The sequence below is a fragment of the Phyllobates terribilis genome, unplaced genomic scaffold, assembly GCF_046119375.1.
Source record: "Phyllobates terribilis strain yellow unplaced genomic scaffold, ASM4611937v1 Scaffold_2__4_contigs__length_985480577, whole genome shotgun sequence".
NCBI lineage: Eukaryota > Metazoa > Chordata > Amphibia > Anura > Dendrobatidae > Phyllobates > Phyllobates terribilis.
Window position 1 is genome coordinate 853975978 of NW_027362762.1, and position 144179 is coordinate 854120156.

Consider the following 144179-nt stretch of genomic DNA (forward strand, 5'->3'; position numbering starts at 1 on the left):
CACTCAATCGCGTCGGCAATCAGCATGAGCCCGCATGATGCTTCGCGGGAAAACAGCTCCCATAGCGCTGCTTATGACACATGTTGGGAAGGGGTTAAAGGCAGAGGCATAGCTAAAATAGATGCAGAGGTTGCATTTGCATCCATGCCCTGGCGCCTAAGCGGGGTGGGGAGGTCCCTTTGGCCCACATGAAGAGATTATGACTAGTGTTGAGCGAGCATGCTCGACACTGCTCGTTACTCGCCCGAGCATCTCACTACTCGGGATGTTCGGCGAGCACCGAGCATTTCCGGGTTACTCGGGCGGGAGCTCGGGTCCCCGCCCTGCACGTTTGGCGCTCTTTACTGAGCCAATGAACATGCAGGGATTGCCAGCCAGTCACTGTAATGCCGCAGCCATGTTGTTTGTGGGCATTACAGTGATTGGCTGGCCGCACAGAGTCACCTCGATTATATAAAACCAGGCGCCGCCATCTTGGACACAGTCGCTCCAGATCAGACAGTGTAGGGGGAGTGCTGCTGAGTTAGGGAGAGATACAGTACAGACCAAATGTTTGGACACACCTTCTCATTTAAAGATTTTTCTGTATTTTCATGACTATGAAAATTGTACATTCACACTGAAGGCATCAAAACTATGAATTAACACATGTGGAATTATATACTTAACAAAAAAAAGTGTGAAACAACTGAAATTATGTCTTATATTTTAGGTTCTTCAAAGTAGCCACCTTTTGCTTGATATCTGCTTTGCACGCTCTTGGCATTCTCTTGATGAGCTTCAAGAGGTAGTCACTGGAAATGGTCTTCCAACAATCTTGAAGGAGTTCCCAGAGATGCTTAGCACTTGTTGGCCCTTTTGCCTTCACTCTGCGGTCCAGCTCACCCCAAACCATCTCGATTGGGTTCAGGTCTGGTGACTGTGGAGGCCAGGTCATCTGGCGTAGCACCCCATCACTCTCCTTCTTGGTCAAATAGCCCTTACACAGCCTGGATGTGTGTTTGGGGTCATTGTCCTGTTGAAAAATAAATGATAGTCCAACTAAACGCAAACTGGATGGAATAGCATGCCGCTGCAAGATGCTGTGGTAGCCATGCTGGTTCAGTATGCCTTCAATTTTGAATAAATCCCCAACAGTGTCACCAGCAAAGCACCCCCACACCATCACACCTCTTCCTCCATGCTTCACGGTGAGAACCAGGCATGTAGAGTCCATCCGTTCACCTTTTCTGCGTCGCACAAAGACACGGTGGTTGGAACCAAAGATCTCAAATTTGGACTCATCAGACCAAAGCACAGATTTCCACTGGTCTAATGTCCATTCCTTGTGTTCTTTAGCCCAAACAAGTCTCTTCTGCTTGTTGCCTGTCCTTTGCAGTGGTTTCTGTCACGGGTGTGTTGCCACGAAGATCGTCACGAGTACACAGCCTGACTTCTCGCAGCTGACTTGTTGGTGCTTTGTGTTTTCTCGGCAGTGTAGGAGTTAATTCTCTCTCTCTCTGGGCTAGCTGAGGTCCAGCCTCGCCCAGCTGCAATCAATGCTTCTTTAGTGAGACTCCTTTATATTCCTGCAGGTCTGTTTGGGAGGTGTCGGTGAAAGCTTTTCATTCAGACTTACAGAGCGGATCGTGGTGTTTGGAGTTGCTAAGATAAGTGTATTTGGAAGTGTTTTTTCCCTTTCCTCGCTTTATCATTTATCTCCTTTCCCGTTGGTGTTCCCTCTGTTGTAGTTGTGTAGAAGTTGTATGCAAGGTGGTTTTGGTTTTTCCCTTGTACTGTCTCGTTCGTCTAAATACTGTGTGTGGGCATATTATTTCTGGTTCCCAATTGTTGTGATCGGGGTCCTTCTCAGGACTAGATTACTTAGGTGCAGGGATCCTCAGGAGGTAGGGGTTACGCTGGCGGCCTGGACCTCTGTACCTTTAACAGTACCTCCAGGTTAGGGATTAGTCAGGGCCCCAGCTTAGGGTCAGCTTAGGCCCCCTACCTCCAGTATTCTGTGACAGTGTGACATTTTCACCGACCAACTTAGTTTTTCTCCAGCTACCATGGATCCAGTAGCCGGTCTAGCTCGGCAGTTGCAGAGTTTGTCCATGGGGCTGGCGGACGTTAGGTCCAAGGTTTTGCATCCTCTGGAGCAAGCCGGACCAGAACCTAAAGTAGCTCTCCCTGACAGGTTCACTGGGGGGCGGGACAAGTTTTTTGTTTTCCGGGAGGCATGCAAATTGTACTTTCGGCTGCGGCCTCGGTCATCGGGCAGTGAAGAACAAAGGGTGGGAATTGTCATCTCGCTCCTACAAGGGGACCCACAATCTTGGGCGTTCTCTCTTCCCCCAAGCTCCCCGGTTCTCCAGTCAGTGGATAGGTTTTTCGCTGCTCTGGGACTCGTATATGATGACCCAGATCGGATCTCCCTTGCTGAGTCTAAGTTACGTAGGATTCAGCAGGGAGATCGTCCGGCGGAGGAATTCTGTTCGGAGTTCCGTAGGTGGGCCACGGACACCCAGTGGAATGACCCGGCTCTTAGGAGCCAGTTTTGTCATGGTTTATCCGACAAATTACAGGATGTGTTGGCACAGTATGACTCTCCCGCGTCACTGGAAGCCGCTATGGCCCTTGCTATTCGCGTTGACAGACGGCTTCGGGAGAGGTGCGGGATAACTCTACCCCCTGTAATGTCTCCACCTCCTACAAGGTCCCCTCATATGGTGGTTCCCCTGGTCAGTCCGGAGGAGCCTATGCAATTAGGAGGGACATCATTTCGGGGAAGGGGACCGGTGGTGCGCCATAAGACAGGAAGGTGTTTCCTCTGCGGGAAAAAGGGACATTTTATTGGGGGGTGTCCATCCCGTCCCTTGCAGAGTAAAGAGTCGTCGAAAAAACTGTTGATCCCAGGTTGTGTGGTGGACGGCAATCTGGGAGTAGGTATTTCGTCCCTAGGTTCGTCTCAGTTTCTCGTACCGGCGGAGGTGGTGGTGGGTACGAGAACTGAGAGGATATCTGTTCTTCTGGATAGTGGGGCCGGGGCTAATCTGGTTGATGCTCGGTTTGCCCGGGTTCAAGGTATGCGATTGAGTGAGTTGGCTAAACCCATCCCCATATTCTCGATCGATGCCAGGCCTCTCGGTCAGGGAAGTTTTTTGCAAGCTGTGCATGGCGTAAAACTTCAAGTGGGGGCAATACATAAAGAACTGTTGTCTTGCTACGTGTTGGAGGGTCTTCCCACTCCTATAGTGTTGGGCCTTCCTTGGTTAGCTAAGCATAACCCGGTTATTAATTGGCAAACCAGAGAGATAAGCCAATGGAGTAAATTCTGTAATAAAAACTGCATGAACACGGTCATCGGTGCGGTTACTCCTTGGGTCTTACCTCCATTTCTGGCGGACTTTGAGGATGTATTCTCGGAGAATGGGTGTCAGGAACTACCTCCTCATCGCGAGTATGACTGTTCTGTAAAACTGCTCCCTGAGGCCAAGTTACCTAAAGCTAGGTTGTATAACCTTTCTGGTCCTGAGAGGCAGGCCATGAAGGATTATATTTCTGAAAGTCTGGCTAAGGGGCATATTAGACCTTCATCTTCACCGGTGGCCGCGGGGTTCTTCTTTGTTAAGAAGAAAGATGGAGGCCTACGCCCTTGCCTGGATTTCCGTGAACTTAATCGGATTACGGTCCGAGATCCGTATCCGCTCCCACTTATTCCCGATCTCTTTAATCAGATCGTGGGCGCCAAATGGTTCTCTAAGTTGGATCTCAGGGGGGCGTACAATCTGATTAGGATGAAGGAGGGGGATGAGTGGAAGACGGCTTTTAACACTCCGGAGGGGCATTATGAGAACCTTGTCATGCCATTCGGTCTGACTAATGCCCCGGCGGTGTTTCAACACTTTGTTAATGATATTTTTCGCCACCTGGTGGGACAGTTTGTTGTCATATATCTGGATGATATCTTAATTTACTCGCCGGATCTGGTGTCTCATCAGGAGCACGTTAGACAGGTGTTACAGATCTTGCGGGATAATAAACTGTATGCCAAGTGGGAAAAGTGTGTGTTCGCCGTACAGGAACTCCAGTTTTTAGGCTTCCTGGTTTCAGCGTCCGGTTTTCGTATGGACCCTGGGAAAGTGCGGGCAGTTCTTGAGTGGGATCGGCCGGAGAATCTTAAGGCACTACAACGTTTCCTGGGGTTTGCTAACTATTACCGGAAGTTCATTCGTAATTTCTCGTCCATGGTTAAGCCTCTCACAGACATGACTAAAAAGGGGACGGATTTTTCTAGGTGGTCTGACAAGGCTTGTCAAGCATTCTCCTCCTTGAAAAAATGTTTTGCCTCGGCACCCATACTCATTCAACCTGATGCGTCTCAGCCATTCTTTGTAGAGGTAGACGCTTCCGAGGTAGGGGTGGGAGCAGTATTGTCACAGGATTCGTCCCCTGGTAAGTGGCATCCGTGCGCCTTTTTCTCTAAAAAATTGTCGTCCGCTGAGAGGAATTACGATGTCGGCAATAGGGAACTCTTGGCCATTAAGTTAGCTTTTGAGGAGTGGCGCCATTTTTTGGAGGGGGCAGTTCATCCGGTCACCGTCATCACCGATCACAAGAACCTGCTATATCTGGAGTCCGCTAAACGTCTGAATCCCAGACAAGCTAGGTGGTCATTGTTTTTTACCAGGTTTAATTTCGTCGTTACATATCGTCCTGGGTCTAAAAATGTAAAGGCGGATGCCTTATCTCGTAGTTTCCCTGGGGCCGGGAATACGGACGACCCGATTCCTATTCTTCAGGAGGGGGTGGTGGTTTCGGCGGTATGCTCTGAGCTGGAGGAGGAGATATTGGAGGCTCAGGGGGACGCCCCTGTTGGACCTCCGGGGAGACTGTTCGTTCCAGATCAGTTGCGACAAAAGGTGATCGAGGCACACCATAACTCAGTTTTTGCAGGACACCCGGGGAGTAAAGCAACTGTGGATCTCCTCTCGCGTCGGTTTTGGTGGCCTAACTTACATAAAGAGGTGGTAACTTTTGTCGCGTCCTGTGGGGTTTGTGCGCGCTCTAAGACCTCACATACCCGTCCGTCTGGGGCCCTCTTACCTTTGAAGATCCCGGAGCGTCCTTGGACTCATCTGTCTATGGACTTTATTACGGACCTCCCTCCGTCTTCGGGTAAAACGGTCATACTCGTTGTAGTGGACAGGTTCAGCAAGATGGCACATTTTATCGCTCTTCCGGCTCTCCCTAATGCTAAAACTCTTGCGCAGGTGTTCATTGGGGAGATTGTGAGGCTTCACGGGGTACCCTCCGAGGTGGTGTCTGATCGGGGGTCTCAGTTTGTGTCCAAGTTCTGGAAGGCGTTTTGTGCACGGCGGGGGATGCATTTGTCATTCTCGTCGGCTTTTCATCCTCAGACCAATGGTCAGACGGAACGTATGAACCAGAGCTTGGAGACATATCTTCGGTGTTTTGTGTCAGAGAACCAGGAGGACTGGGCTTCTTTCCTACCTCTGGCAGAGTTTGCTCTCAATAATAGGCGGAGCGAGTCCACTGGTAAGTCCCCGTTTTTTGGGGCATATGGTTTTCACCCCCAGTTTTGTACTTTCAGTAGGGGGGGCTCTTCGGGGGTTCCGGAGGAGGAACGATTTTCCTCATCTCTCGCTTCAGTATGGAGAGGGGTGCTGAAGAATCTGAATACTATGGGGAACCGATACAAACGTATGGCTGATAGGAGGAGAGTGTCTGGTCCGGACCTAAGTGTGAACGATCAGGTATGGTTGTCTACCAGGAATATTAAACTTAAGGTTCCCTCCTGGAAACTGGGTCCCAGGTTCATCGGGCCGTACAGAATCAGTTCTGTTATTAATCCGGTGGCATTCCGTCTTGACCTCCCCCCTACGTTTAAAATTCACAACGTGTTTCACAGATCATTGCTTAAGAGGTATGTGGCGCCGGTGGTACCGTCACCTTTACCTCCCCCTCCTGTGGTTGTCAATGGTAACTTGGAGTTCCAGGTATCGAGGGTCATTGATTCACGCTTTAATCGCCGGTCCCTTCAGTACTTGGTTCATTGGAAGGGGTATGGTCCTGAGGAGAGGATGTGGGTTCCTGCGTTGGATATTAACGCAGACCGATTAGTTCGGGCCTTCCACACGACTCACCCGGATAAACCTGGCCCTGAGGGTCCGGAGGCCCCTCGTAGAAGGGGGGGTACTGTCACGGGTGTGTTGCCACGAAGATCGTCACGAGTACACAGCCTGACTTCTCGCAGCTGACTTGTTGGTGCTTTGTGTTTTCTCGGCAGTGTAGGAGTTAATTCTCTCTCTCTCTGGGCTAGCTGAGGTCCAGCCTCGCCCAGCTGCAATCAATGCTTCTTTAGTGAGACTCCTTTATATTCCTGCAGGTCTGTTTGGGAGGTGTCGGTGAAAGCTTTTCATTCAGACTTACAGAGCGGATCGTGGTGTTTGGAGTTGCTAAGATAAGTGTATTTGGAAGTGTTTTTTCCCTTTCCTCGCTTTATCATTTATCTCCTTTCCCGTTGGTGTTCCCTCTGTTGTAGTTGTGTAGAAGTTGTATGCAAGGTGGTTTTGGTTTTTCCCTTGTACTGTCTCGTTCGTCTAAATACTGTGTGTGGGCATATTATTTCTGGTTCCCAATTGTTGTGATCGGGGTCCTTCTCAGGACTAGATTACTTAGGTGCAGGGATCCTCAGGAGGTAGGGGTTACGCTGGCGGCCTGGACCTCTGTACCTTTAACAGTACCTCCAGGTTAGGGATTAGTCAGGGCCCCAGCTTAGGGTCAGCTTAGGCCCCCTACCTCCAGTATTCTGTGACAGTGTGACAGTTTCCTAGCAGTTATTTTACCATGAAGGCCTGCTGCACAAAGTCTCCTCTTAATAGTTGTTGTAGAGATGTGTCTGCTGCTAGAACTCTGTGTGGCATTGACCTGGTCTCTAATCTGAGCTGCTGTTAACCTGCAATTTCTGAGGCTGGTGACTCGGATAAACTTATCCTCAGAAGCAGAGGTGACAATTGGTCTTCCTTTCCTGGGGCGGACCTCATGTGAGCCAGTTTCTTTGTAGCACTTGATGGTTTTTGCAACTGCACTTGGGGACACATTCAAAGTTTGCCCAATTTTTCAGACTGACTGACCTCCATTTCTTAAAGTAATAATGGCCACTCGTTTTTCTTTACTTAGCTGCTTTTTTCTTGCCATAAGACAAATTCTAACAGTCTATTCAGTAGTACTATCAGCTGTGTATCCACCTGACTTCTGCACAACACAACTGATGGTCCCAACCCCATTTATAAGGCAAGAAATCCCACTTATTAAACCTGACAGGGAACACCTGTGAAGTGAAAACCATTTCCGGTGACTACCTCTTGAAGCTCATCAAGAGAATGCCAAGAGTGTGCAAAGCAGTCATCAAAGCAAAAGGTGGCTACTTTGAAGAACCTAGAATATAAGACATATTTTCAGTTGTTTCACACTATTTTGTTATTTTGTTAATTCCACATGTGTTAATTCATAGTTTTGATGCCTTCAGTGTGAATGTACAATTTTCAAAGTCAAGAAAATACAGAAAAATCTTTAAATGAGAAGGTGTGACCAAACTTTTGGTCTGTACTGTATATAGTGCGAAATAGGTAGTGTAGGGACTCTAAAGCCTGCCAAATCAAACAAACAGTCCTTCTCAGGACTAATATCCATCCCAGATATTAGGCAGGCAGGCAGGCTGTATACGAGACGCAGCGGTTATACCTGCGTTACAGTCCTATGTGCTCCTGTTGGTCAAATTGCTAGACTTATCCCCGGTCTCAGGGGCCAGGAAAAATCCTCTTTTTTTCATCTAAATCCTGTATTTTTTTTTCCTCAGTCAGACTGTACAAATACACGTCTTATTAACCTTTTGGTATTTGCCCCCCCAAAAAAAAAAAATTGAGTGTCTCCCTGACTGTTCAGACACAAATATATCTGTTTAAAAGAGTCTGGTGTAGGCCAGAGAAATAGAACTGTGGTTTTGCAGTTCCACGGGTCAAATCTCTGTATTATCCTGCTTTTGGCATTTTTTGCCGTAAAAATAAACAGTAATAGTGTCTCCCTGACTGTTCAGACACCAATATATCAGTTTAAAAGAGTCTGGTGTAGGCCAGAGAAATAGAACTGTGGTTTTGCACTTCCACGGGTCAAATCTCTGTATTATCCTGCTTTTGGCATTTTTTGCCGTAAAAAAAAACTGTAATAGGGTCTCCCTGACTGTTCAGACACCAATATATCGTTTAAAAGAGTCTGGTGTAGGTCAGAGAAATAGAACTGTGGTTTTGCAGTTCCACGGGTCAAATCTCTTTATTATCCTGCTTTTGGCATTTTTTGCCGTAAAAAAAAACTGTAATAGGGTCTCCCTGACTGTTCAGACACCAATATATCGTTTAAAAGAGTCTGGTGTAGGCCAGAGAAATAGAACTGTGGTTTTGCAGTTCCACGGGTCAAATCTCTGTATTATCCTGCTTTTGGCATGTTTTCCGTAAAAAAAAACAGTAATAGTGTCTCCCTGACTGTTCAGACACAAATATATCTGTTTAAAAGAGTCTGGTGTAGGCCAGAGAAATAGAACTGTGGTTTTGCACTTCCACGGGTCAAATCTCTGTATTATCCTTCTTTTGGCATTTTTTGCCGTAAAAAAAAACTGTAATAGTGTCTCCCTGACTATTCAGACACAAATATATCTGTTTCAAAGAGTCTGGTGTAGGCCAGAGAAATAGAACTGTGGTTTTGCACTTCCACGGGTCAAATCTCTGCATTGTCCTGCTTTTGGCATTTTTTGCCGTAAAAAAAACTGTAACAGTGTCTCCCTGACTGTTCAGACACCAATATATCGTTTAAAAGAGTCTGGTGTAGGCCAGAGAAATAGAACTGTGGTTTTGCAGTTCCACAGGTCAAATCTCTGTATTATCCTGCTTTTGGCATTTTTTGCCGTAAAAAAAAACAGTTGGTGTCTCTCTGACTGTTCAGACACAAATATATCTGTTTAAAAGAGTCTAGTGTAGGCCAGAGAAATAGAACTGTGGTTTTGCAGTTCCACGGGTCAAATCTCTGTATTATCCTTCTTTTTGCATTTTTTGCCGTAAAAAAACACTAATAGTGTCTCCCTGACTGTTCAGACACCAATATATCTGTTTAAAAGAGTCTGGTGTAGGCCAGAGAAATAGAACTGTGGTTTTGCACTTCCACGGGTCAAATCTCTGTATTATCCTGCTTTTGGCATTTTTTGCCGTAAAAAAAAACTGTAATAGGGTCTTCCTGACTGTTCAGACACCAATATATCTGTTTAAAAGAGTCTGGTGTAGGCCAGAGAAATAGAACTGTGGTTTTGCAGTTCCACGGGTCAAATCTCTGTATTATCCTGCTTTTGGCATGTTTTCCGTAAAAAAAAACAGTAATAGTGTCTCCCTGACTGTTCAGACACAAATATATCTGTTTAAAAGAGTCTGGTGTAGGCCAGAGAAATAGAACTGTGGTTTTGCAGTTCCACGGGTCAAATCTCTGTATTATCCTGCTTTTGGCATTTTTTGCCGTAAAAAAAAACAGTAATAGTGTCTCCCTGACTGTTCAGACACCAATGTATCTGTTTAAAAGAGTCTGGTGTAGGCCAGAGAAATAGAACTGTGGTTTTGCACTTCCACGGGTCAAATCTCTGTCTTATCCTTCTTTTGGCATTTTTTCCATAAAAAAAACTGTAATAGTGTCTCCCTGACTGTCCAGACACCAATATATCTGTTTAAAAGAGTCTGGTGTAGACCAGAGACATAAAACTGTGGTTTTTCAGTTCCATGGGTCAAATCTCTGCATTATCCTTATTTTGGCATGTTTTCCGTAAAAAAAAAAACTGTAATAGTGTCTCCCGGACTGTTCAGACACCAATATATCTTTTTAAAAGAGTCTGGTGTAGGCCAGAGAAATAGAACTGTGGTTTTTCACTTCCACGGGTCAAATCTCTGTATTATCCTGCTTTTGGCATTTTTTCCATAAAAAAAACAGTAATAGTGTCTCCCTGACTGTTCAGACACCAATATATCTGTTTAAAAGGGTCTGGTGTAGGCCAGAGAAATAGAACTGTGGTTTTGCAGTTCCACGGGTCAAATTTCTGTATTATCCTGCTTTTGTTAATTTTTGCCATAAAAAAAAAAATGTAATAGAATCTCCCTGACTGTCAAGACACCAATATATCTGTTTAAAAGAGTCTGGTGTAGGCCAGAGAAATAGAACTGTGGTTTTGCAGTTCCATGGGTCAAATCTCTGTATTATCCTGCTTTTGGCATTTTTTGCTGTAAAAAAAAACTGTAATAGTGTCTCCCTGACTGTTCAGACACCAATGTATCTGTTTAAAAGAGTCTGGTGTAGGCCAGAGAAATAGAACTGTGGTTTTGCACTTCCACGGGTCAAATCTCTGTATTATCCTGCTTTTTGGCATTTTTTGTCGTAAAAAAAACAGTAATAGTGTCTCCCTGACTGTTCAGACACAAATATATCTGTTTCAAAGAGTCTGGTGTAGGCCAGAGAAATAGAACTGTGGTTTTGCACTTCCACGGGTCAAATCTCTGTATTATCTTGCTTTTGGCATTTTTTGCCGTAAAAAAAACTGTAATAGTGTCTCCCTGACTGTTCAGACACCAATATATCTGTTTAAAAGAGTCTGGTGTAGACCAGAGAAATAAAACTGTGGTTTTTCAGTTCCATGGGTCAAATCTCTGCATTATCCTTATTTTGGCATGTTTTCCGTAAAAAAAAAACTGTAATAGTGTCTCCCTGACTGTTCAGACACAAATATATCAGTTTAAAAGAGTCTGGTGTAGGCCAGAGAAATAGAACTGTGGTTTTGCAGTTCCACGGGTCAAATCTCTGTATTATCCTGCTTTTGGCATTTTTTGCCGTAAAAAAAAATTTAATAGTGTCTCCCGGACTGTTCAGACACCAATATATCTGTTTAAAAGAGTCTGGTGTAGGCCAGAGAAATAGAACTGTGGTTTTGCACTTCCATGGGTCAAATCTCTGTATTATCCTGCTTTTGGCATTTTTTCCATAAAAAAAACAGTAATAGTGTCTCCCTGACTGTTCAGACACCAATATATCTGTTTAAAAGGGTCTGGTGTAGGCCAGAGAAATAGAACTGTGGTTTTGCAATTCCACGGGTTAAATCTCTGTATTATCCTGCTTTTGGCATTTTTTCCGTTAAAAAAAACAGTAATAGTGTCTCCCTGACTGATCAGACACCAATATATCTGTTTAAAAGAGTCTGGTGTAGGCCAGAGAAATAGAACTGTGGTTTTCCTCTTCCACAGTTCTAATCTCCTTTTTATTACACTTTTTCCATTGATAGTGCGAGTGTAAGCTATTTTACTTCATTTACAATGGGCAAGGCGCGTGGCAAGGGACGTGGAACTGAATGTTCTGGTGATGGTGCGTGTAGAGGATGGGGCCTTAGCCAAGGTGAAAATGTGCCACAGCCTACAGCCACATCTTCTCGCTCCCAATTCATGACCGAATTACTAGAGAAGCACACTACAACACCAGTGTTGCGAACTGATCAATGTGAACAGGTTATTAATTGGATGGCAGATAATACTTCCAGTTACCTGGGCACCACCACCTCCGGTCTGTCTTTCACACGGTCAAGTTTTAGTAGCCGTGAGTCTCGACCGCATACTCCTCCTCCCCCCGATGCTCCTTCCTCCCACCATGCCGAGTGTCGTCAGACAGCAACTGATCCCACAATTGGACACTCTGAAGAGCTGTTCACTGGTCCATTTCCATATTTGTGCCCCTCGCCTGCTCCGCTTGAAGTGGTGGAAGAAGAGATCCCATGTAGCGATGCCCAAATATTTGAACAGCCACGGCCACAGGAAGTCGACGCTGGCAATTTGTCACAAGAGGTGGACGATGATGAGACACAATTGCCAGGAAGTGAGGAGGAGGATCGTGGTGTGCAAGTGGAAGAGGAGGAGGTGATGGATAATCTAGTAACTGACCCAACGTGGCAGGAGGACACTCAGAGCGAGGCCAGCAGCACACAGGGGGAGGGAGGCAGAGTACCCCAACAGGCAGGAAGAAGCAGTGTGGTGGCCGCACACAGAAGGTGGGCAACAGTTCCCCGTAACACCAACACGAGGGACGTTGCCAGAACAACTGGTAGGTCTTCCAGAGTCTGGAATATTTTTAAAGACTCTGGTGATAACACTAAAAAGGCCTTTTGTACCATCTGCCATGCCAGCATCAGCAGGGGTGACAAAACTACCACCAGCATGATCAGGCACATGTCAGCAAAGCACCCGACTTTGTGGGGCGAACCCCAGGGTCCACGACCAGTGTCAGCGGGTGTCACCACTGCTTCTTCCGCTGTTGTGCATGTAATAGAACCCCCTGTTGTGCGTGCAAGGCAATCCCCTGTCCATACTGCATGCAAAGATGCCCCTCCTCTCTGTCTTCACTTGTTATGGCAGTTTCTCAAGAAACAGCATCAACGTCCACGTCCCACCGCAGCGTTCAATTGTCCATATCCCAGAGCTTTGAACGAAAGTGCAAATTCGCAGCCAACGCCCAACAGGCCACAGTCCTAAATTCGCACATTTCACGACTGCTTGCGTTGGAAATGCTGCCTTTTAGGCTGGTGGAGACGGAATCCTTCCGCAACCTTATGGCGGTGGCCGTCCCTCGGTACTCGATCCCCAGCCGACACTATTTTGCCCGGTGTGCCATCCCTGCACTACACAAGCACGTGTCCCAAAACATCTGCCGTGCCCTCAGCAACGCAGTTACTGGGAGAGTCCACCTGACAACGGACACGTGGACAAGTGCTTTTGGCCAGGGATGGTACATCTCCCTGATGGCACACTGGGTAAACATAGTAGAAGCCGGGACCCAGTTGGACCTTGGGACGGAACACATCCTCCCCACACCGAGGATTGCGGGCCCTATGTCAGTCAGAGTTGCCCCCACAGTGTACAGCTCCTGCGCATCATCCTCCTCCTCCTCCTCATGTTCAGCCTCCATCTCAGATATCACCACATCAGTTACAAGCTGGAAGCACTGCAGTACTGCCTCAGCCAAGCGGCAACAGGCTGTGCTGAAACTCATAATCTTAGGTGATAAACCTCACACTGCTTGTGAGTTGTGGACAGCTGTGAAAGAGCAGGCAGATCTGTGGCTGAGACCGTTGAATCATCATCCAGGTATGGTCGTGTGTGACAATGGCCGTAACCTGGTGGCGGCTCTGAGGCGAGGTGAGATCACACACGTACCATGTCTGGCTCATGTGCTTAACCTCGTGGTTCAGCAGTTTCTTAAATCATACCCCGAGTTTCCAGATCTTCTTGTCAAAGTACGCCGCCTGTCAGCTCATTTTCGGAAGTCGGCTACAGCTTCCGCCGCCCTTGCTGTGTTGTAGCAGCTTTTGCACCTTTCGCCACACCGACTGGTGTGTGATGTCCCCACACGTTGGAACTCTACTCTCCACATGTTGCAAAGGATTTGTGAGCAGAAGAGAGCAGTTGTGGAGTACCAGCTGCAACAAGGCCATCGATATTCAGGTCAGACTCCACACATAAGACCTCAGGAGTGGACCTGGATGTCTGACATATGTACCATCCTGACAAACTTTGAGGAGTCCACCAAGATGGTGAGTGGCGATGACGCCATCATTAGCATCAGCATCCCACTTGTCTGTCTTTTGCAACGCTCTCTGCAGAGTATTAAAGAGGAGGCATTGCAGCCAGAGTATGATGAGATGGATCAAGAAGCCATAATGGGCGATTACACAGAGCCCAGCCTCATCTCATCCCAACATGCATTGGGGGACAATGAGGGAGAGGAGGAGGAGGAGAAGGAAGAACAGGAGCTGGTATCATGCGCTGTAGACGGTAGTACCTGTACAACTGTCATATAGTCGGTTCAGCGTGGGTGGCCTGAGGACAGGGGGGAAGAGGAGGAGGAGGAGGGGAGCATGGTCAGTTGTCATCTTGGTGAGGACATGGAAGTCTTGCCCATTACCAGTCTGGCACGCATGGCTGACTTTATGTTACGCTGCCTTAACCGTGACCCTCGCGTTGTCAAAATGTTGGGTGACAGTCATTACTGGTTGGTGACACTTTTAGACCCCCGCTAGAAGGAGAACTTTCACTCTCTTATTCCTGAGGTGGAGAGGTCTACAAAAATGTGGCAGTACCAGAAGGCCCTTGCTGCAGAACTGTTAAAAAAATTCCCATCTGAACACGCTAGCCGCAGAGGTCACAGTTCGTTGACCAACCAAGGCGTACAGGCGAGAAAGACGCAACTCCAATCCAGCAGAGGCAGGGGAACACTGTCAACATTCTGGGACAGTTTTCTGAGACCCGCCCAGCTTACAGGCCCTGAGGCGCGGGGTACTCTCACAAGGAGTGGAAAGTTTCAAAAGATGGTGAGGGAGTACCTTGCTGACCGTACCAGCGTCCTCCGTGATTCCTCTGTGCTTTTTAATTATTGGGTATCCAAGTGGACACTTGGAATGAACTTGCTCTGTACGCCTTGGAGGTCCTGGCCTGCCCTGCCGCTAGCATGTTATCGGAGCGTGTTTTTAGTGCCGCTGGGGGAATTATAACTGATTAGCGCACTCGCCTGTCAACTGACAATGCTGACAAGCTGACCCTTATCAAAATGAACAAGGGCTGGATTGGGCCAGACTTCTCATCACCACCAAATGACAGCAGAGTAACATAAAGTCAAATCCACTGTGTTATTTCGGGAGGTGTATTCCCATGCACCGCTTCACACCCACACATGGGTATACGCTTCCTCATTTTGGCTGTTTTTTGCTCTTCTCCTTATCCTCAGCCTTCACCACCACTATACCACCAGGGTGACTGTGGTCCTCGTTGCCAGCATTGCAAGTTCCTCCATCCTAATTTTTGGCAGCTTTTGCTTGGAAGGCATAGGCAAAGACTATGGGAGACCCATTCCCCAATAATGGGAATAATGCTTTTAATATGCTGTACTGCATGGCTCTTGTAAGGGGCATTAAAGTCGTCTTGTTAAGCTTCTGCGACCTCCACGTCTCTTCCAAGGGGCATTAAAAGCGTCTTGTTAAGCTACTGCAACCTCCACGTCTCTTCCAAGGGGCATTAAAACCATCTTGTTAAGTTACTGCGACCTCCACTTCTCTTCCAAGGGGCATTAAAACCATCTTGTTAAGCTACTGCGACCTCCACCACTTTTCCAAGGGGCATTGATATTGTCTTTTTATTCCACTGCGACCTCCACCATTCTTCCAAGGGGCATTAAACCCGTCTTGTTAAGCTACTGCGACCTCCACGTCTCATCCAAGGGGCATTAAAACCGTCTTGTTAAGATTCTGCGACCTCCACATCTCTTCCAAGGGGCATTAAAACCATCTTGTTAAGCTACTGCGACCTCCACGTCTCTTCCAAGGGGCATTGAAATGTTGTTTTTAATTAACTCTAACCTCCACGACTCTTCCAACGGGCATTGCATTTCCTCCTAATTTCAGTCAGCTTTTGCTTTTCAATGCATAGGCGAAAACTAAGGGAGACCCACTCCCCAATAATGGGTAGAAGGTTTTTAGTATGTTGTAATCCACGTCTGTTTCAAGGGGCATTGCAGTTCCTCATAATTTTTGGAAAGCCTTCCATTCACTGCTTAGGCCAACAGTGCACAGGAGACCCAGTTGCTATAAATGGAAAAAAAAGGTTTAGTTAAGGCCCTCTGACCTCCATGTCACTTCCAAGGGGCATTGGAGTGCCTCGAAATTTTTGGTAGGCATTGCACGCACTGTATGCCCTATAACTGTGTAGCCCTATAACTGTGTCCTTTTGGTACAGAAACATATCCTACAAGACATGTGTGGTTGACTGGCCTGATATTGATGTGAATGGTCCCTGTTCCTCCTGCTCTTTCTCCTTTGCCACCACCTCATCCATCATTCATCACCTGAAGCTTTGTTTTAACGGGAGTCATAGAACTGGGATAGTAGCAAGAAAACATCCAGCAATCCTCGGAGGAGGTAGGATATGCGCCAAAACGCTGACCACCTCAGGCCTAGCCGCTACTACATACATGCGCTTGCATTCCAAGGAAACAAAGCAGATGCTAACTTCTATCATCATCATCATGCTCCTCACCTTGGCACTCTCAACTCCCCTGATGGAGAAGCCAGGGCCCACCGGAGGAGTCTGGTTCTCTGGTGGGCTCGTCCAATGCTGCCCTAAAGCAGGCCAGGCTAAGAAAAGTGTGGGGGAAGTTAACAGGAGAAATAGGGGCGGCTGGGGACCGTTTATGGATACCCGGCCGCCCCCAGGCGGCTGGGGACCGTGTGTGGACACCCAGCCGCGGGGCAGCTGGGGACCGAGTATGGACACCCGGCCGCCCCCTGGAGACTGGGGATCGAGCGTGGACACCCGGCCGCCGGGCAGCTGGGGACTGAGTATGGATACCAGGCCGCTGACGCAGCCATGACATGGTGGCCGGCGTCTGCCTCTACATGCCTAAAAGGCCCAATTTCAAGTGCAAGCAAGCTAGCAGTATGGTATTGCAGCCTGGGGGGTGGGTGGGTGGCAGGCTGCATACTTGCGCTTGCATTGCAAGGAGTGGGGGAGGTACAATTGAACACTGCCCTGGGACAAGGACTTGCACGGGGATAGTTGCAAGTCTGCATCTTCTGATGCGGCAAGGATCACTTCTAATGGGCACACTTTTAGGCAGTGACCTGGGTTTCAGAGATGCTTCCAGGGGTCTTCCGCATGCTGTTCCCATGTCTTTTCAGCACTGTATGCATGTGTCACACAGCACATGGCAAGATAAGATTGTAAAATGTTAAAATGACATTTCCCGGTGAATGCATTTGTCACGGTTGAAAGCAATACAAAAGTGCAAAAACGCATAAAAAATAACTTTATTATTTATATAGTATTTTTGTTTTTGGTTATTTATTTTACCTTATACACAAGTCTTTACCCTGGAAAGGAAGTTCCTTAACATATTTCACAGGAAAACCGTTTCAGTTTCGTTTTTGAACGTTTTATTGTGAGCCCGTAAAAGTGGTTTAATACCTCTGACCACGTTGTTGACAGCAGTGACCTGGGGGTCAGAAATGCTTCCTGGGGCGATGCCCATGCTGTCCCCATGTCTTTTGAACACTGTCACTATCGTTTTGGGAACTTTTTAGGCTTTCTATAGACTGCCGGGGGTGCCGCCGCAAAAAGGCTCGGGTCTCCCATAGACTTACATTGGGCTCGTTGCTCGGGTCGAGCACCCGAGTATCACGGTGAGCTCGGCCCGAGCTTCGAGCACCCGAGCATTTTAGTGTTCACTCAACACTAATTAGGACTATTAAAGACCTGCGATAGTTGGAGATTTTGCATTGAGGCCCACAAACTTCAAGTTATGCCACTGCTTAAAGAGCAATATGCTTAGTGCATACAATCATTCTCACAAGAGACATCAACATGAACAGCACATGTTCATCATACAGCACAACTACCCTAGCCAAAGTCCTGATAAATACAGTAGTGAAAATTACTACTCTGAATTCTCCGATTTCCTCCCCTCATCAAACACGTCCCCCCACGTGTTTGATGAGGGGAGGGTGTGGGAGAATTCAGAGTAACGGCAGGCTGTTAATCTTATTTTTTTTTTTTTCTTAACTTAATGTGTGCAGATTTTAGCAAGTCAATCAGGGCGCAGGAACCATCCACAATGTCCAGACACAAGAGCTTCTGTCATGGCTGCTGAAGTCACATGTCCCTCTCCATATAAAGAGCGGACATGTTGTTTTAGTGCCATTTTGTTAGTGTAACAGCGAAGAGACACTACTCCTGACGCTGCTCTTGGATACTGAGAGATTTGAGATAGATAGCTAGGTGGTTGCTTCTAAGTCAGATAGCTTGGATAGAAATTATACTGTCTGGCTGTGAAATCGACCTCCTAGCAGATCAATTGCTATTAGCGTGGTCCAGACAGAAACAGCAAGCCACATTTCAGCATAGAACTCTGTTGTGCACTGATGATATTGTGCTGCATGCAGAAGTACACCTTTGAAACTCTAAATTTTTCTGTTACTACCGTGCTATATAGAAGAGGCCACATCTCAGCTTGTAATTTTTTGGCGGTGAAAATCAGCTGTATCCAGAGCTTGACCACAGTAAAAAAAAATATTTTTTTTTCTGTTACTAACATGATACAGTAGGCCACATCTGAGCATGTAATTTTCTGCCAATGAAATTCAGCTGTATCTAGAGCTCATCCACAGTAAAAAAAAATATCAAATTTTTTCTGTTACTAACGAGATACAGCAGGCCACATCTCAGCTTGTAATTTTTTGGCACATATATTCTGCAGTATACAGGCCTAATCCACAGAAAAAAAAATCTATTTTTTTCTGTTCCTACTGTGCTACATACAGCAGGCCACATCTCAGCTTGTCATTTTCTGGCGGTGAAATTCAGCTGTATCCAGAGCTCGTCCACAGTAAAAAAAATCAAATTTCTTCTGTTACAGACGTGATACAGAAGGCCACATCTCAGTTTGTAATTTTTTAGCAGTTAAATTCAGCTGTATACAGAGCTCGTCCACAGTAACAAAAATCTAATTTTCTCTGTTATTAACATGATACAGCAGGCCACATCTCCGTTTGTAATTTTTTGGTGTTGATATTGTTCTCTATACAGGGATTCACATGATAAAATCTAACTTTGTTGTCTTACTTCCGTGCTACATAAAGCAGGCCACATTTCAGCTTTTAATTCTTTGGTGCTCATATTCTGCTCTATCCAGGGGTTCACATTATTAAACCTTTATTTGTTCTGTTACTAACGTGCTACAGAAACCATGCCATAGTTCAGCTTTTAATTCTTCGGTGCTGTTATTCTTCTCTATCCAGGGGTTGACATTACTAAATCTCAATATTTTTTGTAACTACCATGCTACAGAAACCATGCCATATTTGAGCTTTTAATTCTTTGGTGCTGATATTCTGCTCCATCCAGGGGTTGACATTATAAAATCTCAATATTTTCTGTTACTACCGTGCTACATAAAGCTGGCCACATTTCAGCGTTTAATTCTTTGGTGCTGATATTGTTCTCCATATAGGGGTTCACATGAAAAAAATCTAAATTTATTGTCTTACTACATTACTACAGAAACCATGCCACATTTGATCTTTTAATTCTTTGGTGCCAATATTCAGCTCCATACAGGTATACACAAGATAAAATCGAAATTTGTTGTCTTACTACTGTGCTACATACAGCAGGCCACATTTCTGCTTTAAATTCTTTGGTGCTGATATTGTTCTCCATACAAAGGTTCATATGATAAAATCTAACTTTGTTGCCTTACTACCGTGCTACAAAAGGCAGGCCACATTTCAGCTTTTAATTCTTTGGTGCTGAATACTGATATTCAGCTCCATACAGTTGACATTATAAAATCTAAATTTGTTGTGTTACTACTGTGCTACAGAAACAATGCCACATTTAATCTTTTAATTCTTTGGTTCTGATATTCAGCTCCAGCAGATGCCACTAGAGTGGCATAAATTTTTATTTATTTATTTTACTCACTTATATAGCGCCATTAATTCCCCAGCGCTTTACAGACATTATCAATTTCTCCAGAGTAGAAATAATATAATGGGGCTCTGACACCCCTTCCACTACAGGCAACCCACCAGAGGAAGACCCAACTTGGAATCTTCACATTTCAAAAAATTGTAACATCAGTAGCAGTAGCAACAGCAGGCACAGAAGTCATGACAAATGTGTCACAGACTGCAATAACGCAAGATCAATGCAGCACACTAAAAACTACACCATCGCCTAGTCTGCCCAGTCTGCAACTGAGGTGCAAAAGTCATTGGAGATCCATGACTTGTTCATCTTGATGAAAATCAGGCGGTCTACACTGCACTCTGCTGGTGCACGGGCTGGTCTAAAAAATGTGTGAAACGACTAACAGAAATTGCTTCTGCCATTTACACTGCTGCTAATGTTTTTGCGTTGACGACTCGACGTTCCCCAGGTTGGAAGTCTATAACTGCGATGCACACTGTGTGCCTCACTACTGTCTTGGGGAAAACCACTCTCCCGCCAACCACGGACAACAAAGAGGGGATCATTATCCTCTTCATCTCCTAACTGTTGCTCACCCATCACCTCTTCCTCCTCGTCCTCCTCCATTTGTTCCTCGGCTCCTGTACCTTCAGTAACAGTTTGTCTGATACAATGAGCCTCCCTTGATCACTGTAATCCACCCTGCCATGGTAACCGCCTGTGCGACAACAGTCCGAAACTTAGAGATATTGTTATCCTTCTGCATCCTCCTCTGTTGGGACCACGACTTCCTCCCGCAGACTATTCTAAGTGTGCTCCAGCATGTAGATGAACAGAGTAGTGATGCTGATGATGGCATCGTCAGCGCTACCCATCTTAGTAGCCATTTCGAAAATGAGCAGAAGGGTGCAGAGGTCCTTTATCTGTGTCCACTGCGCAAATGTGATTTGCAGCATGTCCGTACTGCATTGGCCCAGGCTATGCAAAATGACATACTGCACCAGGGCACATCGCTGCTGCCACAGTAGCTGCAACATGTGCAGAGTTGAATTACACCATGTCGGCACATTGCATATCAACCTGTGGGCCGAAAGATCTATATAGCTATGCAAGTCGAAGACCTGCGGGTTGCGAATGGCGGAAGTCAGCTCACAGCAATTGTGGTTTCAGCAGCAGCGCATTCTCTCTGCAGTATTGGAACACGTGTCTCATTAAGGCAGAGGTTGAGGGCACAGGTGGAGGCCCTCGAGGAGGTGGAGGAGGCAGAAGCAATGGAGGAAGTGTTAGATACAGAGGTTTGTCCCGCAAGCCTAGTAGTTTAGTAGTTTAGTTCTCCATCCCCTGTTGTCTATTAGTTTAGTTCTCCATCTTCTGGTGTGTAGTGGTTTACTTCTCCAACCCTAGGTGTTTAGTAGTTTAGTTTTCCAACCCATGTTTTCTAGTAGTTTAGTTCTCCATCTTCTGGTGGGTAGTGGTTTAGTTATCCATCCCCAGGATTCCAAGACTTGTAGAGAAGTCCATTCCCCACCTGCCCCCACAGCAACCAGAGTCACCAGTGCCTAGTCAGTGAGATGTAATGGCCCTGGCCATGCTGGCTTGTCCAGGTGTAAGTGGTGAAATGCACCCTGTCAGACATAGATTTTTTCATGTAATGGCTGATGTTGTCTGCAACATGCTGGTGTAGTGCAGGCACATCTTTCTTAGAGAAGTAATGGTGACTGGGCAACTGGTACTAGGGGACTGCAACAGCCATCAGCTTTCGGAAACTGTATGTATCCACCAGGCGGAAAGGCAGCATTTCCTTGTCCAACAGATTGGAGATGCTGAAGTTCAAGCTCTTTGCTTTGACATGTGTAGGAGGAAACCATCTTTTACATGACCACAACTGCAGGACCGAGGGCTGGCTGTTGTGCTGTGAGAGGGTGGAGTAGGGTGGACACGACAAACTGTGAGAGAGGTGCAGGTGGAGATGTTATGGTGAATTGAGAAAGATGTGGTCTGCTTGGTGTCTGAGATCGGTCAAAAACAGAAGGCATGTCCACTTCCGTAAAAGCTGATGGGCTCTAATTCATCCCAACTGTAGCGGGTAAACAAGTGGAGGTTCTGCGGCGGGAGACCTGCGTGAACACACTTGCCACAGTGATGGAGGAGGAAGAAGCAGCAGTTGAGGTCGATGGGGCAGCCGGTGGTTGGCGAGGCCCGCTAGCCTGCATTTTAGCACAGTGAGATTCACAGTCTAATGCATGTTCATTGCGCATGTGCCAGTTCATGCATGTAGTAGTCAAATTATTGCCTCTACTCAGTCATTTTTAACAAAGTTGGCAGATAACGTGAGTTGTGTCATCCTTGGCGGTCTCCAAAAAGACCCAGGCTAGGCAACTCTTGCTGCCCCTGCGAACTGCAGACCCATGACCGCTGCTGGCCACAGCCACAGTTATGGTTGTGTATGTAGTGCTTGTCATGGTTGCATCTCGTCTTCCTCCTCCTACACCTCCTCTGCTGAGCTACTCAGTTGCGTGCCTCTGGGTTTACAGCAAGTAGGATCTACAACCTCATCGTCATTCTATCTGTTCTCCCACTCCTTGCCCTGAGAGTCACCCTCCTCCTCTTCCTGCCCGGACAGCACAGTACAATAGAGTACAATACAGTCCGCGTGCACCTCAGGTATCTGAGTCTCACCAGTATCACCGAATTCATCATCTTTCCACCATCTCATTCAACCCCCCCAAATGACTTATCCATCAAAGTCAATGGCGGCCCACTCTCCTCAGTCCCGCAAACTTAACTCTGATCTCTCCTTCAAACCTTAGATCTAAGCCCTTTCCACTTCCTGCTGACTTCAACTCCTAACTATCTCCCGGATCCGCACATTCCTCAACCATGAATCTGAAAAAATACTACTGAATGGCCTCATCATTTCCCGCCGCGACTACTGCAACCTCCTGCTCCGTGGCCTCCTTCTAACACTCTCGCACCCATTCAATCTATCCTAAACTCTGCTGGCCAACTAATCCACCCGGCTTCTCCCCTCTGTCAATCCCTGCACTGGCTCCCTGTTGTCTAGAGACTCCAGTTCCAAACCCTAACTTTGGCATACAAAGCCATCCAAAACCTGTCTCCTCCATACTCCATACATCTGAGACCTGGTCTCCTGATACTTACATGCGTGCAACCTCCGATCCTTACAAGATCTCCTTCTCTACTTCCCTTTTATCTCCTCTTCCCACAATCACATACAAGATTTGTCCTGTGCATCTCCCCTACTTTGGAACTCTGTACCCCAACACATCAGACTCTTTCCTACCGTGCAAACCTTCAAAAGAAAACTGAAGACCCACCTCTTCCGACAAACGTACAACCTGCAGTAACTCTTGCTCCACCATACAGCTGCACGACCAGCTCTACCCTCACCTACTGTATCCTCACCCATCCCTTGTAGATTGTTCGTGAGCCATCAAGGGCAGGGTCCTCTCTCCTCCTGTACCAGTCAGTGACCTCTTTTCACATGTAAAGCGCCATGGAATAAGTGGCACAATAATAATAAATAAGAATAATAGTTATACTATTTGGACTGTGGGTCAATTGATGCAATTTTTCCTGGAGTCTACCCTCAATTTGAGCTGTTTTGGCAGCTTTTGGGCCCCTTTGAAGGTGTTGTGTATGCAATTGGTTTTGCCTCCCATTGAAGGGGTTTGTTTTTGAACCCAGGGCAGACAGTTCTTTTAACTGTATCCATATTTTCAAGACATGAATACAGTCAAAAATTGTGGTGGAGCAGGGAGCCCATGGTTCCCTTTTCCATCACTTACTCTGATAAATCACAGGCTGTTTACCTACCGCCAAGCGGAGTTCGTGAGTGCACCGAGGATGTCAATGACGTCACAGAATCGCGCTGTCTGCATCCAACCACATGCTGCTGGAAGAAGAGGGAGACAGTAATGTGAGTTTGATTTTTTATTAAAAACAGGAGCATCATTAATGGAGGCAAAAGGCGACATTATGGGGAAGTCGCATCTGATGGTATTAGCTCGCTCGCTTCGAGTCTTCAGCAGTGTATAAAATCGTGCCGGGTATTTATTTATTTTTGCAATCTTTGCAAAATTGTTGCAAAGTGTTTGAATTCACAGGGATTTGAGAATTTGAGAAAATTCAACTCCAAGTCGAACATCAATGGCTCTATCCGCTCATCTCTAAGTAGATATGGGCCTGACATTGTGCATTTGGCAATTATGTATTTATAGACACTTTCAATAATCATTTGCAGAATTATCTTATCTATAGTGATTAGTGAATGATTTCTGACAAGCAATACAAGTCTGAAAAGGATTAAAGTGCAAACAACTGCAACAATGTGACAAGTCATTCAGTGCATATAACACTGTTGCAGCAGTAACTGGATATTTCTGCTTTAAGCAATGAGTCTATGTTCCCTCCTCCTGGTGGAGTCTGAGCGGGGGCTTGTGGCCTCCTGGGCTGTATATCCTCACTGTGAAGAAGCAAGTAAACATGGCTGGTCCCAGCAGCGCCGTATTTGACTGCATTGTATTAGGAGCTGGAATCCAGGGTTCCTTCACTGCTTATCACTTAGCTAAAAACCAGAAGAAGACCCTACTGCTGGAGCAGGTACAAGGGGGGACACTGTACACCGAGCCGTCATTTAGTCATGTTCCATGTGTGGATAAGTATTAAGTCACTAGGATAGTGCACAACATAAGGAGATACATTAGGTTAATTCTGAGGCTTTAACACATTTTACATCTGTGAAATGACTTATTAGAGAATAACAAGAAGAATTGTGACCTTTTCTCTCATCGTTTTGTGTTTACTCAGAATGTTGAACTTTGGAAGATTGTCGCAATTCATCAAACAGTCCTGACCTGCCCTGATTAACAGGCTGAGACCTTAAGATATAAAGAAGGATATTTATTATCAATATTTACTATATATTCATATCACAGGCTCCAATCTGCGTCCTTATAACTTATAGTTATATTTACCGTACTAGATATGCAAGGCGCTTACATGTTACGAGCATCTAACTAATTGCAACTTAAATCACTGGATCTTTAGGAAATTAATTGTCGGCATTTATTAAACTGTATATCACATGTGTATTAAATTAATGTAGCATTGATGTATGTGACAATGCTATTATGGTTACAGTAGATATTCCTATTAAATCAGAGTTCAATATATTTCTCATCAAGACTGAATTATTACATTTTGCTCATTACAGCCAGCACTCACCAGGCGGAATTAAAAATATGAATTTGTATAATATACTATATGTAAATGATGAAAAAAGAAACTGATACACTGTGACAAGTAGCAGATGACCACCGTTCCTATATTTTTTTGTTTCATTTATATAAAACTATACAACAAAATTTCAAACAAAACATGTTTGTAAAAAGGATGCAGGTTTGTGGGCAGGCTACAGAGGAATTGTCTGTCTAGCACTTGCCTTCAGATATTGCCTTAAGCCCCCTTCACATGTACTTGTCTCCAGTACATTTAGCATCCGTTTTTACACGTACCGGAGACGCGTACCCATTATGGACCGTGTGACCCACATGTAGACATGCCCGTTTTTCTCCGGCAGCATGGATGACAAGGGCCAATACGAGTCAATGGGTCCATGTAGATAATTACGGCACACGGATGACATTCGTGTGACACATACCAGAATATAATTCAGAAAAGAAATGACTGATTTTTATGTGTTAAAGATGTGCTAATAGATAAATAGATAGATAATAGATATCCGTGAGATATATAATATGTGCCTTGCTCATTGTACATGTATTAACCTAATAAATAAATGAAAACAAATGACGTGGAGTCCCCCCCATTTTTGGTAACCAGCAATGGTAAAGCAGACAGCTATGAGCTGATATTATCAGGCTGGGAATGTCCATGGTTATTGCACCCTTCCCAGCCTAAAAATACCAGCCCCCAGCCGCCCCAGAAGTGGCGCATTACACGAGATGCTCCTCTTCTGGCACTTCTCCTTGACTCTTCCTGATGCCATGGTGCGGTGGCAATTAGGGTAATGGCGCTTGGAGTTGATGTCAGCTGTGAATTGACCAAACACACACCTGACATCAAGCATTGGTGTTAATAATGGAGAGGTGTCTATCAGACACCCCCATTACTAATCCAGAAATAAAAAGAGAACAGACACAAAAAAATACTTTATTGAAATAAACACTCTTCGATACGTTCCCTGGTTCACCACATTATTGAAAAAAAAAAATTTCACGCAGGTCTGACGTAGTCCAGCAAATCCGACGCAACTAGGATGCCTCCCTGATGTAAATAGGTTGACACCTGAGAATAAAAGGTCTATTTTTTCATGGATGAATGTGTGAATAAAACAGTAAACAGTTATTGAAAAACAAGTAGCACTAGAACGACATCAGAATGCTGTCTGACTTTTTCACTGACCCAAATATTGTACTTGGCAAGATTGTCCCTTGACTCTGTACATGTCTACTTTTTTTCAAACACGTTTCTCTCCTTAGACTTAAATAAGATTAAGTAAATCCGCAGGTGAAAGGCCACAATCACACGTTCAGTATTTGGTCAGTATTTGCATCAGTATTTGTAAGCCAAAACCAGGAGTGGGTGATAAATACAGAAGTGATGACGTGTTTCTATTATACTTTTCTCCTGACTTCTCACTCCTGATTTGGGCTTACAAATACTGATGGAAAGCTCACCAAATACTGAATGTGTGATTGGGTGTGTGAGTGTGTGTGTCTGCTGAGTTGCCAGGTCCTGTCCTGTTTCTATCCCTGTTTATGCCACCCTGGGGTCTGAATATCCAGGCCTGTACCCTTATAACCTGTACTTTTGTCAGTTCCTGTCTGAATTGGGACCTATCCGTGATCCTGTTTGTATCTGTGTATGGATATTTCCCTTCACCTCTTGTGTCTGAACGAGTGCCTAACTCTAATCTGTTGTCGCTGTACACTTGCTACTTCTTTGTAAGTGTGAACTTGTTCCTATCTGTCTTGTCCGTACGTATCCTTATAGGTGTCCTGTGTGAACCTGTCCCTGTCCACTCTTTGTGAACAGAGCTGTGCCCTGCCTGGCCGCGTCTGCGGTGTCCTTGCCTGTCCGTCCAGTCTGAACTGGGACCAACTCGTCCGCACCTGCCAGTGCTTATCTGTACACCAGCCAAACCTGCCATTACCTACATATCTCATTGAGGGTCAGCAGCCGTGTGTCTGAGGTCTGCCCTGGTGTAGCACCTGGTCCCCCCCTTCCAGACTCTCCTCGGCTCACGGCATCACCAGTTGTCGTATATTCGAGGTCGGTCTGGGAGTGGCACTTACTCACGCCCCTCCAGGCACTCCTCAATCCATGGCCCAGTGGGACCACATTCCAAACTCACGCTAAACAGTCCAGGCGCGAGTGTAACACTTAGCCTTGAGCTTTGTCCACACGAGTTAGATACATGGAGGATTTTCCATCTATTTTTTGGGGAAAATCTACTGCATGTTACAATAACAACGTTTGCAATTTGATATCACAAAATCTCATCCACACTATGTGGAGAAAATCCACTGCAGGAATTGACATGTCAATAATTCTCTGGCAATGTTCTTTATTAACCAATTTCATTTAATTAATACTCATTAAAGCTAAGTTTGAGGCCACGTTCACACTTTCAGTATTCGGTCAGTATTTTGCACTAATGTATTTGTAAGTGGTACATGTGTTTCCATTATACTTTTTCTCTGATTGTTCCACTCCTGGTTTTAGCTTACAAATACTGATATAACATACTGACCAAATACTGAACATGTGAACGTGACCTTTAAAAGCAGAAAATCAAAATACAGTTGTTAAATTTACCCCCCCCCCGAGGAGAGTACAATACCCCTCAATCTGTAATATTGTTTATTTTATACCTGTTGTATACAGCGCCAACATATTCTGCAGCACAATACACAGATTGTCAGCACTTATATCTCATTCCCAGTTAGTTTCAAGAGGAGATCCATGCATGTGACCAGTCGGTCATTGTGGTGTATGATTACACAGTCATTATCATCCTTTTTATAACAGAAGTACAACACAATGACTAACAATTCAGCATGGCTTACAAAAGATTTGGGCATCATTGGAAGTGGGGAATTTATGATGGCTTATCATACGCCAGTCTTGAGCCAAAAGCATGTTGGAGTAAGGGGCACTAGCCCCTTAACAAATTTGGTATGTTTGGACTTTGTGTGCGCCAGAAAATAAAATTGATGCCAGTCATGAGCTGGTGTAGATTCCAGCTACAACATATGCCAGTTTTCCGGCGTCAATTATAGTAATTTTTTTGTGCCATGAAAGACCATGCCAATTTTGCTAAACTCCACTGATGGAGGTCTCTCAAACTTCTCCTTGCAAACAATAAAAAATGGAAAAGAACTATGATGCAACTAGGATGCTGTTAATCAGTGTGCTATAAGAGTTTTTCACAGATCCTTAGTGGCATTGTAAGAATTGTCCTGTGTCTCGGAACAAAAAAGGAAACTTGGTCCACAAAGAAACACAGACCCCCCCCCCCCAAACACGTGTTGCAAAAGGGCAAAAAGTGTTAACATTTGGTGCCTTTTTGATGCCCCTAAACTGGCCTAGAAAAAATGATAAATTCCCCCCTATGTTTGAAGCCCAGCACATGTCCCAGGTGCATGCACATGTATGCTTATGCAGTATACTGTACATCTGCTGTTGACTCCTAATAAAATAGTAAGTTTTGTACAATATAATTTTTTTTATTGGTAGAATTGTCAGTTGCAACTTGCAAAACATTATACTGTGCTAGATACATAGATGCGAGTACCAGCTGACATAGTGAAACAAGCTGTATTCTGAAATGTACCATAGATGCTTTAGCCCTTAGAGCGTTTATTTTTCATCAGGTATACATCCGTTTCCTTTTCTGTCCACAGTAAGAAGCTAATGTTAATTTATGAGTCTGTTCACATTGACCTTAAAAATGCATGCGTAGTTCAAGAACGTAGTATACAATACTTTCATCTGTTTTGCCAATGAAAAAGGCCTCTTGAACTATATGGCGAATGAATAAAATACAGATGCAGCCAATAGAGGTCCTTATTTTATGCATGTAGCATCAATATGCCATCAGTGCAGCAGATAAAAAGAAACTCATGGCGGGGATTGATCCATCAAATAACTGACACAAACACGGCCGACTGGCCCTACACACCATAGGAATCAGGTGGGCCAAGGGTATGTTCTCATGCCCGTATTTTGCTGTCCATGAGAAAAACTGAAATCACACACAGCACTCGAACCAATGTTATTCAATTCATCTGTTCAGACGACTGTTTTTTCATGGTCTGAATTTAGTAAAATTTTATGATCTGGCAATTTTAAGACTTTAAGACTAAAATTCTACTGATGCTGCTAAGGGCGGCATCAGACGACTGTATAAATCAGAACGCAATGCTCGGACTGGCCAGCGGTTCTCCCGACCCAAGCGTGACAGCTTCATATATTTCTATGCAGCTGTCACGCTCGGGTCGGGAGAGCCGCCGGCCAGTCCGTGCATTGCGTTCCATTCTAGCTCTGATTTATATGGCCATCTGAATGTGCCCTATCATGGAGATGTAACATGAAACTCCTAAATGCCAGTGCAAATCTTCAAAAATGGCCTCACCTACCATGTATCATTTATAGTCCTGTCGTCTACTTTTGTAGAAAAAGGGGTTTGGGCTCTCTCAGGCACCAGGGATCAGTTACACCTGCTACCCCTAAATGTTTTAAAGCTACACCCCTGACAAGTTCTTTAAATTCTGTTCGTCATCTATATCTTGTAGAGATAAACTTTCCATAGGTAGGACCAGTTTTCATTAGAAAACTGCATATTATCCACATTAATTACTAATCAGAAAAAAATTTAATTCAGAATACTCCAACATGGCTGCCTTTTGGGTGTAGCTACATTTTGTAGAATATACCCGTACAGTATGAAATACTTTTTTGATTATACAACTTAGCTGTGAAAAAATTTTGGGAAGGTTATCGTGGTAAAATAGAGCAATTCAATGCAGTATGATAATATCAATGTATGTTTCATATTTAATGAAATGATCTAATTGACAAGAGAGAATTATGTTTTATTACGAAGACCTCTGTGCTACATTTCAAGGAAGTCCTTCAAAATGCTACCTTTTCCTTTTTTTTCAATGTACAGTCTTTTTTTTATAAGTTCCTGTGAGGAAGGAATCAGATATTTTTAGATTCCCATTTTCAAAAGATTAATTACAATAGTGCTTCAAGAGCAAAAGTGAGGAATAATTCTTCAAGTGTATTTTCATAGTTAATATAAAAAGTGTAATGGTCCTTAGCAAGCATTGGAGATTAATGTATGTTCAAGCCTGCATATTTCGGAGATATATGACTTCCCTGAAATAATTCTTAGGGTCCGGCTTCCTTTACCGTCTGTTTTAATGTCTTTTATATTTAGTTTGAAAATGAATCAACTTAAAGGTAAATGACAAAAATGATCAATGTACAATAAGCAGTGTTTTGTACCAACAATTAAAGTGGTTTTCCTGGACTAGTTTATTTAATTTTTTTAATATGGGCCTAAGAACTAACAGGCAGGTAATTGATAACTACCTGCCTGTTATACCCCATGCCAGGTCACGGGTTGCTCCAGCCAGCGATATTACCGCTTCATATCAACGGAGTAGCTCTTCCTCTTTCGGGCTGCTCTGTCAATGTGGCATGATTGCCAACGTCATGCTGATCCACAGACAGCTTCCGACAGCGAGGCAGCCAGTAGCTGATTGTCAATCAGTATGAGAACGGCAGTCACGCCCTGTCAACAGAGCAGAACGGAGGAGAATCAACTGCTCTGCTGATGTGATGTCAGCGGAAGCCGCAAAATCTCCGGCAGGGGCAGTCAAACCGCTCTGAGCCGGCAGCGTGCAGAATGGACAAGTAGTTAGCAATTCCTTGCCTGTTACTTCTTAGGCCCATTGTAAATAAATATATAATAGTCCAAAACAGGCTCGGACTGGGGCACCTGGTGTGTGCCCGGGTCCTCGACGGGCCCCCGAGCAGGATGCACGGGGGTCCGCTGGTTAACATGGCCGCCGGTGCACCTGCATCGGGGCCCGGAGGTGGATGGGGCCCTTGCAGTGTGGCTGATAATGAGGGCAATCTGGCCTGCTTCTTGGACCCCTAGACTCCGGTGGGCCCATGGCCAGATTGCCCTCATCGTGTGTGGCGGGCAGGGAGCGATCCCTCCAGCTCCACTGCTGACAGAAGGAATATGGTAGCGGAGCTGGAGGGATCCGTCCTCTGTTTCCTGCCCGGCGCTTTCTCCCTGACACAGGCTTGCGCGGCTTGATGACGTCCTCATGAAGCGCGGGCTTGTGTCAGGGAGAAAGTTGTCGGCAAAGAGGATGCTGCGGGGGAATGAGCAGATAGGTATGTGTTTTTTTTTTTGTTTTTTAACTAATACACTGGGGATGAGGGAAAGCAATAATGATGGAGGAGGTGGGGGGAGATATGGCAATGATGATGGAGGAGGTGGGGGGAGATATGGCAATGATGATGGAAGAGGTGGGGGAGATATGGCAATGATGATGAAGGAGGTGGGGGAGATATGACAATGAAGGAGGAGGTGGGGGGAGATATGGCAATGATGAGGGAGGTGGGGTGAGATATGGCAATGATGGAGGAGGTGGCGTGAGATATGGCAATGATGGAGGAGGTGGAGGGAGATATAGCAATGATGGAGGAGGTGGGGGAAGATATGGCAATAATGATGGGGAGTTGGGGGGAGATCTGGCAATGATGATGGAGGAGGTGGGAGATATGGCATTGATGATGGAGGAGGTGGGTGGAGATATGGCAATGATGGAGGAGGTGGGGGGAGATATGACAATGATGATGGAAGAGGTGGGGGGAGATATGGCAATAATGATGGAGGTGGTGGAGGAGATATGGCAATAATGATGGAGGTGGTGGGGGCCGATATGGCAATGATGATGGAGAAGGCGGGGGAGATATGGCAATGATGATGGAGGAGTTAGGGGGAGTTATGGCAGTGATGATGGAGAAGGCGGGGGAGATATGGCATTGATGATGGAGGAGTTAGGGGGAGTTATGGCAGTGATGATGGAGGAGGTGGGGGAAATATGGCAATGATGATGGAGGAGGTGGGGGAGATATGGCAATGATGATGGAGGAGGTGGGGAAGATATGACAATGATGGAGGAGGTGGGGGGAGATATGGCAATGATGAGGGAGGTGGGGTGAGATATGGCAATGATGGAGGAGGTGGAGGGAGATATAGCAATGATGGAGGAGGTGGGAGAAGATATGGCAATAATGATGGAGGAGTTAGGGGGAGATATGGCAGTGATGATGGAGGAGGTGGGGGAGATATGGCAATGATGAAGGAGGAGGTGGGGGAGATATGGCAATGATGGAGGAGATATGACAATGATGGAGGAGGTGGGGGACATATGACAATGATGGAGAAGGTGAGGGAGATATGACAATGATGGAGGAGGTGGGGCAGATATGACAATGATGGAGAAGGTGAGGGAGATATGACATTGATGGAGAAGGTAGGAGAGAGCAATGATGGAGAAGGAGGGAGAGAGCAATGATGGGGATGGGGGAAAGCAATGATGGAGAATGTGGCGGAGAGCAATGATGGGGATGGGGAGAGCAATGATGGAAGTGGGGGAGAGCAATGATGGGGAATTATTTGGACGCTATATGCTGTTAATGTCTGTTCATGGTGTGGTGGTATTTCTCCCTTGTACTATTGGTGTTGGCATAGTGGATTGTGTTGTGTATGACGGTCATTTGTTCTCTCTGATATTAATTAGGAGAAGATTCTTCATTTCCATTAGTGATTAAATACTTGAAACAAGATGCACTTACAGGGGTTCTCCGGGGAAAACAAGTAATCACCTCTCCACAGGATAAGTGATAAGTGGGGGACTGAATTCTGGGACCTGCACCGATTGGTAGAATGTGGAGCTTTTATCCCCATTAGACTGGAGCTCATGTGCGACTTGACCACTGATCCATTCATTCCCTCAGTGGCTGTTCTTGTTTTTTCTGGAAGCCGCAAAGAGAATGAATGAGGCTGCGGTCAGACGTCCCACCTGCCGCTGCATTTTAAAATGGGCATAAGTGCCCTGACAGTGATAAAACTTCCCCATTCTTCTGATAGGTGCGTTTTCCAATGTTAAGACCCAAACGATCAATAAGTTACCACCTATTTTGTGGAGCCCATGGATCGGTGATGATAAATTGTTTTAACCAAAGAACCCCTTTAATGCAAACTACCGTAATTGTACATCCCAGTTATAGCATGTGCACAGTAGCTGTGCACGAGCCGTCTGCAATTTACAGTCGACGCTCCACTATAACAGGGATAACGGTTAACAGGTATTTGCATATAGCTGTAGGGTAGGCCCCTAGGATCAATTCCTCCTGTGGGCCCCAGACACCCCAGTCCGACACTGGTCCTAGATAACCCCTTTAAACAATCCAGGTTGAAATTCTCCAGTAGGATTAATAAAATTAAATAAATAGATTAATAATTTCCTTGAAAATATTTAATCAACCAATAAATATAAAACTAATGATCTAAACACCGTGCGCGGTGAATTTCATAAGAAAGGGAAATGCAAGTTGTTAAGAATACGTCAGAAACAGGTGAATCTAATAATAAGCGCACCAAGATTGTAGCAATAAATAACTAGAAATGGCAGGGCAATGCCCATGCTAAGCATGAGGAGAGAGAAGTTGCCTATGCCATATCTGACAGCAGTGGAAACTGGCACAGAAGGAAGAAAGGAAGCATGTTACAAAAGTGATCAAAAAGTCATTTATACCCCAGAACTTTACCAATAAAAACTACAGCTTGTCCCATGTAGTTTAAGTAGCGAAGTATAAAAAAACTACATTAAAAGGGAACCTGTCACCAGGTTAGTCCCATATGAGATATGGCCACCACCTTTCAGCCCTCATATACATCATACTAATATGCTGTATATTTGCCCTGAATCAGGCCTGTAACACTCACCTACGGGGTGGTCGGGTCCGATGGGCGTCTCTGTCTTGGTCCAGTGGGCGTTGCTTTCTTGGTCCGGTGCATCCCTTCTGATTATGATGCCAACCTCCTCTCCTCTGCTTCATATGGATGACACGTCCTATGTCATCCACACAGTGTCCCCGGCATCGCACTCCTGCGCAGACGTACCTGACCAGGGCAGAGCAAAGTACTGTAGTGCGCATGCGCCGAGTCTCTTTGACCTTTTCCGGCGCATGCGCACTGCACTGCTTTGCTCTAGTATGCCTGCACAGGAGCGTGATGCCGGGGACACTGTGTGGATGACGTAGGATGCGACATCCACACGAAGCACAAACCTGGTGTCAGGTTCCCTTTAATTTGATATTTCTATAACAATACTTATCCAAAGAATAAAGTCAATATGCCATTTTTACTGCACGTGAACACCTTAAAAACAAAACCTAGAAAGCAATGGCGGAATTACATTGCCCCAAGAATTTTTGTTCTGTTTTTCAATACCATTAAAAAAAAATAAAGAAAACAAAAAGTTATGGCTCATGGTAGGTAGGGATTAAGAAAAAAGGTACAGATTCAGGTTCCTATGGACAACAAAGACAGCTTTTATTTTCTTAGACTTGAATCTGCCCCAAGATGAAAGCCTCATTCCTTACCTACAGCCCGCTGTAGAGTTGGTTTTCCATACCTACTAAGAATATATGTGGGTAGATTTTTCAAAATGGGTGCAGAGCAAAAGTGGGGAAGTTGCCCCTAGTAACTAATTAGATCTGTCATGTTTCAAAGGCAGTTTTGAAATGGAACAAACAGTCTCTACTTTGCCTTTGCACCAGTTCTGATAAATCTCCATAATGTACTGATAATACAAGGTACAATTTCATCATACTTGGAATCAGTTCATATTGTGTCATCATCTCCCTCCGTCTCACGGCCCTTGGATATGTTTCGGTACCAATTCTTGCTTCCATTGCCTTCTGGTTGGTTACACACAACACAGCACGAGGACAGCTTTAGGTTCTCAATAAAATCTCTATATTGACAAAACCCAAATTACATTTTCTTCAGATGTGGCAATTGTCACTTAATATTATCCTCCACCACTCACTATATTTAACTGGAGCATTTCAAATGCAAGACGGGTGTACTAATTTATCCTTTCAGAAGTTATGAAGAATGAATGAATGCTGAGCTCAAAAGTCTACATTCACTTGAGAGGAGTCCTATGTCTTTTATTTATACCATTTCTTCCTTCAGGATCTACTCCTGGTTTGGCTGAAAAACTGCTTTAAGCCCTTAACGATTGCCGATATGCATTAAAACGGGGCCTTATTCCCTCATTGTCGTTTTAAAAAGGTGATCGGGAATAATGCTGTATCCCCCCCCAGAGTCCGAAAATCTCCTGGGTTTCAGCTACCAGGAGTAGCTGGGACCCTGGAGAACATGATCAGAGCTAGTGATCGCAGATTCAATGAATAACGGCGATCAAGTAAAAAAAAGTGTGCTGCTGTTACAATCATTTCTCTCTGTTCTGACATGATATACATGTCAGAAGAGAGAGAAATGACTCCCCCCAAGCCCACATAGTATTTCTGCTTTCCCCAGGCTCTCCTGATCCATCCCCCGGCCCTCCGTGTCATCTTCTTAAAAAAATTGTTGGTCGCATGCACAGTGCACCCGCCGAGATCTGCCGGCCGGTACCTGACGACAGAAGATCATTTTTTCTATTGGTTTCTTTTGATCACTGTGATAGGGTCTATCACAGTGATCAAAAGTCAAAATCTAGTTAATAAAATCCCCCTTTGTCAACCCCTTAATCAAATAAAAGTTATAAAATAAAAGTTAGTCAGGGTTAGGGTTGGTGTTAAGTTTAGGGATGTGTTAGTGTTAGGGTTGGGTTAGGGTTGTATTAAAATTGGGGTTAGGCTGTTAGACTCCCCAAAAAAGACATGCGGGGATTTCCCATGTATGGCAATCCCCTCATGTTTTTTGGCTATCTAACAGCCACAAAACATGCGGGGCGGAGACGCGAGCATGTCACAGGAGCACCTGCGACACTCAGTGCATATCCGAGCACCCGATGCAAATTCGAGTAGCGAGCACTTGAGCTCAACACTAATGATGACGTATTCAATATGATGACCTAATGTTATCAAATGTGTAGTACTTTTGGGTTCTAAATCCTTATTATAAAATCCTTGAGGGGTGTAGTTTCCAAAATGGAGTCAGTTGTGGGGGGGTTTCCACTGTTTACGGACATCAGGGGTTCTCCAAATCCGACATGGCGTCCGCTCTTCCAGCCAATTTTGCGTTCAAAAAGTCAAACGGGGCTCCTTCCAATTTCGGCTGTGCTCCCAAACAGTGGAATATCGGCATGCTGAGGAGAAATTGCACAACAAATTTTGTGAACCATTTTCTCTTGTTACCCTTGTGAAAATAAAAAAATTTGGGTCTGAAGTAAAATTTTGGTGAAAAAAATTTAAATGTTCATTTTTTCCTTCCATGTTGCTTCAGTTCCTGTGAAGCACGTGAAGGGTTAGTAAACTTCTTGAATTTGGTTTTGAGCACCTCCAGGGCTACAGTTTTTAGAATGGTGTCACATTTAGGTATTTCCTGTCATGTAGACCCTTCAAAGTCACTTCAAATGTGATGTGGTCCCTAAAAAAATGGTTTTGTAAATTTTGTTGGAAAAATGAGAAATCACTGGTCAACTTTTAACCCTTATAACTTCCTAACGAAAACATTTTGTTTCAAAAATTGTGCTCATGTAAAGGAGACATGTGGGAAATGTTACTTATTACTTATTTTGCGTGACATAAATCTCTGATTTAAAGGCTGTGGTAAAGCAACTCGCTCAGCTCTCCGGAGGCAGACACAGGACACACGGTTCGGGTAAACTTCCTGCGGGTTTATTGTGCGGCATAAGCTCCAGCAGTGTCCCATAAAAAAAAACAGGCCCTCTTCGGGGTTAACGGGAAAACAAAGGAGAAAGTACAACAGTCTATTAGCAAGCAAGGCTCGGACTGCTCCAGGTAGCACAGTGCAGTCTCAGCAACACCAGTCCTCCGCTGTTGCTCTCTGGCTTCAGCCCAACACTGCCTGGAGACTTCCCTCTCCAGACCATACACTACACAGAACAAACTAGTAACTGAGTATTTACCCCTGCTCAGCCACACCCTGTCAGGAGGTAGGGGAATAGCCTTCCACCCTCTTTGCCATTCCCATAAAACCACACCCTTTAAAAGAGTTAACCCCCAGCTTATAACATGCTGGAAGAAATTTAGTAGGTTTCAGTTCACACAGGAGAGCAACCTAAGTGACTCATACCTTCCCATGTATATCACACCAGTGACTCTGTCACAGGGCATAAGAATTCAAAGTTTGAAATTTGCAAAATTTTCGCCAAATTTCCGTTTTTTTTTCACAAATAAATGCAAACTATATCGAAGAAATTTTATCACTATCATGAAGTACAATATGTCACGAAAAAAACAATCCCAGAATCAGTGGAATCAGTTGAAGCGTTCCAGAGTTATTACCTCATAAACAGGTCAGAATTGCAAAGTTTGGCTTGGTCATTAAGGTCAAAATTGGCTCGGTCACTAAGAGGTTAAAATTGTAACAAACTGTCCTGTGTGAATAAGGTCTCATGAAATATGTATATTATGTGAACAACAGTTTTATATAGCCACAAATTAATTATTTTTATAGCTCTTTCCACTAAATCCCTTGATTTTAGGGTGAGATTTGTGATACATATTTCTAAGAATCATAGAATCCTAGAATGGTAGAGTTGGAGGGGACCTCCTGGGTCATCTGGTCCAACCCCCTGCTCAAAGCAGGATTCACTAAATCATCTCAGACAGATGTCTGTCCAGCCTCTGTTTGAAGACGTCCATTGAAGGAGAACTCACCACCTCCCGTGGCAGCCTGTTCCACTCATTGATCTCCCTCACTGTCAAAAAGTTTTTTCTAATATCTAATCTGTGTCTCCTCCCATTCAGTTTCATCCCATTGCTTCTAGTCTTTCCTTGTGCAAATGAGAATAAAGATGATCCTTCTTCAATGTGACAGCCCTTGAGATATTTGTAGACAGCTATTAAGTCTCCTCTCAGTCTTCTTTTTTGCAAGCTAAACATTCCCAAATCCTGTAACCGTTCCTCATAGGACATGGTTTGCAGACCGGTCACCATTCTGGTCGCTCTTCTCTGAACTTGCTCCAGTTTGTCGATGTCTTTTTTAAAATGTGGTGCCCAAAACTGGACGCAGTATTCCAGATGAGGTCTGACCAAAGAGGAGTAAAGTCCGATAATGACTTCACGTGATCTAGACTGTATGCTTCTGTTAATACATCCCAGAATTGTATTTGCCTTTTTTGCTGCTGCGTCACACTGTTGACTCATGTTCAGTCTATGATCTATTAGTATGCCTAAGTCTTTTTCACATGTACTGTTGCTTAGCTCTATTCCTCCCATTTTGTATATGCTTTTTTCATTTTTATTGCCCAGATGTAGTACTTTGCATTTTTCCCTGTTAAAAACCATTCTGTTAGTTGCTGCCCACTGCTCCAGTTTATTTAGGTCTTTTTGAATCCTCTCTCTCTCTTCTCTAGTGTTAGCTATCCTTCCTAGCTTTGTGTCATCAGCACATTTAATCAGTTTACCCTCAATTCCTTCATCAAAATCATTGATAAAGATGTTGAACAATACAGGTCCCAGGACAGAGCCCTGTGGTACCCCACTTGAGACATTCATCCAACTGGATGTGAAGCCATTTACGACCACTCTGTGAGTCCGATCACTAAGCCAGTTATGAATCCACCTAACAGTTGCCTTGTCCATTCCATACTTGGTCATTTTTTCAATAAGAGTACCTAAGTGTTGTAAATAAGGCTGTTCTCTTGAATATGTTGGTTACCTTTTGTTCCTGTGCCTCTCTATTCCTGACATATGGCCCCCTATGTCTTGTGTAAAAATGTAGTATTTTTTAGCCTGCATTGTGCAGTCATCAAGAAGATTGTAATGAAAAAAATGAGAACACCATCAAGGTGGCTAAAAATGGCTTGATGGGGACATATCTCAAGAACGGTAAGTTGCAGGAACAAAAGCAAGACAATGCCAAACTAGAGGTTCATTCAGATGTCCATCCCAATCGGTCTGACCATGAACCCGTAATGCACGGACTGGCCACAGCTCTCCCGAGCGTGACAGCTTCATGTATTTGTATAAAGCTGTCACACTCAGGTCAGGAGAGCGGCCAGTCCATGCATTGCAGTCCAATTTTGGACTGATTTGCACAGACTTCTGCTTGAACACCAAGGAGAACAGAGGCATTTGCAATGGATAAAAATGATCACAAATGGTACGACGTCCACTATAAGAAAATGCAGTATGTGTAACAAGAGGGAAGCTTATTGGTTCCTTTTGTCACACTACACTAGCTAGTCTTTCCAGCTGCTTCTCTGACACTATGTTTCACATATGGAGCGTATGAGTGCTGCAGGTACGCTGCCTATGGGATGAAAAAGTGATTTTTTTATCTTTATCTACTATCCTAGGATAGTATGAATGATAAAGTCCTTGTTTGGGGATTTGCAAAAGAAGTGATGTCATTTTTCTAATTTTAAGAGAAAATGTTGTAGTTTGCAGTCTTTTACCAGTTTTGACTCCTTTTATCTGATCATAACATTAATTTACCAGTTATATTATTAACATTTGTGAATTGTCCAGTACGATTTAAAGGGAATCTGTCAGGTCATTTTTGTGTAGTATAATAATAGTATACTGAAACAGGGCTTGGGCAGCCCTTTCAAGATATGTAACTTTTATTTCTGTACGAGGCCCCCTTGTCTTGCTCTAAGCCCCGGAGAAATTTATTGTCGCGGCCGCCAAGTCAAGCATATGTAAATTGCTAATGAATATTCACCCATTCCCCCGCCCATAATCCCGCCCAACCCTCTGCAATGGCGCCACTGATTCAGTGAGGCTGCCGTGGATTGCAACGCAATCCTCGGACTGGCCGTCTGCTCTCCTGACCTGAGTGTGACAGCTGCATAGAAATTCATGTTGTCACGCTCATGTCAGGAGAGCAGATGGCCAGCCTGAGGACTGTGATGAGCTACATACATATACATAAGTAGTTTTGTAAAAAATATTTTAAGTGTGTTTTTTTTTTTTAAATAAGAACTCTTCAAAATCCAAGTTTTCCCAATAAAAATTGTTTAATCTGGATAAAAAACCGAAACCCCCAAAAAAGAAACAGATTTGGTATAGCCGTAACTATAAAAATGATATCACTATTTATACTGTAGAGTGAACGTCACAAAAAATACGAAAAACAGTGTAATTTCTTGTCATCTTGCCTCATAAAAAAATGAAATAAAAAGTGATTTAAAAATTGTATGTGTCTGAAAATGGTACAAATAAAAATTTCAGCTTGTTATTAAAAAAAATATGCGCACATAAATCTCTGTAAACTAAGAAAAGGAAAAAGTTATGGTTTTCAAAAATTTGGGCAAAAAAAACATATATACATTTTCATTAAAGGGAATCTGTCAGCAGGGTTTTGCTATATAATCTGAGGACAGCATGAGGTAGGGTTTAAAACACAGATTTCAAGGATGTGTCACATATCAGGCTGTGTGCTGTTTACTTACAATGAAGGTTTTATCACCTTGTGGTTATCACTGGTGGAAATACAGCAGCGCATACATGCTAGTCCAGCTCCGCCCCTCCTGTAATAAACTGCTCACTGTCAATAGCCAGCTCACTTTCAGAGCCTGGTGTAGGTAGGATCAGCTATGGTGTGGTCGGGGTTAGCTTTCTCAGCTCTGATGCATGTTACATCACAACTGCTGCACCCAGTAAACTAAGGGTATGTGCACACGATAAGTGTTCACTGCGGATTGGACGCAGCACAAGTGTGCTGCTTGCAATCCCCAGCGGCCAGATGTTACAGCATAGTGGATGGGATTTATACTAATCCCATGCCCACTATGCGTCTGCGGCTCACCCGCGGAAACTGACATGCGGTGCGTCTTTTTCAGACCGCAGCATGTCTATTTCCTCCTGCGTCTCCGCATGCGGGCTTTCCCCATAGACCTGACTTTTACCGCTTCTACTTCTCTACAGCCTCGGGGCCGCAGCCGGCTCTGGATCGTCTGCACATACCCTAAGTGATGCATCATTGAATTCAAGGTTTCTTTGCCTACATCATGCTGCTCATAGATGAGGTAACAAAAACCTGCTCACAGATTCCCTTTAAAAAGTGATTTTCTTGTGCAAAAGTAGTAGAGCTTAAAAAAATGTGTATATAAAAAAAATTGGGTATCTCCATAATTGTAACTTTCAAACCATACTATAAAATTATATAATTATTTATCCAGCACGGTGCATGCCCTAAGAAAGAAATACCAGAACAATGTTAGAATTGCTGGATTTTTTAAACATAAAAACTGTATGAACTTGGTATCGTCATAATCATATGAACCTACTTTATTTGTGCAGTATGTGTTGTTGCGCAGTTGTGCAGCAAGCAGCCCGGTATGTGACACTTCGTCCCGGTTAAACTGAAGTTCAATAGTTTTGGATAACCATGAACAAAGGTCTTATCTATAATATCTAAGATTGGAAATGTCTAGAAAAATATCTGTACATGCCACACTTGGAAGAAAGTTGTTGGTAAAGGGATTATTATTCACTTTAATATGTCTTTGACCTCGAACTTTGCTCCCCAGAAAGCCGCAAATAGAAAGCAATTGATTCCTCTGATGGAAAATAGAACTGGAAGTTATCCATTTTAATATGCTAATACATTTTACAAAGCGGTCTACATGGAGACAAGGAGATTGAATCATAATAAGATATACTTGCCAGTCATGGGACTGTCTTCAGCCGAATGTAAAATCTCTTTTGAGACGTGAAGACATCTAGCCACCAAGGATGTATGTGTGGCACCCCAGGGGTCTGGTTACCACAGTAATAGAGATATTATGTCTGAGAGCAAGTGGGAGGTTTCTCTGGTCAGGAGCCCTAAGCATGCAACACGGCCCACCCAGACCTGGGAGGGGAGGAATCTGCCCTTATAAACTGGGTCTGGGGCGGGATTAAGTCAGTCAGAGCCTGGAGTGAAGTCCCAGACAGAGACGCAGTCAGGTCTGGAGGACAGCAGACACAGGAAAAGTTACAACAGGAGCTCTGTAGGAGCAGGAGCAAGTGCCAGAGGCTGGAAGCTAGGAAGCTCGCCTTGGCTGAAGACACTAAACCCGGACACGGAGTCCGAGGCTGTGGGGACATCCAGGTCCAGCAGCAGAATCCAACCGGCAGGGGATTCCATGTCCTCTGGCCTTAGAAATCCGAAGGCACGGTCACAAGCAAGGGACCAGCACCGCCATCGTGAAGCGGAGGCTAACGGAAGGCCCCAAGTCACCGGCCATACGGGTGAGCACCACACGGTATACTCAGGGACGTGGGCTACTTCTACCCGCACAGAGCAAGGTAGCCAGGAAAGAGTGTAGATAGTCGGGGAGGCCTACTACTCCACCTGGCCAGGGGAGATCCTGCTTGCTCACAGACTGACCAGGCCCCAACTGCTAACCAGTACTCCCGGGAGGGTCTGCTTTATACCATCAGTAAAGACCCTGAACTGCACCACACGTCTCAGTGTTTCATCGCCGCTCCAGCACCATCAGTACTGGGACGCTCACACCATCACTCTCATCATCCACATTAGCTGCCCTGAGGCAATACTTCTCCCGTGGGGAGTTATCCCATACTCGGCTGCGCAAACTACATCAGCCTCAGCGGTCTGCAGCGCAGCGGCGGTCCCCACTGACCGCAATCCACGGGTGGCGTAGTCGGACATTGTTATTACTTAAGACTGCCACTGGTTTGACCGCCCTGGGCACGGACCGGGTCACTGTCACATTGAGACTACAACCCCCAGCGATCCGGCCCCGGGTATCCCCCTGCACAGCACAGGCCCAGGGGGCGCGTCATATGCTATGACTATAATTAGGCAGAATAGAAAGTACAGAGATATTTAAATCACTTTTACATAAAAGGAACCTGTATATTGTGCTGCTGGCAGGAATATATTTTTGTTAAAAAAAAATTATTTTTCTTCCAGTTTCCCCTCCCCCACTCCAGAGGCAGCTCTCATGGTCAAACAAGAATCATTCGTAGAGCTTATTCTGAAGATTTTTACACCCACATGATGACGGAGAGTTACCAGCTTTGGGCAGAGTTGGAGAAGGAGTCTGGAATCCAACTGTACAGGTGGCGTATCATAAAGTAAAGTAGGAGAGTGATCAATTTGCAAGCTTTAGGGTCATCTTATGTCTGGTCAAGGTTGATTGTTTTGAAGTGATATAACTTTTAACATGATGACATTAACAATTTTAATTTTTTTTATGGAGGAACCATAGACACCAATTGATTAGTGAGCCTTCATTAACCTTTACATCATTGGCTCAAATCTAGCACCTTTGTCACCAGAGGCTCTTAGTTGTCAGTGATTATCATGGCTGAATAAATATTATCATTGATCAAAAGTAGTATGTTATTCCCCAGGTCTAAAACTTTCCAAGTGATTTACTTAATCCCCCTATGTCTGGTATCCAGAATAGGGACATTAAAAGAGTAACTGCTGGTTTAATTTTGTTTCATAAATTAATAGTTCACTTGAAAAAAAAAAACTTTTGTAATATATTTTATCAGTGAAATCAGCTTTTTTCTCCTCCTAGACTGATCTTTCATCTCAAAATTCTCAATCCATGGGTAAAATCTATATTCAGTGAGTAGAGATTTCCCATTACTGAGTTTAGAGATGACAGTTTGTTCTTATAAAGTTCTATGAAACTTTCAGCAAAATTACAGTTTTTGCCACTATCTCCTCCCACTTATTCCCCCATTCCCTCTCCAAAAACTTTTATAAGTTCAATTCAAGAGGAGTAAGAAGCAACTTGCTGTGATAAGATGTATTACAAAGTTGCTTATTTTAATGTGTACTATTGAATTCTAAAATAAAAATGTAAATGATGGTTATTTCTGAAAGCATTTATCCATGTTTTTGCTCCTACCAAGAGGAAAGTGTATGTTCATATAGAATTGCAATATAACACTATTTCTCGCCATTCTTTGACTTGTATCCTCCATTTAAAGAAGCACTCCTCCCATCAAAGTTTTTATTCTCTTAACATATTGAAGTCATCATATTATATAAAAATATGTACTTACACTTGCTCATTTTGTCTTTCTACCCAGCTAATTCTTCTCTTTTCTCTGTTGTATGTTGAAAAAGGAAGTGTCTTGTGCATGCAGAAATCATTCCCTCCTTCACCTCCTGATCGAGATGCTCCCTCCTCCCCCCTGCCATTGACTTTTGCAGTAAGTGATGGCTCATGCAGAGAAAATTGTCCTCCTGATTCTTCATGAGCTTAAAAGGATTCAACTAGTCTGTTTTTTATCACGTGATATCATAGACCTAATGGAAAAGAGAAGAATTAGCTGGGTAGAAAGAAAAATTAGCAATTGTGAGTACACAGCGCTATATAATGATTACAGTTTTTTAAGAGGATAACAATTTTGATGGGAAGAGGAGGAGTGCTTCTTTAACAGTTTTACCCTTTGCACTAGAAACCACAACAGCTCCTCTGCCTTTCTGCTTTTTCTACCTCCAGCTCCTTCCTGCTGACAAAATTGGCTGATAGGTGGTGTAAGAAGCACATTTCTTTAGTAGGATATCCGAAAAAGATTTTCTGGTGTATTTGTACTGTTAATTTATTTAAAAAAAACAGTTGTAGTTACTATTTGATAGTTTCATATCACTTGCAAAAATATTTAAAGCACCACTCCAGTGTTTTTTTTATTGCACCGCTGGAGTGGTGCTTTAAATGTAAGTCCCCTGCCCCATCTCATACTCACCCGCTGCCGCATTAATCCATTTCCAGCATCGCTCTGGTTGGTCTCTATTGAAAAGTGACCTGCTCACAACTTCAGTGTTTCATGGTGCTCCACTGAGGTCACTTTATAATACAGGTCTATGAGAGTCTCATAGACTTGTATTGAGAGCATGTGACGGCCAGTCAGAAGCTACTATCACATGATGGCGCGGGGGGACCGGAGCGGCACCAAAAAGACTATGAAGACGCCGGAGGGTGAGTATGTGACTGGGGGCAGGGGGTTTAAATTTAAAGCACCACTTAAAGCACCACTCCAGTGCTGAAAAAACAAACCCTGGAGTGGTGCTTTAATAGAATTGATTTCTAGAAATAAACACTATAGAAGAATTATTTCTATTGAGTTTTCCTTCCATAGACTTTTCCTGACTTTTTTTTAAAGGTTTAGAACATTTGTTCACTTGGGTTCCCACGGCTGGAACTCCACCAATCAATAAAACGTACATATTTTACTTCCTATGTCTTGCCTGTAACATTTTGTTATGCAACAGTTGCATAAAAATATTACGTGGGATTCAATGTATTCCTATAAACTACAACTATTTTGACATTGAGAGAGGTTTTCAAAAAAACTGTGTATAGAACCAGCCTGTGGAAAAAAGTAAATTAAGCCTAAAATCATGAAGAATGATATTACACATAGGCTTTTAGGCACAAGAAAATATTGTATGACAACTAAGTTGCAAAAACAATATTTGGCTGTTTGACTTCATATGATCACAAATTTGGTGATTTGGTAAGCCCAACGCTGACCACTGAATTTTATTCATGTGCCTGTCCTTCAGAGTGATAGCAATTCCTTGCATTGGCTATACACGCTGTCATGTAGAGAGGGGTGGGATAATGAGAGCGCCCCAATAAACTTTAATAGGCATGTTTATAGGGAGTTGTCTGCAGCATAAAGATATTTTTGAAAGTAGGAGAATTATGTATTTTCTATAACATAACCATGCGTAATCATTAAAGGAAGTGTATCCATTTTTAAAAAGTGCACGACACTTCCACACAGCAAATACAGCAGCCACAGGCCATAAGAGACTGCAGTCAGTGTCCCCTATGCTTGCGGCTGCCTCAGCTGTGAACACCCCCCTCTCGGCGTCATTGTATTGCAGCCCAGCAATATGCGCTGGGTTGCAATATCCCCCTATTACTGTGATTAGAATACAGCATTGCTGGCTGCTGCGCTGTGATCACTGTAATTAGAGGCATGCACAGTTCCGAGCACCAGGGCTGTGATGGTGACTTCATCCAGTGGTGAGAAAAAGTCTCTGGATGAAGTCACTGCAACAGTGCTGGTACCCAGACCTGTGCACACGGCTAATTACAGAGATCACAGTGCTGCAGCTGGCAATGATATGACTGTTCCACTCTGATCATAGTAATAACTGTGAGAGGCCACCAGAACTGGCGTTGAGGGAGGTGGGGGAGAAGAGGTCGGGAATGTTGTTAGGTAGTGATGAGCGAGTATGTTCTGTTAACCCTTTCGACGACCATGCTTGGGTGCTCGCCGAGTATCTTCAGCGTGCTCGGGTCTTATGTTTGAGTCACTCCGTGCGCATGATTTGCGACTGTTTGCCAGCTTTAATACATGTGAGGAATGCCTAAGAAACAGGCATTCCTCACATGTATTAAAGCTGGCAAACAGTCGCAAATCATGTGAATGACTAAAACATAACACCCGAGCACACTGAAGATACTCGGAAAACACCCGAGCATGCTCGTAAATAACGAGTAACGAGCATGCTCACTCATCACTATTGTTAGGATGTTCAAATGTTTTTCCTTTATCTGTTTCTGGGAAAGCTGGGTAGAAAGCTCTCCTAGTAACAGATGCAACTAACCTGCACCTCTCCCGTGTAACGTCGGTCCCTCTAAAAAAAAAATATATATAGCTATATATACATATATTTATATATTTGAATCCCCCCTTCTTGCCTATTAAAAATAAAGAGAATAAATAAACCTATTCACTATTGCTGCATCTGAATAAAGCTCAAAAAAAACATGAGCTCTTAAGACAAAAGTGAAGCTCTCATACAGCTCCATCGACAGAAAAATGAAAACATTATTGGTATCGGAAAATGGCGACACAACACATTTTTTATTTTCAAACTTCAGAATTTTTTTTAAATCAATTTTTCAATAAAAAAATCTATGCAATCATTGTCATCATACTCACCCTGGAGAATCGTGTTACCGGGTCACTTTTAGCACATAATGAATTTTTAAAAAAAAGAACAATAAGGCTATGTGCCCACGATGCAGAAATGCTCCGGATTTTTTCCTGAGCGTTTCTGCATCTCCCTGGCAGATAAAACGCATGCGGATTGTACATGCGGATTGTACATGCGTTTTCCTGCCAGGGACATGCGGATGTGAAGCGTTCTTCACATGCATTTCCGCATGCGTGTTGTCAAGCGCTTTCCAAGCGATTTTAGCATCACTTGGAAAGTGCTTGACAACTTGGTCACACTATATAAATCCATGCAACCGGCATGGATTTACAGTTATATGAAAAAGTTTGGGCACCCCTATTAATCTTAAGCTTATTGTTTTAGAAAAATTGGTGTTTTTGCAACAGCTATTTCAGTTTGATATATGTAATAACTGTTGGACACAGTAATGTTTCTGCCTTGAAATGAGGTTTATTGTACTAACAGAAAATGTGCAATCTGCATTCAAACAAAATTTGATAGGTGCATAAGTATGGGCACCTCACCAGAAAAGTGACATTAATATTTAGTAGATCCTCCTTTTGCAAAAATAACAGCCTCTAGTCGCTTCCTGTAGCTTTTAATGAGTTCCTGGATCCTGGATGAAGGTATTTTTGACCATTCCTCTTTATAAAACAATTCCAGTTCAGTTAAGTTTGATGGTCGCCGAGCATGGACAGCCCTCTTCAAATGATCCCACAGATGTTCAATGATATTCAGGTCTGGGGACTGGGATGGCCATTCCAGAACATTGTAATTGTTCCTCTGCATGAATGCCTGAGTAGATTTGGAGCGGTGTTTTGGATCATTGTCTTGCTGAAAGATCCATCCCCTGCGTAACTTCAACTTTATCACTGATTCTTGAACATTATTGTCAAGAATCTGCTGATACTGAGTGGAATCCATGCGTCCCTCAACTTTAACAAGATTCCCGGTGCCGGCATTGGCCACACAGCCCCAAAGCATGATGGAACCTCCACCAAATTTTACTGTGGGTAGCAAGTGTTTTTCTTGGAATGCTGTGTTTTTTTGCCGCCATGCATAACGCCTTTTTGTATGACCAAACAACTCAATCTTGGTTTCATCAGTTCACAGGACCTTCTTCCAAAAAGAAATTGGCTTCTCCAAATGTGCTTTGCATACCTCAGCCGACTCTGTTTGTGGCCTGCTTGCAGAAACGGCTTCTTTCGCATCACTCTCCCATACAGCTTCTCCTTGTGCAAAGTGCGTTGTATAGTTGACCGATGCACAGTGACACCATCTGCAGCAAGTTGATGCTGCAGCTCTCTGGAGGTGGTCTGAGGATTGTCCTTGACTGATCTCACCATTCTTCTTCTCTGCCTTTCTGATGTTTTTCTTGGCCTGCCACTTCGGGCCTTAACAAGAACTGTCCCTGTGTTCTTCCATTTCCTTACTATGTTCCTCACAGTGGAAACTGACAGGTTAAATCTCTGAGACAGCTTTTTGCATCCTTCCCCTGAACAACTATGTTGAATAATCTTTGTTTTCAGATCATTTGACAGTTGTTTTGAGGAGCCCATGATGCCACTCTTCAGAGGAGATTCAAACAGGAGAACAACTTGCAAGTGGCCACTTTAAGTAGCTTTTCTCATGATTGCGTACACCTGGCTATGAAGTTCAAAGGTCAATGAGGTTACAAAACCAAAAAAGTGCTTTAGTAAGTTAGTAAAAAGTAGGTAGGAGTATTTAAAGCAAGAAAATGATAAGGGTGCCCATACTTATGCACCTGTCAAATTTTGTTTGAATGCAGATTGCACATTTTCTGTTAGTACAATAAACCTCATTTCAAGGCAGAAACATTACTGTGTCCAACAGTTATTACATATATCAAACTGAAATAGCTGTTGCAAAAACACCAATTTTTATAAAACATTAAGCTTAAGATTAATAGGGGTGCCCAAACTTTTTCATATAACTGTATATAGTGTGACCCCAAAGAATGGTAAAAAATAAAAAAATAAATCTATACTTACCTTCTGATGGCCCCCGGAATCTGGCTTCGCTCTGTCCTGGCTTGGCGGCAGCTCGCGGTACACTGCACTGAAGGACCTGCCGTCACATGACTATGACATCAGCGCAGGTCCTTCAGTCCACCGCGATCTGCCGGCAAGGGAAGACAAGCGAACCGCGGGCCATCAGAAGGTAAATATGATATTTATTTTTTTATTTTATTCTTTTTTTTACAGGTTGTATGGTACCCGGGTCCGGAGGAGAGTCTACTCTCCTTCAGACCCCGGTACCATCCGCACATTGAAACGCATGGATTCCGCATGTACAGATCCAGTGAAGCGGAATCCATGCGTTCCAATGCAAGTCAATGGCGGAGAAAATGCCGCGCTTCTGCAAAATAATTGGTAGTGCTGCGTTTTTTTCCGCAATGATAACCCGCAGCGGAAATTTCCGCAGCATGTGCACAGCACATGCAGATTATCATTGGGGAACATGGCTGACCTTCTACCATGCATTTTTTAAGCATTTCTGCAGCGTTTTTGCCGCTGCGGAAACGCTTAAAAAATGCATCGTGGGCACACAGCCTAACAAAAATTGTATTTATCCACTGCATGTTTTCCATCTTAAAAGAAACTTTAGAAACGGTCCTGCCCGCTGTCCTCTGTGAAATTGTAATATTGCAGCCACCAACAAAATGGCACTTAAAGATACTAAATCTTCATCCCTTCTTTTGCAAACACCCAGAAGGGGTGGGGAGGAGTGACCCCGCCCACCTTTGCAGCAGTCGTATTGCGAGTTATCACTACACTAGGATTTCATGATAAATGTGAGCGGCTGCTCCCCCTAGAATTTAAAGTTTAATATATTAGAACTTCATTTGTCATATTTTCTACCATTAAAAAAAAATTGAAACAAGAATACTATTTTCCAATTGTTTAAAATAATTATTTTGATAATACATTCCCTTTAGAAGCAGAAATGAGAATAGTCTAGCCAAGAAATATTCGCAAGGTTCACTTCAGGGAGAGGAGTGAAAACATAAAAAATGAAAGGGGCAAATAAAAAAAATATATTTTTTCGTATTACTCTCAAAATATAAGGACGGCTGTGTTTTCTCAGTCATCTAGATTATTGTATACTATATTGTACTTGTACTGTAACTATATCTTCTCTTTCTATGCACACCCTTTATACATCAGGACCCTTACAAGATAAAATCAGTCTTTTAGGCCATGTTCACACGATCAGTATTTGGTCAGTATTTTACATCAGTATTTGTAAGCCAAAACCAGGAATGGGTGATAAATACAGAAGTGGTGACTTGTTTCTATTATACTTTTCCTCAGATTGTTCCATTCCAAGTTGTGGTTTACAAATACTGATGTAAAATACTGACCAAATACTGCAGTGTGAACGTGGCCTTATTGATACAATCTCGTGGCGGTGCTCCACAGCTGTACTGCATGTTAGTTGTGTTGCTTGAGAAAATTATTTCTAGCCGCCAAGGGTTTTCGGATACAGGACAGAGAATTCCAGCAGACAATCATTAGTTATTAATTATTCTAATTCTGTCATCCATATTAACTTCTTTCTCTTACTAATTATCCCAGTTGGTTTCAACAGCTCTGAGAAAGTACATATTCTTTTGTTTCATTGGCACGTGACGCCATCAGTATCTATCATGCGCTCAGGCTGCCTAATGGCAGATTTATCATCTGTCTGTATCATCGCACACAAGGGGGCACAAAGCAATCCTACTGTGCCAATGATTTCTGCACTACCCTGACTTTAAGCCGCCCTCCATATACCCACAGTGGTCTGTACAATCATTGACAAAGGCTCAGCTTGTAGCATTGTCACTCACCTACCTCAGAGATCCAAGAAAAAAGGATGTTATTACTGCGGAATTCAGCTTATCTTATCCTTGAAAAGTTATTGTCAACATTGATTTTAATTTCTTTGATTCCTGAAAATTTCCATTGAGAAAGATGATTAATGATTTTTACACAAAGGCATTTCAACTGAGTAAAAATAAAAATAGAAAATAGCTGCCAGTTGACAATGTTTGATAATTACTTAACATAGCTTTGCTTTTTTCATAAAGAGCTCTATATCGCCTGCATAGACATAGAATTAAAATATGTGATGCATAGTCTGTCACCACCAGAGGGAGCTTATGAGCTTACTGCATACAGCATTATTATGGAGTTCAATGTAAGCTCCAACACTCCCTCTAGTGGTGATTGTAGGCAATTACAATGTTACGTTTTACCATTTGACTATGTAGGCAACGTAGATCAGAAAAAGGGAGCTTTGACATGGTGTTATAAAGTGTAACATTCACTTATTTGTTAAGTGTTATTGCTATAATTAATTCACTGTTTACCATGTCATTATATTAATATCCTTTTTGTGGTTTTTGACTTAACTCATTTTCATAGAAGAAAACTATTAGTGCAATAATCTGAAAAATGATGGTCATTCTGAGAGCAATGCTTTGTAGTGCACTTGTGTTTAATACATTTCCGACATTAAGAGAAGCTTTACTCCGAATAGGTAATTATTCTGCTGTGATCATTTAGACACTTGAAAGAATAATCCATGAGAATAATACTGTGGAGACTAGTTATTACAACAGAAAACCAACTTGATGATGGTAAGAAAAGAACTTGGGGCAGTGACATATCTAGCTGATTTATAGCAGAAATAGTTTCCAAACTTCAAGATCACGAAGCAGAGCTGCCAGCCATTTAGTCATAGACTCTGTTCACACTTAGCTTAAACAGAATCTATGACAGTTCATCATTTCAGATAGGCAAAGAATCATATAGGAGCAAGCTACATTTATGTGCCCGTCTGAAAAGAACACAAAAGGAGTTCATTTGAACTCCATACATGTCATTGCAGTCTATTGCCCCATTAGGGGTTCATCTTGTTTTTAAGGATTCATGTGAAAACTCCTAAAAACATGCACAAATGCAGTGTTACCAGGGCCCCAGAGGAAGGTATTGTACCACTGTGATTCTCACCAAGTTTACCCATTTTCTTTATTCTATGCAGGACAGACAGAAGAGGGCCCTGTGCAAGAACAATATATGGGTCGTTTGCAGTCACATAGCTCCTCATAATGCACCATTTCACCTGCTTTGAAGGTTATGGTTGGGCCCCTTACTCTTGGGCCACTGTGTGGCTGCTCAGGTTGCACCAATAGTATGTCCACCCCTGATTTTATGCCTTAAAGAAGCACTCCTCCCATCAGAGCTTTTATCCGATTAGAACATTGCAATCATCATATTATATAGCACGGTGTACTTACAATTGCTCATTTTGCCTCTCTACCCAGCTAATTTTTCTCTTTTCTCTGCTCTATGTAGAAACAGAAAGTCTCTTGTCCCTGCATTTATCATCCCCCTCTTCAACTCCTGACCCAGCTGCTTCATTCCTCCCTCCCACCATAGGCTTTTGCAGTGACTCATGGCTCCTGAAGAGAAAATTGACCTCCTGTTTCTACATGGAGCTTAGAAGGATTCAGCTAGTCCGTTTTTAGTCACGTGATGTCATAGAACTAATGGAAAAGAGAAGAATTAACTGGGTAGAAAGGCAAAATGAGCAATTGTAAGTACACAGTGCTGTATAATATGATGCCTGCAGTGTATTAAGATGACAAAAACTTTAACGTGTGTACTTTTTTAATCACAAGGTTCCCATAACCATATATTTGGCTACATCCTTTTAAACCTTTAACCTTGTTTTTCAGTAAAGTTGAAGCAAAGCTACGCCAACATAGACTGGCCAAACATTTGCCCAAAGGACACTCTTTTCTCACGCATGTTACAAAAGTCTCAGGAACATTTTCCCCATGCATGCAGAAAACGAATATAAATGAGAAACATTTTTCTGATGCATACACCAAATAGACCCCAAATATACAGTGGGGGAAATAAGTATTTGATCCCTTGCTGTTTTTTTAAATTTGCCTACTGACAAACACATGAACAGTCTATAATTTTAAGAGTAGGTTAATTTTATCATTGAGAGATAGAATTTCCCCACAAAAAATTAAAAAAATCACATTGTATAAATAAGACAATTTTTTTGCATTTTTCAGTGAGAAATAAGTATTTGATCCCTCTGGCAAACAACACTTAAAACTTGGTGGCAAAACCCTTGTTGGCAAGTACAGCAGTCAGACTTTTTTTTGTTGTTGATTATGAGGTTTGCGCACATGCCAGGAGGAATTTTGGTCCATTCCTCTTTGCAGATCATCTCTAAATCATTAAGATTTTGAGGCTGTTGCTTGGCTACTCGGAGCTTCAACTCCCTACATAAGTTTTCTATGGGATTAAGGTCTGGAGACTGGCTAGGCCACTTCATGACCTTAATGTGCTTCTTTTTGAGCCACTCCTTTGTTGCCTTGGCTGTATATTTTGGGTCATTGTCTTGCTGGAAGACTCAGCCACGACCCATCTTCAATGTTCTTACTGAGGCAAGGAGGTTGTTGGCCAAAATCTTGCGATACATGACCCCATCCATCTTCTTTTCAGTATTGTGCAGTCGTCATGTCCCCTTTGCAGAAAAGCACCCCCAAAGTATAATGTTTCCCCCACCATGCTTCACGGTTGGGACCATGTTCTTAGGGTTTTACTCATCCTTCTTCTTCCTCCAAACACGGTGAGTTGAGTTAATGCTCAATAGCTACATTTTTGTCTCATCTGACCACAGCACCTTCTTCCAATAACTCACAAAATCATCCAGGTGTTCATTGGCAAACTTCAGACGGGCCTGCACATGTGCCTTCTTGACCAGGGGGACCTTGCGGGCACTGCAGGATTTTAAACCTTTAAGGCGTAATGTGTTACCAATGGTTTTCTTGGTGGCTGTGGTCCCAGCTGCCTTGAGATCATTAACAAGTTCCCCCCATGTAGTTTTAGGCTGATCTCTCACCTTCCTCATGATCAAGGATACCCCACGTGGTGAGATTTTGCATGGTGCCCCAGATCGATGTCGATTGACAGTCATTTTCTATTTCTTCCATTTTCTTACTATTGCACAAACAGTTGTCTCCTTCTCACCCAGCGTCTTACTTATGGTTTTGTAGCCCCTTCCAGCTTTGTGCAGGTCTATGATCTTGTCCCTGACATCCTTAGAAAGCTCTTTGGTCTTGCCCATGTTGTAGAGGTTAGAGTCTGACTGATTAATTGAGTCTGTGGACAGGAGTCTTTTATACAGGTGACTATGTAAGACAGTTGTCTTTACTGCGGGTAGCGAGTTGATTAGGAGTGTCTAACTGGTCTGTAGGAGCCAGAACTCATAATGGCTTGTAAAGGATCAAATACTTATTTCTCACTGTAAAATGCAAATAAATTTATCTAATTTATACAATGTGATTTTCTTGATTTTTTTGGGGATATCTCTCAATGTTAAAATTAACCTACCCTTAAAATTATAGACTGTTCATGTCTTTGTCAGTGGGCAAACTTACAAAAACATCAAGAGATCAAATACTTATTTCCCACACTGTAGTTCAAAAGTACCAGGGTAACCAATCTGGCAACTTATTTGGGATTCAGCAGCAACATGGGTGTTCAAGAGTTGACATGCATTTTTTGTTCACATGAAAGAGAACCTGTCACCATAAGAATGCCGTCCAGTCTGCAGGCCCCATGTTACAGAGCAGGAGGAGCTGAGTAGACTGATATATACCGTATTTTGCGGATCATAAAATGCACCAGATTATAAGACGCACCCCAAATTTTGGAGTGGAAAATAGGAAAAAATGTTTTTTTAAATAAAATGGTACACCATATAATCCATTTTACCTGGGGGGTGGCGGTGGAGCAGGGGTCACAGGAGCCAGGATACTGCTTCAAGAGGTTGGAGGAGACTGCGGCAGGAGTGGGGGTATGCTGCGGGCTCCATGCTCTCAGAAGGGGGGCAATGCTGCGGGCCCCGTCCTCAGAAGAAGTCGGCGGTGAGCGTGATGTTCCCTCTCCCATGTATAGCCTTGCGGTGGGCTTAGGGAAAATGGCTGCCGGAGCAGGCGCAGATTGAGATCTCGATCTGTGCATGCTCCGGCAACCATTTCCCGAAGCCCACCGCAGGGCTGTGTACGGGAGAGGGAACCTCCGCTCACCGCCTAATTCTTTTGAGAGGGCAGGGCCCGCAGCATCGCCACACTCCTGCCGCAGCTGCCGCCAACCTCCTGTATTTGAGACACCACTCCACCGACGCCGCCCCCCAGGTAAAATACCATACCTTCACATTATAAGACGAACCCCCTTTTTCCTACCAACTTTTGGGACTGGGAAACTGTCATTTTGTGAGAAAATATTCAGTATAACCTGTGTAGTAATTGTTTAATCCTCTGCTCTTTCTGGGATTTTCAGTCCAGTAGGCGGTCCTATCCGTGACTGACAGCTACCTCTGTATGCACAGTTATACAAAAAAAGCTATCAGTCTTTGGACTGCCCACTGGATCGAAAATCCCAGAAAAAGCAAAGGGTTAAATGATTAATACACAGATTATACTGAATCTTTTCTCACAAAACTATATATCAATCTGCTCTGTTCCTTGTGCTCTATAACATGGTGCCTGCAGATTGGATGGCATTTTCAGGGTGACATGTTCCCATTAAATGATGGAAGGAGATAGTTTAAAGGGCAGAAAATAAAACGTAATGGATGAGAGAAAAATTTTTTTTTTTTTTATTAAAATAATAGTATCCTAAACAGAAAAAAAAGGCACAGCAAAAAAAAAATTCATGTTAATATTCCAATGAAGCTTCATAGTACAGTGAGGCTCAATATTTTCCTCCGAGTTGCAATAGTCACTTCTGCCCTGTGTACTTATGGTTTAATGAGTTGTGTGCCCATGATAAATTATAGTTATTAAGGGCAGGTGCAAACGACCATGTATTCTCTCATCTGTGAGAATCGGGTCGATTATGCAAATCGCACTCTTATCATAGTGTGATCCGATTCTTTCGGATGCATAGAAGATGAAGGAAAAAGTTTTTCCATCTTCTCGATTGTATCAGTGCTTGGAAATTGGACTGCACTCAGATGTCATCCGAGTGCAGTTTGATGGTTTCCACAGACCCATTGACGAATAACGGATCAAACTGAGTATGCAGTGATTTTTTTCCTCGGACAGACAAAAAAAATCAGAAATGTGCACGGCCCCATAGAATAACATTGGCCCGAAGGCGATCTGATGTTTTGTCGAATCGCACTGTGACTGAAAATATGATCGTCTGCACCTTCCCCTAGTGTTATGAACCATAGAATAAAAAATCTAAAGTTTAGTAATATAAGTAGTGCCCCAAGCAATTCCACCTTTCATTGTATTAGTATGGCAGCAATATTTCCCTTTGTTACCCGGACCATACAGTCATGGCCAAAAGTTTTGAGAATGACACCAAAATTATATTTTCACATGATCTGCTGGCCTCTGGTTTTTATTAGTGTTTGTCTGATGTTTATATCACATACAGAAATATAATTGCAATCATATTATGAGTACCAATAGGTTATATTGACAGTTAGAATGAGTTAATGCAGCAAGTCAATATTTGCAGTGTTGCCCCTTCTTCTTAAAGACCTCTGTAATTCTCCCTGGCATGCTCTCAATCAACTTTTGGACCAAATCCTGACTGATAGCAGTCCATTCTTGCATAATCAATGCTTGCATTTTGCCAGAATTTGTTGGTTTTTGTTTGTCCACCCGTCTCTTGATGATTGACCACAAGTTCTCAATGGGATAAAGATCTGGGGAGTTTCCATGCCATGGACCCAAAATCTCTATGTTTTGTTCCATGAGCCATTTAGTTATCACCTTTGCTTTATGGCAAGGTGCTCCATCATGCTGGAAAAGGCATTGTTGGGCGCCAAACTGCTCTTGGACGGTTGGGAGAAGTTGCTCTTGGAGGACATTCTGGTACCATTCTTTATTCATGGCTGTGTTTTTAGGCAAGACTGTGAGTGAGCCGATTCCCTTGGCTGAGAAGCAACCCCACACATGAATGGTTTCAGGATGCTTTACAGTTGGCATGAGACAAGACTGGTGGTAGCGCTCACCTCTTCTTCTCCGAATAAGCTGTTTTCCAGATGTCCCAAACAATCGAAAAGGGGATTCATCAGAGAAAATGACTTTGCCCCAGTCCTCAGCAGTCCACTCCCTGTACCTTTTGCAGAATATCAGTCGGTCCCTGATGTTTTTTCTGGAGAGAAGTGACTTCTTTGCTGCCCTCCTTGAAACCAGCCCTTGCTCAAAGAGTCTCCGCCTCACAGTGCGTGCAGAAGCACTCACACCAGCCTGCTGCCATTCCTGAGCAAGCTCGGCACTGCTGGTAGTCCGATCCCGCAGCTGAAACAGTTTTAAGATACGGTCCTGGCGCTTGCTGGTCTTTCTTGGGCGCCCTGGAGCCTTTTTGACAACAATGGATGCTCTCTCCTTGAAGTTCTTGATGATGCGATAGATTGTTGACTGAGGTGCAATCTTTGTAGCTGCGATACTCTTCCCTGTTAGGCCATTTTTGTGCAGTGCAATGATGGCAGCACGTGTTTCTTTAGAGATAACCATGGTTAACTGAAGAGAAACAATGATACCAAGAACCAGCCTCCTTTTAAAGTGTCCAGTGATGTCATTCTTACTTAATCATGACTGATTGATCGCCAGCCCTGTCCTCATCAACACCCACACCTGTGTTAATGGATCAATCACTAAAACGATGTTAGCTGCTCCTTTTAAGGCAGGACTGCAATGATGTTGAAATGTGTTTTGGGGGTTAAAGTTCATTTTCTGGGCAAATATTGACTTTGCAAGTACAGTAATTGCTGTTAAGCTGATCACTCTTTGACATTCAGGAGTATATGCAAATTGCCATTACAAAAAATGAAGCAGTAAACTTTGGAAAAATTGCTATTTGTCTCATTCTCAATACTTTTGGCCATGACTGTACACAGCTCATGCATCCCACCTTTGTTCTGAGGGTTCTACCATATACGTTATACAATCGTTAGGTTATTTCTCTTTCCATCATAAACTTTAATTTGTTGAATTGTCTTCTTCATGTCTTGCTCTTGTGAGATACTTTGCAGTAACGCATCTTGAGCAGTCAGCAGGAGCCTCGAGGTGCCACTATGCCTCATGGTCAATTATTATTTCGATACATGTCTCGGCACATCTCCATGGGTTGTGGCTAAATAGCTTTTGCCTCCATCCGTCCTAGTGTGCTTATAATTAACAAGTTGCACACCTATGTTACTTGCACATTAAATAGTAGGTGTAAAGTCCATAAGTAGATGTACCTGTGTGAAGAAGCAATGGTCACACTAGGATAAGACGTAGGAACATTTTCTTCTTCCAGTGTTGGAATTAATATTTAATGCACGCTGTTTTCATACAGCTGGGGAAGTATTTCATTATTAAAAATATAAGGATATTCGATGCAAGCCTGGCGGTCTGCTGGAGACCTTCACATCCCAGCTCTATGGTAAATATAAGGATTATGCGGTGTTGCACTTTAAATAGACGCTGATGTTTTGGATCCCTTAAGGAGCATCTTCAGTTCAAGCACCTTAAGAACATGAAGTGAGAGCAGAAAGGCAAGATTGTAGACGTCAGTGGTTTTAGATTCTCCTAGGATTATTCTCAGGCAGTGGTAGTTGTATATTAGATCGGGCTGGTGAGTAAAGAAATCTAAAGGTCGCAGCAGTTACAGGTTACGCTGAGTCTTCAGAACAATAAACGACCATATGTGGTCCTATAATAGTGAAATATTGAGAGATAACTCTTCAGCTGTTATTATTACTGGCCATATCTTCATGCAATGACACTGACATTATTGTAGCCATGTAGTGTATGTATACTGAAGTACCCATCTGCCTTGGGGGGCTAGAATAAAACTCGGGGGCCAATTCATTAATGTGTTTACTCCAGGAAATTGCACAAAAATATTGCAACTAATGGCATTTTCACGCCAGTTCGCAAATATGGATGGGCAAGATCGAGCATGGCGAAACCTGCCTATCAAATTCATGAAAAGTTCACCACTCTAGTGGCGTAACTTACTCCAGAAATGTACTCCACTGCCTCTTAATTAATTAGGGGCATCGTACTCCAGCAAACTCCTTAAGACTAGCATGTGCAATGAAGACTTAATGAATCGGTAGCTTTGTGTTTTAAAAGGGCATTTCTATCTTATAATGTTACCTCCCACTGTGCCGGGAACTGCGGGTATCTCAGTGAATATTGTGTAGACATGATATTTGTGTAAATCACAGAGAGCAGGGGTTTAGATAGCCTTTAAAGGGGTTCTCCAGGTATGTAATATTGATGATATATCTTTTATATAGGTCGCCAATATTGGATCAGCACCCCCAGCAATCAGCTGTTATCATCTCCCGTGGCAGTCGGATGTGAACACTGAACTGAGCTGCACTGCACAGCTCCATTCCCATCTGTAGCGGCTGATATAATAGGAGCTGATCTGGGCAAAATATTAATTGCATATCCTTGTTGATATACCATAAAAGAAGATGAGGATTCCCTTTTAAGGGGAATTTGTCACTAGGCTTTTGTAGGGCCAGAGACCTAGATTTAAGTGATGTATTGCTTACTGGGCTACTTGCTGTCATTTTGATAAAATCACTGTTTTCTCTGCTGCAGATTTACCAGTTTTCTGAATGCTGAGCTCTGTATAACCTTTCCCACACCACTGATTGGAAATCTTGTGTGTACACTGTGCATAGGCGGAAAGATTCTAATCGGTGGGGGCAGGGTTACTCAAAGTCGGAGGACTACATGGCACGAGAAGACTAGTCCTCTAGTGATGATTTCCTGCTGATAAAAGACTGATTTTATTGAAACAACAACACATAGCCCAGTAAGGAACATATCCCTGGAATCAGGGTCTCTATCCCTACATCATGCTACTGTAAAGATTACGTTGCAAAAAACTGACAAATTCCCTTTACATCAGTGTGTTTTGAGAGGAGAGTTGGACTGGTAGAGGGGTAACAAGCACTTCTGCCTTGGCCAGGGTTTCTAGATCTACTTGACATGACTAGGTTTTTCAGAGATATTGGGTCAGTAAGCACCCATCATAGTACTACGTCAGAAAACTGCAGGTGAAGGATAGTTTACCCACACCTCTGTCAAAGCAGGAATAAATGATTAACCCTCCACTGACCAGGATCCATTTCCACTTTTCCTTAGATACAAATGGATGTGAAAACTTGACATGCGAGTGGATTGTAGCGCGGTGAGAATTACAAAACCCATGTAATATAAGCTGAAGGAAACAATGAAGAAAACAGTGACAATAATACAATGATATTGGGAAACACACAGAAAGCTCAGCAATAAATGTCCAAGGGGGGGGGGGGGGGGGGGTGTGACCACAGAGTCCAGTGCCGTTACAAAGCGGTACCATGATCACTCTACTGATTCCAATATCAGCTTTTACCCACATGTAGGTCTATAGAGTATTGCAGAATGTTATTACAGTAGATTACAAGTTCTGACCCCAAAAAGACGTAAATATATCATTTTCTAGCGTCTGAACCCTAGTGAAATACAAAAAGCTTATGTATCAATGCCTCCTATAATTACTTCATCAGTTTACTCTAAAATTATGATCCCATAAGAATATAACATAAACTCACATGTGAGATAAAAAATGTTGTTATATGTCCTGAGTATATAGCAGATGTCCTGCAGTATTGTGTTCACTGAGTAGGATCACATTTGATATTTGGTTTCTATGTATGTGGCTGGTGTCACCTAGATTCCTATGTGCCCCAGTGCAAAATTTGTACCCGAGCCCACACCTGTATGTTGGTCAGGTGTACAGTTATGTGCAAAATAACAGCAGTGTGTTTAAAACAATTGAGAAAAGGGTCAATCCTCATAATAGCATTTATTTCCATATACACAAAGGCACATTCAATTCCAAATGAAAACATGAACAAAATATCATTTCTTAAACAGAAGAAAAAGGAATAATAGTCTGCTCAAAAAATAGAAGCTTCTGCATTATCATTTAGAAACTCGAATATTTACAGTATAAACTGGAATTTGTTTACAGCCTTAGCTCTTGTGTTAATCACTGAACTAATATTTAGTTGAATAACCTTCATTTCTGGTAACTGTTTTACATCTGTGTGGCTTGAAGTCAAGTAACATCTCACCTGTGATCAGATATTCCAGCCTGAGCTGACTGCACTACATTCCACAGTTCTTTTGCATTCTTAGGTTTTGTATCAAAAACAGCATTTTTTATTTCACTTCACAAATTCTCAATCAGATTGAGGTCTGGGGATTGGACTGGCCACTTCATAACATCAATCTTGTTGGTCTGGAAACAGGATGTTGCCCGCTTGCACGTGTGTTTGGGGTTGTTGTCCTGCTGAAACACCCATTTAAAAGTAATTTCTTTCTTCAGTATAAGGCAACATGACCTCTTCCAGTATTTTGATATATCCAAACTGGTGCATGGTGTCTGGTATGTGATAAATGGACCCAACTCAAACTACGAGGGTCAGTCAATAAGTAATGCCTCCTATTTTTTTTCTCCTTTTAATTGGCAAGAAATTCAAATGCAATTACATAGGTTGAAAACCACAACATTAACGATTAATTTGTCACTTTTCAATATAATCTGCATCCATTTCCACAGTCTTGGTCCACCGTTTTACAAGGGCATGTATTCCAGCATGGTAAAAAGCATTCTCGGGACCCACCGTGCACAAACTTTTCTGTATCCCAGTTGTCCAATAATTGTCATCACACTGCCTTTACTGAGGCAGATAATGCCACACAATTCATCTGCAGTCACCCGGCGGTCACCACGAATGATGTCATCGACTCGCTGAATGTTGCTTGGAGTCACTGCGGTTACTGGCCTGCCACTCCGCATTTTGTCAGCCAACGGTGATGGCCCTTCAGTTGTGTTACAGCAACGAACCCATCGTCTAACAGTACTGACATCCACTGTTGCATCACCATACACATTTTTCAGTCTCTCATGAATTCGAATGGGCGTTTCACCTTCTGCATGCAAGAATTCAATCACAGAACGTTGTCTAATACGAACATCGATGTCAGACATTTTGCAAACGGATACAGTCCTGCCACCTGTTGGTGCAGGAAGTTGCAATTGCTGTGGATTGGAGAAGGTTTGAGGAATTGTGCCAAATTCGAATATTTAACATAACTACCTTATTTAAGGAGAAAAAAATAGGCATTACTTATTGACTGACCCTCGTATTATGCTTTCACCTCAATGTTTTACGGTCTTCACAGTGTACTGTGGCTTGAAGTCAGTGTTTATGGGTCATCTCACAAACTGTCTGTAGCCTTTAGACCCAATAAGAACAATTTTGCTCTCATCTGTCCATAGAATGTTCCGCCACTTCTCTTTAGGCCAGTCTGTGTGTTCTTTGGCAAACTGTAACCTTTTCAACACGTGTTTTTTTCAGCAATGGTAGTTCACAAAATTTTCTTGTAAATAGTTTGGCTTCACGTAGGCGTCTTCTGATGGTTGCAGGACTCACTGGTAACTGAAGATCTTCTTTGATCTCCCTGGAGTTGATCACTGGATGCTTCTTTGCCATTCTTGTGATTCTATGATCTATTCGGACGGTAGTATTTCTTTTCCTACCACGAGTGTCCGGTTTTGCTTTAAATTTTAAAACATTAGAAATCTTTTTAGCTGAGCTGCCAATTATTTTCTGCACTTCTTTATATGTTTTCCCCACTCCAATCATCTTCTTGATCAAAGTTCTTTCTCCTTCGGTACAATGTCTGGAATGACCCATTTTACACTCTGAGCAAGTGCTAAAACCAGCAGGTACAAAATGTGCTGCCCTCCTTCTTTAAATAAGGGCAATAATTGACACCTGTTTCTTCACAGAATGAATGATCTCATTTATTGAACTCCGCACTGCTATTAAATAGAAAATCCCCCTTTCATGAAATGAGTCAATTACACCCAAATAGCAGCATGCATGTCATGACTGTTGATTCTGTTGGTTGCCCATTACTCGCCTACACCTATTCATTATCTTTTTTCCCATGTTGTATCATCTTTCTGCCAAAAACAGTAATTATACACATTAGTGATGTTAGACTGCTATTATTTTGCACATAACTGTATGGGCACTTGTAGCATTTTATATTGTCCAAACACACGTGCTTGCCCGATCTTGTAATAATATACCCATTCTGGCCCCTTACTGTAATAAAGTTCCCATTTTGACCTCATTCCGTTGTAGACCATGTACCGAGGACGCCTCTCTCAGAATACAGCGGGCCGAGGACAAAGGATACTAGCAGACAATTTGTTAGGGAACACCTTTTTACTAAGAACAAAAACTGGGTTGCCCCGGCAATGCAAGAAAGGAACACAGATAAACTTCACATACAACCAGTTCAGGACGGCTAGAATCCCTGCGCTGCACAACTGACAGGACCAGGATGTATTAAAATATGAACTATAATTTGCCTAAACAGTGGTTCTGGCTAATGCGGTAACCGAGTGTTATCCAGAGCAAGGATGTAATCAGATGGGTGAAAGAGGTGGCCCCTGCAGTGGTGCAGTGCAACAGTTCACAAACTTAACAATTCTCTACGATTACAATACTGCTATTCTATCTATACACACACTCACCCACTTAGGAGAGAAGCTAGCTAAGGTTCACCCACCCCTGTTAGCAAACAATGTCTCTAGCTGAGAAACTGTGTTTGGTGCCAAACTCTCTCTATAGTTTGCATGCACACACCCATCGGGATCCCTGTGGTGGGGCCTGAGCTCAGGACTTACCGGCCATTAACTGATCTCTGAAAAAGCTGTATGATCATCCGACCGGTCACTAAGCTGGGAGACCGAGGAGAGGATCCTGGAGTTGTCACAGGAGCGCAGTTTCAGTCTGACAGGCTAGCAGATGGCCCTTTATGTCACACAGATATCTTGGGGGAAATCCAACTCAGTATCCAAATGCAGTCGCCCCCCCAAAGTGATTCTTCCTCTCTGGCAGGAGTCACAGGCATAGTTTCACCTTTTACTTAAAGTCCTGCTCTGCTCCCAACACGCTGTACACACAAAGCATTGGATGCAGCACCACGATCTCCCTCCTCTCCTTACTTCCTGCTTTCACTGACTAAAACACCATCAAGTATACCATAGAATCCCTTTCAGAGGCAACAGTTGCTGGAGTCTGATACCGCAGCAATGTCCACACATCTTCCTCTCACACTGTAATAATGTTCTCATCCTGTAAAAATGTTCCCATCCTAGCCCCTTTCAGGAATGTCTTCCATCTTGGGCCCCTTTCAGTAATAATGTCCCCCTTCCTGTAATAATGTCCCTCATCCTGGGGCCCTTCCAGTAATAATGTCCCCCATCCTTGACCCTTTCTAGTATATTTTCCCTCATCATGGGCCCCTTCATAGTATAATGTCCCCTATTCTTGACCCGTTCTTTAATAATGTCCCTCGTTATACCAGTCTTCTCCAGCACATTTAAAAAATAAATGATTCTTCTTCCCACCTTCACCTCTCATGACGTGCAGCATCCTGTACAATAGCTGGCTCAGGGGCCAGCATGCAGCTGACATCAGCGTGCTTGCCATGAGTGGTGCATGATGTCACTTTCATGTGCTACCCATGACGGACATGTATTGAAGCGCAGGGAGCCTCCAGACTCTGCGCTGCAATTCAGTTCAGCTGAATGTGAGTCCCTATGATCGTTATGCCCTTCATGTGACCCCCTTAGTTTCGACGTTGCAGATAATATTTTTTACAAGTTATACCAGTGAGGTCATAGTAGTCTTGTAGTCTTGATACTTGGTTCCAGGGTCAATATCAAAACTATGTCATTGGAGGCTAAACCAGAATAAAATTATATTAACAATTAATACCATACTCTACACTTATCCTGAACAGTATCACTGCCACTTGGTATTTATCACATATGATATTATTTTGACACTTTTGAGTTAACATTTCCGGTTCTCTGTTCCATCATAAGAGTAGAAAAACAAAAATGATGTTGTCAAATGATGGTCACCGATAATGCCAATGGACCACATATACATTTTATTGGGGTCCCTCAAGTTCCATCACAGCGTTAGTTGTTGGTATGCTGCTCTATTTTTTCCTGAAAATATGATGAAATCTGGGACTGGGGCTTCTCATCGACCCTCCAACACACATGTGAACTCAGCCTTAGCTTATTCATTTCTCGATTTAATGATTGGTTTCAACTTAATAACACATTCACATTTACTTTATTTGACTCATTACAGTAAAGGATTTAATTGCATGTTTGGTAGACTTCGCATTAATACTTAGGCCCAGCCTACACTTTGCATTTTGATCCAGTTCTTGCATGCTATTTTGTTTTAGCCAAAAGTAGAGGAGGAAGAAAGGTTCATGTCTCTGTTCTTTTCTGAATCCATTCCAAATTTTAGCATGAAAGAAAAACATCAAAATGCATGTGAATCACTAAAAAAGCTTGTGTGCTGTATACCAACTTTGTTGTTACTGCAGAACCTGTTTTGGTATGCAGAACCTGAACCTTTTTTTGTACACCTGTAAAGGTATGTCTTTTAAGGGTGGGTCCACTCAAAAAACCCACATGAAAAAGCGCCCAGAAAACACTCAAAAGAAAGAACATATAAAACCATTTAAAAAAAAAAAAAATCCATATTTCTATATAAAAGCCACTTGCTGTGCATACATTGAGTCTTTTGGGCGTCTTTTAACCACTTCATAGTTTCAAAGATCCCAAGTGGTGAAAAGAAGAGTTGTCCATTCTTCAGATGTTTTCTGCTCTGGAGTCAGTCTATACTTTACAATATAAGGCAATGGGATGGCTAAAAAAAATCATTGAAGGCCATAAATGCTAAAAAAGCTCTCAGAAATCAACCAAAAAGAAACACATAAAAAACACATCAGGGGAAAAAATTCAGACGTTTCCTGAAGTGTCTTCTTGAGAAACTCATTGGGATCGCCAACCTGGAAAAGATATTGCGTTCTTATACCCTTAGGGTAAAAAAGAGAAAGCAGGAAAGTATCATTTAAAGAGATATTCACAGGATCCACAGGATAAAATTATTATTCCATAGGAATAGAATATAAACTCATCTATGAGATTATGGTAATATTTCTAAGGAATAAAGTAAAGCTTTATAGTTGTGCAAAAGCATCTAATATGAGCAAGTATCACTTCTAAGATCATGATTCAAAGGGAATCTGTCAGCAGGTTTTTTGTATGTAATCTGATGACAGCAGGAGATAGAGGCTGAAACACAGAATTCAGAGATGTGTAATTTACTAGGCTGTGTGCTGTTTACTTACAATGAAGGCTTTATCACCAGGAGATTAGTACTGCCTGGACTGCAGATCACACACCTGCTAGAACCACCCCACCCCCTCCTCTGATAAGCAGCTCACTGTCAATAGACAATGTACACTGAAAGCATTGGTGTGAGCAGGGTTAGCTTTCTCAGCTCTGCTACATGCTAAATCTAAAACTCTGATTGTATCACAACTGCTGCACCCAGTAAACTAAGTGATACATCACTGGAATCAGGGTCTCTATCTCTACATTACGCTGCTGTCAGAGGAGGTAGCAAAAACCTGCTGACAGATTCCCTTTAAAAACGAGTCCCAACGATTTTCTAGACTGTCATTGATGGAGAGATGGTCATTCTAGAGAGCTGGTTTGCGTATACAACCCCTGGCAAAAATTATGGAATCACCGGGCTTGGAGGATGTTCATTCAGTTGTTTAATGTTGTTTAAAAAAGCAGATCACAGACATGGCACAAAACTAAAGTCATTTCAAATGGCAACTTTAGGGCTTTAAGAAACACTAAAAGAAATCAGGATTAAAAATGTGGTACTCAGTAAGGGTAATTTTTTTCAGACCAAGCAGAGGGAAAAAATTATGGAATCACTCAATTCTGTGGAAAAAATTATGGAATCATGAAAAACAAACACACAAAAGAACACTCCAATACATCACTAGTATTTTGTTGCACCACCTCTGGCTTTAATAACAGCTTGCAGTCTCTGAGGCATGGACTTAATGAGTGGCAAACTGTACTCTTCATCAATCTGGTTCCAACTTTCTCTGATTGCTGTTGCCAGATCAGCTTTGCAGGTTGGAGCCTTGTCATGGACCATTTTCTTCAACTTCCACCAAAGATTTTCAATTGGATTGAGATCCGGACTATTTGCAGGCCATGACATTGACCTTATGTGTCTTCTTTCAAGGAATGTTTGATGGGATAAGAAAACTGTCCAAAATATCAATGTAAACTTGGGCATTTATTGAAGATGTAATGACAGCCATCTCCCCAGTGCCTTTACCTGACATGCAGCCCCATATCATCAATGACTGTGGAAATTTGCATGTTCTCTTCATGCAGTCATCTTATAAATCTCATTGGAACGGCACCAAACAAAAGTTCCAGCATCATCACCTTGCCCAATGCAGATTCGCGATTCATCACTGAATATGACTTTCATTCAGTCATCCACAGTCCACGATTGCTTTTCCTTAGCCTATTGTAACCTTGTTTTTTTCTGCTTAGGTGTTAATGATGGCTTTTGTTTAGCTTTTCTGTACGTAAATCTCATTTCCTTTAGGCGGTTTCTTACAGTTTGGTCACAGACATGGACTCCAGTTTCCTCCCATTCGTTCCTCATTTGTTTTGTTGTGCATTTCCTGTTTTGGAGACATATTGATTTAAGTTTCCGGTCTTGACGCTTTGATGTCTTCCTTGGTCTACCAGTATGTTTGCCTTTGACAACCTTCCCATGTTGTTTGTATTTGGTCCATATTTTAGACACAGCTGACTGTGAACAACCAACATCTTTTGCAACATTGCATAATGATTTACCTTCTTTTAAGAGTTTGATAATCGTCTCCTTTGTTTCAATTGACATCTCTCATGTTGGAGCCATGATTCATGTCAGTCCACTTGGTGCCACAGCTCTCCAAGGTGTGATCACTCCTTTTTAGATGCAGACTAACGAGCAGATCTAATTTTATGCAGGTGTTAGTTTTTTAAATGAAAATTTACAGGGTGATTCCATATTTTTTTCCTCAAAATTGACTGATTCCATAATTTATTCCCTCTGCTTGGTCTGAAAAAAATTAGCCTTACTAAGTACCACATTTTTAATCTTGGTTTCTTTTAGTGTTTCTTAAAGCCCTAAAGTTGCCATTTGAAATGACTTTAGTTTTGTGCCATGTCTGTGATCAGCTTTTTTTCAACAACATTAAACAACTGAATGAACATCCTCTGAATGAAATTCCACACATAACACCCTAAGCAACATCTTTGCAAAATGAGATCTTAAATGCAGGTAACTATAATGCATAATAAGTTAAGCTGATGCATTTTTGGGACCAGCAACATGTATTGAAGTATGCAAAGTGCACAGAACATATCCATACTTTATAATGCATCCTATATAGTTATTTGGTCTCTCTAGACAATTATTGGGCACATTACTACAAGTTCTACTGCGTTCTTTTACATAGAGTACATCTACAAATTTATGAACATCCATAGAACACTATGTACACATTCTTCATTATGGATGATAACCATGTGAAAAACAAAAAGTGCTGGTATGCATCATTATTCCTGAGAGCTGACGTTAGTGTTCAATATATCTAAATAAAATGTGTTACAAAGACGGAATACATGGTGTTTCGACTTCAGTAAATATTTGTTTTAGTCCTAGACAATCACTTTAAGCAAGAATGCAACACTTATGTTTTCCATGGATATTAATGTATGATTTCCAGTGTAAATGCTCTAGTTAAAAGTCTGTAAGGTTCATTTACATCAATCTTCCAGTGTCCCGGCCTGCCGAGAATATTGGATAACCAGGAGATCGAGGAAATGTGTTTTTGTTACATTTAGGCTTATCCTAATGATTTTCTTATTGAGGCACAGAGAGATCCAGAGAGGCCAGAATAAGTTGAATAAATTGATTTGCGTTTCCTTCGCCTACGTCTTAAATTATCCTGTTGCTTCTAGGCGGAAAGTATGATTACATCAAGGCTGATAGAATGGCAATTTAGTGCTAAAGTTAAACTATTATTATATAAAGTACATGGAGACTTATCAACCTTTCATTTTGTATGCAAAACACAGGCACAAAAATAAATAATTTAGCTGTATTAAAGTAGTGCATTTGTTTCACTAATTTCTTTGTCCTTGTCCTCCGTTGTCTTAGTTTATGAAGCCCTTTGCTATTAATTGTGTGTATATATTCTTTCCAATAAGCACTGATTATAAATATTTCCTTCCTTCCACATGAGCCAAGCGAACGCTAACACTTTTTTTTGTATAAGGTATCCTAACTGTGCAGGAAAGGTTTTAAGCCCATTCATTTGAATGGAGCACACATCTTCTGCAGCACCGGAGAGGGTCCATGGGGAATGCAGAACAGGACAAGACTATTCATTTAGCTTCTGTTTTGATTATATAAATTCCTCCCGAAATGAAATAAAAAAAACACTTTTAATTCATGTCCGATTAGAAATTAAAATTTCTTTCCAACTACAAATTTTACAGACCAATTACTCGTGAGTAAAAGTTTCAACAGCAACATGACATTCATGTGACCTTGACAATGAAATTGTGTTCTACTCATTAGTTAGTACTAGCCCGTGCAAGCATTGCTGTTTTTATTAATAATTTTTATTTTCATTGTCCTCAATCTGCAGTCTCTCTATACAGAACACAATAGCTATTTCTGGTCTCTTCAGCTGTATTCCAGCGTTAACATGAAAATCACTATGTACTGTGCACGTTCTTTGTCTCTTGTGTGCACATTGCTATTTCTAGCTGAGACTTCCCGTCAAGGGCAATTTCACCTCTATGATAAAATTGTTTAAAAAAAAAATCCCCCATACCCCACCTTACATATTTCATTTCGGAGCTGCCACTCACAGGTCTCCATATGCACTAATGTAGCCCCCCACACTCCTTCTAAACAGGGCTGTTGCTGTGCTTCTTCCACAGTGTTTCATCTAACAATACATCTATTTTAAGCCACTTCAGGGTTATCACAGAATGTAACATAAATGTCTCTAGAGACTGCACTGTGCAATTTCCCAGGAAAGACACAATGTTAACGCTTTACGTCAAACAGGGTTCATTATAATTCTTCATCAAATTAAAACAAATCCAAGATCCGTCCAAAAATTTGTTGTTCCCAAACTGGAGCCTTGCCAGATTATTAGCAATTATCTCCGGTAGAGCATGTACCGGAGTTGATTTCAAAATAGCTGATCCTATAAATATATTAAAGGGAAACAGTCAGTAGGATTCTGCTATTTAACTTAACAGCAACATAATATAGGGCACTAGAGCCCGATTACAGGGCTGTGTTTCAATACAATCAGTATTCTATCAGCAGGAGATTAACACTACAGGGCTCACGTGCCAGGCAGTCCAGCTAATCTGCTTACCCCCACCACTGATTGGCAGCTAGCTGACAATTTACAGTGTACTCAGGAAGCTGTCAGTCAGGGGTGGGGGCAGAATTTCACAAATTAGCTGGCCTGCTTGGCACACCAGATGTAGTCCTGTAGTGTTCATCTCCTGCTGATAAAATACTGATTGTGTTGGAACACAGCCTAATAAGTGACACATCCCTGTAATCAGGCTCTTGTGCTCCACATTATGCTGCAGAAGTCTTAGCTCTGCTACATCTGGCAAAACAGGTATTTTATCAAAACTATACTAAGCCTTCCAGTAAGTGATACATCCCTTGAATCAGGCTTTCTCCCCTACATTATGCTGCGCTCAGACCATACAGCAAAAACCTGCTTGCCGAGTCACTTTCAAGGCAAAGCATTTGCTTATAAAAAATGGCTAGGTATAACACAATCAACCTTATCTTATAATAAACCGGTTAGGATCGGAATAAAAATATCCTGAAATTGTTTTAGGTGACTTGCTCCAATTTTTGCAGCTTCCAAGGATAGGTACCCAAAGGCAATAGTGTATGGGCCATAGAGGTAGCCCATGCAGTTACCATAGGACTCATGGGAATAGGGGGCCCAGGTCAGGGTAACTAAAGGAAGAAACAGCGGGTAATGCACCAGCAGATGTTATTTTGTGTTTTTGCACCCTCTCTATTTTATGAAGACCCAAAGTAGGTGTGTACATAGAAATCACAAGGTCTGAGCACAGATATCAGAATTGACATTCTGTGCCCGAATAAGAGTGATATTAGTGACCAAAATGAATAAAGGGGTTTTCTCCAAAGTATCATACATCTGTCACCTTTCCACAGGATCATCACCCATTTCCTAGGTCTTCTATGCTTCTTCACCAATTAATTGTAATGAGGAGTTTGAATAGAAATGTGGTCAAACATGCCTCTCCCTTCACAGTCTATGAGATTGATAAAAACAGTCGATCTGGGACCCCCATTCTGTTATTTGGGTTCCCAACACTACTTTAAGTCTTGTTTGTCACCAGGTTTTTGCTAGCTCATCTGAGAGCAGTGTAATGTAGAGAAAGAGACTGATTCCAGCGATATAACACTTGGTTTACTGGGTGCAGTACTTGTGATACAATCAGAGTTTTTAGATGTAGGAGAGATCAGAAAACTGAACCTACCCAGACCCCTGATTAACAGCTTTCTGTGTACATTGTATATTGACAGTAAGCTGCTAATCAGTGCTGGGGGCGTGGCTAGACCAGTATGCATGTGGGTGCTAGTCCAGGCAGTGATAATCTCCTTCAGATAAAACATTCATTGTATTGAAACAGCACACAGCCTAATAAGAGTCAAATCACTGAAATCAGTGTCCCAGTCTCTATCTCATGCTGGCCGCAGATTACATAGTAAAAACCTGCTGACAGATTACCCTAAAGATGCCTTTAAATGATTTTGCCGCTACATTGCCCAACTTTGCATGGATCTGTAAAAAAGGAGTGCCCTATAGGTCTGTAATAAGACAGATTCACTGTTGTTTTTTTTACAGACAGAAACATAGGCAAAGAAGAACAGGATGGGTTAATAAAAGATTATTGGAACCATATTTAGATCCATTTTAAAGTTAAAAGAGTTGAGTTGAAATGCCAGACAAAGCAGATGGACAAAAATATGCAGTTAATAAAAAAAAGTATATCCTTTTTTTCATATCTCGCAAAATCTTTTCAACTACTGATAAATGATCTTAGTAAAATGTGCAATTTATGTTTTATGAAACATGAGACATTTCCGTAAATATATCTCTCCAGTCTAATGTCTTTTTTGCTACTTGAAATAAGATGCCCATTGATGTATTAGAGTTTATTCGATGGGTCTTTTTATTTTTTGGTGCATTTTTATACAATGTTATGATATGTCCACAGGAAAACAGGCATTCTGGTCATTGCTCCACATGGAAATGAGGAGTTTGAGTCTGTATGTAAGAATATGGAAGAAAGACAGATATCGTGGGAGACTCTGACTCAAGAGCAATGCAAGCAAAAATATCCAGGATTTGTTCTAAAGCCGGGAGAAGTTGTCTGTTGTGACCATGATGGTGGAGTTCTGAGTGCCGACAAGGCTTTACGGGCTGTGCAGGTACCATGAGAATTTCCCATATTGGTATATATTAGAGATGTATGTAATCACTACATGGAGCACAAAGACATGTACACATAATTATACACCCCGACACAAAGTGATAAACAAAACATTTTGTGTCCCCTGCTAGATACACATTGGAACGTTCTCTATAATTAGATTAGCTACTGATTAAAATATATTTATGCAAAAAGAATTAAAAAATCTCATTTTCAGTAGAGACATGTCTTCATTCTACAGAGAGCATGTATCCAAAGTGTGAAATTGCTTTGTTCATAAATAGTTCTTTGTTTTACGGTGGAAAGAGCAAAATAACTCTTTGGGGACTAGTGCAGACTGCTGCGTACTGTGTTTCACTTGCACGGAGTTCATCTTACGAAGAAAAAAAAGAAACAAACAAAAAAAAGGGATCAATTTAAACATGTTTCTTTACATTATATTTGATCTATATCTAATTAAACATTCCGACAAATTAAAAGGGTTGTTCACAATAATTTGACTGATGTGTACAAGTTGGGTTTGTCACAGTGTTTAATTACAATTTCTCTTATCTCCTCGTTGTATATGATTAAATTGCAGGAACGCTTGGTGGCATGTAGATTTGGAATTAACACTACAAACGTTATTACAGGTCAGGACTCACTTCCCGAACAAAATGTGCAAAAAAAAAGTGAAAAATTTGAAAATTAGTATTTTGAGTTTGTTATAGGAGTTTTCTGGATTTTTTTAAAGGATGACAAAGAGTAGAGTGTTTTAAAAATGCTCCTGTGGTCTGTACTGTAAGTAATAGTGTGAGGCTGCAACCTGATGGGTAGGATGTCAGTAGTGCTGGTAGAGGAGACAACCGGAGTGGTAGCACTGGAGTAGAGGAAAGCCACAATGCTCCTCTGGGAAATATGCAAATTGTCTCTTCAGAGAGGAAAAGGACTAGAACTCTAGTGCCACCTACAGGAAGCAGCAATCCTAAAAGTCAATAGTGACCCTTTAACGAGCCTTATCACATGACTTAAGATATAAGCCAGAACCAGAAACAGGAAACAGGAAAAATGTTACCCCTTAGATACCGATCTGACGCCTCTCACACAGCCAAACCGGAGCTCACACTTGGCACTGATGAGGGGCAGTACCCCGAAACAGCAAATTGTCTGCAAATTGAGTTTCTGGTTCTGGCTTATATGCTAAGTCATGTGATAAGGCTCGTTAAAGGGTCACTATTGACTTTTGGGATTGCTACTTCCTGTAGGTGGCACTGGAGTTCTAGTTCCTCTTCCTGGAACTGTATGGCAGATCAAATAAAAAAGGTGAGCAGTGGGAATCAAATAAAAACTATTGGGAAGTGGGAATAAAGTAAGAAAAAATGGTCACTTTAGTCCTGTAACAAAGTAAGAAAAATTGGTCACAGTTCCTCTTTAGAGAAACCACCATTCTAGAGCCAAAATAATCCATTTGCTTCAGGACTGACCAAAGACATCTGGGCAGTCCACAATTATCTCTGCACTGACGTTCTGAGCCATCAGTGCAGAGTAAGCATCTAGCAGTAGATCTATAGCTGTGGAGAAGAGAGGCTGGCTGTCAGACCTGGTCAGACTACCCAATGGGGAAGATAAACATGTTTTTTTACCATGTTTACCTTCTCGATCGCTGTATACACAGTGCTGAATTAGCGCTTGCTTTCTCCTCCTGACCCAATGATAATGCAAAGGCCACGGCCCCACTATCAGTATTCGGTCAGTATTCAGTCAGTATTTTTTCTCAGGAGTGGGAGCCAAAACCAGGTGAAGAACAATCAAAGCAAAGGTATAATAGAAACAAGTCACCAATTCTGCATTTATCACCCACTCCTGGTTTTGGCTCCCACTCCTGAGAAAAAATACTGACCAAATACTGATAGTGGGACCGTGGCCTAATTCTGGGTGTAGGGAGGGAACAAGCTGCTTGGTCTGAGGAAACCCAGACAGCTCTGCTATGCAGCCAGGAGGCTGACATTTCTCTACAGTTGGGGCTAATATACCAGCACCAGCTATAGGGGGAAATCATAAAAATAAAACATATATTGATATACTAAAATGCTCCACCACCTCTCCTTCGCAAAAGTCTTCTAAGACCTTATGGGGGGAGGCACAATGTGAAAAATATATATAAAAAAATAAATAAAAATGGCAAAAATAAAATGTGTGAAAAGGTGAAAAATAGGAATGTATTTCCTAATTTTATTAAGATCGGTTATAAAAATATACAAAAAAATAAGCCTCACGTGTCGTGAAAAAAATAAGCAACAATTATTTGGATATCAGAACGAAAACATGTTTAGAGCCATTAAAAGTGCATGTATGATAATATCTGAAAATATGTCTGGTCAGAAAGGGTGGAAAAATGCCAGTTCATGAACTGTTTAGAAGGGGTAATCTTACTGAATATTAGAATATACGGTACCTTTTTTTTCCAAAAACAGCTCCATACTTCTCCACGAGTTGGGTCTGCCGTCACAACACAAGCCCATTCACAGCTCCTTTAAGAATGGGAGGTTTACAAAATGTAAAAAAAAATAATAAAAAAAAAAAAATCTAAAAAAGTAAAGAAAATGAAAAACCTTCTTCAGCTGTAGTTGAACTCTCCCCTGCCAAATTCTTACAATACTTTCTTTTGTTCTGAAAATATGAACACCAGGGAACAGAGATTTAGAGGGAAGGGATGAAGATATTAATAATTTACCGAAATGTTTGCAGTTACAAAGACATTTTTAAAAACTGTTGTACAAATGTTGTTTTATCTTTAATATAAACCTCTTTATGATTATCTTAAAGGAACAGTTTAGAAAAATGGGTGGAGTGATCCGTGATGGGGAAAAGGTAAAGCACGTACAGCCAGGACAGGTGGTCACTGTAACAACCACTTCCAGTATCTTTGAAGCCAAAAAATTAGTCATCACTGCCGGCCCCTGGGCGCAGAAGGTGCTTAGCCCATTGGGCCTTGAACTGCCCTTAAAGGTGAGATTTTTATTTATTTATTTTTTTAATCTTATATTGCAAAAAAAATTGCCATTGATCATAAAACCTTTTTTTTTTTTCAAGCAGGCAAGTAGAGAGATTACTTATTACCTTTTCATTTGATTTACACTATGATTCCTTGAAACAGAACTGCATTTAAAAGGTTTCTGGGACTGTCATCCTCCCTTGGGCAATATATATCACTGCAATGTGTTAGAAGCTCCTCTACCAACAAACAGCTTATATTGCAGCCAGTTTCTTTTCCTGTAGCCTTGAGATTCTTCATAAGTAACAACACAAAACCTTAGTGTTGTATGCCTGTCAATTTCCAGCCACCTTTAGGGATTACTTTTCCCTTTATATGAACACTCCAGATAGAGAAATAACAGAGTCGTTTATCTTAACCGCTGCTGGTTGCCATTAAAAAAGCAAGACACTGTAGAAGTGTTTCTAATTTATGAACCTCTTCTAAAGAGGTTGATTATTATAGATTGGTCTGACAATACCCATTTCCTACGACTTTGCAAGAGTGAGTCAGAATACTTTGATTAGGAATATAGGTGGCACAGATAATGTCGGCATTTCATGGGCACTACTCACATCACATAGAGTGGGCAGCAAACATCTAAAAAGAAAAACATTGAGACATATGCTATACATCCATTATATAACATGAATGTATACAAACAAAATTATTTTCATTTGGCATACATTTGGGTATCAAATTGTGTAAATTACCATTAAAATCTATCATTATACCATGCTGCTCCATATATCAGTTAGCTAATATTGCACAAAATTATTAATCAAGATTGGCAATTTTCTTGCCAGTTTTGATGAGGGGTCGTGTTTGAAGTCAGACACTCTTACACCTCTTAATGAATCGGATCGTCTAATCAGTGCCATGCACCTCTGTGCACCATGCCAGAAATCTTAATTTAGTCCCTGACTGGTAAGATTTCTGAAGTAAGGAATGCCACAGCTAGTCATGAATTAGAGAAGCTATGGCACCATTCCCCCATCCCGCCCCATCTCTGTATAATTTGGCAGAGGTGCAAGAAACTTTTGGAAGGAAAGTTTGTGCCAAAAGTTGCAAAATTATTGTACAACTCTGAGTTGCGAAAAAAAATTGCATCTTTTAGAACAAAGTTATTCCAGAATTATGGTGAAATTGCTTTGATGAATCGGGTCATTATGCTTTTTGGCTAATAGGAGTGATCAGGGAATATACCAGGCATAGAATTCACAAATCCAATGTATTAATGAGAAAAGCAATCCCCCATATCTCACTGTTAGTTATACAGCAACCAGCAGTCAATCACCACAATGGGGGACAGGCAAAGTAAGTAGAATTGGGGGGAACTTTCTCCTCAATAATACAATGGACTCATAAACTACATTATTCGTCTGTTCTTTGATTAGTTGTTATTAGCCAAAGGCACAGTGATATTTGTACTGTTATGGCTACGCTTTCCTTACAAAGAGCAGCATAATCTGATGACTAGAAAAGAGCGGATCAGGCAAAATTCAAATTTGCCTGTTCGCACTGATTTTTCCAGGGAATTTGATTCCCAGAGAAGTTACTTTCCCCAAATTTAATAACCCTTTTTATGCTCTGGGGTTTTTCCAGACCCCAAAGCATATTAAATTGAATAATTTATTTATTTAACGGCCTTTGCCTCTATCTCGAGACATGGCTGGTCCTCCTCTTCGCCTTGTTCCTTCTGTTTTTCCAACCATGATGTCCTTCTCAAGTGATTGCGATCTTCATATGATGTGTCCAAAGTAGGCAAGTCATAGCTTGTTGTCCGAGTGATGTCTGGCTTGACCCTGTCTCAACTAGCGTCCCTATATTGCCTCTTCAGCAATTGCCGCACGCATGCCTCGTCCTGTCTTTCCCTGGTGTATGACTAAGGCTAGGGATGGGAGGAGATGAGCACTAGTCGATCTCCACTAAACTCTATAAACAACAAGGGTAGACAAACGGGGAGAATGCTTAGCTTCAGCCAGCCTCTAAGAAGATGTCTGTAATGCCAAATGTAGAGATCTCCTGCAACTGTCTGTCACCTCTGACACACCCAAGACACTAATCAAACAAGAACAGTGTCGCTCAACACAACTAATAGAACAAATAGTTTCTCCAAATCCATCACAAAATGTCACTTTTACTGACTATTGCAGTCTCAGAATTATTTAACCCCTTCATGACAATCATCTTTAGTACTTAGTAGAGTCCTGATGGCTGCTATGATCTGCAGCAAACCTGATACATAGCCAGAGACAAGCTACTGGCAGTATTCCAGAAGAGTCTTAGCCCATTCCCCATGAGCAATGACATCCAGTTTACTAATATTCTTGTCAAAAAAGTGTTGTCAAGAAAGTGTTACAAAAAGTTAAGAGAATCATTGACTTGCACATATAAGGAGAAGGATACAGAAAAACAGCAAAAGCATTCAATTTTCCTAGAGATACAGTTGGAAGCAGAGTTCAGAAGTTCAAAGTTAAACGAGCACTGTCTACACTACCTGGAGGTGGCTGAAAGAGGAAGCCATCACTGGCTGCCATCAGATGCCTGAGTAAGCTGGTGGTCAAAAACCCTTGAATGACTGCTAAGAACCTGCATCAAGATTTGGTGGCAGTAGGCACTGAGGTTTTGGTTTGCATTGTTGAGCACATATTAAATGCTGAAGGTAGCCATGCCCAAACTCCAAGACATACAACTCTATTGACCCAAAGGCTCAAGAAAAGTTAACTTTAATATGCTCAAAACTATTTAAATAAGATGCAGAAGTTTTTGCATTTTATTCTGTGGAGCGATGAAACAAAACAAACGTTTTGAGCCTATGGATCAGCGGAATGTCTGGAGGAGTAATACACTGAGAAGGACACTCTCATGGAGACATGGTAGTGGTCCAGTGATGCTCCTGGGCAGCTTTGCTTCTTATGTCATTGGAAACCAGCAGAGTTTTTGAGGGCAAGATGGTTTCAATCAAGTATCAGGCTTTTGTTATGAAGGGGTTGAGTAATTCTCATAGCTTCAGGATGTTTTAAACTATTTCAGATGTTCTTGTTTGTAAATTGTAAATTTGCAATGGGGATTGAATACTTTTGATTACAACTGTATATGCTATATTTTATGAAGCCCCCATGCCTTTCCAAGGTATTCAAATACTGTCAGGAAAACTATGTCAGGAAAAATTCTGTGGCTCTTAAGAGTTGATTGACTACATCTCTTGATCAAGTCTGTTATCCACTACAATTTCTTGAAGACCATCACGAACAAACCTACCAGGACCAGGCAGATTAAGGCAGTATAGGCTCTGTCCGGGTACGGCAATATACAATCTGACCGGATGATAATATAACATGTTCTAATAATCATAACAATCATTTCTTAATAATAACGCTGTCATGAGGGACTCTTATGCTTATGTATATTTAAGAGTTTCCAGGAGATATAAAATGATGCTTATTTGTGGACAGTGATGTAGCCTTCTGGTGCACCACTATAGGAACATATGACTTTGTACAGATACGACTTTTGTACATAGATTTTCTTGTGTATAATATTCCACTTTTGGGTGTGGGTTGTAGGTTATGATCTTTCCCATTCTCAGATGTCTCTATAATTAATGTAGATTACTAAATCACTGTGTGGTGGATCAATAGGAGTAATAAAGTATAAATATAATGATAATTACATAATTACTTTTTAAGCCGCATTAAGTCTTCATAAATAAGACTCATTACTGAAACATACTATCATTTGCATTAAGCTTCTACAAATCCAGATGCACTGAATATTTTTTCAGATTTCTACATGGTTATTATACTGTATTTTAGGAGAGTTCAATGGAAAGGAATTGACACTCCCAGGAGAGATAAAAAAAAATAGGATTTTCTTTATTGATATCTTTATTAAAAAATCACATGTGCAGTTCCATGTTAACCCTCTGACGTGTTTACGGCATATCACATAGTCATAGAGATAATCCACCCTAGACTGTGGCTACATATAAAACCAGTAAGAACCAATCAACCACTATCCGTGATCAAGGATTTTTTTCAAAAACTTCCTCCTGATGTAAAATAAGTAGATATTTTTTATAATGGATTTAATTTGATTTAACTGAAGACTATATGGTGTACTGAAAGTCACTAGGTTGTTATTTGCGGTTTTGTTATTTTTTTTATTTTTTGTACTTAAAAGTTCAGATCGATTTATTTTCTTCATTTTTTTTTAAAGATTTTTTGATATTATTACTATTATATTCACGTGACTTCGATCTACTTGTAATAAAATTACTTTCCTCCCTGAAAATGTTTGATTAGAACAAGTATGAAGGGCATACAGTATATAAATTCATTATATGGGATTTCCTTGATTGTGTGTTCAGGATGGCAGCTGTTAGCCAGCAGAGTTGTATTGCCGCTGATGGGTTTGCGGTATATAATGGCATTTATAGTATTGAGGGTTATATCACCTTCCATCAAAATATCCAAAAAACATATTTTTTATATGAATGAGAGAAAATGAAATTTAACTTTAGTTAATTCTTGACGAATTTCAGTACGGTTGCCACGTTGCCCCTCCATATGATCGGGATGCCATCCAGGTAGCTACCATACAAAAACACATCAGACATGAAAGTGTTACTTTCTGAATACACAAAACATTCTTCCCACTACGCCACATATAGAATGGTGAGAAATGTGAGCCCATTGGCGCTCCCTTTATTTGCATATTAAATTCATTGTTGAACGGAAAAAAATTATGTGTTAGCGAAAGCTCGGTGGCCATTATGATGAATTATTTTTTAAGTTGTCATCATATTTATTGCATTTATTTAAATGGCGTTTCAATGTTTTTATGGCTAAAATGTGTGGGATGCTGGAATACAAATCCACTATATCGCACGTGAGAAAAATGTATTCTGCACGCCACCGTATACTGACCATATTGTTCAAACAGCTGTGGTGTCTTTTTAGAAAAACAGGTGACAGGTGATCATCAACCCAAACACTTAAGCGTTCATTAAAAGATCCAATTCCAGATATTATTGGACAATAGGGGTGGAGGAAAAAGGACCTCATGAGTTTTACGAATACTATGAAAGATTGGCATTATAGGAAATTGTGGCATTAAATATTCTTCTGGGTTTTTTTGATAATGCCTCCATATTCACACCTTCCAATAATTTGGATAAAGTTATAATAAATTCTGCTGTAGGGTTATTTTTAATGCGTTTGTAAAATTCATTATAATTATTATAATTATTATGTATCTGTAAACTTTGTCAGCTTTGGTGCCGGCACCGTTCCTGTAGTGTCGGCACTGGTTCTCCCGGAAATCGCGTTATATTGTTATGTCACTCAATTGCTGCGACTAATCATCGCTGGCTTCACTCTACCCACCTTTGGACAGATCACATACATCCAGAGGAAGTAAGAGCTGCTGCAGGAGATGCGTGACATAACAATGTCATGCGATCCCTAGGAGAGCCAGAGCCAACACCACTGGAACGGCGCAGGTACCCAAGGTGAATATAAGTTGTAGGGGTTATGTACTCACTCAGCCGCTTTTGAGGTATGCACAGGACACTGTCTCTTTAAAATGTCCAAGGCAGGTTTATTATGCTGCATAAACCATACTTTCAGAAGTAAACAAAAGAAAGTCTTGTCCGGCATAGTGTAACAAAAACCGAAAATAAACAGTCCATACAATATGGCGGATTCGCCCGCTCACGGTCAGTGTCCTTTTGGGCACAAACATTGTCCCAGGTCTATTCTCTACATGGAAGCTAAAATCCTGAAGGGCTAGGTACCAACCACCTGGTCACTCAACCATTGTTCCCCTTCTTCTCGCTCATCCATCTTAGTGGGGCATGGTCTGATACTGATACCAGTCTGAACTTCCTGCCTAAGAGATAGTACCTTAGGGTGTCCAGGGCCCACTTTATGGCCAAACATTCCTTCTCCACTATGGAGTATTTTTTCTCACAGGATATCAGCTTCTGGCTTAAATACATTATGGGGTGCTTCTCCCCGTTCACCTCTTGTGATAGGACAGCACCCAGTCCGACATCTGACGCGTACGTCTGGACCACAAACTCTTTTGAGAAATCCGGAGTCACCAGCACTGGCTGTTTACACAGAGCCTGCTTTAGTTCCTGGAAAGCCGTCTCCACTTCTGGAGTCCACTTAGCCATAACTGACTTTGTCTCTTTTAGGAGGTCTGTCAAAGGGGCGGCTACCATGGCGAAGTTGGGGATGAAGCGGCAGTAGTAGCCCACGATGCCCAGGAACACTCTGACCTGCTTTTTTGAGAGAGGGTGTGGCCAACCCTGGATCGCGTCAGTTTTATTTATTTGGGGCTTGATCACGCCTCTGCCTATGACATAGCCCAAATACTTGGCTTCCTCCATGCCCATGGCACATTTCTTCGGGTTGATGGAAAACCTCACCTTCCGAAGAGCATCGAATATCGCCTGGACTTTGCTCAGATGGCTACCCCAATCCTGGCTGTAGATCACAATATCATCCAGGTAGGCCGCTGTATACTTCCTGTGGGGAGCTATGATCCGGTCCACGGCTCTCTGGAAGGTAGCTGGTGCTCCTTGCAACCCAAACGGCATTCTGGTGTATTGGAAATACCCATCCGGTGTTGAAAAGGCCGTCTTCTCCTTGGCCTCTTGGGACATAGGGATCTGCCAATACTCTTTTGTGAGGTCAAGGGTGGTGATGTACCTGGCCAGCCCTAGCCTCTCAATTAGTTCATCTACACTGTGCATTGGGTACGAATCAAACTTAGAGACTTCATTCAGTTTCCTATAGTCATTGCAGAAGCACCACTCTCCATCTGGTTTCGGCACTAAGACTAAGGGGCTGGACCAGCCACTCTTGGACTCTTCGATGACCCCCAGATTCAGCATGCGCTTCACTTCCTTCGAGATCACCTCTCGGCGGGCTTCAGGAATCCGATATGGCTTCATATTCACTCGGACATACGGCTCCGTAAGTACCTCATGCTCTATGACCTAAGTACAGGCCGGTAGATCCGAGAATAGGTCCTTGTTCTGCTGTAGCAACTCCCTGCATTGTTGCTTCTGGGCAAGTGACAGCGACTCTGCCACCTTGACTTCCTCCACATCGGTTTCAGTCTTTGTTATCAAACACAGAGCTTCCACAGGCTCCCTGTCTCGCCATGGCTTAATGAGGTTGACATGGTACACCTGGTAGGGCTTCCTTTTTCCTGGTTGGTGGCCCCTATAGTTGACGTCACCAACCTTTTCAACCACTTCATAGGGGCCCTGCCACTTGGTCAGGAACTTGCTCTCCACTGTAGGTACCAGTACTAGTACCCGATCCCCAGGGTTGAAATGTCTCACCATCGCTGATCTATTGTACACTCTCGACTGAGCCTCTTGTGCTTTGAGGAGGTGTTCTTTCACAAAGGGCATCACCTCTGAAATCCTCTCTTGCATCTGGACCACATGTTCGATTACACTCTTGTAGGGTGTAGACTCCGCCTCCCAGGTCTCCTTTGCCACGTCCAGGAGTCCACGGGGGTGTCGGCCATACAACAGTTCAAACGGGGAGAATCCAGTAGAGGCCTGCGGGACTTCTCTAATAAAGAACAGAAGGTACGGTAGTAGACAGTCCCAGTCCCGGCCGTCTTTCTCTACTACCTTCTTTAACATGTCTTTCAGGGTTTTATTGAACCTCTCAACTAAGCCATCTGTCTAGGGATGGTAGACTGAGGTCCTGAGTTGTGTGATTTGCATGGTTTTGCACAACTCCCTCATCACCCGTGACATAAATGGGGTCCCTTGGTCTGTGAGGATCTCCTTAGGCAAGCCCGTTCTAGAGAAGATGTGGACCAACTCCCGGGCTATATATTTGGCAGAGGCATTACGTAGTGGCACGGCCTCCGGATACCGCGTAGCATAGTCCAATACCACCAGGATATGCGGACATCCTCTGGCGGTCTTGACCAGGGGTCCCACTAGATCCATGGCTATGCGATCAAATGACACCTCAATGTTTGGCAACGGCACTAAGGGGCTACGGAAGTGGGCTACCAGGAAGGTCAGCTGGCAGGTGGGACATGACCTACAAAAATTTACAACTTCTCGGTGACAACCGGGCCAATAGAACCTCCGGAGGATCCTTTCCTGGGTTTTCTCGACCCCAAGATGACCACCTAACACATGTGTATGGGCCATATCTAACACCCTGCGCCCGTACGGCCCTGGCACCAGTAACTGCTCGATTATATCCCCTCTAAGCTTGGTGACCCGATATAACAACTCCCCATTTACGGCGAAGTGCGGATATCAGCTCCCGGCTCCTGAGCAACACCATTAAGGACAGTGACATTATCAAACGCCCCTTTTAGAGTCAAGTCTCTGAGCTGGGCGGTTCCAAAGTTTCCCCCGGACACCTCCAGCTCAGGGATGTTGGCCTCCGGGGATGCTGCCTCATCCCCAACAAGCACACAAAAGGAAAACCAGCGGCGGCGGCCTGCGACGAAGTTTCATCCGGAGCAACCTGGTTGTTGTTATGTTCTGCTACCAAAGCTAAGGAAAGAGAGGAGATCTGTCCCTACTATGAGACTCAGCTGAATCCCTACGATGTAACAGGGAACCTGATCCTGCGATCAGACCTGCTAAAGTCCTAATCTAGTCTGTACGAAGACCTATAGATGTGGGGAGGGAATCCCTACAAGTACTAAGGACTGGGAGGAATATGGGACATCTCCTAACAGAAATAGTAGCAGACAGACGAACAAACAAAATAGATAGAACATAGAGGTCCGTAGACCAAGCAAACTAACAGAGTTAGATACAGAGCACAGGCTAGCTAGAAAGTAGATATACAATGAAGTCCAGCAAAGCCAGAAGGGCGGAGCAGGATTAAATAGGCCAACAAGGTCATGTGACCAGCAAAGGAAAAAAAACCTAACAGCAAGGTTCTAACAGTACCCCCCCTTCTAAGAGGATCCTCCGGATCCCCTAGGACCAGGCTTATCAGGAAATCTCCTGTGAAACGCTCTGATAAGTCTGGACGCGGAAACATCATCTGACCTCACCCAAGAGTTATCCTCGGGTCCGAAACCTTTCCAGGCCACAAGATACTGCAAACTACCTCTATACCGTCTAGAGTCAAGGATGCGAGAAATTTCATATTCCCCGTCCTCCACCACCGGAGGAACAGAGGCAGAGGCGTCACCATCCGACACAACAGCTTTTTTTAACAGAGAGACATGAAAGACCGGATTAATTCTCCAGGAGGTAGGAACCTCCAACCTAACAGCAGATTGGTTGACAACCTGAAGCACCTTAAAGGGCCCTACAAACTTGGGACCCAATTTCTTAGAAGGAATCCTCAACCGCAGATTCCTAGAGGACAACCAAACCATGTCACCAACAGCGAACAAAACCTCCTGTCGTTTCCTATCAAAGTAGTCTTTAGATTTTCTGTTGGCCTCCTGAAGATTACCACGCACATCCGTCCAAACTCTTTCCAAATCACCGGAAAAATTCTCCTCCTCAGGCACGGCAGATCCCAACTTGGAGAACGACCCAAACGACGGATGTCTCCCAGAACAACAAAAAAAAGGCGAACAACCAGCAGAAGAAGATGTATGATTGTTCAGAGCAAATTCGGCAAGTGGCAGAAACTCAGACCACCCCTCTTGATTGTCTGCCACAAAACAACGCAAGAACTGCTCAACATCCTGGTTTTTCCTTTCTGTCTGGCCATTAGATTCAGGATGATATCCGGACGAAAACGACAAATGAATTCCCAACCTGTCACAAAAGGCACGCCAAAAACGAGCCACGAACTGAGGACCCCTATCAGAAACAATGTCAGTAGGAACGCCATGAAGTCTGACAATTTCCTTGACAAAGGCCTTAGCGAGAGTTTTAGCGCAGGGCAGTTTGACGAAGGGAACCAAGTGACACATCTTGCTAAAGCGGTCCACGACCACCCAGATGACAGTAAAACCCTCAGAGGGGGAAAGGTCAGTTATAAAGTCCATAGCCAAATGTGTCCAAGGAGCACTGGGGACCTCCAAAGGACAAAGCAACCCCGCAGCAGGAGTATGTGAGGACTTAGATCTAGCACATATAGTACATTGGCGCACCCACTTAATGACTTCCTTCTGCCATCCAGGCCACCAAAAACTGCGACCCACCAGTCTCTTGGTCTCAGAGATTCCGGGATGACCTGCCAACCGAGATTCGTGACACTCAACAAACAAATCTCTCCTAAAGGTCTCAGGCACAAACAACCTCCCATGAGGAGTGTTAGATGGGGCATTCTCCTGAGCTTTAAGAATCTCATCTTCCAAAACGGAGTCTAAAGCAGCTATCACAACACCTTCTTGTAAAATGTTTTCCTCTTTCTCAGCACCGACATTGGGAGAAAAACTGCGAGACAAGGCATCCGCCTTAACATTCTTAGTACCAGGGATGTAAGTAACGGAGAAATTAAACCGCGAGAAAAACAGTGCCCACCTAGCCTGACGGGCATTCAGGCGCTTGGCAGCATCAAGATATATCAGATTTTTATGATCCGTAAGAACCTGAACGGGAAATTCCGCACCTTCCAAGAAGTGGCGCCAGTGTTCAAATGCGAGTTTAATAGCCAATAATTCCCGATTACCAATATCGTAATTCAATTCAGTCTCCGAAAATTTTTTTGAAAAAAAGGCACAGGGATGTAATCCATCCCCGTTATCCTGAGACAATACTGCGCCAACCCCCACAGAGGAAGCATCAACCTCAACCAAAAACGGCCTAGTAACATCAGGCTGCATAAGGATGGGAGCAGAGGTGAACCTCTCCTTGAGATACACAAAAGCTTCAATGGCCTCAGAAGACCACTGAACCGCATCAGCACCTTTCCTGGTGAGATCAGTCAGAGGTTTGACAATACTAGAAAAATTTTTTATGAACTTTCTATAGTAATTGGCGAAACCCAAAAACCTCTGTATCGATTTCAAACCAATAGGCCTAGGCCATTCCTGCACAGCCTGAACCTTAACCGGATCCATCTCAAAACCTTTGCTGGAGATAATGTAGCCCAAAAAACTAATTCTCTGTACAGCGAACTCACATTTCTCCAGCTTAGCAAAAAGCGAATTGTCCATTAATAACTGTAATACCTCACGCACGCTCCGCCAATGAGACTCCAGATCTGGCGAATAAATCAAAATGTCATCCAAATACACAACCACATTTTTACCGATCAAAGGTCTAAGGATGTCATTAATCAGATTCTGAAAAAATGCAGGAGCATTAGTGAGACCAAAAGGCATAACCAGATTCTCAAAATGACCCACAGGAGTGTTAAAAGCAGTCTTCCATTCATCACCCTCCTTCATGCGCAACAGATTGTATGCCCCCTTAAGGTCAATTTTAGAGAACCACTTGGCCCCCAATAACTGGTTAAACAGATCAGGAATCAATGGCAGTGGGTAAGGATTGCGTACCGTAATTTTGTTAATCTCACGAAAATCCAGACAAGGACGTAAACCGCCGTCCTTTTTTTTTACAAAAAAAAATCCAACCGCCACAGGAGACTTAGAGGGCCTAATGTGACCGGCGGCCAAGCTTGTCTGTATGTATTCCTCCAAAGCCTTCCTCTCAGGAATAGTAAGGTTAAATAAGCGACTCTTAGGAAGAGTCGCTCCAGGGACAAATTCAATAGAACAATCATAGTCTCTATGGGGAGGCAAAACCTGCGATTCCTTCTCAGAAAAAACTCTCCAAAAATCCTGAATAGGAACAGGCAATTCTCCCCTATCCAAAGCTGCAATACGCCCGTTACAACACTTGTCATAACATTTATGGCTCCAGGATTTAATTTCACTGGTAGACCAATCCAGTACAGGATTGTGAAATTTTAACCAGGGCAAACCCAATATTACTGGAGAAGGCAAGTTATTCAACACTACCAAATCCAATTTCTCATGGTGAACACCATTAATAGTGAGAGGAAATTCACTGACCTTGAGAGTAATATTCTTCAAAGGGGAGCCATCCACAGAAACCACAGCAATGGGGGATGACAAAGGTTCAGGTTTTAAATTGAGTTTTTCCACGAATCCCCCATCAATTACATTCAGTGTAGACCCGCAATCAACAAACACCCGAAATTCCATTAATTTTTCCTGAGCAATCGTGGAAGCAGCTAAAAATATACCCTTGGAATTTAAACAGGCAATACGGGCGTGACTGACCATTTTTTTTTCTTTCTTCATACGAAGCTCACAGCCTTTAATCAAATGACCAGATTTTCCGCAGTAGAAACACAAGCCTTGCGAAAAACGACGGTCTTTTTCTTGAGAGCGAGGTGCCACCGATCCAATCTCCATCGGTTCACCACTGTTAGTACACACATTATCATAACCAGAAACTGACATAGCAGAGGATTTGCTCTCATTAACCCTAGCACGCAGTCTTCTATCCACCCGTATAGCTAATTGCATAGCCTGTTGCAAATCTTCAGGTGTAGGATAAGCAATTAGCAGGTCTTTAACCCTTTCACTGAGCCCAGCAAGAAATAGACTTTTCAGAGCAGAATCGTTCCACCCTGTTTGAGTGGACCAACGACGAAAATGTGTACAATATTTTTCCACATTACCCGATCCTTGTTTTAGACGTCTCAACTCAGTCTCAGCTGATGCGACACGGTCAGGATCATCATATAATAGTCCCAAAGCAGAAAAAAAAACTATCCACTGATCTGAAGCATGAATCACTAGGTTGCAAAGAAAAGGCCCACTCCTGAGGCTCTTTGCGCAAAAGTGACATTATGAACCCTACGCGCTGGGATTCATCCCCAGAGGACTTAGGTCTCAAACGAAAATACAATAAGCAAGCATTTTTAAATGAAAAAAATTCTCGGTGTTCACCAAAAAACAAATCTGGCAAACATACCTTAGGCTCCAAGAAATGTGCTCCAGGACAGTTACTCACGTGCTGACGGAGCTCGGCCACCTCCAGAGAGAGTCCCTGCAGGCGATGAGCCAAATCCTGAACCGACACCATGATGGAACAGAAAAATCTTTCCTTAGAGAATTTGCTGGCTGGACTTACTGTTATGTTCTGCTACCAAAGCTAAGGAAAGAGAGGAGATCTGTCCCTACTATGAGACTCAGCTGAATCCCTACGATGTAACAGGGAACCTGATCCTGCGATCAGACCTGCTAAAGTCCTAATCTAGTCTGTACGAAGACCTATAGATGTGGGGAGGGAATCCCTACAAGTACTAAGGACTGGGAGGAATATGGGACACCTCCTAACAGAAATAGTAGCAGACAGACGAACAAACAAAATAGATAGAACATAGAGGTCCGTAGACCAAGCAAACTAACAGAGTTAGATACAGAGCACAGGCTAGCTAGAAAGTAGATATACAATGAAGTCCAGCAAAGCCAGAAGGGCGGAGCAGGACTAAATAGGCCAACAAGGTCATGTGACCAGCAAAGGAAAAAAAACCTAACAGCAAGGTTCTAACAGTTGTTGTCAGGACAACCTGGCTTTCTCCGTTTCTCCCACAAGTCCCAAAACAATGCAAAGTCCTGCCCTATTATCACAGGGTGCAACTGCTCCTTGACTACGCCCACCTCATGGGCCTCGGCACCACAGTTTGCATCTATGACCACTCGGGCCACAGGGTAGTCCTTAGCGTCCCCATGGATACAATGGACACCAACCTTTTTCCCCGGAACCAGTTGATGAGGAACTGCAGCCCGCACTAGGGTTACCAAACTCCCCAAGTTTAATAGAGCAGACACTTGCACTCCATTTACCAATACAGAGCATGCCTGCGGTCCCTCGCCTGGTTGAGGAACAGCACTGCAAGCATGATATGCAAAGTACGAGCAGCGCCTTCCTGCACTGCAGTCCATTGACTCGTTGGTCATGGGGCAACGGGCGGCTATGTGACCTGGGGTATGACATCTCCAGCATACATTATTGGGCGGGACCTTTGGCAGCAACTCTGACCCCTCCTGGGCTCTAGGACACCCCCCAGACATGTCTCTAGTTCCCCTCTTTTGGGTGTTCACCCCCTTTTGGGAACTCCAGTAGGGAGATGCTATGACCCCTGGCTTCCCCAAGGCACTCTCTACCGCCTGGTACCTTTCCACCAACCCCACCAGGTCATCGGCATTACAGGGATCCCATTGAGCAACCCAGAATTGCACCGACCTCGGAAGGGAGTGTATGAACCTGTCCATGACGACCCTCTCCACTATCTGTGCTGGGGAGGAAGATTCAGGTTGCAACCATTTTTGGACCAGGTGTAGGAGGTCGAACATTTGGAACCGGGGAGGTTTGTCACAGCAATAGGCCCAGTGGTGGACCCGTTGTGCCCTGACAGTCAGAGTCACTCCCAAGCGCGCCAAAATTTCAATTTTTAGTTTGGCGCACTCCTTTGCGTCCTGCAAGGCCAAGTCATAATAGGCCTTCTGTGGCTCACCTGTCAAATATGGCGCCAAAACCTCCGCCCACTGCTCCGGAGGCAATTTCTCCCGCTCTGCCACCCGCTCAGAGACCATCAGGAACGCCTTGACGTCATCACCCAGGGTCATCTTTTGAAAAGCTCTACTTACCGTCTTCCTTACGTGAGAGTTATAACCTGGAGTAGGGGGTGGGGCGGTTGTCCTGCCATGGATCACCTCGGCTAGGAGCTCAATCTGCTGCTTGTGCTGAAGTTGTTGCATCTGCTGCTGCTGTTGCCACTGCTGCTGCTGCTGCTGTTGGAAGTTAGCCTGCACCAGTTGCTTTATCAACTCCTCCATATTGCCGGACGTCGCTTGCTGGCTGGCGGCCTTCACCCAGGACATATACAGTTTTCTGTAGCAGTCACACTGCCTATTGGAATTCGTGCCTGTGCTTCTAGCACCAGTTGCAGGGGTTATGTACTCACTCAGCCGCTTTTGAGGTAGGCATAGGACACTGTCTCTTTAAAATGTCCAAGGCAGGTTTATTATGCTGCATAAACCACACTTTCAGAAGTAAACAAAAGAAAGTCTTGTCCGGCAAAGTGTAACAAAAACAGAAAATAAATAGTCCATACAATATGGCCAGTTCGCCCGCTCATGGTCAGTGTCCTTTTGGGCACAAACACTCTAGAAGTCTCCACACCTCCAGCCACAGACACTGAATGAGACACTTGATCTCCATTTTATACACACGCCCTGGGGATATGTGAGCAGCCAATCCCCCCCATCTCTTATAACTACTCGAAAAAAACGGCCCTGATACGCCCTATTAACCCTCTCAGCACTATGTGTGCTGGAGCATATTTTCCCGGTTTCACATCACTGAAGCTGTCAACCTCAGCGACACATATCTCCCCTCAAGGACATGTCCGGCGGCCATCTTACAAAGTGTTATTATTTTATAAGGGGGAAACGTATGGATTGAGAAGCAGTTATCCCGAGTAGTGAACAACACATTGCAGAAGTCATAAACAACTAAGCAAAGGGAAATCAAAAGGCACTCCACAACAACATATAAATCCTACAGGAAACACTGGAGCAATATGCCAAAGTATAGAGAAAATTATTTTAGTTCACCAAAGGACAAACATATATATATATATATATATACTGTATATATTAACCCCTTTAAAGCCTGGGGCGTAATAGTATGCACCAGGCCTTCACCCCGTTTTAGTGAGGGCTCCGGCACAGAGCCCGCACTGAACCGGGCACAGGTCAGCTGATTTATACAGCTGACATGTGCCCGCAACAGCCACAGGTGGAATCGCAATCCACCCGCGGCTGTTAACCAGTTAAATGCCGCTTTCAATCTCTGACAGTGGCATTTAACATCGCCGCGCCGGAAGAGCGTCACTTACCCCGCCCATCGGTGACCCCGTCATGTGATTGCGGGTCACTGATGGGTGGGAATGACAAACCTGGGTCTGCAGCAGACCCCAGTGGTTGTCATGACTGATCGCTATGAGCGCCACCTAGTGGTTGGCACTCATAGCACAGGAGCATTTCTTCTACATAGAGGAGATCTGCTCATCACCTCTATGTAGCAGAGGCGGACAGTTGCTGCTTCTAGTCTCCTATGGAGATTATAGAAGCAAGCAAAAAGTGTAAAAAAAATGTAAAAAAAATATTTAAAAAATTTTAAAAATACATAAAAGTTTAAATCACCCCCCTTTCACCCCATTCAAAATAAAATAATAATAAAAAAAAAAACATATTTGGTATCGCCACGTTCAGAATCGCCCGATCTATATATATAAAAAAAAATTAATCCGATCGGTAAACAGCGTAACGAGAAAAAAATTCTAAACGCCAGAATTAAGTTTTTTGGTCGCCACAACATTGCAATAAAATGCAATAACGGGCGATCAAAACATCGGATCTACTCCAAAATGGTATCAATAAAAACTTCTTGTCGCGCAAAAAATAAGCCCTCACACGGCCTCAGATCCCGAAAAATGGAGACGCTACGGGTCTTGGAAAATGGCACCATTTTTTTTTTTTTAGCAAACTTTTGATTTTTTTTTCACCTCTTAAATAAAGAAGAACCTATACATGTTTGGTATCTATGAACTCGTAATGACCTGAAGAATAATAATGGCAGGTCAGTTTTAGCATTCAGTGAACGTGGTAAAAAAAAAAAACATCTGTGGTATTGCACTTTTTTTGCAATTTCACCACACTTGGAATTTTTTTCCCGTACACGATATGGTAAAACCAGTAATGTTGTTCAAAAGTACAACTCGTCCCTCAAAAATTAAGCACTCACACGGCCATGTTGACCAAAAAATAAAAATGCTATGGCTCTGGGAACAAGGGGAGCAAAAAACGGAAATGCAAAAACGGAAAATCCCAGGGTCCTTAAGGGGTTAAAAACAGAATAAAAGGTGAATATGCAATCAGCATGCGTGCACTCACGGATCAGTAAGGGGAGGTATATCATATATCAGCTAAATAGATACCTTGTCTCTCCCATAGAGGTCTATAGACATCACTCAATAAGTGTTTACAATGTTTTCCCACTACTGAAAATCAGGAATCTAACATGATATATATATATATATATATATATATATATATATATATATATATATGTGTGTTTGTTCATTTGTTGAAATAAAAGAATTTTCTCTATACTTTGGCATATTGCTCCAGTGTTTCCTGTAGGATTTATACATTGCAGAAGTCATTGACCGATGTCAAGTTAGGTGCCAATTTACACTTTTTTGTGCTGTGTTATCTAATAATAGTTAATAATAATAGTTTTTATTTTTATAGCACCAACATATTCCGCAGCACTTTACACTTTAACCCCTTTAAAGCCTAGGGCATAATAGTACGCACCAGGCCATCACCCCCGTTTCAGTGAGGGCTCTGGCACGGAGCCCGCACTGAACCGGGCACGGGTTATCTGAGTGAAGTTAACCTTTGCAGGATCTGTGCTTAAGTCTAAATATGCACAAAATACGTTTTTAAACATGAGAAAGTTACCCCGATAGCCGAAGAAAACTGAGGAGAAATAATTTTTTGTAGAGCTAGGCAGCACACTGAGTACAGGAGCGCTCATGTCTGATCATTATGTTGAGAAAGGCAGTGGCTCCATATGAATTTGGGAAATCTCTTTGTTACTCTTTGGGCATCATTTTCCTATATTATACACTTTTATTGCATCTTAAATAATATCAAATATTGACTCTCGTATCCGCTCCATTTCTGGTTATGAAGATCTAGATTTCAATCTTTAAAAGAAATAAACAATAAGTAGTTACCGTACTTTGAAAATGACACTCAATACACAACCCTGCGTTGCCAATGTATAACCTTCTTCAGATGGGATCCCACATTCTGTTTGCTAGAATAATTTATTATATTCTTTTAATTCTTTCATACTCCACTGTCATGTCCTCCAAGCTATGTATATGACATTCATGTTTCATATAATGCCTGATGTAGAAATCAGAGTGGTAATGATATAATTATGCATTATACTGCAATACATTCTGACAATAACTGTTTCATTGTACTGAGCTTTCATGACTTTATATTAAAATTTACATGAATCCGTATATACAGTGTATCACAAAGTTCCCATCATTTTTCCTGCATTATCTCCTGTAGCCTTTGTTCATATTAATGGGCACAAATCAACCACTTATTACCGAGAACATTACAGAATATACATAGTATTCAATTGCGCTGTGATAATAAAGCAGTTACAGCAGACTGAATGATGTGTGAAGACTGGAGAATACAAAAATATTATATTGATTCAGATGATTTTAAACCTTTGCCAAAAGAACAGGTTGACACTTTAACAGAGAACTATTGGCAGTGAGCAATGAAATAGATTTCAATAGGGAAAGTTAAAGTCCTTGTCCTATTGTCATATCAAAGTATTGGATCTGTGCAAATATATTAAAAACTATTTCTCCCAGTCTGAAATGTCTACAGTAAAACAATTAGATAAGAAGTGAATGACTAATTTACATCTAGATACTAAAATGTCAGCTGTAAGGCCAATTGCAGAGAAGAAAAGTTTGTTCTTTAAACTTTGTGGAATGCACCAGATTTCTGATACACTGAGCATTACAGTACAGCATCATAGCATTATAGACCTAATTCCTTTTAGTCCCGCCCCCCCCCCCAACATTGAATAAACAATTTAATTCTCTCCTAATTTCTGCATCCTGGTGATTTGATCCTGTAAGGAAATTAACCCAATTATCAATGCACCGGCAGTTCGGGACATCCAAGGAATATAATTCCCAAACCCTGAAATTATATTAAAGAGAACCTGTGGCATGAAAAAAACGCTATTAACCTGTGGATATATGGTTAATCTGCAGATTAATAGCATTCTGAACTTGCCCGGTGCCTGCACTTAGAGCCCTGCTGGCCAGAGGAAATTTGCTTTATTCCTCCCAGCAGTTTTTGGCCATGGGGGCAGCGCCAGCGCGGGTTCAGACACCGCTCTGTCCATAGAGAGCGGCAGCTGTAACCGCGCCCCTGGTCCTGACTGACAGCAGCTCAGCATTAGAGTTGGCTGACAGTCAGTGTTCGGGTGTGGTTACAGCCGCCGCTCTCTATACACAGAGCGGTAGCTGAACCCACACTGGCCTAAAGCCCGAATGCTGCTGGAAGGATGCAGCCTTAGTGCCCATGATGCAGAAATGAAGCAGAAATTTTCCTGAGCATTTCTGCATCTCCTTGGCGGAAAAACGCGTGCGTTTTTTACATGCGTTTTTGACGTGTTTTTGCATGCGTATTTGCCATGCGTTTTTCCAATGCATTGTATAGGCAAATACGCATGCAGAAACGCACAAGAAATGGTCATGTCCGTATTTTTTCTTCGAGTAAAATCAGAGCAGAAAAAATCCTGACCATGTGCACAGAACTTGCAGAATGTCATAGGAAGTCATGGGATAAGGTATGCAATGCGTTTCTGGAGCATTTCCGCACTGCAAATCCACCCAAAAAACGCACCAAAAACGCATCGTGGGCACACAGCCTAAAGTTCGTTTCCTCCCAACAGAGGGGCTCCAAGTGCCGGCACTGGGCAGGTTCAGAAAGCCCCCATATCTGCAGGTTAATTGCGTTTTTTCACGTGACAGGTTCACTTTAAAAAAGAAAGTGATTGTGGGTATACAATATTGCCATTGAACCTGGGTTTGAATATTTGAGTTATATGCACCTTGAATAGCAGATTTTTGCGACCATTATATAGTAGTATCTAGCACAAATGCTAGAAAAAATACAAACAAAATAGCCACATCCAGCCAATTCAGGAGGGAGTATGAGTGAAGACAGTACATTTAAAGTGAGTGTGACGCATAGAATGACTGTTCAAACCAAATACGGGCACTCAGTGCTTTCTTGGCATAGTCAAACATTTAAGTGCACCTTCCCACCTGCTTATTTTCCATCTATCTCTGTCCTTCCTTTGCTCTATAAAACCGGAGCTGTCAGTCAAATAAGAGAAGGGTGGCAATAGAGGGAAAACATGTAAAGGGAAAACAATACTACCAAATAGATGGTGCCCCCAACTGTTATAGTGCCCCCCCATGTGCCACCCATTGGTGTCACCTTTGGTTACCTACACAGTAATAGTGCTTACACACAGTAAAAATGATCTTCTCTGTGTCCCCAAACAGTAATGGTGCATATTTATATTGTGTGGGCACATAATACAAAGCCATAATACCAACCCATTTTGTGTCCTTTATAGTAAAACCGACCACCTGTGTGACCCCCATATAGGTAATAAATAACGCTTCCTAATAAGTAATAATGCCCCCTTTTTCCTTAAGACTACCTAATTCATGTGACCATGTCTGATTTTGCATCTGTAAAAAATAGATCCATTAAAAATAGCATGACAACAAGAAAAACAGTTATGGTCCTCTCCACTCTTTCATACATTTTTTTCTTGTCATCTTTTTTTTGCAATATGCCTTGATGCTTATTTACACCCAGTGTGTCAATTGTTTTACTGGGATACATTGCACTTTATCCAGCTGGTTTGCTTCTGTTTCATATGTATATTTATTTGCACTTGCACATTGAATTTTTTTGTGCATTGGTGGTGGTTGTTACCGTACTTCATTATTACTGTATAGTAGTGTTTGATCAGAATCAAGTATTGTTTCATCTTTTAGCTTGCAGGACTCAGCATCAGGGAAGGACCCCTTATTATGACCCTCACTCCTTATCTTTTGGGGAGTGGGGACATATGATGTCATTACTTATTTACACTAATGGTGTAGTTTGTCAGTTTTTTAAGTGTTGTTAATTCTTCTCTTTGTCCTTGTATTTTAATTCATGTTAAATAAAGATGATATATTATTTCATGTACATGCTTGTGCATATGGCTATTTTGTCTCTGATAGATCTTTGCTGGACACCTATTAACCCCCTATTTGTTTAAGAATAAATATTGTGTGATTAAGGCCTATATTGAGGGAAGAGGCTGGGACCCCTTTTAGGACTGTTGATTCAGTGACCCTGGACATGGATGACAGGCTGCGACTCTCTAACGTTAGGACATCCACAATACAGCTTTATGTGCCCTTCATACATCTGTGTCTCCAGTACGTGTGGTGACAGTTTTCACACATGCTGGAGACACACACATAGACCCATTATAATCTAAGGACCTACATGTGGACATGTCCATTTTTTTCCTGCAGCACGGACGTCAATACATCCCACACGCATGCACACAAATGACAAAGTGTGACATCCGTGTGCCGTCCATGTGACATATAGCGGAATAGAAATCAGAATAGAAATGAAAGATGTTTAGGTGCTAAATGTGCAAAGATAGAGAATATAGATAAAGAGATAGCTAGGGGTATATATAAATATATATATAATATATATATGTGTGTCCTTGAGATATATAATTAGTGCCGTGCGTATGTAGTTTACTATACCTGCATTTAACAAAAAAATAAATAAATGAAAAAAATGGTGTGGGGTCCCCCCTATATTTAATAACCAGCTAAGTGAAAGCAGACAGCTGTGAGCTGGTGTTATTATGCTGAGAGGGCCCAATAACCATGGAGCTTTCCAGCCTATTTATATCAGCTCACAGCTGTCTGCTTTACCTTAGCTGATTAAAAATAGGAGCTATATATATATATATCTGTCTATATATTTATTCTCTATCTTTGCACATATAACACCTAAACATCTGTCATTTCTATTCTTCATTCTACTGCAGTAAATGTCACACTGATGTTGCATACTCATGACACACATGTACACATGAACACACAAACACAGATAGCACCAGTAGTGTTTTTTCCAGTACAGGAAATATCAGGATGTGTGAAAGAGGCTTTAGAAATGCCAGGTTGGCACAACGTCATAATTGTGTTGTGATGCACAGATGACATAATGCTAACCCTGCTAATCAAAAGCCATGCCAGTTAGAGATTCGCAAAGCTCTCGTCCAAGGGTCAGAGACTTCTCACCTGGCCAATGGAACGGATGAATCAAACCGCTCATCTCTGTCCACAACACTACGCCAGGCTCCCTGATTTGGAAGAGGTTTCTATTTGTGTTTTATTTCTATCATTAGCATTACATGCACTTTTATGTTTCATAATACCTCTTAATAAAATGGCCCCAATTCATCATTGCCTTTGTGCTTGTTTTTCTTTCTAGTTTTGTACCATCTTTTTGTTTGTACCCAATTCATTATCCTATTTGTGCTTTCTTTGAAGTCTATTTTATGTGTGCTCTTCTGTTTTTATTATTGCTTTCTGCTTTGTGAGTGAAGTTTAGCAATTCCAGATGTTTTTGCCTGATTCATTAATTGTGACTCTTAAAAAGTTGATACATTTGGCACAACTTTGTTAAAGTCCATCCCCACCCAATATATTTTCAAGTATGCCAGTATTTTGACCTAATTTTGAGACTATTTGCACCAACTTGCGACTTTTGCCGTCAAAAGTCGCTAAAAATATTCAAGCCAGGAAGAAAGCTCTTTTTTTTTCATCTTGCATCAAATTCATGAATCATGTACGTCATTTGACTAATGTGATGCCACAAGCGGCAACTAATACAAGACAAAAAAGGAATTTGACTTAAAAAACGCAAATGATGAATGAATGATGAATTGGGGCCTTTGTGCTATAGTTATAGGTGTGCAGTCAATAGACAGCTTATTGACAGATATCCTTTAACCCGAGTTATCTGTCAACCTGAGGCTCGTATAATGCTTATACTACTGTATGTAAAATGGATGTTACAATTGCCAAGGGAGATGGTAACATGAACTGGATGTGATCAACTCTGCCATGTTTATGGGAATCCTGCAGAACTGTACAAGCTCTTGGAATGTCACCCAGTAATAGATTCCTTCCTATTACACATCAGTCCACTAATTATGTCTTAGTTATGCTTTTGATAGAACATAGGAACTGTTAGTTAATTTTTGCAAACAGTATTGTGAATTACTTGTCACCATTGGCATTTCTTTCTACACTATAGAATATTCAAGTCAAACAATATCTGTAAGGGAAAGCCCTTTCCTTATTACCATATGACATAATGAATTATTTAGGTTGTGCCAGTTGCATGGTGATTATTTTATCCTAAGTAGCATGGGGTAATGTTGTTACATGGCAACAGTGTATATGTGCAAGCCATAATGCATCTATTTAGCTGCCTTTATTTAATCATGGCTAGTACCCATTACATATAATGTTTTGTGACAGTACAGTTATTACATTCCAATGTCTCGTGTCGTTTATTTCATTATAAGTGTGCTTGTTTCCCAGACTCTGAGAATTAATGTCTGTTACTGGAAGGAGAAGATTCCTGGGAGATCTGGACTCCTACAAAACTTCCCGACATTCCTGGGTGTAAACCTGAATGGAGAAGAGCATGAGGTGTATGGACTACCCTCTCAGGAGTATCCAGGCCTCTTTAAGGTGCATACATTTTCTTATTTATGTCTAACCAATTTATTCCCAGAGTATGTTCACATCTGAGTTAGGATTACCAAACGCGGTGGAAATGTCTTGCGCTACTGGAATGACACAACAGGATCCAAGGATCGACAGGATGTAAGTGGTTTAATTGTCAACTCGTTTCAAAGTTAACTGACTCCTTCCTCAGGACAACCACATGACATGTGGTTGTCTGAAGAAGGAGTCAGGTTGACTTTGATGTGTGGTTGTCCTGAGGAAGAAGTCAGGTTGACTTTGAAACGCATTGACAATTAAACCACTTACATCCCGTCGATCCTTGGATAAGGTTGTGTCATTCCAGCAGCGCAGGACATCTCCATCCCCTTTGATAATCCTTGCAATTCGCTGAAAAAAGAGAATGGACCGCACCTCCAAAAACATACATTGATCTAATACCTCTCGACAAAAAAATATAAAACTGAACATGAGGTTCTTAGTTTAACATTCTGATCAGACTGTATGAAGCCCACCGCCACATCACAGCGAACCTCTTAGTGAGTCTTAACGTTTCCTGCCTCAAAGGAGCAGCGCTGTGCGCCAACCACCATCGCAGCAACAATGCACCAGCAGGGCGGGCGGCCTGTTGCCTCACAGCACCCGTGCTGCAAGACTGAGTCCCCATCACTCCAGACCTCGCCGCCCCACAAGCACAAAACCATAGCAGCCATGGGCAACACACTGCACCTGCACCACATGAAAGGAGTATTGTATCTCACCTTCCTCAAGCTCAAGTGAGAGCAAAAATAGGCTAGACCCTCTTTGCAGTCTCCTGCTAATTAAAATCAGCTGTGCCAAATGGGAGGAGTGCACATCCGAAAAAAAAGGACAGATCATGCAATACGCTGAAAAAAAGAGAATGGACAGCACCTCCAAAAACTTACATTGATCTAATGCCTCTCGGCAAAAATATATAAAACTGAACATGAGGTTCTTAGTTTAACATTCTGATCAGACTGTATGAAGCCCACCGCCACATCACGGCATACCTCTTAGTGTGTCCTAACTTTTCCTGCCTTAAAGGAGCGGCGCTGTGCACCAATCCTTGCAATTGTTTGTGGTTGTTGCAGCAGCTGGTACCTATACACTAATAGTGGTTGTATTCCACACAACCCTACCAGATGAGCATAACATATGGTGAGCTATTCTATATAACTAGGATAAGACCCTATTGTGCTTTACATGTTTTTTACAGTCACATCTGAGTTAGGAATTCTGTTTTCTGTCCCATTATAAGAGCATAAAATCAGAATTCATGCAGGCCACAGATTTGTTAAATGACGGACACCAATAGAGCCCTATTGACTATAATGGGCTGTGTAAGGACCACAACACAGAGGTGATCCAAGCCAATATTGTGATGTTTACTGGCAATACTTCATTGTGTACCTCCAACCTTGAACATCATTTCACAGTACATCAAGTTACTACTCTATTTTCTGTTACAGATATTGTCCATTTCCATTGTGGCACTAATTTTTCTATTTCCATTTTGCTGAATGCTGCATATACATTTTCTCTGACCCTGATTCTTCAGAAAAAAAAGTATTAAATGTAGCCAGTTCAGCAATAGACTAAGGAAAGCAAGTCTGTAGAGGCTTCCAGGAATATTATGTGGTCTCTTCAATTTGGCTGTATGTAAATAAAGAGATAGACATGAAAACTCAATAATTACATCCATATCATAATTGACCGTGATTTATTTAACTAATTAATTGATGACATTGAGTACATGTTTGTATGTCTACATCCAACACTACAGGGATTTGTGGAAACGTTAATTTGCCTGAAATGAGGAGAAAACTACAATTAAATTCTGTTACTCTGTTGTCAAATCCTACTCAGACTAAAATGATTTAAAAGGGTTGTCTCGTAAAGACATCAGTCGATATACTCTAATAGGACACATGGAATTCGTGGAGGGGAAACCCAGCTTGGGGCCAATGGGGGTGCCAGAGGCTGGACCAGCAACTCCAATCTGAGCAATGACGTTGGTGAAGAGACAACTTGTATCCTAGTTATATTGATAAGGCTTATCATAACTTAATGTCTCCATACACATTAGACTAATGTTGGTGGAACCTGCCGATATTAACGAGTTCAGGCCACGGCTTACTGTATATGTGGGCACCACTGATGATCATAGGAGATGTCTATCACACAAGTTCAATTTGTCAGTCAGTGGCTTTCTCATAAAGAACACAGGAGCGTTTCGCCAAACAAGTGCTCTTGTATATGGGACAGCTATTCGAGATGTCAGGCGGCAGAATGATCAGGTGTAGTTTCATTCTGCCAGCAGCCATCTAGTTTGAATGGCCGGCCTTACTTTAGGAGAAAAGTCTTTTGGACCTCCACCAATCTTCTGTACTACACTACTGCTTACCATGAACTGTGCTGAGAATTGAAACTCACCCAATCAAAAGAAGGGAGTTGTCGTACTCTGAAGGGCTACACGTGATCTTGTTTCTGAAGGTTTTGCCATGCTTTACTAATGATCTTGCCCTTTTCTTCCAGTGATAAATGGGGTGATATCTTCGCAGCACGCTCTAAAAAAATGATGTATGCTTTTGTTGCACATATAAATGCATCTACTGGGTAATATACTCCCAAGAAGAGATGAGCAAAGATCAAATTGGTGTAGAATTTTAAGAAATTAGCTGGACCCGGCAAATCCGAACAATTTGTAATTTCATTTGTGCAAATCACCAAAAAAATTTCCACTGTCCTTTTTCACAAAGCAGAAGATGGTATGAGCCAGAGAAGGCTCACATAACTTTAAATGCTTCCATGTGAGCTTCATCATAATGCAGCTATCACATCACATGATATAGCAGAGCCAATAAGGAGAGACTATGATAGCCTGTATAAAAGCAGAGGCAGGGAGTGGAGCAGATATTTAGCTGTGAATCTGGATATTGAGAGCTCACAGTTTAGCAATGGAGACAAGGAAAGAAAACTTTGAAACAGTGAATGGGTTTGTGGTGAGTTTTTGATGCTGCATATTTTCACTGCATCAAAAACACAGAATCTTACAGGTCCAGCAAAGTGGATGGGATTTACAGAAATCTCCTGCCCGCTGTGCTTTTTTTCAACTCAGCATAAACTGACCTGCGGTGCGTGTTTCTAATTTGCGGGTACGCTGAGTTTTCTCCGTGGATTTTTCCCATAGATTTGCATTAGTTGCAGAAAATCCGCAGGTAAAAAACACACATGCATTTTTATTGCATTTCCACAGTGGAAACGTATCAAAAACGTATGTAATCCACACATGACTGTATCAATAAAGTTTTTTCAAAGCCAAAAATCAGGAAGTATCAAAAACAAAGCAGCTTTATTTAAAGCATGACATACTAAAAAGAGACAAAAAATGCAGGGTCAAAAATGCAATTTTACATTTACATTACAATTTACATAATAGGTGCTGGAATCGTGCAGAAAATCTACAACATCAAAAACTCACCTAAAGCTCATTTTGGGAACGTAGACTTAAGGTTTAGTTAAAAGATTAGTCACAAAGAAATTATGTGACCTTCCAAAGGTATACGTACTCAAACTACCATTATGTAAAGCATAGCTTCTCAATCTTTTTCCTGTAAGACCTCAACAGCCAGAACTTTAGGCATCATTAGATCTAATTATTTGTCCTCTAAACCAAACATTTTTTAAAATATTGTCAATTTATCATGAAACTGAAGCTAATAGATAAGCAGAAAGTCAATTTTGCAACCCGCACCAGCGCCGCCCTCATGACTGAAATGGGAACGCTGCTGGGGAGAATAAAGTTAATAGCCAGCATTATAACGCTATTAATCTGCAGGTTAACCCCATATCTGCAGGTTAACAGCATTTTTTTCTTGTGAGAGGTTCCTTTTAAGTAATATCACATAAGTACTTATTAAATGTTTCAGGGCACGTGATAAATATAAATGGAGTAAGTCACCAACCAGTTTTAGCACAGCTTCACAGCACCAATGAATACATCTGCACCAGTACACGGCCTTGTCATTCGTATGGTGGCTTTGATTATATTTTTCATTATGCATCATAAAATGTTACCTTTTCTATTACAGATTTGCTTTCATGGTGGAAATGAGGCAGATCCTGAAGAGCGTGAGCTTCAGGTCAAACCCAACCAAATCCAGGATATCCAAATACTCTGCAATTTTGTCAGTCAATACCTTCCTGGCTTGCATCCTAAGCCAGCCGTGATAGAGCAGTGCATGTACACAGTGAGTATATCCTGTGAGAACTTTAGTCTTGAGACTATATTGAAATGTATATTTAATAGGGTTCTTCATTGGCCATCAATGTTTAATCAGTGGCGGTTCAACCACTGGGACCCCCGCTGAACTGTGAATGGCTGCTGGTTAAAGCCTTCATCTTTTCCTTGTACCGTAGCTTGTCCCATTCAAGTAAATGCGGATGTACAGACTATATGCTATTTCTATGTAAATAGTGGATAAGTTAGGCTGGGGCTACATGGCGACTTTGGCCCCCACATAGGTCATGCGGGATAATGTAGGTGAATGTCGCGCCCACGACAGGGAAGTTGCAAGCAGCCTGAACCGGTTTTCGAGTTGCTTGTGACATCCATGGGTCACATTGCGTCTCTATTCATCGGCATTATGCTTCGATGTAGCAAAGTCGCCCTGTATCCCCAGCCTAATGGAGAAAGCAATGCTTTCCTGCAGATATCGCTAGTGTGTTTATAGGGTAAAATCTTCCTAATGAACGTACTGTATTCAGTATCTTCCTAACATGATAAAAAGACAATACCCAGTAATTGCAGGCGCATTCCTCGTAAGCCGAACCATAATACAGCTGCTATCCCTGATGTCAATTATTTATTACATCATTTATCAGACGGATTTTACATAACTTTTTCTTTCCTTTGTAGAATACCCCAGACTGTAATTTTATTTTGGACTATCATCCACTGCACAAAAACATTGTCATAGGGTCTGGATTTTCAGGTGAGCGATATTATCCTTCATCTTAGTTATCACTTTTCCACAGCAGAACCCTAAAAAATACGTACAGTATGTGTTACCAAGTGAATAGAGAAGGGGCTGGAGCCGTACTTGTAGGCAGAGGCCCACATAACGGTGATTGGGCCAGGAGAGAAAAATAAAGTTTGAATGGGGGATATGGGATTGGACCAATAGGGGATGGGAGGGGACCGTAAATGGGTTATAAAATAAAAAGTGCAGGAAAAGGGGCCATTCCTGTGGGGACAGCAATAGGAATGAAAAAATCAATGAAAAAATTGCAGCATGCTGTGATTTCACTTTGAAATCGGATGCCACATACCCATTCAAGTCTATGGGTGCATGGAAAACATCGGACTGCACTCAGATGACATCCAATTTCCACAGAATGGAGAAGATGGAGAAATTTTGTTCTCCATCTTCTCCTCACAGTGTGCTCCGATTCTCTGATCCAAGAGATTCGGATCACACTATGCTGAGACTCTGATCAGAGTTTGATCTCACAGTGTTATTAGCATAAACGTCCCAATTCTCTCAGATGAGAGAATCTACGGCCGTCTGAACATTGCCTAACACAAAATCTGTCCTGTCCTGTACAACCCAAAAGTGGAGCTGCCGGGAACCAGCCTGGCACTAAAGTCAGATGATCAGGGCACCCTATGCATTAGGAAGTTCTGTATTTTTTTTATTAGGAAAACATATATAAATCTACTAGATGGTGGCCCGATTCTAACGCATCGGGTATTCTAGCATATGTCTCCCGACCCTCCTTTATAATGCCCCATGCAGGAAGTCACATCCCCCGTATATAATACCCCATGCATATAATACCCCATGCAGGATGTCGCATCCCCCCGTATATAATACCCCATGCATATAATACCCCATGCAGGGTGTCACATCCGCCGTATATAATACCCCATGCAGGATGTCACATCCCCCCTATATAATGCCCCATGCAGGAAGTCACATCCCACTATAGTGCCCCATGCAGGATGTCACATCCCCCCTATATAATACCCCATGCAGGATGTCACATCTCTCCATAGTGCCCCATGCAGGCTGTCACATCCCCCCTATATAATACCCCATGCAGGATGTCACATCCCCCGTATATAATATCCCATGCAGGATGTCACATCCCCACTATATAATGCCCCATGCAGGGAGCCACATCCCCCCTATATAATACTCCATGCTGGATGTCACATCCCCCTATAGTGCCCCATGCAGGATGTCACATCCCCCCTATATAATACCCCATGCAGGATGTCACATCCCCCCATAGTGCCCCATGCAGGCTGTCACATCCCCCCTATATAATACCCCATGCAGGATGTCACATCCCCACATAGTGCCCCATGCACGTCCCCTATGGCCCCATACAAAAAAAAAAAATCCAATACTCACCTCACTGCTTCTCTGGACTCCAGCGTAGCCGTCATATTCCCGCTGTGCGCTGTGACCGCTCAGGAGAGAGCGCGGTGTACAGACGTCACCGCGCCCTCTGACCTGAGACGTCACAGAGCTGCAGCGGAAGACACAGGAGCTGCTGCGCAGGCACGGGGAGGGGTAAGTATGACGCCGGGTGCCGGGGTCCTGATCGAGCGGGGGGAGGGACGGGAGGAGAGGGGAGGGGAGGGGCGTCACACTTGTCCTTGGGAGATAAGCGGCCGTAGCCGCTGATCTTCCGACGATAGCCGCATGTAGGTCAGCGGCGCCTGCGGTCGGGGGACTTTTGCTGCGAGCAGCCGGCTGCATCTCCCGGCTGCATCGCCGCTGACCTCCGTGCCACACAAGAGCCGCTAGTGGCCGCCATGTTTTTCTGAAATGCCGCGTCGCTGATTGGCCGCGGACGGACCAATCAGCGACCCGGGATTTCCAGGACAGACAGAAAGACAGACAGACAGACAGACGGGATAAGACAATTATATAGATAGATTTTTTTCAACAGGACAACTCATTTATGACATAAATTATTTTAATCTCTAACCTTTCCCCTTTTATAACAGGTCACGGTTTTAAACTTTCCCCTCTGGTTGGGAAGATACTATGTGACCTCAGCATCGGGAAGCAGTCATCCTATGATCTCAAACCGTTCTGTATATCTCGATTCAAGAGCCCAATAAATTCATCGTTGTGATGCCGTACATAAGAAGAAAATATGCTGTTGGGGTTCTTTTTATGGAAAATTGGTGCTATTACCTAGAAGCACATCTAGCTACATTTATGAATCCCAGCATAAAAAAAACTATGACGTTGTTCAGATCAATGAAGAATTCAGATTTAATTTTTGTGAAACTAACAAAAATCAAAGACATATTAGATCTCATCATGCTGACAATGTCATGTGTTGATCAAGTTCTATTACCATTATGTAAATGTAATGGTTATGTAATTACCATAAATGTTAATATTTGTTGGTGCAGGTTGTTAAATGCTATACTAAATGTTTCATCAAATGGAAAAATAAACATAAAAATACTTACTGACACAAAGCTTAATCTCATTGGTATCTAATGATCATGGTGCGTATTTTTGGTTGGCGTGCTGTCCGTTTGCACAACAGGCCACACGTGGACTGATGTTAGCCTATGTGAATGAATATATGACTACTGCAAGATATGGGCTTTATTTTAACTTTTGGCGATATGGTAATATACCTTACTTACCTGTTCTCGCTGCAAGCCACCCCTGTGTCTCGGCAAGTGGCACTAACAGTGGACAATCACTGATAGAGGGTGCACCGAACAACAAGAAATCAAGTAAACAGTTAATAATTTCTGTCGGGCAGGGAGTAGTGCTGCCCAGCTGTCACATCTTTACATGATGCACGTTATAACCATTTGCTGGGCTTTTATCAGCCAACAAATCATTATGTACTACTATGCCCTATTGAAACTTCTCACTGACTCTGGGTCAGGGCCAGACTGGCCAACTGGAAATTCTGGCAAATGCTAGATAGGCTGGTCTGGCAGTGTGCTAAACTGATTGCAACATTTTTAACAGTATCTGTGTCATTAAGACAGGGATGCTGTTAACAACTGTAGCAGGGCAGATAGTCATCGGCTCCCTACTCCATCATTTACACATGACAACACTGCATCACATCACCTGTGTCGGCCCCGGGACTGCAATGAGGAAGAGCGGATTAGTATGGGAGCAGAGTGAGCTAAGTATTAGTTGCTTTTTTTTGCCAGGGGGCGGCTACATTATTGTTACAAGGAGGCAGAAATGGGTGTATTATTATAAGGAAGAAGAATGGGGTGGTCATTATAATAAAGAGGCAGAATGGGAGGCATTGGTATAAGGAGGCACACTGGGGGGCATTATTATCAGGAGGCACTTTGAGTCTTTGTAATAAGGAGGCCTCATGGAGGGCATAATTATAACCCACAATGGGGGACATTACTACAATAAAGAGGGATGATTGGGGGCAATGTTATAAGGATGTACAAAGGGCGGCATTATCATTACAAAGCCACAATGGGGGGCAAAACAGGGACATTATTATTATAAAGAGGCACAGGAGGACATTATCCTTATAAGAAAGCACAGGGGGCATTAATATAAGAAACTACAGGTGGTATTATTAATATAAGAAGATATGGGGGTCATTCATTATTAAGGGGCACAGGGGGATTGTCATGCCCCACGACTTGGGAATCATACAGTATTGTATTGCTGCTGTTGCGATGCTATGCAATAAGGTTTGCCTTTTAGAAGTTTATCCTCCCTCTCTCCCTGTCTGCCTCCCTAGCTCTGATGTCAGTAACCCCTCCCTTCTTCCTCATTGTGAGTATGACAGCCATCTTAAGAAGCCACATATCTTGCAGCTCTGGTTCAAAATAGTCTTTCTTACCTACTGCAGCTGTTACAGGTACTGCTACTGTAATTATGCCTATCTACAAGAATTCAGCTTGAAATAAATCATCTTCTGGAATCTTCTTACGCAGCCTAGTTATGGGGTCAGAATATGGATTAATATAAGGAGGCACAGGGGGACATTAATACTATGAGGAGGTACAGAGGGGGGCACTTTTACTATGTAGAGGCACAGAGGTAACATAATTACTTTATTGTTGTGTAGGGGCACAGAGGGGTCACTGTTACTGTGTAGGGCACAAAAGGAGGTTACTATTAGGCTATGTTCACACATGTTGGGTTTTTCAGCTTTTTTTGCTGCAAATTTTCAGCTGCGTTTTGCAGTACCAGCAAAGTCTATGACAAATCAGAATTCTCTGTTCACACATCATGTTTTTTTTTGTTGTTGCGTATTTTGTGCCTTGGTTGAGTTTTTGGAAAATAGAGCTTGTCACTTCTTTCAGCATTTTTTTCACCACACATTACTTCTTATGTGTGAAAAAACGCTGAAAAAAGTGAAATGCTGTATTTTCCAAAAGCCCAACCAAGCCAAATGAATCAAAAACGCACCAAAATTTGCATCAGCGTTTTTGGATGGCAAAATAGAATGGGGCTCTTTTTTTCACAGAACTTTATGTACATGCACAAATAAAGACAGAAGGACAGTGAAAAAAAACGCTGAAAAAAAGCAGCAAAACCTGCGTTTTTGACGCAGCTGATTTCCTACCAGAGATCAGTATTGTTGCAGATTTGTGATGCTGAAAAACCCAACATGTGTGAATATAGCCTTGCTGTGCAGTGCACAGGGGGCCACTGGTTATAGCAATATATGGTTTGTGTAGAGGTGGGGTTACTTTATGGTAGTAACATCAGTTTCAGTACAGTGGTTTTGGTTAATGATTAGTATGGTGGTATTATCACTGCTGTATATGCTGGTAATATTTGGTTATGAACATGCATTACTTTTTTTATATTGCAGTATTGAAGTTAATTTTTGCTTTGGTACAGTCATGTTTGTTAAAAGGGTTGTACCCCTGAGTGTATTTTCGGAAAGCAGTGTAGTGTGCCGAATCCAAACAGTATTTGATATATACACCGTTAGGATTCGGCTTAGTGGTCATGACCAGTAGTTCGTAATTTGCATACTTGTGGTCATAGGATGATTGCTGAAAGTGGCAAGATCCAAATCCTAATGGTATGTACTATATATATAATGGTGTGTGAAAACCTACTCTGAGTCATGGGTACAACTCCTTTAATGATCAGAATGATTGTCTTTGCTGTATTACTGACATGTTTCCTTCTCTTTTGAGACTTGTAACTACGATGTTGTTGCACAAACAAATTTTGTTGCATATTGTGCATCAAGTCTACAATAAAAGCACGATACAATATAATATTTAAATCTCAGAAAAAACAAAACAAAAACTCAAATGTCTTCAAGTGACATCAAAGGCAAATGGTGGTACAGTATGGGATTGTAGACTTCTATAGGAGCCATGTACAACTCGGATAACAATAATATGGCCATGTGTGTGAGCCGTACTGAGGTTTTTTTTTAGGTAAGATGGTGATTTTGGTCTTTAACTCACTTTGCAAGTAAGAAGCGCTCATAGTACTGTTAGATTTTACTCTAAAGAGGCGCTCTTCACCTCGTACATGGAAATGTGTGGTCCCCGATTGTACATCCTAAGAAATATTTCCAAGCCAACGTTTGCTTGAGTTTCACAGTTGTGCATGTAATTGGATAAGTCCTACCTAGTAAGAACAGGATTAATCTCTAGAACGACAATTCTAATCATTCTCTATATTCACTAATGATTCATTAAAGGTATTCTTTAAACTTGACCAGTTCAGGGGGTAATTAGAACAGAAAATGAGAAATTGTTTTCTAAGCTCTGGTCATTTATAATCCCACTTAATGAATAAATCCAGCAAATGATTCCGTCATTAGCATAAAGCTGCTTAGATGATTCCAGCAAGCGAGAACTCTTTTCTGTAGCGTTCCCCCGATGTGCACTGTTTCTACCACTGAGAGCAAGCACCGATATTAAATCCACATCTTCCAGCACAGATTCATGCATTTTATTTATAAGACCTAGAGTAAGCTCTGATGATAAACCTATATCTCACAGCTTAGCAAAATAGATAGTGTTTAAACCACATGTAAAGAATTCCCATTGCTACCTATTAATTATACATAGCAGCTGGGTAAAAACGATGAAAGCAAAATGCATGTTTACGAGAGAAAGTTATTTTCCTGATACAGGCATATTTTTCCAGCCCTTTTTTTTTATTTGTTACCACTTGCTCTTTTTCATACTTTGACTTCTCTCCACCAGTCTAAGCTTGATTTCTTTCCTACCAGAGTTCCTTATTAGTGGTTTCCTGAAGGTGTCCCACACCACGGATTGATCACAGTAATAGTCCCACTATACACCATGATTCTTGCTAGCGGATTTCACGGCCTAGTCACAGTGAAAATGTCCCGATTTCACGCATAGCAGCAAGATGAAAAGAAACCAATTCCTAATGAAAACTCTCTTCCATTGCCCTTCGTGATCCTGTGAGACATTGCTCTAACTAATGTCTGGAAGCGGGCAGACCAGCGCATCATGTATAATGACACACATACCGGAAGAATCACGCCAGTAAACGAGGGCTCAAGGTTACTGTGTGTGCAGAAAAACAATTCGGGAAATAATATCGAAAGATAGTTTATTACAGAAATTGATGCTAAACAGTGGAATATTGGAAGCCTTGTATTCAAAGCAAGTGTATAAAAGGGAATATGACCACTTATAAAGATAAGAAAGAAAAGGAAGGAGCCATGTGCATAAAGGCAGTAGGCACAAGAAGCTGTCGACAGTGTCCTGCTTGATGGTACATTCTCGTTTTATTGATCCTAGGGGGGAAATAGCTTCAAATTATTTCACACGATTGAAAAGGCAGCATATAAAATCTATCAGGAAAAAAAAACTTTGTATCTTTCATACAAAATCAGAGGAAAATTTTGTTGCAACAGGGACCTTCGAAAATCTTTAGGAAATATACTCCTCAGCATTAACATTGAGACACCAGGAAGGGAAAGTGATAGAAATATGGAAATCACAGGATGGATAGACATGTTAATGATATGCAAATGATGAGAAATTCAAACAAAATTTTCAAAACCTCTGGAAGTATTCAGTGTTGAGTAAATGCAGATATCCCCGCATTTACACAGCTTGGCATGTTACCAATGGGATTACTAAATGATGTCTTAAGAATGTCTACGCTGAATGTACTTAGCCATGCAAATCATCAGCAGCTCCATTTGCAATTGCCAACCAATGATGTACCAGATGTGCTCTATGGGAGACAAGTCTGGAGACACTGCAGGCCATGGTAGCATATTCAGGCCATGCAGGATGCTCACAGTAACACAAGCCACATACAGTAGCGTTATCATGTGGAAAAATATCTTCTGGTACACTTTGGAGAAACGACTGTACCACTGGTTCCACAATTTCTGTACTGCAAGTGAAATTGGACATCACATACCAAGCCTAAAGCAGCAAACGGCGTCACACTATTAGAAGGCATTTGCATGACATTGGGTTATGAGCCAGACATCCAGCTACAGGGGTTCCATTGATTTCACATTACTGCATGGTGCAGAGCTTTACTAATGGAAGTTGGAATTGAGGTCTATCCTCTAGTGATGAATCCCACTTTTATCTTGGACATAATAGCTATTGATTGGTCTGGAAACCATGTTGGCAACACCATATAGAGGCCTTCACATCTGGAATGTCATTAGTTGATAATAGCAAGAGAAGCTGCCAGTAGCGGATCTTGATGATTTTCATGGCCAAATGTATTCAGCGTGGTGGAACATTTCTCAACTACCCACAACCCCACAATCTTGCTAAATACAATATTTTCAAGCTTCAACCATTTACTGGGAAATTCTATTTGCAGCAAATTTATTATCTGCAAATTGTATGTCACTTGTCATGCTTTGGGGTCTGGAGAGACCCCAAAATATAATAAAAGTAAGATGTAGCAAAGGAAAAACTAATACTTCAGCTCCACTGCTCACTGTAGGTCCTAAGCGCCTCTTTTTTAATGCCGCTGTCGCTAAAAACCCTGTGCAACGTCACATTAGGCCACGGCCCCGCTATCAGTATCCGGTCAGTATTTTTTCTCAGGAGTGGGAGTCAAAACCAGGTGAGGAACAATCAGAGAAAAGCTATAATAGAAACAAGTCACCAATTCTGCATTTATCATTCACTCCTGGCTTTGGCTCCCACTCCTAAGAAAAAATACTGACCGAATACTGACCAAATACTGATAGTGGGACCATGGCCTTTGGTCACGACGTGCAGCCATGATTAGGCCTGGGAAGTCAATGCACATTGTTACATGAGCATTGTGATTTTGCTGCAACCTTATAACATACATGCACAGAGACAACCTGTGCACCACAAGTCTTGGTCTAGAGTGGGTGTCGCAAGGTCATGACGCACATCACAACATCACAATGTCACCCCAACTTTACGAAACACATGTGCAAAGCCATCCTGAGACTGGTTGGAGCTGTAAGTCTTGACCTAGCATGAACAGGGCCGGAGTTTCAGGATGTGGTGGCGGTAAAAAGAGGTGCTGAGGAACATATGAGGGAGAATGAGCAGCAGAGGTGGCCAGAGAGGTGAGAAGTGAGGTATCAGGGGTTTTTTATTCTTTAATCTTTTGCCAGCCTGCTGCCAGTTGGTCATTATTTTTCTGAATTAGCGGGGAGCAAATTACAAAAAATTCACATTCTGAAGAATATGATTTTTTTTGTAAAATTGGAATAGAATTTATTTCCATTTGAATAAATTCACCTCACTCTACTTCTAAGCCATTCTCTTCAATTATCATGAAAATTTCATTATTTTGAGGGTTTAAACGAATTGTATAGGCAAGCCAAATAGTCTTTTCATAGAATGTTAGAGTGAATTTGGCAGCTGATACTAGTCTTTGAAGTTGACTTTTTTCTCCTCTGTTTAGTATTATGTAAAATATATAAAAGGTTGCAGCATCCTAACATCATGTTGTAATCAACACTTCACAGTGGGAAAAAAAGAAGAAAAACGAAATTCCAATAACTCAATTGACATTGCCTGTATCGACAAGCTGCCAAGTTCTAAGTCCTACAATTCGGACTGTCACAGATCAGAGTTTGCCATGAGCTGTAGATGCTTCCAAAGCAAAAAGTAACTGATTGAAATTAAGGCACTTGGAAGAAATTACATTGCAATGCCTTATGGGTATTAGTCTGTGTCAAACCAAGTAATTTATGAAAGTGGCTTCCAGGTAAATGTCACATGAATGAAAGAAGGATAATAAGGCTGCCATTTGTCTAAACTAATATTTATTCTCCGTTTGGACAAAGGTCATTTAATTGGAGTCTTAACTTGTGGAGGAGTAACTAATGTGCAAATGATGTTTTATACATTGGTATAAGGAACATACAAGTGTTTGGGATGGTAAGAGATGAGCGAATCTTTTGATATTTGTATTCGCTGACTTCTTAGATTTATTTTCCAAAATAATTGATTTTGTTGGGATGAGGAGAGAGAGAACCTTGCTGTCTATAAGAGCTTACACTTTACAGGAGAGAAGACACAGTAGACCATAAGGGATTACACTCTACAGAAGAGAGAGACTTACCCAGTGACTCTGGAGATGGAAAATCACTCTGCGCCACTGGGAACCACTGATCTATGATGGCCCGGGTACTGACCACCACTGTACAAATTATCATAATCCGTATGATGTTCTAGCTGTAAGGAATTATAGGGAAGCCCACGGGGCAATGCAAATGGATGTTTGTTTGCCTGCTCTATGATGAGAAATGTTGGCTGGCAATTTTTTTTTCTTTGTGATCCGCAAAATGAATTTAGAAATGTTCAAATTCACATGAAACCTTCAATTTCAGGAAATTACACTCAAACTCAATCCTCTGTCAAAAATATAGTAGCAGCACCTGGGTTCTATAGATTAAGGTGGATCTGAAGTAGCCGGCCATGGGCCACTATAGAAATTATGGAGCTGCTGTATTCCGGGATCAACTAAGAACTTCTAGCCGCTGCCTCTGTTAACAGCTTATTGGCCAGGGTGCCAGCTGGCGCACTTCTCAACGATCAGATATTGAAAAAATAGCAACCATCCCTTTTAAGTCAAAAGGGTAGAAGCCCTTAGCTTTTGCTTCATCAATGAAAAAGTAGTGGCCATCCTTTTTAAGTCAAAAGGGTAGAAGCCCTCAGCTGTTGCTTCAGCAAGTACAGAGGAGTGCACCACTGTGCGAGTGCCCAATCATAAGCTTATAGAATTTTTTGGAGAGGTGGATTCATGTATTCAGGGATTATTCCAGGGAAGTATTGAAAAAAGCTGTTGAAGGTTGTGTCCAAATAGCTTTAGCATGAAGCATTCAAACAATCTGAGGTGGTTCCAGAGAGGGTAAGAGGAGCAAAATAATAAAACATACTTAAGAATGGTCCACAGATGGTCCAGGTAGGGGTCAGAGGAAAACAGTGTTAACAGACAAGTTAAAATGGCACACAGTGAAATATATCACTGGAATGACACTATGCAAGACTGGTGACAGGGTATCTACAGATGTAGTACCCTACATTTGTTTAAATAACGCACTACGTAGTCTATTCTACTTGCGCAGAATGACCGTTCTCCATACAAAGAAAAAAAGATGGCTGCTCTACACAAGGTAATATAGGTAGGCTAAGTTTCCACTTTAATGTCGCACTTGCTTGATTTGTATATTCTGTCACTCAGTGTTGGATTCCAGTATCTTGGTCCGACTACAGAAAGTGATCCAACGAATGAGAAATAGAGCCTGTTAGGAGGTGTTTGGCTCCAACGTTAGCTCCAAGTGAGATAGTTTTCTGATGGACTTTTGGAGTTTATTATATGAGTTAGGACCTCAATATCGTCTGGTTCTCCGGAGGGCTATTTGATGGCAAAGCTAGAGAAGAGATGCCCAATTAAATAGCCCATAAGTGTGGAGGTACTTAGTGACATCTTCTGTCAGCACTATCACCGTTAGAAGAGTCATTGGCACATGTATACATAGGAGAACATTAATGGTAAGGGTAGGGAAGACAGAAGAAATGAATATGGCTCATAACATAAAATTGGAGCTACTTCCATTTTAAATGTGCTGTCTGCCAGATTTTCTGTTATGTATTGATTTCCTTGATTTATAAGACATATTGTGAGAATATACAGTAGGTTTTAAACCTCGAGCCTCTCAATAGTTTGAGAACATCACACATTGGAGCTAGCATATTGATTGAGAGTTGCAGCCTTCCCAGGTGCCTAATTATCTGTCACTATTCACAAAGACACGGCTGATGTTCTTCACCCTTCCAGCCAAACTCTTTTAATAGTTCTGAAGTAATTGTTGCCTTTATATACAGTTCTCTATCCCAGGGGGTTTCTTCTTTGGGGGCAAAAATTCATGCCCTGTCCTCATTTCTCTCTCCTCTCAGTACTGTCCTAGCTGCATGAATCTTAATAGCCGCCGCAGACAGTGTTGGATTTGCATTTTAGTTTAGCTGCTAAATACCGTACTTACAGTACTCCAGAGAACAATGCAGACACAATGGTTTGCTGTTCAAAGCATATAATTAAGCAGAACATCAAATTATTGCATTTCTTTACTTTTCACAAATCCTAGCGCAGAGCTATTAAAAATGTTCAATTCAGAAGTAATAGGAGGGAGTAAAAGCCTGTAAATAATGTAACTATCTAAACAGACTATTTACAGCGGTAAAAATAATGATGAACGCAAATAGTGTTAATTATGTCAACTAATGTGCAGAATGGAAATTAACCTACTATAAAATGAACCGATCAAATATAGCCATGACTGCTGTGGAAGTCGATGAACTGAAACTTATCTGACCATTCCTAAATAGCCTTTTATACTTGTTACTGGAACATATACATGCTGAGATCATGTGCTATAAAACTTAGGTCATGTAGATCAAAGGGGAACACATAGGAAACAAAATAATGGTGCAAATTGCATTAGTCAGAAAAATAATTGAAACATATTAAGAAAAATAGCACAGACTCCGGTTATTGACAAAATCAGTCCGATTACCTGGGAATCTTCATCCAGCAATAAATAGTGTTGAGCATTCCGATACTGTAATATCGGGTATCGGCCGATATTACAGTATCGGAGTTCCGATACTGAGTTCCGATACTTTTACAATATCGAATACCGGAATCGGAAGTTCCCATAATGCCTGCGCTCTGCAGTGTCTCTGAAGGATGACAAGCTGGATGGCAGCGCTCAGCTGCGATCCAGCCTGTCATCAGAATGCCATCCCAGCGTGAGAGAATTCTCCTGATTGTTTAAAAGCCGGCGGGCGGTAAAAAACCGCCGTCTTTTAAACAATCACACAGCCCCATACTGCTTCCCCGCAGCCTACCACCCTGATCCTCCGCTCCCCCGCCACCTCCCATCCCGATCGTAAGTTAGGACCGGGCGGGGAGCACAGCACCAAGGAGCGGGGAGCGAAGGACCCGGGCGGGGAAGCCGGCAGTGAAAAAACTTCACCTCCGGCTTTCCCGTTCTGTGCTGTGCTCTCCCGCCGGTTATTTCAAATGAACAGCTGAGGTATCAGGAGATGCCGATCAGCTGTTCATTTGAAGTAGCGCGGTGCCCTCAGAGGGTTCATGTGAGTTCATGCTTGACTGCATTGCATGAACTCACATGAACTTTCCCACGGCCGCACAGGTCAGCCTCACCTCCCAGACCATCAGACCCATCATGATTAGTGTGTGCGCGGTGTCTGTGCGATGTCTGCGGGTGTGAGTGGGTGTGCGCGGTGTCTGTGCGGTGTCTGCGGGTGTGTGCGGGTGTGCGCGGTGTCTGTGCGATGTCTGCGGGTGTGCGCGGGGTGTGTGCGGGTGTGCGCGGTGTCTGTGCGGTGTGCGCGGTGTCTGTGCGCGGTGTCTGTGCGATGTCTGCGGGTGTGTGCGATGTCTGCGGGTGTGCGCGGTGTCTGTGCGATGTCTGCGGGTGTGCGCGGTGTCTGTGCGATGTCTGCGGGTGTGCGCGCGATGTCTGCGGGTGTGCGCGCGATGTGTGCGGGATGTGTGCGCGATGTCTGCGGGTGTCTGCGTGCAGGCAGACATAGGCCGATGTGACACTACTACTCCCATCGGACTATGTCTGTCCCCCGTCCACTCGTGCCAGCAGGATCAGCTCGATGGGAGCAGTAGTTCCCATCAGCCTGATCCTGCTATTTAAACTGCCCCATATGTTATTTTTACCCCTATACGTGTTTTATTCTTTTAGACCCCCATATTTTTTTTTGTTTTTGGTCCCCAATAAATTTTAAATACATTTCATTGGTTGCCAGTGGTTACCTAAAATAAATTAGTTTATACATTACCTGTCCCCGCCGATCGCCACCTAAAATAAAGTAAAAAATAAAAAAATACACCTATACTCACCTAGACACCTAATTCCCCGAAGCCATCGATCTCCTGTAATAAAATATAAAATAATAAACCACAACCTTATCCTTACCCCTCCGTAGTAGTCCACGAGTGTCCCACGAAGATCTCCAGTTTAGAGCAGCCACATAGGATGTGACCGCTCTGAACTGCTGCCGCCGCTAGAATGACGGGGCCGTAAAGCAGCCCCATCATGGCATAAGCGGGTTCGCCGGAGTTCAGGCAGCACTGCTCCGGTCAGGTGCTTTACGGCCCTGCTGTACCGTGAGAAATTCCCACGGTACAGCAGTGCCGTAAAGGAGGTCTCCGGAGCTGCGCTGACTGAATGCACTCCGGTGACCTCAGTCAGGGGCTCCCGCTGCCGGGAGCGGACGTGTTCCCGGTAGTGTGAGCTTACAGCTGCCATGCACAGCTGTCACCATCTCCAGATGTGACAGCTGTGCATGGGAGATCAGCGCAGGAACGTGGACAGGTAACTATTTTTTTTTAGTAAACTAAGAATTAAATAAAATGGTGTGTTTTATTTCAAATAAATTATATTTTCTGGGTGTAGTGTGTGTTTTTTCTTTTCAACACTTTGTAGGTTAGTAATGGGGTGTCTTATAGACGCCCATCATTACTAACCTGGGCTTCATGGCAGCTGGCGCTGACATGAACCCCACCACTATTACCCCCTGCCACCGCACCAGGGCAGCGTGGAAGAGCGAGGCTAAGTGCCAGAATTGGCGCATCCTATGGATGCTCCATTTCTGGGGCGGCTGACGGCTGGTGTTTCTAGCCTGGGAGGGGGCCAATATTCATGGCACCCTTCCTGGGCTATTAATATCAGCCCCCAGCTGTCTGCCAAGCCTTTGCTAGCTATTAAAATAGGGGGGACCCCATGTCATTTTTTGGGGGGGTCTCCCAATTTAATAGCTAGTAAAGGCTAGGTATTCAGCTGGGGGCTGATATTAGTAGCCTGGGAAGCTCCGTGGGTATTACCCCCTTCCCAGGCTTCAAACATCTGCCCCAGCTGTCTGCTTAACCTCCGCTAGAGACTAAAATTATGGGGGATCCCACGCCATATTTTTTTAATAAATCCTTTATTTTAACACTAAATGACACTTGAGGGGTTAATAAAGATGCAGTCCCTAAATTATTATTTATTTTTTAATAAATTTTTCCCAAAAATTTTGACGCAGGCTTTGCCATATTTTTGTATGCCAGCCAGGTACAGCATCCAGGAACGGGCTGCCCCCAACTCCCAGCTGCCTATTTGTACCTGGCCGGACACAACAATATAGGGAAGCCCTTTTTTTTTATTATTTCATGAATTTCATGAAATAAGTTAAAAAAAAAAAATACGTGGGGCTTCGCCCTATTTTTGTGTCCAGCCAGGTACAACTAAGTAGCTGGGGGCTGGAATCCACAGCACAGGGTGTCCAAGCTTTGTGGGCCCCCCCTGCTGCGATCTGCAGTCCGCAGCCACCCCAGAAAATGTTGCGTTCATAGAAGCGCCATCTTCTGGTGCTGGATCCAGCTCATCCAGGGCCCTGGCGCGATGGCTGACTGGGTAATGAAGGGGTTAGGGCCAGCTTTGTATTATCCGCTGGCCCTAAGCCCGAAATTCATGGGGTCACGCCATCTGGATGCCGTCACAGCCAGACTCTGAGGAGCGCAAGCATGCCTGCCCTTCTCAGCGTCTGCGGGATGACAGGCTGGATGGCAGCTTTCGGCTGCGATCCAGCCTGTCATCTCGATGTAGCAGAGCTGGAGCTGTCCTGGGAACCATGCAAAGGTAAGGATGATGTTGGTTTATTATTTTTCTTTTATTGCAGGAGATCATTGGCTTCAGCTGGAATGGGCGTGATGGTAAGTATGGTTTAATTTAGAACAATAAAGAATTGTGTGTTTATTTCAATTAAAGGACTTTATTCTGGGTGTTTGTGTTTTTTTAACTTTCACTATGGGGTTAGTAATGGGGGTGTCTTATAGACGCCTCTCTATTACTAACCTGGGCTTGATGTCAGCTGGCATTATAAGCTGACATCAACCTCAGCCCTATTACCCCACTGCCACCGCTACAGGGCAGTGGGAAGAGCGAGGCTAAGTGCCAGAATTGGCGCATCCTATGGATGCGCCATTTCTGGGGCGGCTGACGGCTGGTGTTTCTAGCCTGGGAGGGGGCCAATATTCATGGCACACTTCCTGGGCTATTAATGTCAGCCCCCAGCTGTCTGCCTAGCCTTTGCTAGCTATTAAAATAGGGGGGACCCCACGTCATTTTTTTTGGGGGGGGGTCCCCCATTTTAATAGCTAGTAAAGGCTAGGTATTCAGCTGGGGGCTGATATTAGTAGCCTGGGAAGCTCCGTGGGTATTACTGTTATGATCTGCTACAGGGACTAAGGAAAGACAGGAGAACTGTCCCTACAATAGAACTAAACTAGATCCCTACGATGTAACGGGGAACCTGATCCTGCGATCAGACCCGCTAAAGTCCTCGGCTAGTCTGAACGAAGACCTATAGATGTGAGGGAGGGATCCCTACAAGAACTAGGGACTGGGATAAGTTGGACACCTCCTAGCAGAAATAGTAGCAGTCAAAGACAAACACACAACAAAAAGCATAGAGGTCAGAAGACCTAGCAAAACTAACAGAGAACGGCAACAGAGCACCAAGCTAGCTCAAGAGTAGTAAATACAATGAAGTCCAGCAAGACCAGGAGGGCGGAGCCGGATTAAATAGGCAAAAATGGTCATGTGACCAGCAAACTAAAAAAAACCTAACAGGAGAGTTCTAACAGTACCCCCTCTTCTAAGAGGATCCTCCGGATCCCCTAGGCCCAGGCTTACCAGGAAACCTCCTGTGAAACGCTCTGACAAGTCTGGAAGCAGAAACATCATCCGCCCTCACCCATGAGTTATCCTCAGGTCTGAAACCCTTCCAAGCGACGAGATACTGCAAACTCCCTCTATACCGTCTACAATTTAGGATGCGGGAAATTTCATATTCCCCGTCCTCCACCACCGGAGGAACAGTGGCAGAGGCGTCACAATCAGACACATCAGCTTTTTTCAACAGAGAAACATGAAACACCGGGTTAATCTTCCAGGACGTAGGAACCTCCAACCTAACAGCAGATTGGTTAACTATCTGAAGCACCTTAAAGGGCCCTACGAACTTGGGACCCAATTGTTTAGAAGGAATCCTCAATCGCAGATTCTTAGAGGTCAACCAAACCATGTCACCAACAGCAAACAAAACCTCTTGCCGTTTCCTATAAAAGTACCTCTTAGATTTTTTGTTAGCCTCCTGAAGATTACCACGCACATCCGTCCAAACTCTCTCCAAATCACCGGAAAAACTCTCCTCCTCAGGCACAGCCGAAACCAATTTGGAGAATGACCCAAAAGACGGATGTCTCCCAGAACAACAAAAAAAAGGCGAACACCCAGCAGAAGAGGATGTATGGTTGTTAAGAGCAAATTCAGCAAGTGGCAGAAACTCAGACCACCCCTCTTGATTGTCTGCCACAAAACAACGCAAGAACTGCTCAACATCCTGGTTCTTCCTTTCTGTCTGGCCATAGACTCAGGATGATATCCAGATGAAAACGACAAATGAACTCCCAACCTGTCACAAAAGGCACGCCAAAAACGAGCCACGAACTGAGGTCTCCTATCAGAAACAATGTCAGTAGGAACACCATGTAGTCTGACAATTTCCTTGACAAAGGCCTTAGCGAGTGTCTTAGCGCAAGGCAGTTTGATGAAGGGAACCAAGTGATACATCTTGCTAAAACGGTCCACGACCACCCAGATGACCGTGAAACCTTCAGAGGGGGGAAGGTCAGTAATAAAGTCCATAGCCAGATGTGTCCAAGGTGCACTAGGAACCTCCAGAGGGCAAAGCAACCCCGCTGCAGGAGCATGCGAAGACTTGGATCTAGCACACACAGTACATTGGCGCACCCACTTAATGACTTCCTTCTGCCATCCAGGCCACCAAAAACTGCGACCCACAAGTCTCTTGGTCTCAGAAATTCCTGGATGACCTGCCAACCGAGACTCATGACACTCAACAAACAAATCTCTCCTAAAGGTCCTAGGCACAAACAACCTCCCATGGGGAGTGTTAGATGGGGCATTCTCCTGAGCTTTAAGAATCTCATCCTCCAAAACGGAGTCCAAAGCAGCAATCATAACACCTTCTTGTAAAATGCTCTCCTCTTCCTCCTCAACACCGACCATGGGAGAAAAGCTGCGAGACAAAGCATCCGCTTTAACATTCTTGGTACCCGGGATGTAAGTAACGGAAAAATTAAACCGCGAGAAAAAAAGTGCCCACCTAGCCTGACGGGCATTCAAGCGCTTGGCAGCATCAAGATAGATCAGATTTTTATGATCAGTGAAAACCTGAATGGGAAATTCAGCACCTTCCAAGAGGTGACGCCAGTGTTCAAATGCGAGTTTAATCGCCAGCAATTCCCGATTACCAATATCGTAATTAAGTTCAGTCTCAGAAAATTTTTTTGAAAAAAAGGCACAGGGATGTACTCCATCCTTGTTTTCCTGAGACAACACCCCACCGACCCCCACAGAAGAAGCATCAACCTCAACCAAAAACGGCTTAGTCACATCAGGCTGCATAAGGATGGGAGCAGAGGTGAACCTCTCCTTTAGAAACACAAAAGCTTCAATGGCCTCAAAAGTCCACTGAACCGCATTAGCACCTTTCCTGGTGAGATCGGTCAGCGGTTTGACAATAATAGAAAATTTTTTTTATGAATTTTCTGTAATAATTGGCGAAACCCAAAAACCTCTGTATCGATTTCAAACCAATAGGCCTAGGCCATTCCTGCACAGCTTGAACTTTAACCGGGTCCATCTCAAAACCTTCACTGGAGATAATATAGCCCAAAAAACTAATTCTCTGTACAGCGAACTCACATTTCTCCAGCTTAGCAAAAAGCGAATTGTCCATTAATAACTGTAATACCTCACGTACGCTCCGCCAATGAGACTCCAGATCAGGCGAATAAATCAGAATGTCATCCAAATACACAACCACATTTTTGCCGATTAAAGGTCTAAGGATGTCATTAATAAGATTCTGAAAAAATGCTGGAGCATTGGTAAGACCAAAAGGCATAACCAGATTCTCAAAATGACCCACAGGAGTGTTAAAAGCAGTCTTCCATTCATCACCCTCCTTCATGCGCAACAAATTGTATGCCCCCCCGGAGATCAATTTTAGAGAACCACTTGGCCCCCACTAACTGGTTAAATAAATCAGGAATCAATGGCAGTGGGTAAGGATTGCGTACAGTAATTTTATTAATCTCACGAAAGTCCAGACAAGGACGTAAACCGCCATCTTTTTTTTTTGCAAAAAAAAATCCAACAGCCACAGGAGACTTGGAAGGCCTAATGTGACCGGCGGCCAAGCTTGTCTGTATGTATTCCTCCAAAGCCTTTCTCTCAGGAATAGTAAGATTAAATAAACGACTTTTAGGAAGAGTCGCTCCAGGGACAAATTCAATGGTACAATCATAGTCTCTATGGGGAGGCAAAATTTGTGACTCCTCCTCAGAAAAAACTCTCCAAAAATCCTGAATAGGTACAGGCAATTCCCCTTTATCCACAGCAGCAATACGTCCGTTACAACACTTGTCATAACACTTAGGGCTCCAGGACTTAATTTCATTGGTAGACCAATCCAGTACAGGATTGTGCAATTTTAACCAGGGTAACCCCAATATTACTGGAGAAGGCAAATTATCCAATACCACCAAATCCAAATTTTCTTGGTGAATACCATTAATAGTGAGGGGAAATTCACAGACCTTATGAGTAACACTCTTCAAGGGAGAGCCATCAACAGAAACCACAGCAATAGGGGATGACAAAGTTTTAGGTTCTAATCTAAGTTTTTCCAAGAATCCCCCATCAATCACATTCAGAGTAGAACCACAATCCACAAATACCCGAAATTCAATTAATACATCCTGAGCAGCAGTAGTGGCAGATAGGAATACTCCCTTAGAATTTAAACAGGCAATACGGGCATAACTGACCATTTTTTTTTCTTTCTTCATATGAAGCACACAGTTCTTAATAAAATTACCAGAATTTCCGCAATAGAAGCACAAGCCTTCAGAAAGCCTGCGATCTTTTTCCTGAGAGCGGGGTGCCATCGCCCCAATCTCCATCGGCTCTCCATTGTCAGCACAGACCCTCTCAAGACTCGGAGCTGACATAGCAGAGGATTTGCTCTCATTAATCCCTTGCACGCAGTCTCCTGTCCACTCGTATAGCTAATTGCATTGCCTCCTGCAAGTTTCCAGGTGTGGGATAAGCAATCAGTAAATCCTTAACCCTTTCACCTAGCCCTGCAAGAAACAAGCTTTTCAAAGCTGAATCGTTCCACCCCACCTGGGCAGACCACCGACGGAAGTGAGAACAATATTTTTCCACATTACCTGATCCCTGCCTCAAACGTCTCAATTCAGATTCAGCAGATGAGACACGATCAGGATCATCATACAACAAACCCAAAGCAGAAAAAAAACTATCCACTGATCTAAAGCACGGATCACTAGGTTGGAGAGAGAAGGCCCATCCCTGAGGATCTTTGCGCAAAAGTGACATTATGAACCCTATGCGCTGTGATTCATCACCAGAGGATCCGGGTCTCAAACGAAAATACAATAAACAAGCATTTTTAAAAGAAAAAAAATCTTGTTGTTCGCCAAAAAATAAATCAGGCAGACGTATCTTAGGTTCCACGTGTTGTTGGAGCTTGGCCACCTCCAGAGAGAGTCCCTGCAAGCGTTGAGCCAAATCTTGAACCGAGACCATGATGGAAAACTGGAGGTCTTTCCTTAGAGAAATTTTTTTTTTTTTTTTTTTTTTTAGGGCTGGACTTACTGTTATGATCTGCTACAGGGACTAAGGAATGACAGGAGAACTGTCCCTACAATAGAACTAAACTAGATCCCTACGATGTAACGGGGAACCTGATCCTGCGATCAGACCCGCTAAAGTCCTCGGCTAGTCTGAACGAAGACCTATAGATGTGAGGGAGGGATCCCTACAAGAACTAGGGACTGGGATAAGTTGGACACCTCCTAGCAGAAATAGTAGCAGTCAAAGACAAACACACAACAAAAAGCATAGAGGTCAGAAGACCTAGCAAAACTAACAGAGAACGGCAACAGAGCACCAAGCTAGCTCAAGAGTAGTAAATACAATGAAGTCCAGCAAGACCAGGAGGGCGGAGCCGGATTAAATAGGCAAAAATGGTCATGTGACCAGCAAACTAAAAAAAAACCTAACAGGAGAGTTCTAACAATTACCCTCTTCCCAGGCTTCAAACATCTGCCCCAGCCGTCTGCTTAACCTCCACTAGAGCCTAAAATTACGTGGAACCCCACGCCAATTTTTTTTTTTAATAAATCCTTTATTTTAACACTAAATGACAAGTACAGTAACCAACACTATCACTGTACTTATTATATATGTGACTGACAGGTTTCTATCTATCTAATCTATGTGTGATGCTCTATTCTTTCTGTTGTAAATTGTCGGGTACCGCTGCTGAATTGGCAGCCGGCTTTTTTAAAGAGACGGTGCATGAAAACACTAATACTTTTTTAAATAAATCCTTTACACTAAATGACAAGTACAGTAAGCAACACTGTCACTGTACTTCATATATATGTGACTGACATGTTTCTATCTATCTAATCTATGTGTGATGCTCTATTCTTTCTGTTCTAAATTGTCGGGTACCGGTGTATGCCGCTGCTGAATTGTCGTCTTTTCATGTTTCACTGTGAGCACTGTTCCCATCGATTTGGGCAACCACCTCCCCCAATACATTCTACATTATTGTTAGTTGTTTTCCTTCATGTAGAATTAACCTACAAGGAAAGAAAGGGTTTATTTTCATTCCGATATTTGTGTCCCATTGACTTGCATTGGTTTCCGGTATCGGAATCGGCGATATCCGATACTTTTTGGGTATCGGCCCAATCCAATCCGATCCGATATTTCCTGATATCGGAAGGTATCGCTCAACACTAGCAATAAATCAATGTAGTTTAAGCTCCTATATCTTGAAGAATCGATAATATCAATGTGGTGATCTTACTTGATTTTTAGAAAAGATTTTGTGTGAGATTGACATTGGACAGAAGGATAACTTGGGGGATGGATTTTGTATAAATACCAAAATTAATTCATAATAATCTGCTGTCACCCTACTGCATCCAGCTCAAGTCTCTCCATGGCCTATATCAGCATTGGAAGCAATGACTGCGCCATTTAAAATGCCCAAGGCTTGTGACAGGCTGCAGCGGGTAGGTGACTTGAACCATGCATTATCAGATATTTTTCTGATGAATCCTGTTGCTTTTTGAATGGTTCGGTATTTGCTTATGGTGCCGTCGTAGACCATGGAGCAATATGCGCTCGACCCAGGAGGGTGACAGCAGGTCTATATGATTTTTTTTTTGTTTTTACAGAATCAAACTCTGAGATAACGAGCGCGGACAACTCCTTTAAGGGTTAATAGAGTCTGTATAGTGGCACATAGAGGGAATGCAATGCTAGGGTAGAATATCTATTAAATATAACATCGAATGGAACATGCTACTACTTTTTCAAACTTTTATGAGTATCATATAACACATGACTTTGTACATCTCAGAAATTTTATCTTGAGTTAGGATAAACTATACAGTTGGGGTCAACATCATTGGAGCCCCTGAATATTGAGTTCACCATGTCAAATATCTCCTAAATAAAATGTTTAGTGAAAATGCTAATGTTTAATGAAAATGCTGCAGTAAACATCCACAGCATATTTGACTAACTCAATTCAAGTCAATGAGTCAAAGAATGGTACCCGGGGAAGACTACTCCTCCCATTATTCAATGGCCGCTCCCGCTTATAACAGCGCAGCTGAGGGGAGAAGTAATCTCCTCAGCCAGCGTCTGTGTGCAATGTTTTTTAAAAAAAAGTAAAAATCTATATTAAAATAAAAACACCTTATTCTCACCTGTCCGCCGTCCTCCCGATGTCCTACGGCGACCCGATCACTTGGCAGCCGGCGATCGCGTTCCTGGCAATGTACATCACTGTGCTGCTGGGACTGAGTTCATCAGCTTAAGATCAGTTGAGAGCTCCAGGACCTCACTTACGGCATCGGTGCTGCATGGGTATTTTCCCACGCAACACTGATGTAGTAAGTGAGGGCACGGAGCTGATCAGCTGATTTTAAGCTGATGAATTCTGGTGAATTCAGCCCCAGCAGCGCAGCAATGTACACTGACAGGAGTGATTACACTCCTGTCAGTGTATACAGTGCTGTGTTCTACAACAGTCACATCAGTGATTGCTGGTGTGGCTGCTACAGAAGTGACCCGGATCGTCATGGGACACTTGGATTACGTCATGACAGGTGAGTGATATGGTGGTTTTTTATTTTTGTTTTTTTTTACAGGAGATGAAGGCTTCGGGGATTAGGAGATAGGTGAGTATGCAGTGTTTTTTATTTTCAAATAAAAGATTAAAACCGTGTGTAATTTTATTTAAATAAAAGACTTTATTCTAGCCGTGTCTTTATTTGAAAAAATGTCAAAAACCTTACTACGTGGTTAGTAATGGGGGCTTCTTATAGACGCCCTCCATTATTAACCTGGGCTTCATGTCAGCCACCAATACAAGGCTGACATGAACCCCAACCTTATTACCCCACTCGCCACCACAACACGGCAGTGGGAAGAGCGGAGGGTAAGAGCCAGATTTGGTGCATCTTATGGATGCGCCATTTCTAGGGCTGCTGAGAACTGATATTATTAGCCATGGAGGGGGCCAGGATCCATGGCCCCTTCCCTGGATATTAATATCAGCCCCAAGCTGTTTGTTTAGCCTTTGCTGGTTAGATTTTATAGGGGGACCCTACATCAATTTTTTTCTGGGATCCCCCTGTAATATAGCCAGTAAAGGCTAAGCAAACAGCTGTGGGCTGTTATTAATAGCCAAGGACATTTTTGGCTAATGGCCCCTTTTCCGGCTGCTAATATCAGCTCCCAGCGGTCGGATTTCCCTTTGCTGGTTATGAAAATTACACTGGAGCCCAAGCCATTTTTTTTAAATTTTAGGCTATGTGCCCACAATCTGGCCATAGCAGCGCTTTGAACACAGCAAATTTTTGCTGTGTCCAAAACGCTGTGTTGTATTGAAAGCCGGTAAATCCACATGTGTTCACTGAACCATGTGGATTTACCGCATTCAATACATTCTAGTTGTCAAATTTCTGTTGTGTAGACTAGCGACTCTGCAAGAGAATTTGACATGCTGTAGTCCTGAAAGACACGCTGCTTGTCAGTGTGCACGGGTGATCCCATCCACTATGCTGCAGTGTCTGGACGCTGTGAGTTTGACTCTGCATAAACACACAGCTTCAAACTCGCAATGGCTCCTGATTGTGGGCACGTACCCAAACTCACTAGCAGTATGTCAATTTCTGTAGTGGAGTTGAAGTGTCATTACATGTGGTGGATTCGCATGTAGTGACAACAAAAGTGCGGCATTAGAACAGTGTTTTGGGCGCAGCTAAAATACACTGAGTCCAAAGCGCTACTAAACCTAAGTAAAGTAAATAGTTAAATAAACACACACACTGAGAGTAATGCACTTTATTTGAAATACAACAGACACATTCTTTAATCATTTAAATTACCCAATATACTCACCCCAGGTCTGATGGTAATCCAAGGGTTAAAACGATGTCTCATGTTTCTTTTTTCAAATATCTTTATTTAGCTCCAAAAAGCATTCATCGAGGAGCTGGACGGGACATAGGCCAGGGGGCAGGTGAGCGAGCTTCCCCAATCCCCATTTAAAAAATATTTCTTATGTGTGTGTGCATGTATGATGTGAATGTCTGTGTATGTCAGTGTGTATGACTGTGTACATATATTTATGTCTGCTTTATATGTGTTTTTAAGAATGTGTTCAAATATGTATGTATCTGTGCGTGTCTGCGTATTGTGTGTGTATATCTGTGTACCATGTTCATGTGTGTATGTGTGTGCATGCCTGCGTATCGTGTGCATGCCTGCGTACCTTGTGCATGCGCATGTCTGTGCACTGTGTGTGCGTGTCGGCGTGGCTGCGTATTGTGTGTATATCTGTGTACTATGTTCATGTGTGTATGTGCGTGCATGCCTGCGTACCGTGTGAATGCGCATGTCTGCGTATTGTGTGCGTGTCTGCGTATTGTGTGCGTGTCTGCACATTGTGTGCGTGTCTGCATATTGCGTGCGTGTCTGCATATTGTGTGCGTGTGTGCGTGTCTGCGTCTTGTGTGTGTGTGTGTGCGTGTCTGCGTATTGTGTGCGTGTGCGTGTCTGCGTATCTGTGTACCATGTTCATGTGTGTATTTGTGTGCATGCCTGCATACCGTGGACATGCGCATGTCTGTGCACTGTGTGTGTCTGCGTATTGTGTGCATGTCTGCGTATTGTGTGCGTGTCTGCGTATTGTGTGCGTGTGTGTGCGTGTCTGCGTATTGTGTGTGTATATCTGTGTACCATGTTCATGTGTGCATGTGTATGCATGCCTGCGTACCGTGGGCATGCGCATGTCTGCATATTGTGTGCGTGTCTGCGTATTGTGTGTGTGTCTGTGTATTGTGTGCGTGTGTGTGCGTGTCTGCGTATTGGGTGTGCGTGTCTGCGTATATAGTGTGTTCGTGTCTGCGTATATAGTGTGTTCGTGTCTGCGTATATTGTGTGTGCGTGTCTGCGTATTGTGTGTGTGCGTGTCTGCGTATTGTGTGTTTGTGCGTGTCTGCGTATTGTGTGTGTGTGTGCGTGTCTGCGTATTGTGTGTGTGTGCGTATTGTGTGTGTGTGCGTGCGTGTCTGCATATTGTCTGTGTGTGTGTGTGACGCGCCCCCAGGGCAGTGGGGTACTCGGTGCCGGGCCGGTGGACGCTGAGAAAAGGGATATGTCACGGCGGCTGGCCCGGTCCGTGGCCCAGGGCAGTCAACCAAAAAGGGGACTGTAACTTGGATAGAAAATAAAAACAAAGTAAATAGTTCGTGATGCCACCTGTGGTACCTGGTAAGGTTTACCAGCGCTGCTGCAGACCTCCGGGAGTGATGGGATGGCAGGTGAGGTGTTTCTGCTCCCCACAGGTGGAGCGTGCCCCGGGGCAGTGTGGAGTTTGGTGGGTGGTGATGCTGGGACTTGTAGTGCAGGCGGGATGGTGCTGCAGGAGTAATTGAGAGAGACAGGGGATTCGCTTCAATTCCTTTACTGGTGCGGATGTCAGGTACGGTCCAGGGTACTCAGTAGGAAGGGTGCACTTCAGGACTTCTCCCCAGTGAGCGGGTATAAGGCCTCCTGGTCCGTGTCTGCCTCTCTGTATGCTCCTGGCCAGCCTGCAACTGGGCCTAGCTTATGTGTCGTGCTGTTCCTTCACCTGTCGCTCGGTAGTAGGACCTTCTGCTGGCAACCACTCTCCCTGGTAACGTTGGGGCCTTCGTGGTTCCTGGTCTTGTAATGGGTCTAGCTTCAGGTCTGCCAGGTACTTGTAGTCCTCCTGGAATGCCGGTGATCCCTACTGGGTATAAAGGGACCCTGTAGGCACGGACCCGGTGTCTGGTTTGTATATCTGGGTGAGCCAATGATGCTCCTCTGCCCCCTCAACTCCTCTCTCCTTTCTCCTCTTGCCTTCGGCCACACTCAAGGCCCTCAGAACTCAGCAGCAGACGCGCTGCGTCTTCGCTGCTCTCAGTGTCAGCACGCTCTCTCTCTGACTGAGAGACTGACTAACTGCCTGGCTGCACCCTCCATATATATATATCCCTAACGGGCTCCCTCTGGTGGTGTAAGGTGGAAGGGTGGAGGTGTTTGTATGTAATGAGGGCCTCTTGTGGAGAAGTTCGTCCATGCATGCTGTGTCCTGTGGTACCTGTGCACAGCAGGGTGCCACATTCCCCCCTAGTACAATTCAGTACTCCTGGACTGAAGCATTTTGTAACAGGTTAACAACAATAACAACAATAATAATTATAACAACAATTAAGTTACAGTAAGTCCCGTAACTAGGTGTCCATTTTACCAATGAAAGTGTAACAGGCAGAAACATGAGGGACCAGCCTGAAAGCCCTCAACGTAGGCCCTGGGCGTGGCTATAGGGCATAAGTGATCCAGGTGCTGGACCATGTCTTCGGCCACGCCAAATGGGTTTTTGTTCTGTGGTCAAATAAAGGGGGCACTTTGATAAGTGCAACTATTTAAAGGACAGTTTTTGGCTGCTCACAGTCCTCAGCCTACAAGTCTTTGTACCCTGACGGGTAACTAAATACACATATATTATTGACAGTTTACATAATAAATAATAGGCAATACCCAACTGGGTAACTATTTACAATTTAGACACTTCATGCTTATTCCCTAAACCTGGCAGGGATTTGTGCTGCGTGTGGACCTCCGTAGCACTGGGGTGTCACTAGTGTCTGTGCGTACCCTTTCTGTTAATCTAGCAGGTGTACGTGCTGGTAGATTATAGAACTGCCTTATTCTCTCTATGGGACTGGCAAGTACACTGTCCACTGGGCCTTCAGGCTCTGTTTAAACGGGTAATCCTCCTCTTACTGGGGACTCTTCCTGTTCCTGAGCAGGTTCTTCCAGAGCGCTCACAGGTTCTTCTTGTGGCTGATAGAAGTGTATTATGGGTATACACCATCAAGTTGAGGCCAGTCCGCAGGGAAATCTCCTAGAACTGTGTGAAGCACGTCGTCCTTGGGTTCTTCTGGTGCTATAAGAGGCACTTCTTCTTCCGTTGTCTTCAGTAGACCTGGGCACACTTTCAGATGGTCTCTTGAGACTGTTGCAGTTGTTTTACCTCCATCTTTGCTAATCAGGCAGGTTTTACTGTTATCAAACTTGGAGTTCAACACTGTGTAGGGCTCTCTTTCCCACTGGTCATCGAGCTTGTGACTTCTTCTCTTCCGCTTTAGCACTATCTCTCCAGGTGCCAAGGGTTCTGCAGGCGCATGTTTATTGTACTGTTCTTCCTGCCTCTCCCTGTTCAGACTGTCTTCGACACAGGCCTGTACTCTCCTGTACTGCTCTTGCCGATTTGTATCCCAGTCTTCAGTGGTTATATCTGCTTCCGGTTCTACCACTCCGAGTTCCAGGTCCATGGGCAACTTTCCAGGTCTTGCTCTCATGAGGTACGCTGGGGTACAATTTGTAGAACTCACAGGTATGTGATTGTACAGATCTACCAGGTCAGGTAGTTTGTCTGGCCACTGGTTTCTTTCTTCCAAGGGTAAGGTTTTCAGCAGGTCTATGATAATGTTGTTCATTTTTTCACACAAACCAGTGGTCTGAGGGTGGTACGGCGCAGTCCGGATCTTTTTGCATCCGTACAGGTGGCAGAATTCTTTAAACAGCTCGGCTTGAAAGGCAGGGCCTTGATCCGTCAGCACTTTGTCCGAGTATCCATGGGGCCTGCAGAAGTATGCTTGGAACGTTTTTGCTGCAGTCTCTGCTGTCAGATCCTTGACAGGGGCTACCACCAGGAACCGGGAATAGTGATCCACCATGGTCAGGGCATAGGAGTAGCCTGACCTGCTGGGTGACAGCTTGACGTGATCCAGAGTGACTATCTCCAGGGGCTGGGTTGTCTTGATGGACTGCAAGGGTGCTTTCTGGCTGCCGTAGTCTTTTCTTCTGAGGCTACAGGGCACACAATTCCGGCACCAACTCTCTATGGAGCTCCGCATTCCAACCCAGTAGAACCAGTCCTTCAACAAGGTTTCCAGCTTCTTCCAACCAAAGTGACCTGCTTGATCGTGGTAGGCTTCCAACACCATCTGGATATCCGTACTGGGTACAACAATCTGCCACACCATTTCATGGGTCTTGGGGTTGACATATCTTCTGCACAGCTTCTCTCTGTAGATGAACAGCCGGCTTCTTTCATTCCACAGTTGCTTGGCTTGTGGAGGAGCATCCTTCTCCAGGTGAGAACCTTCTTGGGTGATCAGTCTTTTGATAAGGCTGACAACCGGGTCACTGTCATGAGTCTCCTTCCAACTGTGATCGGGTAGAGGATTCAGCATCCTTCCCTGACGTCTTCTGGTGACGTGTTGCTCATGGACCACTCCACTTCGGTGGAAAGCAGGTAATTCAACTTCCTCTAAATCATCCACTTCATCCTCGGTGTCTGACTGGTGAGGCATCCTTGACGGCATCAGCATTGGTGTTCTTGTGACCTGCCCAGTACTTGATGGTGAGCTGATAATTTGACAGTCTGGCCACCCAATGCTGTTCCATGGCACCCAACCTGGCTGTCTCCAGGTGTGTCAAGGGATTGTTGTCAGTAAAAGCTGTAAACTTAGTTGAGGCTAGGTAATGCTTGAACGTTTCAGCGATAGCCCAGACCAAGGCCAGGAACTCCAGCTTGAAGGAACTGTAGTTCTCCGGGTTCCTTTCGGTAGTACGTAGCTTCCTGCTGGCAATTACCTTCTCTCTTCCATTTTGCTTCTGGGACAACACAGCTCCCAGTCCCTCATTGCTGGCGTCGGTGTACAGCAGGAAAGGCTGGCTGTATTCAGGGTAAGCCAGGATTTCTTCACCAGTCAGGATTTCCTTCATTACTGCAAAGGATTCGGCCTGTTCTTTGCCCCACTGGAATGGGGCACTCTTTCCTCTTTTGGACTGTCCTACCAGGAGGTCTTGTAGAGGTACTACCTTTTTGGTATAGTCCTTTATGAACCTCCTGTAGTACCCGACCAGTGTTATGCTCACGCCCGGACTGACTGGCGTGAGCATGATTAGTGATCCCACTGTACCATGAACCGAGGAGTGCCTGGAGGGGCGTAACTAAGTATCTACCTGATCCGACCAAGGTCGCACGGTGGCTAACGACTCCATGAACCAAGGAGGAACCGAGCAGAGGGACCAGGTGCGACTCCAGGTCAGACCCTGGTCACAGTTGTTGACCCACACCGGGGAATGCAGAAACAGGCAGGTAGACTGGCATACAGGCAGGTGGGTATTGGCAGGCATGGCTGGAGTGCAGACAGGAGGATACTGGCAAGCAAGGCTGGTATGCAGACAGGGGGGTACTAGCAGGTTGGAGCGCAGGCAGGATAGGGTCCAGTACAGAATGGGATTCAGGAACAGAACCACAGATGCGGTAGACAAGCAGAGCAGAGAGGAACCGCCGGAGCGGTAAGCAAGGTAGAGCAGAGAGGAACCGCCGGAGCGGTGAGCAAGGCAGAGCAGGAAGGAACTGCTGGAGCGGTGAGCAAGGCAGAGCAGAGCGGAACCACCGGAGCGGTGAACAAGGCAGAGCAGAGAGGAACCGCCAGAGCGGTGAGCAAGGCAGAGCAGAGAGGAACCGCCGGAGCGGTAAACAAGGCAGAGCAGAGAGGACAGGGCTCTGTTCACACTGAACAGACTGGAAGGGACAAGCAGAACCAGATACACACAAGGTACTTGCAATGAAGTAGCGAGTGGACTCTAAACTCACAAACAGAAGTACAGAGACAACGAGTTGGAGTTAGGTGCAGGTTCAGACACTGCAGGAAAAGGGAAGGTATGGACATAGAGACAAACAGATAACAGGCTAGGATGCAGTTCAGACAGGAACTGCTACTGCAAGGAGATACAAGAACAGGCCTGGGTATACAGCCCCCAGAGGCGGAAACAGACTAGAAGTCACAGGTAACAGGTCTGGGAATGCGGCCCCCAGAGTGGCGGGAACAGACTAGAAGTCACAGATAACATGTTTGGGAATGCGGCCCCCAGAGTGGCGGGAACAGACTAGAAGTCAGAGATAACAGGACAGGACCTGGCAATTCAGTAGCAAGGACTAACTGAGTGAAGGTGTTGCTCAGGCGCCTCCTACAGGGTGGAGGGGATTTAAATATCCAGTGACTCACAGCAATAGGCTGGAGACGCATAAGGGGTGCGCTCACAGCAGCTATAAGAATCAGGAAGTAACCGGGCCGCCCTAAGCAGTCAGTCAAGGGACAAGCACACAGCATGAACTGGAGCAGGAATAGCAGACCGGACAGACAGGTAAGATTGCAGTCTTGCATATTGGGAGGTGGTGCACTATGCAAGCACACCGCCAGGGATGTTACAGTGCCCCCCCACCTTACGCCCCCTCTTCTTCAAGCCTGCAAGGGTCATCTGTAGAGAATTTGGAGGCAATCCTTCTCTTCAAGAGGATTACCTCTTCTGTCCATTAGAGGAAACGAAACTGGTCTCATCATCTTGGTGACTAGGATGCTTTCTCCCATCGAGCCATCCTCAGCAACAGATGAAGTGGGTGAAGTACCAGGAACAGCACACAGAAAAGTCTCTCTCCATTTGTTATCAGGTAACACCCTGGTGGATTCAGGAGACAACTGGAGGTCCTCCGCCTGGTTGGAGGGGTGCAGAGATTCAGGGGTAACCACCGCCTTGACGTTCACTTTGCCCAGCTTACTGGATGAAGTGGGTGGCGTACCAGGTACCGGGTGTAGGAAAGTCTCTCTCCATTTGTTATCAGGTAGCACCCCGGGAAATTCCGGAGACAACTGGAGGTCCTCCGCCTGGTTGGAGGGATGCAGAGACTCGGGGGTAATTACTGCTTCGGAGTACATTTTGCCAAGCTTACTGGATGAAGTGGGCGGCGTACCAGGTACCAGGTGTAGGAAAGTCTCTCTCCATTTATCAGGTAGCACCCCGGGGAATTCAGGAGACAACTGGAGGTCCCCCGCCTGGTTGGAGGGGTGCAGAGACTCGGGGGTAATCACCGCCTTGATGGACGTAGGACCAGATTTATTAGAGACGGAGGGTCCTTGCTTTAGGACCATCTTCAGACTGGTTTCAGAGATGACTTGTCTGTAAGGCGGGACGGTACCTGAAGCCAGATCATTGGTACAATCGTCGAGACTGTGTGAGGACAACGCCTCCACTTCTCCTCCCTTGGAGACTTCAGCGCACAGCGAGTCAGCGACTAGCAGATCTGGTGAAGAAGAAGAAACTGCTGACTGTCCTGAAGATGTGGTGACTGGACACCCCTTGTACTTTAGCAGTCCCCCAGGATACACCATGCAGGATCTCCAGACTTGAGCGGGCACTAGATCTCTCGGCTCTGGACGACCTGTGGGTAAGCCAGTCAGCACCTGTAATGTGAACTTCTTCATGTGTAATGCTCCAATCTGGAGCTTAATTTGTACAGACATATTTTGACTGTTTCTGAGTAGGGCTCGTCCTTCTGCTGACAATGCCCAAACCGGCTTCTGGAGTTGTCGGACGGGAATCAGACACCGACTCCTCAAGGCTTTAAGCCCGAAACTTCCAGTTAATCCAAGGCCTTCACTTGCCACGGAGACAGTCATGGTCATCTGTGGAGAGGAAACACTAACACCAAGGGCAGCTTCTCCTACAGGCCTAATGTCTTGGGATACTCCAACCTTCGCTGGACAAAGACCGTCAGGGGGTCCCAGACCACCACAGCGGGACCGCAATCCGATTTTGTGACTGAGTTCTGGCTTCTGCTTTGCATGACGAACATAGTCATCCTTCATGGATTCAGTGCGGAAAGCTGCCTCTACAGGCTGGGGAACAGGAGGTCTTTAGGAGGACAGAACCTGGCGTGACGGTTTACCTCTACGCCTTGCACATCTGGACTGTCTCTTGAGGTTGGGAAGAGAAGTATTCTGTGGAGCATAGTCATCCAGTGTGGATTCTGGGTGGGCAGCAGTCTCTTCGGGCTGGAGGACTTGGTAGGCTACCCACACACATTACCCATCGGGGTGCTCCGGGATATTGGGAAGGGAAGCTTTAGCAGAGGCTTCAGGATTAGGGTCATCGAAGACCATTAGAAAGGCCACCAGGAAGGCATGCAGGTCAAAGATAATAGGATCCCATGCTTCCCATAGGAGGGTGATCCATTTCAAGGCATCACCTGCTAGGTAGGACATCATAAATGCCACTTTAACCCGATCGGTAGGAAAATAGTGAGCATAGAACTTGAAATGCAGCATGCATTGCTCCACAAATGCACGGCTTTGTTTTGGATCCCCATAGTACCGTGGTGAATCCGCAGGAACGATTGCTGATAGATCCATTTGGGCTGGTGCATAAATCACCTGGGCCATAGCTTGAGAAAAATTTAATTTTTTTTTTCTTGGTGCACGTATTCGCCAGACAAAGATTCAAAATGTCTCTGAGAGCGAAAGGCTGTGGGGCTCAACGGGAACCATGGCCTGAGCAAACTGTTAAGCTCGCGCCCGGACTGACTGGCGTCAGCATAATTAGTGATCTCACTGTACCATGAACCGAGGAGTGCCTGGAGGGGCGTAACTAAGTATCTACCCGATCCGATCAAGGTCGCACGGCGGCTAACGACTCCGTGAACCAAGGAGGAACCGAGCAGAGGGACCAGGTGCGACTCCAGGTCAGACCGCGGTCACAGTTGTTGACCCACACCGGGGAATGTAGAAACAGGCAGGTAGACTGGCATACAGGCAGGTGGGTATTAGCAGGCATGGCTGGAGTGCAGACAGGAGGATACTGGCAAACAAGTCTGGTATGCAGACAGGGGGGTGCTAGCAGGTTGGAGCGCAGGCAGGATAGGGTCCAGTACAGACTGAGATTCAGGAACAGAACCACAGATGCGGTAGACAAGCAGAGCAGAGAGGAACCGCTGGAGCGGTGAGCAAGGCAGAGCAGGAAGGAACCGCCGGAGCGGTGAGCAAAGCAGAGCAGGAAGGAACCGCTGGAGCGGTGAGCAAGGCAGAGCAGAGAGGAACCGCCGGAGCGGTGAGCAAGGTAGAGCAGAGAGGAACCGCTGGAGCGGTGAGCAAGGCAGAGCAGGAAGGAACCGCTGGAGCGGTGAGCAAGGCAGAGCAGAGAGGAACCGCCGGAGCGGTGAGCAAGGTAGAGCAGAGAGGAACCGCCGGAGCGGTGAGCAAAGCAGAGCAGGAAGGAACCGCTGGAGCGGTGAGCAAGGCAGAGCAGAGAGGAACCGCCGGAGCGGTGAGCAAGGTAGAGCAGAGAGGAACCGCCGGAGCGCTGAGCAAGGCAGAGCAGAGAGGAACCGCCGGAGCGGTGAGCAAGGCAGAGCAGGGAGGAACCGTCAGAGCGGTGAATAAGGCAGAGCAGAGAGGAACCGCCGGAGCGGTGAGCAAGGCAGAGCAGGAAGGAACCGCCGGAGCGGTAAGCAAGGCAGAGCAGAGAGGAACCGCCGGAGCGGTGAACAAGGCAGAGCAGGGAGTAACCGCCGGAGCGGTGAGCAAGGCAGAGCAGAGAGGAAAAGCCGGAGCGGTAAACAAGGCAGAGCAGGGAGGAACCGCCGGAGCGGCGAGCAAGGCAGAGCAGAGAGTAACCGCCGGAGCAGTGAGCAAGACAGAGCAGAGAGGAACGGCCGGAGCGGTAAACAAGGCAGAGCAGGGAGGAACCGCCGGAGCGGTGAGCAAGGCAGAGCAGAGAGGAACCGCCGGAGCGATGATCAAGGCAGAGCAGGAAGGAACCGCCGGAGCGGTGAGCAAGGCAGAGCAGAGCGGAACCGCCGGAGCGGTGAACAAGGCAGAGCAGAGAGGAACCGCCGGAGCAGAGAGCAAGGCAGGGCAGGAAGGAAGAGCCGGAGCGGTGAGCAAGGCAGAGCAGAACCGACGGAGTGGTGAGCAAGGCAGAGCAGAGAGGAACCGCCGGAGCGGTAAACAAGGCAGAGCAGAGAGGACAGGGCTCTGTTCACACTGAACAGACTGGAAGGGACAAGCAGAACCAGATGCACACAAGGTACTTGCAATCAAGTAGCGAGTGGACTCTAAACTCACAAACGGAAGTACAGAGACAACGAGCTGGAGTTAGGTGCAGGTTCAGACACTGCAGGAAAAGGGAAGGTATGGACATAGAGACAAACAGATAATAGGCTAGGATGCAGTTCAGACAGGAACTGCTACTGCAAGGAGATACAAGAACAGGCCTGGGTATACAGCCCCCAGAGGCGGAAACAGACTAGAAGTCACAGGTAACAGGTCTGGGAATGCGGCCCCCAGAGTGGCGGGAACAGACTAGAAGTCACAGGTAACAGGTCTGGGAATGTGGCCCCCAGAGTGGCGGGAACAGACTAGAAGTCACAGGTAACAGGTCTGGGAATGCGGCCCCAGAGTGGTGGGAACAGACTAGAAGTCAGAGATAACAGGACAGGACCTGGCAATTCAGTAGCAAGGACTAACTGAGTGAAGGTGTTGCTCAGGCGCCTCCTACAGGGTGGAGAGGGTTTAAATATCCAGTGACTCACAGCAATAGGCTGGAGACGCATAAGGGGTGTGCCCACAGCAGCTATAAGAATCAGGAAGTAACCGGGCCGCCGCCCTAAGCAGTCAGTCAAGGGACAAGCACACAGCATGAAAAGGAGCAGGAATAGCAGAACGGACAGACAGGTAAGATTGCGGTCTTGCATAGTGGGAGGTGATGCACTATGCAAGCACACCGCCAGGGATGTTACAACCAGTCCCAGGAATTGCCGTACTTCTTTGATGCTTCTCGGTTCAGGCCACTTCTGGATGGCAGTGACCTTCTCCGGGTCTGGTGCTACTCCTTCCAAGCTGACTACGTGCCCCAGGTACTGAACCTTCTGCTTGAGCAAGTGGCATTTAGAAGGCTTTAGTTTCATCCCATACCGGGACAATGCTTCAAATACCTCTGCCAGGTGCTACAGATGGTCCTCATACGTCCTCGAGTACACGATAACGTCATCCAGGTACAGCAGCACTGTCTCGAAGTTCCGATGTCCCAAGCAACACTCCATCAGCCTCTGGAATGTTCCTGGTGCATTGCAGAGTCCAAACGGCATACTGTTGAACTCGCACAGTCCCATCGGGGTGGTGAAGGCCGTCCTCTCCCGGTCTTCCTCAGCAACAGAGACTTGCCAGTACCCTGGCAGATTGATAGATTTTAGTGCAGCCAGGGATTCCTCTATACGGGGCAAAGGGTATGCATCGTTATGTGTTAAGCGATTAATCTGTCTATAATCTACACACATCCTCATGCTACCGTCCTTTTTCCTGACCAGGACCAGGGGAGCTGCCCAAGGGCTACAGCTATCCCTTACTACCCCTGCCTTTTTCATGTCACGCAACATTTCCTTGGCTTTCTGATAATGTGCTGGTAGTATGGGTCGGTAACGCTCCTTAATGGGTGGATGGTTACCGGTGGGTATGTGGTGTTGTACCCCTTTAACCCTTCCAAAGTCAAGTGGGTGTTTACTAAACACTTGTTCATATTTCTGAACCACTCTGTAAACACCGTGTTTCTGATGGACAGGAGTGGCGTCAGTCCCAACATGGAGCTGTTGACACCAATCCTCCAGCTGAGCATCGGAGTCATTGTCCTCCACTGTATCTGGTGGGATCAAGGATTCCACTGTGTGTATGGCATCATCATTCACAGTATACAATCTAGCAACAGTGGTATACCTTGGCAATTTGACTTCCTCCTCCCCACAATTTAGGAGACGTACAGGTACCCTCCCATAGCGTACATCAACTACCCCTCTGGCAGTTAGGAGTGTAGGTCTGTGCTCTGAGCTAATGGGCTCCACTACCGCCTGGTAGTTCTGTCCCTTGAGACCTATTGCTGCCCTACACCAAATCAGCATCTCACTCATTGGGGGAATCACAATGGGTATCGGGTCTGTCACCTGTACATTACCAATCTCACCACCTGTTAGCTTTACCTGTTGCTGGTACAGGAGGGCTCAAATCTCTCTCTGGAGCACCTTCCTCTGTCCTCTTGGCAGTGTCAGCAATCTGTTGGAGCAAAAACAACACTTCTCCCAAACAGTTACCAACAATATTTGTACCAAGTATCATATACAAGTCTGTATCACCATGGTTAGATTCCACTGCAATGAGTCCTTGGTCCTTTAGTTCCGCTCTCCCCACCTTCACTGTCACGTCCTTAACCCCTACTAGGTTAAGAGGAAGGCCGTTAGAGGCATACACAGAGAGGTTCGGGGCTGGCGGCTGGAGGTCATCTACGGACCAGTACCTTTTGTAGAGGACATCAGGCATGATGGTTACCTGTGAGCCAGTGTCCAGAAATGCAGGTGTTGCTATACTGTCCAGCATGATGGACAGGAAAGGCCTTCCTCCTGCAAACCGATGGTACCAGCTTGATGGGCCTGGTTGATTTACTCCTGGGTGTCGGCCCTCGGCCCCAGGGTTTGCCCGTTTAAAGGACAGTTCCGCGCGGTGTGGCCTGCCTTGTGGCAACGGTAGCAGATGAAGTCTCCTGGAGGGCGACGTTGGTCATTGGTCCTCCCACGGGGTGGCGTTGTCCTCCGGGGTGGCGTTGTCCTCCTTCTCCTCATCCAGGGGACATCCTCAGGGCTGTCGGCGAGTAGGATCCTTCCTTCCGGCTCGGGCTCCGTCTGTAGCTGCAGGGTGCTCAGGACAGTGGCCAGGGTTTTACTTAGCTGACGCACTTCAGAGCGCAGGCTGTCCAGCTCGCTAGGGGGCACTGTTTGCACTTTTGTTTCAGCCGTTAATGAAGGAGCAGAGGATGCTGCGGCCACTGGGGTGGCCCCACCCTGGTAACGCTGGATAGCAGTATCTGATGGTTCCAGGGGCTGCAGACCCTTAAGAGCCATGTCCTTCAGGGTGTCAAAGGTGGCATTTGGATGATCTAAGGCCCACCACCGTACAGTTCTGCTCTCTTCCTGGGTCCTCAACCCCCGGATGAATTGTTCTGTCAGCATTTTATTCTCATCTTGTATGCTGGCTGGACTAACCTGTTTCAGGGCCCACAAGGCTTCCTGTAAGCGCCAGGCATAGTCCCGAATACTGTCCTTAGGTTTCTGGGTACAGTGGTAGAACCTCATCCGGAGATCTGTCTCAGTGCGGTTTTCAAAGACAGTTTGCAGTCTCTTAAAGATAATGGATACTGATTCCTGGTCTGCGGCTGGCCAGGTTTCAACTTCCCGCTCTGCGGCACCAGTCAATTGTCCTAGCACATCAGTGGCTCTCTGTTTACCAGCCATAGAATACATGTCCAGTACACCGCATATTTTTCTCTTGAACCCAGACAGGGTGTCTGGTTTGCCATCATACTGGGGAAGCCATTTCGCTCCAGAGATATACGGCAGGGCCATGGGTATCAACGGAGTCACGACCCCTGCTGGTGGGGCTGCCGCTCCGGCCTGTGCAGCGCCGGGCGCAAGTTGAGCATCAGGAATGTTAACCGGTGCTCCGGCGGCTTGCTGGTCGTCAGCCATGGTTGTGCCCCCCTAGTGAACCGTAGCCTACCTCCTGCTTCCTTAATCGGGTAGGCCGCAGCTCCGCAGACGACGGTCTCCTTCCAGGACCTGACGCTTCCTGGTGCCGCGTCAGAGCGCGAGGTGGGGCTTGAGCTTTGCGCGCTTCCAGCAGTCACGCCTCTCCGATTCCCGCGGTTACGCCCCTCTTCTTCCCGCGCAGCGACAGGAAAATGGCGGGAAACCTCGGGAATGGCGGGTAATCTTCACCACAGTATGCGACACAGTTCTTTAAGGCGCACAGTACCCGGTGGCAGTGGGCACGATATCCTGTTCGTGAACACCAGAAGTTGACGCGCCCCCAGGGCAGTGGGGTACTCGGTGCCAGGCCGGTGGACACTGAGAAAAGGGATATGTCACGGTGGCTGGCCCGGTCCGTGGCCCAGGGCAGTCAACCAAAAAGGGGATTGTAACTTGGATGGAAAATAAAAATAAAGTAAATAGTTTGTGACGCCACCTGTGGTACCTGGTAAGGTTTACCAGCGCTGCTGCAGGCCTCCGGGGGTGATGGGATGGCAGCTGAGGTGTTTCTGCTCCCCACAGGTGGAGCGGGCCCCTGGGGCAGTGTGGAGTTTGGTGGGTGGTGATGCTGGGACTTGTAGTGCAGGCGGGATGGCGCAGCAGGAGTAATTGACAGAGACAAGGGATTCGCTTCAATACCTTTACTGGTGCGGATGTCAGATACGGTCCAGGGTACTCAGTAGGATGGGTGCACTTTAGGACTTCTCCCCAGTGAGCGGGTATAAGGCCTCCTGGTCCGTGTCTGCCTCTCTGTATGCTCCTGGCCAGCCTGCAACTGGGCCTAGCTTATGTGTCGTGCTGTTCCTTCACTTGTCGCTCGGTAGTAGGACCTTCTGCTGGTAACCACTATCCCTGGTAATGCTGGGGCCTTCGCGGTTCCTGGTCTTGTAATGGGTCTAGCTTCAGGTCTGCCAGGTACTTGTAGTCCTCCTAGAATGCCGGTGATCCCTACTGGGTATAAAGGGACCCTGTAGGCGCGGACCCAGTGTCCGGTTTGTATATCGGGGTGAGCCTATGATGCTCCTCTGCCCCCTCAACTCCTCTCTCCTTTCTCCTCTTGCCTTCGGCCACACTCGAGGCCCTCAGAACTCAGCAGCAGACGCGCTGCGTCTTCGCTGCTCTCAGTGTCAGCACGCTCTCTCTCTGACTGAGAGACTGACTAACTGCCTGGCTGCACCCTCCATATATATATCCCTAACGGGCTCCCTCTGGTGGTGTAAGGTGGAAGGGTGGAGGTGTTTGTATGTAATGAGGGCCTCTTGTGGAGAAGTCCATCCATGCACCCTGGGTCCTGTGGTACCTGTGCACAGCAGGGTGCCACATGTGTCTGCGTATTGTGTGTGTCTGCATATTGTGTGTGCGTGTCTGCGTATTGTGCGTGTCTGCGTATTGTGTGTGTGCATGTTTGCATATTGTGTGTGTGCATGTTTGCGTATTGTGTGTGTGTCTGCGTATTGTGTGTGTGCGTGCGTGTCTGCGTACTGTGTGTGTGTGCATGCAGGTCTGCGTACTGTGTGTGTGCATGTCTGCATATGTGAAGGATGAGGGGGCAGGCTGGTCCTTGTGTTTTATACCTATTTTTCTCCGCCGTATCTATCGTATGCTAAAGGGGCTCAATGAGACTCTTTCGCCCGGGGCCCACAAAAACCTGGAGCCGGCCCTAACTTGATACCTAAGGTCCTGCAATGCCTACACATGAGGAAAGAGACATAGCGAATCTGGAAAACTATACTACATTTCTAATTAGAGGTATTTGCTAATATTATTATTATTACACCTACTAGATATTGGGATAGGATTTTGGAGATGGGAATACCCATTTAAGGAGAACTTACAGCATAATGTCTGTTTCAGCCTCTAGCTCCTCCTTCCATAGAATTTTAAAAGCACCAACTGTCATTTCTTATTTCAATAATGGGAAAAAGTATGCCTTCACTGAATACAGATTTTACAGCTCTTATCCATGAATGGAGGAGAGTGAAATATCAATTCAGGAGGAAAAAGCAGCACATTTCTCTGATGAGATATATTACACAGTTGTTTATTTTCATGTGTACTATTGATTTATGAAATAAAAATGAAAACTATGGTTACTCTTTGATCATAGAGACTATCCCTGTTAATCATAGCCCACACGACATGTATTATATGAGGTCTTCTATCATTGGTTCTGTTGCTGCACAATCACTTATATTTAGTTCTATAAACAAAGAATGGCCTTTGTACAGTCTACATGGTCCGTGGCTATTTTCGCTTGCCACTTTGCTTAGCTGCCAATGAGTCCTAGCTCTGCCCCAATGACCTGGCAGGCATCATCCCGACTCTGTTGATTCAGATTTGCAGCGCTTTACACATTTATACTTAATAAGCAGCCAAAAGCAGTGACCCGTTAATAAGCTGTAAGCATAAAATGCAAGACAAATGGAAGAAATATGGAGAGGAACTAAAAGCTGCAGATCTCTGAAGCGGCTGCCGGTTCTGCAGGGGACTACAAACCCAGCAGCTTCCTCCTGACCTTGGTAGATAATCAGATTGAAGCTGGTGGA

The 144179-nt window shown here is 43.7% G+C and overlaps 1 protein-coding gene across 1 annotated transcript; it reads left to right on the plus strand.

Moving 5' to 3' along the window:
• Nucleotides 1–23956: 23956 nt before the first annotated feature.
• Nucleotides 23957–106344, plus strand: PIPOX (pipecolic acid and sarcosine oxidase). Its single transcript, XM_073667916.1, has 8 exons — nucleotides 23957–24203; nucleotides 42793–42941; nucleotides 72210–72423; nucleotides 75231–75413; nucleotides 98721–98873; nucleotides 102980–103138; nucleotides 103807–103882; nucleotides 105910–106344. Exons 1-8 carry the CDS (start codon nucleotides 24087–24089, stop codon nucleotides 106038–106040), a joined length of 1182 nt encoding a protein of 393 aa, XP_073524017.1. The 5' UTR covers nucleotides 23957–24086; the 3' UTR covers nucleotides 106041–106344.
• Nucleotides 106345–144179: the final 37835 nt, after the last annotated feature.

Bases quoted from the DNA above. Each gene is read 5' to 3' on its own strand.
- PIPOX (XM_073667916.1), top strand. From the start codon at position 24,087: ATGGCTGGTCCCAGCAGCGCCGTATTTGACTGCATTGTATTAGGAGCT. The intron at 72,424-75,230 runs GTACCATGAGAA...ATTATCTTAAAG, and splicing joins AGGCTTTACGGGCTGTGCAG to GAACAGTTTAGAAAAATGGG. The intron at 103,139-103,806 runs GTGAGTATATCC...TTTCCTTTGTAG, and splicing joins TAGAGCAGTGCATGTACACA to AATACCCCAGACTGTAATTT.